This window comes from Paramisgurnus dabryanus, chromosome 11 (assembly GCF_030506205.2).
Source record: "Paramisgurnus dabryanus chromosome 11, PD_genome_1.1, whole genome shotgun sequence".
NCBI lineage: Eukaryota > Metazoa > Chordata > Actinopteri > Cypriniformes > Cobitidae > Paramisgurnus > Paramisgurnus dabryanus.
In genome coordinates, this window is record NC_133347.1 from 8,427,091 (window position 1) to 8,571,269 (window position 144,179).

At 36.0% G+C, this 144,179-nt stretch overlaps 7 protein-coding genes and 1 long non-coding RNA gene across 11 annotated transcripts in view; 5 read left to right on the forward strand and 3 right to left on the reverse strand.

Moving 5' to 3' along the window:
- Window positions 1-1,573: 1,573 nt before the first annotated feature.
- Window positions 1,574-75,752, reverse strand: bcar3 (BCAR3 adaptor protein, NSP family member). 3 transcript variants are annotated; one of them, XM_065248463.1, is made up of 12 exons: window positions 75,638-75,752; window positions 50,287-50,629; window positions 42,868-42,907; window positions 14,188-14,316; window positions 11,474-11,913; window positions 10,874-10,974; window positions 9,805-10,496; window positions 6,343-6,458; window positions 5,577-5,748; window positions 4,765-4,876; window positions 4,478-4,684; window positions 1,574-2,612 (listed from the first exon to the last, which is right to left on the reverse strand). In XM_065248463.1, exons 1-12 carry the CDS (start codon window positions 75,729-75,731, stop codon window positions 2,437-2,439), a joined length of 2,622 nt encoding a protein of 873 aa, XP_065104535.1. In that variant the 5' UTR covers window positions 75,732-75,752; the 3' UTR covers window positions 1,574-2,436. The 3 variants fall into 3 exon arrangements, with proteins under 3 accessions (XP_065104535.1, XP_065104536.1, XP_065104537.1); XM_065248464.1 differs by lacking the exon at window positions 75,638-75,752 and adding an exon at window positions 65,739-65,931; XM_065248465.1 differs by lacking the exons at window positions 42,868-42,907; window positions 50,287-50,629; window positions 75,638-75,752 and adding an exon at window positions 26,771-26,980.
- A 22,609-nt stretch (window positions 75,753-98,361) lies between these two features.
- Window positions 98,362-103,370, forward strand: paox1 (polyamine oxidase (exo-N4-amino) 1). Its single transcript, XM_065248467.1, has 8 exons — window positions 98,362-98,581; window positions 98,809-98,961; window positions 101,184-101,607; window positions 101,692-101,900; window positions 102,055-102,304; window positions 102,394-102,506; window positions 102,593-102,750; window positions 102,959-103,370. The coding sequence occupies exons 2-8, from the start codon at window positions 98,811-98,813 to the stop codon at window positions 103,115-103,117; spliced, it is 1,464 nt and encodes a 487-aa protein (XP_065104539.1). The 5' UTR covers window positions 98,362-98,581; window positions 98,809-98,810; the 3' UTR covers window positions 103,118-103,370.
- A 269-nt stretch (window positions 103,371-103,639) lies between these two features.
- On the forward strand, window positions 103,640-107,032 carry mrpl55 (mitochondrial ribosomal protein L55). The gene is made up of 3 exons (XM_065248471.2): window positions 103,640-103,824; window positions 105,063-105,261; window positions 106,765-107,032. Exons 1-3 carry the CDS (start codon window positions 103,781-103,783, stop codon window positions 106,915-106,917), a joined length of 396 nt encoding a protein of 131 aa, XP_065104543.1. The 5' UTR covers window positions 103,640-103,780; the 3' UTR covers window positions 106,918-107,032.
- A 620-nt stretch (window positions 107,033-107,652) lies between these two features.
- slc5a9 (solute carrier family 5 member 9) lies at window positions 107,653-119,934 on the forward strand. Its single transcript, XM_065248466.2, has 13 exons — window positions 107,653-109,528; window positions 109,715-109,786; window positions 110,329-110,433; window positions 110,536-110,700; window positions 112,914-113,019; window positions 113,659-113,739; window positions 113,833-114,038; window positions 114,179-114,314; window positions 116,416-116,523; window positions 116,757-116,907; window positions 117,342-117,510; window positions 118,865-119,080; window positions 119,265-119,934. Exons 1-13 carry the CDS (start codon window positions 109,400-109,402, stop codon window positions 119,589-119,591), a joined length of 1,971 nt encoding a protein of 656 aa, XP_065104538.1. The 5' UTR covers window positions 107,653-109,399; the 3' UTR covers window positions 119,592-119,934.
- LOC135730496 (uncharacterized) lies at window positions 115,879-123,786 on the reverse strand. Its single transcript, XR_010525986.2, has 3 exons — window positions 121,618-123,786; window positions 119,279-119,477; window positions 115,879-116,543 (listed from the first exon to the last, which is right to left on the reverse strand). It is a non-coding gene; the product is annotated as an uncharacterized lncRNA (long non-coding RNA).
- On the forward strand, window positions 121,205-128,197 carry gclm (glutamate-cysteine ligase, modifier subunit). Of its 2 annotated transcripts, none has more exons than XM_065248470.2 (7): window positions 121,205-121,517; window positions 123,800-123,865; window positions 124,442-124,526; window positions 124,610-124,666; window positions 126,357-126,559; window positions 126,777-126,891; window positions 127,154-128,197. In XM_065248470.2, the coding sequence occupies exons 1-7, from the start codon at window positions 121,395-121,397 to the stop codon at window positions 127,324-127,326; spliced, it is 822 nt and encodes a 273-aa protein (XP_065104542.1). In that variant the 5' UTR covers window positions 121,205-121,394; the 3' UTR covers window positions 127,327-128,197. The 2 variants fall into 2 exon arrangements, with proteins under 2 accessions (XP_065104542.1, XP_065104540.1); XM_065248468.2 differs by having other exon boundaries at window positions 121,206-121,517; window positions 124,439-124,526.
- A 316-nt stretch (window positions 128,198-128,513) lies between these two features.
- Window positions 128,514-139,055, forward strand: dnttip2 (deoxynucleotidyltransferase, terminal, interacting protein 2). The gene is made up of 7 exons (XM_065248472.1): window positions 128,514-128,603; window positions 130,003-131,897; window positions 133,135-133,270; window positions 137,833-137,928; window positions 138,170-138,334; window positions 138,543-138,652; window positions 138,750-139,055. The coding sequence occupies exons 1-7, from the start codon at window positions 128,529-128,531 to the stop codon at window positions 138,856-138,858; spliced, it is 2,586 nt and encodes an 861-aa protein (XP_065104544.1). The 5' UTR covers window positions 128,514-128,528; the 3' UTR covers window positions 138,859-139,055.
- Window positions 139,056-139,152: 97 nt separating this feature from the next.
- The window catches only part of spata6 (spermatogenesis associated 6), a 22,927-nt gene continuing 17,900 nt past the window's right edge, over window positions 139,153-144,179 (reverse strand). The window contains exons 11-13 of the mRNA XM_065248473.2: window positions 141,998-142,088; window positions 141,215-141,306; window positions 139,153-139,351 (exon numbers count right to left, since the gene is read on the reverse strand). Coding sequence (XP_065104545.1) covers window positions 139,159-139,351; window positions 141,215-141,306; window positions 141,998-142,088 — 376 coding nt within the window. The 3' untranslated portion in view covers window positions 139,153-139,158. The remainder of the gene's footprint in view (window positions 139,352-141,214; window positions 141,307-141,997; window positions 142,089-144,179) is intronic.

The following is a 144,179-nucleotide window of genomic DNA, read 5'->3' on the forward strand; positions in this document are numbered from 1 at the left end:
TAACTAACGAACCGTTTGATTGACAACAACGCTTTAAGAGGCAAAGTTTTTCGTCATGAACCGATCTATCATATGATGTCATGTTTGTGTATGTATGTCAAACGTCACGTGATACAGGCACCGACATACGGTATTACGCCCCCTAGTGGCCAAATGACACCATAATTCTTACAGACCTTCTAGAGCAGTACACGAACAAGCACAGTGAGTGTCGTTCCAATCGACCTTCGTTAACCCTGTCAAATCAGCCCTCACACTTCATTGGCCGATGACGGCCATGTTTTTGCAGATACGCCAATGTCCTTCTAGAACCTCATGGTACATTGCACAAAGACACACCATACCAAATATGAAGTGTATCGGGCTTACGGTTGTGTAGTGATAGCCATTTTCGACACTCAAGCTTATTATAGCGCCACCTAGTGGCCAAAATCCGCGTATTTTTTCCTGTGACCCCAGAGTGAGCTGATACACATGTGTACCAAACCGCGTTAAGATATCTCTAACCGTTCACGAGTTATAGCCATTTTCCTGGAGATAGTCTACTTCCGGTATTGAATTTTGGCGCCCCTTAGTGACACTGAAGCGAAATTACACATTCTGTTCGATAATTATTTACCTACTCACTCCACAGATTTCTCCTGCATTGGAACGATTCCGATCGGGCGAAAAACCTAGGACTAGTTCAGTTTGGCTTGAAATGCATATTATGCAAATTAGCGAAAAAATTTGCATACCGGAAATGAAATCGGAGATATACATTTTTTAAGTTTGGAGCCAAGGATTACAATGATACCACCCACTTGAGTGTAGGATGTCCGGTTTAGGAGTTATGAGCCCCAACGCGTCGGGCATTGCTATAGCGCCACCTATGGGCCGATTTGGCTGATTCACTGTATCTGAGTAGCCTGCTAATATACAACCAGCTGACCAAGTGGCAAGTTTCTACGACTTACGGTTTGTGCTGGGCGACGCGTTTTATGGCGGAAAAATAATAATAATAATAATAATAATAAAACAGACAAATACAATAGGTTTTCAGCACTTCGTGCTCGAAACCCTAATAATAATAATAATAATAATAATAAAACAGACAAATACAATAGGTTTTCAGCACTTCGTGCTCGAAACCCTAAATATAAAAATATTGCAACCCTAAAGTGTTTTTCCTGTAAAGGCTAGGGACAGAAAAATTGACATTTCCGTAGAATGACCCTATTATATTCATTCATTGCACACACTCACAGACTGATATATTTCAAAAGTTTATTTCTTTTAATTTTGATGATTATCCAAATCTTTTACTTTATTATTTGCATTTTCAGAGTGTTTTTTTACTCATTTCATATCTTTATTTGTTTCTTGAAAGTTTGCGCTCATTTTTATCGGCACAAAAATAATCCCATAGTTTATTTATTCAGATGTCAGATGATGATAAATTTCAATGTCAGAATATTGACCCAATACTCTAAAGTTTGTTTTGTAATCCATGGTCACATAGAAATTGCATTTCTATATTTTTTAACGAAATGGAATTGAATATGAAATTCAAGGGGGGAAAGATTTCAGTAACAGAATTTAAAACATTTTATTAGATAATTATTAATATTATTCAGAATATTACATTTAAAATTTCATGAGTGAATATTTACAGTTCAATAATACTTAATATAATATACTTAATATATTACACAAACTAGTCTTTACATGCTTATACTAATGATAACTGTACAGCATTTTCCATGTGGGACTTTAAACTGATCAAGTGTGCATTGACCAGCAGGCTTCATGATAAGAGACAAAAACCGTTCTAAGAAAGTGTATAAACTATACATTAAATGTCTTCACTTTCTTCATCTGTTACTTTACAGTTCACGTGATCGACCACATATATACATATCTGTGTAATGAAATATACACAACTTTCTTTGCACAATCTGCATTCTTTTGGCAATTGAAGGTCTATGTAGGTGAAAAAATGGCTTGTTTTAATGTAATTAAAACAATCCAGTTCATTATCTATGGTCGTTATACACCACTAATAATATAGTTATGTATAATACATCGCATTTCTGTCAAGAGATCCTTCTAAAAGTCACACAATGCACCTTTAAATTAATAAAAAGTCTTATGTGCCTTTCCTTCTTTGATGTATTTTAAACCAATTGTTACCTTCCAGTTTCAAACGTGTGAAACACAAATACAACATTTGGAAAGTCTACAAGCACGTAACCGTTCATAGAGAGGTGCCAGATGCAATGGCTTTCAAACTGGATCACATGTCGTTGAAGAACATCATCATTCGGGTGCAACCTTTCCGGTTCTTTCAAACGTTTTTTTTTTGACGTGGCTCCACATTCAGCAGATTCACAGATGGCTTTTATTTACACGTTAAGTCTCATACTGAATTGAATATATATAGAAAGTCTCTTTATTTCAGAGCTCTGTGTGTTTGACTGGAGGTTCGAGTTTTTTAGACAGGGCTGTAAGGATGAGTTTGAACTTGTCGTATCGTTCTGTCTGATTCACGGCCGCACCTCTACTACCCCACAGCAGACGCAACTGAAAATCAGTCCTCAGGATTTCCAACATGTCATCAATGGGTTGAAAATCTAGAGAGGAGAAAAACATTATTATATGATGGTTATTAATGTGTATGTGTCTTTTGAAGAACAAAAAAATACAGTCTTAAAGAGAGAGTTCACCCAAAACAGTTTCTCATCATCATGTCGTTCTAAAACTGTATTAATTTCTTTTTTCTGATGAACACAAAAGAAGATATTTTGATAAATGATTGTAAGCACACAGCTGATTGTAACTATTAACTCCCATAGTAGGTAAAACAAATATGATGGAATTCATTGGGTACTGTCAACTGTGTGCATACCATTATTTATCAAAATAACTTCATACAATACTTCCATAATATTATTCCGTAATATATCATTTTTTTCCTACTAAAGTAAATAGTTACAATCAGCTGTGTGCTTGCCATCATTTATCAAAAAATCTACTTATGTGTTCATCAGAAAAAAAGAAATCATACAGGTTTAGAACGACATGAGGATGAGAAAATGATGACAGAATTTTCATTTTTGGGTGAACTATCGCTTTAAAAAAATTGTTGCGTTATGTCATTAAAGAACCAAAATTAACCCGTTAACTGGGGCTGAGTTTACTTCAATATTTTGCATGTAAATCTATCACAACAAACTATATATTATTGGAAAGGTCTAAAAATTTAGTTTTCATACTTCAAAACCTTTTAGCAGTAATAATAATGCAGTGACTGTAATTTATTAATTTGTGGCAAGAGTATGCAGCAAACCTCTTTTTTAAAAATAATTTTATATATAAAATAATACTATATTGCATTATTTTTACAATAAATTGAAACTGCTATAACATTTTTTATTTAATATTTTCACATCCAGACGCTTCCATAAAAACTTTAAAGTGTCACCTTTAAAACAAGACCAAAATTAGGCTTCTAGACCAAAAAATGCTAGAGTTATATTCATTCCCCCCAACTCAAAAAGGGCTGCGCCAGTTAAAGGGTTAACCCATTTGATAAAATTATCAAAGTGGGACCCATGGCATAAAAATGCTAATTCTGTACTAAGCAGCTCTATGCCAAATCACAATTTAACTATTACACTGCAAAAAAAAATTTCAAGAATTTTTTTTTTTTGTATTTTTGTCTTGTTTTTTTTTTTACTTATTAAATTAAGATGCTTTTTCTTGATGAGCAAAACGACACAAGAAAAAAGTCTAGTTTTTAGATCAAAATATAAAATTTAAGTGATTTTGTGCATAAAACAAGCAAAAAATCTGCTTTTTTTCTTGAAATTTTCTTGAATTTAGTGTTTTTAAGAAACAATTTCAAGATTTTTTTCATTACCCCATTGGCAGATTTTTTTGCTTGTTTTATGCACAAAATCACTTCAATTTGAAATTTTTGGTCTAAAAACTAGACTTATTTTCTTGGGTCATTTGCTCATCAAGAAAAAGCATCTTAATTTAAGAATTTTTAGATATTTTTACTGAAAACAAGACAAAAATGCCGAGATTTTTTTCATTTTTTGCAGTGTAGGGGTGGTTTCCTGGACAGGGATTAGACTAGTCCTAGACTAAAATAAATGTCTTAAATCTTAATATGCATCAATGCCCTTAGTTTTGGCTCAAAATGCACATAAGTGATGTTTTTAGTAAAACTAGATATATTTCCTAATTAAACTAAGGCCTAGTTCTGGCTTAAAGGAGTAGTCCACTTTAAAGATGGGGCCCATTGACTTACCATGGTATTTTTTATTCCTACTATGAAAAGTCAATGAACCCCATTTTTAAAGTGGACTACTCCTTTAAGCTAATCCCTGTCTGGGAAACCATCCTTAAAAGCCTTCTGTCAAATGTATCTCTATATGGCTTCTGTTAAATGAAGGCATGCTACTCCAAAAATAATGCACTTTTGACATACCCTGCAGTACCCGCTGTGCATTACAGGTGTACGTGTCTGCATTGCGTGCAACAGCTCGAGCTGCCTCCAGGTGGCGGAACATGATTTCACAGCCTTGATCATTATTCTCCCAGATGTCCATGCTGTCAAACGTAATCGTCGATCTCTCCATCAGAGTGAGCAGGGGCATCAGCAGTGGTACGCTGGCATTGCTCAGGGGTATTTCGGCTGAAAAGACGAGAGCTATGTCTTTATCGCAAGCTACTTGTAAATGGCATTTTAGATTGGATAATTAGTTAAAAACTCACCACTTCCGTCATACAGTCCTTTGTAAAACGGCTTCAAAGATTTTTCATAAATAATTGCCGTCTGTGTGTATTTCCTCCGCAAGGTAGTCCACGTGTGATCTAGTCTGGTGATCTGTTCACACAAAAATATCAGATCGTGTTTATTTACAGCAGTCATCCACATGCATGCGAAATGTCTCAAATGAATCCGAAATTCTGTTCTTTTTGCTGGATTGTTTCGACTTTGGTCAAATATTTACATTTAATTTAAACTAATAGCTGTGTTTGTCCATATTTTACCCAACCACTTTTAAAGCGTGTGTGTATGTGTGTGTGCACTGCAAAAAATGATTTTCAAGAAAATGTTTTCTTAGTACTTTTGTCTTGTTTTCAGTAAAAATATCCAAAAATTCTTAAATTAAGATGATTTTATTGATGAGCAAAACGACCCAAGAAAATAAGTCTAGTTTTTAGACCAGAAATATCAATTTTAAGTGATTTTGTGCATAAAACAAGCAAAAAAAATCTGCCAGTGGTGTAAGCAAAAAAATCTTGAAAATTTTTCTTAAACACTAAATTCAAGGAAAATTCAAGAAAAATTTGCTTACCCCATTGGCAGCTTTTTTTGCTTGTTTTATGCACAAAATCACTTAAATTTGATATTTTTGGTCTAAAAACTAGACTTATTTTCTTGGATCGTTTTGCTCATCAAGAAAAAACATCTTAATTTAAGACTTTTTAGATATTTTGACTGAAACAAGACAAAAATATAATTTTTTTTCTTGAAAATCATTTTTTGCAGTGTGTGGTAGATAGGAGGAGTGTTTTGGTACCTGAGGCATGTCCAGTGCTTTCATAATTGAGGAAAACGCATAAAGGTCTCCCATAGAGTCTTTGAGCTCCAGAGCGACCAGAATGATCCGGTTTAGGGTGGCTGCTCTCTCCTCCAGACTTCCTGTGCACCCTAGGATATCCACAGCAACGCCAATTGCCATGGTGTTATGCCTGTTTAAAAAGGACAAGTCATGCATGTTAAATGTAAAGCCTACTTGGCGTTGGACGCAGCATTAAATCAGATTTACAGCATTGTTGGCCAAACTATTTCATTTAGTTTACTTCTCAACCAGTATATTTTTTTGTAGTGTTTAAAGAGTTAAATATAAAATTTCTTAAAATTACTCACATTTTACAACTAATCAAGAGACTGGTAAGAACCAATAAGATTTAAAGTTACGGACATGCCGCCATATTTAATTGTAGTTGTATCGATTGCGAAACATGAATTATTTTCTCTCACAAACATATCAGAAGACATTTATTATCTGACTGGATAAATGTTTTTCTGATGGATGGATGTGCTTTTGGAGTATCAAAAACTTGGGCACAATTTAATGTCATAACAAAACTCAAAAATGCATGCATATAATTTAAAATAACTCTGATTGTGTTTGACTAAATAAAAAAGTCACATACTGTATATCAAGTAGGGCATGAGAGTGAATTATGAGAATTTAAATTTTTTAGTGAACTATTCCATTAATATTTTATTGTGAAAATGAGCCTTTTGCCCTGACTGTCAGTAAAAATTCACACGTTTACCTTTCCATGAGATCCTGACGCAGCTGTCTCCCATGAGGAAGGGTCACCAATTCCAGCCCGGAGGTCACACCCATCTGACCTTTTATCTCTTCGGACACATTCAGTATCCTGGCAACCTGTGTCGTGTATGCACACACATGACACTTGCATTAAATAAACCCAAGTCAATGATCTACAAAGAAGCTAAGCTATGATATAAAAATATTTGGGCTTTACAGAAAGATTCGGGTTGGCTGAGCTTTTAATATTCTTGTACTGTGACTGATTTAAGCAACAAACTTAACATTGAATTCCCAACCACCCAGATGAAAGCCTGGTGTCGTGATGCCTCCGTTATAGGCCGAGGGAAATGTAGGAAAGGGCCGTCATGAGTCTCTTGAGTTATTTTTAATCAAATGTAAAATATGGTTCTTGCTCAATGGCACAGCTGTGGTTTGTTTTTAGGTTGGCAGGAATAACCAGTGTCCAATTTGAAGAGTAGGCTGACTCACATAATGAGATTTTAATTATAGATGTATGGTTCATGCTTGTATTGGTTGTCTGGGTGTGGATGGTTATCCCCAGTTCTCTTTTGATGATCTATTTCATCGTACGTTTCGTTTTGTGCGCTCCCGTATTTTGAAACTGAAACCTATAAAACTTAAGTCTTGTAGATTAGTCATCTATTGTGTTTAAAGTCAATGTGGGTCAGGGCCAAATGACATTGTTTACATTTTACATATTTATGCATTTGACAGATGCTTTTATTTAAAGCTACTTATAGTGCTTTCACAATTTTTCAACAGTTCATGCGTTTCCTGGGGATTGAACTCATGACCTTTACGCTGGTAATGAAGTGCTCTTCGCTACAGAAACACTCAAACATTAAAACCCATGTTGATTATAAAAACGGGCTGTAACAATCGATCGATATGGATTGATGCATCAACGTCACGTAACGTTCGTCCACACGTTTCTGGAAAAGTGCGCAATTTTTATTAACTTTATTGTCTGCCTGTGTGTCAGATTGTGATGTAATGATAAAGTGTTGGTAGCAGTGTAAAGATAGATGTAGAAAACTATAGCTGCCTTTCCATTAAATATTTGCGCAAAACTTTAGCGTTATTTTTAAACGGCAACAAAAACCTATTGTGAATATTGCATTTCAATTAACCGATGTTATCCGACTAAAACTTAATTTTGCGATAAATCATTCCAAAAACTATGGCAACGAGTGTGTTCGACTTTATACGGTACCACGACATGCAGATTACATCAAAATACAGCAAGAGCGACTCGAAGCTTACAGATCAGCCGACTCCTGAATCCCTCTCGTGTTATTTTGATGCCATGCGCTTGATGGTTCTTGAGACGCCACATGAAGTCAAACACGCCTCTTCTGTCTTATCCTCCAATCAAACATACTGCGGCATTTTAAAAGAATGATCATGTGACTTTTACGTACGTCAGGTGACCTGTAAATGGTCCATTGCAGTTTTGTGATATAACCATTTTTCGTACTGCCTGAAAAACGACCTCCGAGAGCGTAAAACTTTTTTGTGATATATGACAGTTTTTGCAGATATGCCTTGGTTTCCATTGGGCGCTTTGCGCAATTCGCTATTTCAGTTTGCGCAATTTAAAGGGTAATGGAAACACAGCTAGTGTCAGATTGTGATGTAACAATAAAGTGTTGGTAGCATTGTAAAGATAGATGTAGAAAACTATAGCTGCCTTTCCATTAAATATTTGCGCAAAACTTTAGGGTTAGTTTTTTAAAAGTCAACAAAAAACTATTGTGAATATTCCATTTCGATGTTATGCGACTTAAACTTTATTTTGCGATAAATCATTCCAAAACCGATGGCGACAGGTGTGTTCGAATTTATATAATACCACGACATGCAGATAACATCAAAATACAGCGACTCGAGCGCATACAGAGCAGTTGACTCCCGAATCCCTCTTGCGGTATTTTGATGCCATGCGCTTGATGGTTCTTGAGACGCCACATGAAGTCGAACACGCCTCTTCTGTCTTGTCCTCCAATTAAACATACTGCGGCATTTTAAAAGAATGATTATGTGACTTTTACGTACGTCAGGTGACCTGTAAATGGTCCATTGCGGTTTTGTGAGATAGCCCTTTTTCGCATTTTCTTGAAAACCACCTCCCAGAGCGTAAATTTTTTTTTCTGATATATGAGCGTTTTTGCAGATTGCCGTGTTTTCCATGTGAATGGGCACATTGCCAATTCACTATTTAAGTTTGCGCAATTTAAAGTGTAATAGAAACGCAGCTAGTGTGTGCTTGTGCATCAGATTGTGATGTAACAATAAAGTGTTGGTAGCAGTGCAAAGACAGATGTAGAAAACTATAGCTGCCTTTCCATTAAATATTTGCGCAAAACTTTAGCGTTATTTTTAAACGGCAACAAAAACCTATTGTGAATATTGCATTTCGATTAACCGATGTTATCCGACTAAAACTTAATTTTGCGATAAATCATTCCAAAAACTAAGGCGGCGGATGTGTTCGACTTTATACTGTACTACGACATGCAAATAACATCAAAATACAGCAAGAGCGACTCGAAGCTTACAGATCAGCCAACTCCTGAATCCCTCTCGTGTTATTTTGATGCCATGCGCTTCATGGTTCTTGTAACGCCACATGAAGTCGAACACGCCTCTTCTGTCTTGTCCTCCAATCAAACATACTGCGGCATTTTAAAAGAATGATCATGTGACTTTTACGTACGTCAGGTGACCTGTAAATGGTCCATTGCAGTTTTGCGATATAACTATTTTTGTACTGCCTGAAAAACTACCTCCCAGAGCGTCAAAACTTTTTTGCGATATATGACAGTTTTTGCGGATTTGCCGTGTTTTTCCATTGGGTGCTTTGCGCAATTCACTATTTCAGTTTGCGCAATTTAAAAGGTAATGGAAACACAGCTAGTGTCAGATTGTGATGTAACAATAAACTGTTGGTAGCAGTGTAAAGATGCCTTTCCATTAAACATTTGCGCAAAACTTTAGCGTTATTTTTTAAACATAAACAAAAAACTATTGCGAATATAGCATTTCGATTAACCAATGTTGACTAAATGACTAAAACTTAATTTCGCAATAAATCATTCCAAAAACTAAGGCGGCGGATGTGTTCGACTTTATACTGTACCGCGACATGCAAATAACATCAAAATACAGCAAGAGCGACTCGAAAGCATAAAGAGCAGTCGACTAGTAGTGTCTGCCTGTGCATCAGATTGCGATGCAATAATAAAGTGTTGGTAGCAACGAAAAGACAGACGTAAAAAAAAACAGCCGCAGAAAACTATGAGTCTGCTGTCAGACAGAATCTAATAATCGCTAAAATAATCTAAATACCCCTGAATTGAATAAAAATAAACGTACCACAGAATTGTACAAGAAAATCGGTATCGTATCATGATTTACAAATCACTTCACAATCTCATACCTGACAGTCTGCATGCAGGATATGTTTAGCAATCGTCTTTGGATCCTGACCGACGACGAGTTCCTTGGCTTTTTTTAACACTGTCATCTCCAGAGGCTTGTTTTCTGCCGGCAGAAGCCCAAAGTTTGTCTCTCCCGGTTGAAACGCCGATTCTGTTTCGACCACGGGTCTTCTGAAAGCTTTAGCTTTTTTGGTATCGTCTTCATCTGTGTTGTCTTCCTCGCTGTCGTGGTCCAGGGCCTGAATGGCATTATGGTAAGAACTGCGATCCAACTTATTGCTGCTATCAGTTCTCTTTAAATCCGCTTCAGTCTTTAGCCGTTCCACATAGCCGTTGGTATGTAAGCTGTTCATGTTTTCCCATTCAGCAGGGCTCAGTTCACAGTAACTAAATTCTGGACTTGATAGACTACCTGATGGTTGCTGGGATAAGGGATGCTGCTTTTGGGGCTTCATTGGAGGTACCGGTGGGGGGCCGGATGTTCTCAAAGAGGGCACCTTGCTTGGTTTAGGGGGTGGCCTGGGGCACAACTGGCTGTCGGATCCGCGGATGGCCTCGCCTGGCTGGTTGTCAAAAGTCATCCGTCGGGGTACTGTGGGGCTCAGGGCTGGCTCACTCCCGGTTCGGAAAACTGGCGATTTGGGGCACGGCTGACGCTCCATATGTGGCATCTGCGCCTGGGGTCTGCAGCCTGAAAGCAAATGAATAATTCAATGAAATAGCACTAAAGCCTCCAAAACTAAGGTTTTGCATTCTGCATTACAAAACAGAATCAGTGCTCCGGTTTTTGATGTGTTCGCATCTCGAGCCAACCGAAATTATCTCCATATTTATTCTGCTCCAAAGAGCTTTTATTTTGCATTGTAATCTAATTCGTTTCACACATTTAACATTCAAAGTATATCTCATAGACCAGAAGGACATTTTGACTTTGAGAATTACTTTCGCTCAGGCACAAAGTGCACGTAGAGAAGATGACTGGTTTTCAAAACTGTCAGACGTGTGGATCGCTAGAGGTTTGGAGGCGTGACAGGGTATCAGGAAAGATGAAAGCTGACAGACGCTCACCGATTGGGAGAAAACTCTCCGACTGATGGGTCTTCAGCGGCCGTCTCCTCTCCTGAACGTGGTTTAGACATGCTGGTTGACTTCCGCACTTATCCTTGTTACTGGAAGGAGAAAGACAGGTCACTAAGTTTCTTCTCTAAGTGTTTTCGATACACGATGACATGAATCACTCCCACGCTCACAAACACACCCTTTCAATTGCAATGAGTGCTAGATGTGGGCCGTTACACACTTATTATGAGCAATTTTAAAATAATGGCTTTTATTCTTGCGTACAAGCAGCACAGCCACATCTTAAAAATGTTTTGTTTTCCAGAAACCTGGAAAACAAAAGACTCATTACAGTCACTTATCCTAGAAGTTCAACACCTATTGTAATAAATGACAATAATTATGTAATATTAATGTTTGTTTTCATTGTAATTATCAACATTTTGAGAAGATAAATTAGCGATGAGTAAATTGTCAATCATAATTTGAGTGCAATAATCAATCTTTCTCACGTATATGACTTTGTATCAAAAACTTTCCGATGATTCCCTCTTGGCACTATTCATAATAAATGATAGGAAAACAGCCCTAGGATAGTCTTTCCCTCACCTTAGGAGATTCCCACGGCCGAGGGTGTGATCCTGGGCGTGTCCGTTCACGATATTCAGACTCAACCGTTTGGAAGTCAGATTCTTCCTATCCGAGTATCCCACCTCCGTGCGTGTACATCCGACTCTGTACTTCTCTTCCAAGTATCTGAGAGGCAGAGCTCTGTTGATTGGCTGAAATATAATGGCTCCCACAACCTCGGAAACCGGCTCGCGGTTGCCCACGTAGTATCGTACTAACGCCGGGATGCTGTCGAAGCCGTCCTTTTCAAACAAGTACTGAACCCGTGAATAGGCCTCGTTCAAGGCTACTACTTGTTTGTTGATTTTAAAGTGCTGGGCTGTGTTCTTCCATTGGCAGGTCAGGACGTAGTTTCCCGGGCTGGACAGTGAATCGCGAATCAGAAAGTCGCCGTCCCGCTGGACCAGGTTTTCTGCCACCTGAAATGAAAAAGATCATTATATGAAATGCTGTGTGATTTGTGATTGTGTATGGTTTGATTTGTATAAGATAAGTGTATCTTTGATAAAACAAAACTTACAAATACTAAAATCTTTTCTTCTCATAAATCCATGTCTGGTTTTGTACTAATGACTTGCTCTATGATCAGTGTATGGTGGCACAAAATAAAACATGGCGATTTTTTTAAGCGGATTAAAATGAGAACTATATTGTAAAGCGAAAGAGCACTTAGGTTGTAGCACTCGGGCGCAGTAATATTAACAGAAGTTTAAGCGAAAGAGGGAGTAGTCAGGAGTGATGATGTTACTGCGCGCCGTGTTTTATTTTGTGCCACCATACTTACCCGTGTAACTACTCATGTAACAGTCTTTAAATAGGGAAACCATGGAAGTGTTTGGTGGCTTCTAAATTCATCCCTGTTTGGATCCTAAGGAATGAATGGGGCTAGGCTAAATGCTAACACATTCACGGTGTGTGTACAAAGATTAAGTGCATGCATTGAATAAAGATAGGGATGTATTAATTCGTCTAAGTTGAGGTAAGGACATAGTAAAATATAAAAAAAATGGTGGCATGTTCCTTTAAATTAATTGTAAAAACGAGTTCGATTCATGATTCAGTTGTGTTTGTCAGTTATTGTGTTAGTCAGAACTGCTTAACAATATGCAGTTTTTTCTGCCTTGTGTCACAAATAATAAAATCCAGATCAGTAACACGTCTCAATCGTTCCACAGTGACAAATTCATCCATGGGTCAATTCACATAGAGTATACAGAGTTAGTACTGTAAATGACTGCCTTTCTCCTGTGTGCAGTTTGTTTGACATTAGTCAAACAGGTCAGACTCGCCCCACCGAAAGACGAAGAGTTGCGGGTAAACACAACCTGTATTGCGGCCCACGTGCTGCCAGGGGCTTTGTGAAACCCTGAATGCGTAATAACAGGGTGTGTAAGGATTTGTGCATTACACAAAGAGATAAATGAGTGCTGCTTACTTTTGTCTATCCTTCAAGGGAAAGTTTGCAGAATGATTAAAATGGCATTTAAAAAATAAACCTATTATTTAAGTAGACTTTTGATTTCTTTTAAATGCTTACTAATGTAGTTTAACAAGCAAAGCAATGTTTTGACTCTACAACACCGTTTAAAGGGTTCAAAAGTCGAACCTTGATGAATGACTTTGACCGCCAGTATGTTTATACTGTAAGCAATAATATCCGTATGCTGGTAGTTCTGTTTCCATGTTGCATAAAATAAATACATCTTGGGTCAAATAGCAGGCATGATTCATCAATGGACTAAACTTTGCTCTGACACAGATGTAGAAAGACCAGTTGTCACTTTCAGGGGCAAATTCTGCAAAGGATTGGTGATAGGTTTTCATAGGAGAGGAACTATAGCTGTCAACGCTGTGATGAGAAACTGTTGATAGATATTTCTGAATAAAGCTTACTGTTTATAAACTCTATGATATCTTAAGGCTGGGCACCAGGGTTTTGCAAGCAAAGTTGATGGCATTTTTGCATAGAAGGTATCTCTAAAGGCTTACGATTTAGATTAGATTCATTTTAATGTTTCATTTTGGTCACAGACAGGTCTGGGTGTGTATCTGGCCGTTCCAGTTTTGAGCAGGTTCAGCACCTCTCAACCAGTTTTAAACGAGTATTGATCAACAAATGACTTCATTTGGTTTCAGGATTTGAGCAAATGCATGTGTTTTAATACAATAAAAAATACATTGTTGAATTTATTACAACCATTGGGCCTTGAAAATCAAATACCAGCTTAAAACCAAATAAATTTAGCCAAACAAATAAATAAATATAAATATTGTGTTTACAGATTCATAGTTTGCAATTCATGCATAATAAGAAAGGTGAATGCCATGCTTCTCCTATGTATAAAAGAAATATAATCTTTTATGATTTTTAGGTGTTTAGCAGGTGTGGTTTTACCATGTTTTTTCTGAGCATGAATCATGGTAACACCATAGTATTCTTTTAACTAGCTGAAGTACAATACAAAACCACGATGAGGTAATCTAGTACATATCTTAATCTGTTATCATCGCTGTACCATAGTAACACTACAGTACTATTGCATAAGTTAGCAATAGCTGTGCAAGTTTTTGCAAGTATTTTCCTGTTTTAAGATGTAGCAAACATGGCCACGTCTTAATTTCATTATCTTTTTCCATAAAGAGAATAAATGTTTGTGTGTCAAAGAAATGTCTTTTAAGGAGAGCGAGGTTACCTGTCTAGGGATGGCTCCGTGATACCAGGCATGGCTTCGTGGTTCCTCACTACTTAGTTTCAGTTCTTCCTCTAGTTCTCTCCGTAGCTTCTCTGGCGGTCCATCCATGATGTACTTGTCCCTCGAAAACTGCACATATATGGGAAAAGATGAGTCAGTTAGAGCCATGATGGCCCTGTATCAGTCAGATCTTATTTCTTGTCTCTCATTGAATCTATCTTTGAATTTAACAATCTACTATATGTCTCATGGTTCATGTGCTACTCTGTTTTGTGTGACAGTCTAAGCCCCGCCCTCTTCCGGTCTATGCACGCCTCCAGAGGCCTTGAGGCATGCCGCTCACCTTCACCTGTACACACAGACACGCCCTGTTGCTAGGAATCATCGCATGCATTTACAGCTTCATTGGAAACCCCATATTATCTCAGTGTAGTGGATTTCATAATGTGGGAAGTTTAGAAATTAATTACAAATCAATAAGTTGTTTCAAAGAAATTTCTTCAGAGTTTGTGAAATACAAAATAAAGCACACTCATACTAAAATTTATTGCTTTTCCATGTTTAAGTAAATACTTTCAGTAAATCAAATCTCAGTTATGTGACCTTTAACTAGGGCCGTGCAAAAATATCGAAAAAGCATCTTAATTTAAGAATTTTTAGATATTTTTACTGAAAACAAGACAAAAATACTAAGTTTTTTTTTCTTAAAATTATTTTTTTGCAGTGTTTCGCAACATGCAACGTATTGTATTGTGTCGTTATACATTGTATCATGCTCATGTATTGTGATGTGTACACTGCAAAAAATGATTTTCAAGAAAAAAATTCTTAGTATTTTTGTCTTGTTTTCAGTAAAAATATCTAAAACTTCTTGACCCAAGAAAATAAGTCTAGTTTTTAAAGCAAAAAAATCTGCCAATGGGGTAAGCAAAAAACATTGAACATTTTTCTGACACACTAAATTTAATTTTTTTTAGCTTGTTTAATGCACAAAAACACTTACATTTGATATTTTTGGTCTAAAAACTGGATGTATTTTCCTGGGTCGTTTTGCTCATCAAGGAAAGGCATCTTAATTTAAGAATTTTTAGATATTTTTACTGAAAACAAGACAAAATTACTAAAAATGTTTTCTTGAAAATCATCAAGCCCTACCTTTAACGTCCACAGGACCTTTCAGTTGCACATACATACTATTAAAATATACACTGCAAAAAATTATTTTCAAGAAAAAAAATTCTTAGTATTTTTGTCTTGTTTTCAGTTAAAATATCTAAAAATTCTTAAATTAAGATTTATTTTCTTGACGAGCAAAACGACCCAAGAAAATAAGTCTAGTTTTTAGACCAAAAATATCAAATTTAAGTGATTTTGTGAATAAATCAAGCAAAAAAAATCTGCCAATGAAATCTTGAAAATTTTTCTTAAACCCTAAATTCAAGAAAAATTTAGATTTTTTTCTTTAAAGTTATTTTTTGCAGTGTAGATAAGAAATGGTTCTGTGGGAAACCAAAACTTTAACTTTATTTTTAAGAGTGTACTCTGTGACCCCATCCTCTGCTGCTGACTATAAAAGCTGGAAGTTTGTAACTGATGGCAGTATGTACATACAGAACAGAGATTATTTCAGTGTTTCCTTCTTTTTAAAGGCAGCAATTATCTAAAAAACTTTTTTACAAATTTGTTTAAGCTGTCTTTATATACCGATACATAATTAAAATGTAAGTACTCTGAAAAAGAGAGTATAAAACTTGAGTGTCTTTAGACCTCTCACGACTGTTTTAAACACAGCTCATTTTTCCATTCGGGACGAAACAAATGATTGGCTTGCACGACTATCACTCTCTCACGCGTCCATGGCACCACCCCTGTTGCTATGGGATCTGCCCACACATGCGCACACTCGATTGATTTGAACGTGCACGAGGCACTCTAGGAAGAGCGAAAGTACGGCAGAGAAAGTGCATTCAGAACTCACAGTACCTGCATATCCAGTCAGCGAAGGCAAACAAGGCAAACAAAGGAATAAACGAAGCAATCAAACGAGAGTAAATATCGCATGGCTTTTCCTCGAGTCGACAATGCGTTAGTGGTATTGTATCCGGAGTGTAGTCCTCATCAGAGTCAACAATGCTTTCATCATGCAAAACACTGGCTTAATAGTGAGTACTAAAAGCCATCCTATTTGTTTATATTCATACATACATAGTGATGAAGTTAGGTGTATTATTACATGTGATTGTGACATGATGTTACTACATGCACCGCGCTCCCAGCAGAGCCGGTCAGCGTTGCGCGTTCATGTGTTTTGGGGGCGTGGCTTTAGAAGAAACCCAGAAGGGAGGGGGTGGAGTGAATGGAAAAATGAGCTGTGTTTAAAACAGTGGTGAGAGGTTTAAGACACTCGATTTTTATACTCTCTTTTTCAGAGTACTTACATTTTACTTATGAATTGGTATATAAAGACAGTTTAAACAAATTTGTAAAAAAGTTTTTCTAGATAATTCCTGCCTACCCTGCCTTTAAGTGCTTGGAATGGCAGCTATGTGTGGTACCCAACCTCAGAAACCTAAAGTGATACCTTTGTACTCCAGCGGGTACTTGCTGTGGTGACACTGTTTATTCCTGAGCTAAAATCTGTACGTGAGGGAAAGATTCACTGCAGGACTCATCGTTTCAACTTTGTTGTTGTGATCTATTAAGTATGTCCAATAAAACCAACATTAGGGGAACGGAAATGGGAATCGATGAGTAACTGTTTGTGTTTGCTCAGTAGATTGATATGGCACTGTTTGTCCCTGTACAGTTTTGATTAAATACACTGCGTCTTTTAAACACACTGCTCGCACAGAGCCAGTCACTCAGCGGTATGTTTTAATAACCAGTTCCACTGTGTGTAGCTTTCCAGATTGCAATAGCTTTTATGTCCTGATGAATGATCGTTGTGGGTCGCCTTAAACCTGCCAGGACATCTGAGTATGGCAGAGAGCCCACCTCTCATAGCTGCTGGTGATGTAACTGATCCACTGACATCAATACTCATAAAAAGTGATGTCATCAAGATCAAGTGTATGATGTTTAAAGGAACCCTATGGACTACTGTGGATACTTTCATTATCTCACACAGTATTTACTGTAGAACAACGTTATACATCTTACAATGCATTAAAAGCTAAATTATTTACTCTACAGTAGCTAGTGTATGAACAGTGAGGTCTAAGAAACAAGACTCACACTGCAAAAAAATGACTTTCTTACTTAGTATTTTTGTCTTGTTTTCAGTAAAAATAGCTAAAAATTCTTAAATTAAAATGCATTTTCTTGATGAGCAAAACGACCCAAGAAAATAAGTCTCGTCTTTAGACCAAAATATAAAATGTAAGTGATTTTATGCATAAAACAAGCAAAAAAATCTGCCAATGGGGTAAGCAAATTTTTCTTGAACTTATTGTTTATGAAAAATGTTCAACATTTTTTGCTTACCCCATTTTATGCACAAAATCACTTAAATTTGATATTTTTGTCTAAAAACTAGACTTATTTTCTTGGGTTGTTTTGCTCATCAAGAAAAAGCATCTTAATTTAAAAAATTTTAGATATTTTTACTGAAAACAAGAAAATAAATACTAAGAATTTTTTTTTTTGAAAATAATTTTTTTGCAGTGTGTTCACCAAAACAACAAAATTAATACAGTTTGTGACTACTTGAGGATCAAATATACATTTTTTTTTGTAAAATCTTGAGGATCATTAAAGCAAAAATGGAGATGAGCTTAATTCTTAAACTTTTAGGAACTGATATTACTTTAAAAGCATTTGCATGCAAAAAAATGACTTTCTTACTTAGTATTTTTGTTTTGTTTTCAATAGAAATATCTAAAAAATCTTAAATCAAAATGTATTTTCTTGATGAGCAAAATGACCTTAGAAAATACATTTTGAAATTTTAGACAACAAATATACAATATAAGTGAATTTGTGCTTAAAACATGCAAAAATATCTGCCAATGGGGTAAGAAATTTTTTTTTGAATTAAAGGTGCAGTGTGTAGATTTTAGCAGCATCTAGTGGTGAGATTGCTTATTGCACCACTACCTTTCAAATAGCAAAGAGAAGCTATGGTACAAATCACAGGACAAACATGTCATCATCCGAGATGACGTTGTGACACGCGTGCTCTTTAGAGCAGTGTGTCCATTTAGGGCTACTGTAGAAACATAAAGGTGCAAAATGGCGCCTTCGTGTTAGGGGACCCGCTGTGTATGTAGATAGAAACGCCTCATTCTAAGGTAATAAAAACAATACAGTTCATTATGTAAGGTGTTTATACACCACTGATAAAATAGTTATGTATATTATATTGCATTGCTGTCCTCCTAAAATTTAAACAATGCACCTTTAAGTTTTTAAGAAAAAAGTAAACATATTTCAATATTTTTTTTCTTACCCCATTGGCACATTTATTTGCTTGTTTTAAGGACAAATGTAAGATTTTTTTTCTTAGGTCATTTTGCTCATCAAGAAAATGCATCTTAATTGAAGAATTATTTTTATATTTGTACTGAAAACCAGACAAAAATACTAAGTAAGAAAGTGTTGGGTTTTTTGCAGTGCACTAATAGACGTCTAGACTCTGTAAACTGTGTATTCATGTTTGATAGGTTGATGGATGAGCTGCATCAGTTTTATTGTTATGTTGAAAAGATATTAAGCTGTCGGTTCCTTTTTCTTTTTGTCCACAGTGACTCATAGTCTCAACAGTGGTCTGTCAATCATTTTTTAGCAGTTATTAGGCCTATATTGGCCACATCAGATACTGTGGTCTACCACAAACCACTGAGCACAAGCCTGCGGGTGCTGGACATCTTAGAGCTAACCGAGATCTTAAAAGGACACAAAACATGTTTTATATAGCCACTAAATGCTGGGAGTCTTCTTAGTTCTTAGTAAGAAAATCAAACTAAGTTTGACGTTAAAACGAACCCCACTTATTTTAAGTATCCTTCTTTAAAAAAGCATATTTTAGTAACTCTTTGAGCTTATTAAACTTAATTGAAGTCATGCCACACAATATACATGTTTATCCTTTATATGGAGACGCTTCCAAGAGTCTATGTATAGAGACTGACAAACCCAGACCACAGCGAGTACTGAAATACCCACTGATGCCACTGGTATTGTAATGAGGGACGGGCGTCACACCCGCTTCTTTTAGACAACGGCGAGCTGAGCCAACACCCCACAAGCCACAAATTACAGTGACCAGATGATACAGCACATAGTTTTACACTGGCTGGGAATCTGTGCTTGTTCTGAACAATAAAATGTCTCAACTAAAAACGTACACATCATTTGCTTTCTGATCCTGTGCTGGTTTACGACCTGCTTGCGATTGTATGCCAGCTGAGGTGATGGTTTTTCTGGCACGGCCGTCGCATTCATTCAGCACTACGACATTGCTTCATAACTCTGCTTTAAGAGAGAACACTGATCCATTTAAAGGTCCACTGCAGCCATAAATGTTTAAAAATAGCCAAAGCTCAATTGCTTGAGAGCAGTTCGGTAGTAGCAGAACGAGCGTGGATATATTTGTCCGTCGAATCGATCACTTCAGCACCTCTGCTTTTAATGTTGCAGCCATTTATAGCTATTGTAAATTTTATCCTCTCACATGATGGGGCCATCTGATGGGCTGATGCCTGCGATTCTTTTTAAATGGTCCTGTAATGTGGGGCTCTCGATGGATTGTTTGAATGTATTGAGCTGAAGTCTCATTGGGTAAGTGCTGAACGCAGGTTGGCCATCTACAAGAAGACGGGGTCATGTAATAACACGCATATACCCCAGGCACTTTGCAATATTAAAAATAGTCATTGGATTTCTATAGGAGTCTTTAAAGCAAAAGTTCACAAAAAAGGCAAATTCAGCCATTTGCTCACCATCTAAACGGCCATGTTATTTTTTCCTACGTGGTACACAAAAGATGATTTTTTTACAATGCAAAAAATGACTTTCTTAGTATTTTTGTCTTGTTTTTTAGTAAAAATATCAAAAAAATTCTTAAATTAAGATGCATTTTCTTGATCAGCAAAATAAGTCTAGTTTTAAGACAAAAAATCAAGTTAATTAAACAAGCAAAAACAAGCAAAAAATCTGCCGATGGAATAACAAAAAAATTCTTGAAATAACTTTACTTTTTTCATAAACACTTAAATCAAGAAATGTTTTGTCTTATTCCATTGGCAGATTTTTTTGCCTGTTTTAAGCACAAATTCGCTTACATTTTATATTTTTAACTTATTTTCCTAGGTCATTTTGCTCATCAAGAAAAATATCTTAATATTTTTGTCTTGTTTTCAGTAAAAATATCTAAAAATTCTTTAATTAAGATGCTTTTTTTTGATGAGCAAGAAAATAAGTCTAGTTTTTAGAGCAAAAATATCAAATTTAAGTGATTTTGTGCATAAAACAAGCAAAAAATCTGCCAATGGGGTAAGAATTTTATCTTGAATTTAGTGTTTAAGAAAAATTTTCAAGATTTTTTGCTTACCTGATTGGCAGATTTTTTGCTTGTTTTATGCACAAAATCACTTAAAATTGATAGTTTTGGTCTAAAAATTAAAACTTATTTTCTTGGGTCGTTTTACTCATTAAGAAAAAGCATCTTAATTTAAGAATTTTTAGATATTTTTACTGAAAACAAGACAAAAATACTAGGAATTTTGTCTTGATGAGCAAAATGACCTAGTAAAATAAGTAAAAAAATTTAAAATTTAAGCGAATTTGTGCTTAAAACAAGCAACAAAAATCTGCTAATGGAATAACAAAAATTTTCTTGATTTAAGTGTTTATGAAAAAGGTAAACTTATTTCAATAAAAATTTTCTTATTCCATTGGCAGACTTTTTGCATGTTTTAAGCACTAATTTACTTAAAAATTATTTTCCTAGGTCATTTTGCTTGTAAAGAAAATACATCTTAATTTAAGAATTTTTTAGATATGTTTACTAAAAAACAAGACAAAAATACTTTTGTTACTTTAGTTTAGTTTTTTAGATTTTAGTCATATTTATTTAACAATTAACTAATTTTGCAAATTTTTTCAGTTTATTATCTTAATTTTTGTTAGAGTTAATATTTTAAGTGTCTTAAACTTTTTTTCACTTTATTGCTAAAACAATATTTTATGCAATATAGCAAGTTATTTAAGTTTTTTAGTTTTTAGTCATTTTTTGAGTTTTATTTTATATTTTTATGTTAGTTTAGATATATAACCAGTGGCGGCCAGTGACTTCTCTTCCGAGGGGCGCGAAATAAAAATATGTGTTCGGAGTGTTGTGTGTTGCTCGTCATGTCAAAATATGTGTTTGTTACATCGTGTGAACCATGCTTTCAACGCTGGTCAGCATACAGTGCACGTGATGCAAATGTGATCATTAGAATAGTACACACATACTGTACGCACACCACCTGATTTTTGTAATTGTGCATACAACGAGTCAAATGAAGTATACTTTACAAGGCTGTGTATTCGACAGTATACTTGAAGTATACTTGGGCCTTAACAGTTAGATTTTCCTTGAGTAGTGAATTTGATTTTAGTATGTTACTCACACAAGGTTTTTGTATGACTTCTAAATGCTTTAAATACAGTGAAATAAAAATATAACCTCCTCCAGTGTATGAAAAAAGCAACCAGTATATTATTTAAAATTGTATCTCCTGTCATCCATGGTAGAAAGCAACTACCAAATATTTGGAAGGACATGAAGATGAGTAAATGATGACTAATTTCTTCAAGATATCACATCATCACAATGACTTCAGTAGACATCAAATCACATTAGCAGTGACTCTTATGGCCTGAATGATGCTACAAAATAGGCTAAAGGTTAAATATGATCTCCCATGATAAGTGAGATCACATGCTGTCTTTAAATAATGATTGTAGGTCAGAAATCATTATCCAATCTGATCTAATCTCAGTGCACATCCAGCACATCTAGCTTGGATTTGGAAATTGTGCAGATCATGGCAGGGTGCAGGGCTAAAGGTGGAGGTCGTGTACTTAGGGAGTGAGTTCAGATTGACTTTGCATGTCATTGTGATGGAAACCAGCAGTCAAACTAATCCCACGGCAGCTAGTTAGTGATAATAGTATAGCCAAAAATCACTATTACTATTGAGCATACTGGGGTTATAGATTTGGCAGACATATTAAGGAAATCATGTGGAACTGAACTATATGTAAAGACCAGGATAGATACTCGGGATGGGGTTATTAAATAACCAACCAATCAGAATATCCTTGCAACACCTTAGTAACTGCATAACTATGACTCTAGCAACCACCCACAAAATGTTTGCAGCAACTTTTACCCATTTTGTATTTTCTTCATCAAATGTAAATATTGACTTATTTACTGCTTCCTGTGGGGGCTTGGAGGATGAAGACCCCCCTGCAGGTTGATATTCCCACTAGATTGGGGGTTATTAGTAGCCACTCATGGGCAGGAGAATCGACCATGTCTGGGGTTTGGAGTCGGGTCACACCCTTCCTGGACAAGCGTTAACAAGAGTGCCATCAAAGTGTCCCATCAATCTCCTGGGACTTTAAACACAGGACCTCTTATCTTACCATCATCACACTGTCCATTTATTGTCCCTGGGGTGTCTGTCATGTTTACTTGTTCCTGGACAGGGCACCACAAATCTCAGATTATAATGAAGGATCTCGATAATTTTGTTTATACGTCTTTGGGACTTTAACACTGTAAATGATTCAGTACTGTTTAATGCTTTGAAACAATGCACAAAATCGGAGTATATAATGTGCATCTGGAAGGCACATAGAATAACTATTTAAATAAACAGGCCAAATATCTCTTATTTAATTACGTTTTTCTCTATCTACGGTATGATTTCCCAGCTCAACCCTGCCCAGGGTTTGTACAGAATGCCGAAGGGAAGATGATGATGGCCAGGGGCAGCTGTGCTGGATCCCTTTAAACTTGACCTTTATTTCATGTTAGAGAAAAAAGAGAAAATATGGGGGACACGATTGTCCCTTAAACTTAAGGCTTTAGGATGGCTTCAAGCCATTTTGAGCCAGGAAATGCCTTGAAGAGTCACTTGAGGCATGCAAAGGATCCAGAATAATGTCTGCAACATGCAAAGAAAATACTGTTTAAAAAATACTGCAGTATTACTATAGTAAATGAAGTAAAATACCTAGATAATATAATGTATTTGAACCTTACCATCGTAAATTTAAAAATATACAGTTTATGAACTTATGAAAATGCTTTGCTGAGTAATGTCCCCTGATCCAAAACCATATTCTTCTGTATATCACTGACGGGTAGTGAAATGAGACTCTGACAGTCTGTGTCAGCACCCCTCCTTTAACCTGTCAATCAAACAGACTTCATGCTGTCCCACTGCTCGGCTGAGTTATTATAGCTGTCACAGTCATGATACTTCACCAGTGTTGTGTTTCGAGGAAACAGAACAGAAAAGCATGAAAGTTCAATTTGTTTGATTATATGCTTTATTAATAATTTGTCAAATGCATTTATGATTAGGTTTTAAAGGGCACCTATTTCATTGCTACACTGCAAAAAATGATTTTCAAGAACAAAAATTCTTGTCTTGTTTTCAGTAAAAATATCTAAAAATTCTTAAATTAAGATGCTTTTTCTTGATGAGCAAAACGACCCAAGAAAATAAGTCTAGTTTTAGACCAAAAATATCAAATTTAAGTTATTTTGTGCATAAAACAAGCAAAAAAATCTGCCAATGGGGAAAGGAAAAAAATCTTGAAAATTTTTCTTAAACACTAAATTCAAGAAAAATTGGCTTACCCCATTGGCAGATTTTTTTTTTGCCTGTTTTATGCAGAAAATCACTCAAATTTATATTTTTTGATAACATTGTTTGCTTTGAGGTTTGTACCTTTTGCACATTGTTAACATGTACTAATACACACTTACACACCAAAGGAAATGTAAAATCGTGAATCGGACAAAAGGTGCTCTTTAAAATTCTAAAAAAATTCTGGGTTATTTTCAACCCAGCGTTGGGTCAATAAGAGACAAACCCTGCCGTTGGTTTAAATACGCTTACATTTGACCCAACAATGGGTTAAAATAACCCAGCATAGGATAAATTACAACCCAGCAGGTTGGGTTGGTCCCCTTTTGACCCAACACAGCATGGGTGAAAAAACAGCATTTTTAGTGGGCATCTGTATTATATTTATTACAGTCCAATAATTATAATAAAGCAGTTACATTTACAGTAAAGTGCTGTGAATTGTGCTACCTTTGACAGTATGCCTTGTAAATTCGTATTTCAACCTAACCGACTCAAAAGAACGATTCATTCAATTGAGTCCACATCTGTCAAGTGTTAACATACACCTCTGCTAAACAAGTGAGCATGTTTATTAATGGCACCCTGTCACGGTTTAAATTTCAGACTCTTTTAACGTCAAAGAGATTCACGCACCGTCCACACACAGAGCTGCCCATCAAAACCAAAATAAAAGTTGTTTCCGCCATAAAGAAATTTGCATAAAATTTTCCCCCCGCCAGATGGAGCTTTCCGTGACCAAAGCCTTTCCTCTGTGAGTGACTTCCTCTCAAAGTTCTCCAAAAAGAAAGAATCTATACAAGAAGCACCAACACTGCCCCTCTGTCCCTCTAACTCCCAGTGACCTCCAATACCATCTGAAAGACCGGAAGTCTCCATGGCAACCAGGCACAATTTTTTTAAAACAAGTCCAAAAATTATGGACCAGAACCGCATATTTCCAATAGGCGTGAGAGCGAGGGTCCGCTGAGTTGGCCGGCCAGACGATAGAAATAACAACCACACTGCTATTTCTGGCCAAATCACCAGAATCTTAATATAGAGACGGTGCAGATATCTGTGCCAACAATCTTTGTGCAATTAAAATTGCAGCATGACGTTCACATTCTTGCTGTTATATGAATTATTCAGTGTGTTGTGTTTAGGTTTAGATCGGAAGAATTTATTACAGCCAATTTTGTCCATTCAACAGCTGAATTGTAGAGGTTCTCAAAACGTGCACCCTTTAGTTGTGTTTCTAGGCTTTAATGGATCATAGATCAATAGTTTACGTGCCACTGGATAGCATCATGGGAGAACAAATTAGGGTAACCACACATGGCCACATCTGCAGAGAAATATTACAATCCCTTCGATAAACTTTCATGCTATTAGTCAAAAACCTCTGTGATATTAATGTAACGTTAGTGTCTAAACATAGACAAGTATTATTAAGAATTTAATTCTTAGCAATCAGGTTGTATTTGTTAACATTAGTAAATGCATTAGCCACAGTGTTGGGGGTAACACATTACAAGTAACGTGCATTACGTAAAAATATTACTTTTTTGAAGTAACAAGTAAAGTAACGCATTACTTTTTAAATGTACACATTAATATTTAAGAAGTAATGGGAGTTACTTTTCGATTTAAAAACAACACATACTGAATTAAACTGAACGTAGACACAGAATTATGCACTATGCGTGTGCCCCTGAACGGGAACAGTTTTGAGTCCGAAACGGAGATGGCAGGCCAGAGCTTGAAATTTTTGCGAAAAAAATGTGAAATTTTTGAATGCACAACTTCAAAAGGTAACTTAAAACGCACAAGTAACTTAAAAGTAACAGAAGCATTACTTTCCATGAAAAGTAACTAAGTAACACAACAAGTTACTTCTTTGAGATGTTATGCATTACTTTTATAAGTAACTTTCCCCAACACTGTTGGCTAACATGAACTAACAATGTGCAATATAGTTTGCATTTTGTTAATGTTAGTTAATTGTGCACTAACTAACTTTTGATTTAAAAAATGTATAAGTAGATGCTTAAATCAACATAAGCTAAGCTTAATAAATGCTGTTGAAATATTGTTTATGATAGTTTTTGCAAGATAATGCATTAAATAATGTTAACAAATACAACCTTATTATAAAGAATAAATATAAGAATAAATTATACATTAGGCACACATCAGTTTTGTATAAACCCATAACAGCCACCAATTTAATATCTCCCCCTTAATTCACTCAACTCAATCTGGCGCATCTCTCTTCTCTCGGACGAGCAACCGTTCACACTTACAGTAGGATGCATTTAAGAGCTACATAAAAGAATTCAATCAATACTGTTTAAATGCATTTGAAAGACAACAAGGATAGTAAACCATACAACTGAAAGGAAAAGGAAAGGAAATGAAACAGACACACTTCAGTGTATAACATGTCTGCCTGGCGCCTTCACTTACTATAATGAGTAAAGACATATATCTAAAGATCCCAGACTGCCACAATAAAACTACTCATGGACCTGCTAGCAATCCTGATCCTCTCCATCACATTTTCTATTCCCTATTTAATCTGTTTTCCTATTTACATAACAAATAATTTAAACAAGCAAGAAATACATATATTTAGAAAGAACATGGATTAGATGAGACTAAATTACTTAAGTACACTCAAAACAAAGCTGACAACCAATCACACAATTGCGTTAATAACTTTCGCTCACCTTTGCTCCAATAACGGAGCTCTTCTGATAGAAACAGCACAAAGCTGCCGTGATGCTCCTTAAAATGTTGCATCTCTCCGACATTTCATTCGTTTCTGTACAACTCATCGCTCTGAATGCTCTCAGACACTTTGATCTCCGAAACTCACTGCCATGAATGAGAGCGAGTCAGCTGCCCTGTGAGACTATCCGTGTGCGTGTGTTTGTGTGCTCAGCGCTGCATATGCTGCTCCACGCTGTTACTCTCACCCCTGGGTAGCCCATGTAAGGAGCTGTGATAAACTCCATGTGATACGACCCTCCAACCAATCAGAGCGCAGACATCTACAGGAGCACTACACAGCCTAAAACAACCCCCCTAAAAACCTTCGCAAGCCCGGCAGAAAATACTGTAGACATGGAGATGAGTAAAAAAAAAGGTCTTGTTAAAACAAAAAACAAAAATATTTTAATTCTTCAGTTCTGACACATATATTTTTGGATTTTAGTTTTATTAAAAAGCTTAATTTGTCACACCTAAAGATTGCTGTATTTTTAAACAACTGATTCTAACATACAAATTCTTATACCTTGCACTCGAAAAAATACTGGATTGTTTTAAATCATGCCCTGCAAAATAAAGTTCTTAGTATTTTTGTCTTGTTTTCAGTAAAAATATCAAAAAATTCTTAAATTAAGATGCTTTTTCTTGATGAGCAAAACGACCCAAGAAAAAAAGTCTAGTTTTTAGACCAAAAATATCAAATTAAAGTGATTTTGTGCATAAAACAAGCAAAACATTTTTCTTGAATTTTTCTTGAATTTAGTTTTTAAGAAAAATTTTCAATATTTTTGGCAGATTTTTTTTGCTTGTTTTTATGCACAAAATCTGCCAATGGTGTAATCACATTTTCTTGAAATTTTCTTGAATTTAGTGTTTAAGAAAAATGTTCAATATTTTTGGCAGAAGTTTTTTGCTTGTTTTATGCACAAAATCACTTAAATTTAATATTTTTGGTCTAAAAACTAGACTTATAAAGAAAAAGCATCTTCATTTAAGAATTTTTAGATATTTTTATTAATTTAACCTAACTCCATTTTTAAGAGTGTGTAAGGTTTCAAATAATCCTTTAAACTTTGCCTGATCATTGGGTAAAAGCGCACCCCAAATTAATTTGATGATATTGTTTAACACAGCAGTTTTGGGGTCACCCAGAAGGTTCCAAAAGGTCCCCAGAAAATGTCGAGAAAAAAGATTTTTTTTCTATCTGTAGCAAATTATTTAAATTTGTATACAATTTGCTGTCTTTATAATATCACAGTTACTATTTATCTAATAATAATATTAATAATAATAACAATATTAATTTGAATGTAATAATAACCTGTACATCTAAAAGCGCTGTACAGAAACAATTAAAACAACAATGATACAGCAAACAAGATGATTAAAATTAAAAAGACATAATGTAATGTAAAACAAACATAAAAGACAATAAATCAATTAAAAGATAACTTAAAAAAATGAGTTTTATGCTGAGATTTAAACTTGCCTAATCTCGGTAGAGAATTCCAAAAAAAGCCCTGTCAACTTTTCTCTAATCTTAAACAAATTGAGGGAACAGTTAAAAGACCAGTTTCCGAAAAATGAAGATCACGTTTTGGAGTATATGGAGTTATGACGCATAAAATGTGGCCACCCTGCTTTCTCCTTCTTTCAAAAGATTTTTGGCACTCGTGCTCCCATAGCATCTGCCTTTGCTAAGCAACCATAAGCCGACGCAGTGCAGACACAGCATTCAGAAAAGTTCAAGAATTTTCAACTCGCGGCATTGCCGACCGATGCACCTGAAAAAAACGGTGCTGTGTCCAAAATAGCTCCCTATACAGTGTACACTGAAAAAAAAATTTCATTCAGTTTTCTCATTTTTTTAAGGGAAGTGGTTGCAATCAATTTATTTAAGCTACATTTAAACAAAAAATAGAAAAAACGAAATAAAAAAAACTGTTGTTTAAATGTAGCTTATATAGCTAAAGTAAATTGAATAAATAATTTTTTCAGTGTACCCTTAATAGTGCACAGTCATTCTGTAGATTTATCTGAAATTATAATGGACATTATCGAGTGCACTTATTCTATCCCAAAATCTACAGCAATAATAAGTGTACAACCCACCTTTACTGAGGCACATGCCAAATGAACCCCTGCGTTTCAACACAAGCTGACGCCCGCACCGCTTCCGGTGCTTATTATTCGTTTTCATTCACTGATTTAAGTGGACTTTATTAGCTTACTATTAGTAAATAGTAAATGAGGGCGCTATTTCGGACACAACTGCGAGTGCATCTCTACCTATTTGAGTGCCCTTGTCGCGCGTATACATCTTAAAATTAACAAACTGGTATGCGCAAAAGATGAGAAATCTGAACGGCCCCTTATACACTTTATTTCGTTAGTCTACTTTAGACATTAAAATAACTTCTTGTCAACTACAAGTCATTAGAGTATTAGTAGACTATCTGCTTTATATCTATTAACATGTTATTGATCCACCAACAGACATTCAACAGATAATCCCTAACCTTACCCCCCAAAAGTAATATAATATAGTTAAAAAGCAAAAACCAAAGCAGCGTATAGACCAAAGCTGACACACATTGTAAGCAAAATCTCCTTCTGTGTTCATGCTGAGCAACAATCTTGTATCAAACGATTCAAAAAAGTAGTTGCTTCCCTAATGACATATGAAATTAATCTTTCCAGACAAGGGAGAGAAAGAGAGAGAGATCTCCTATGGAGGTCTTTTAGGAGCAAATGAGAGTTGAGGCTGTGTGACAGCTCTCCACCGAGGGACCAGGACTGTGTCATGTGGTACCATCTCAACATCACTCTAAACTCATGAACAACAGGGGGTTAATATAAAAGAGCATTCCCCCAGCAAGACGACTCTCTTCCCCAGCTGGGCCCATCCTGACCCCAAAAGGGCCTGAGGGCTCCCAGACGACCAAATTCACTCAATTTTCCCACTGGGGTTTGAATAACAAGACTCCTCAGTCTTTTAGTCACACGCACACGGCACTTAGTCTTATTGCAGCTAGCTGGCCAACTAGAGGGGCTTTTGTTGAGGGGCTAACAGGGGCTTTCTTTAGATTAACCTGTTCATTAACAGCATTACGATTTCTGTCATTTTTACGAATGCGAACCCCCACCCAGTAGAAAAGGCACATGGATTGAGTACAAAACACATTTGAAAACCAGTACGATTAGAAGACAGAGGAGATTTCAGGTTTCCATTTGTCCATGTCGAACAAGAGCCCATATAGTGAGTTTGACCAAACATTAAGGTGTGAATGAACACACACCTTGTTCACACATGGCATTTATGAGGTGTGTGTGTGTGTGTGTGTGTGTGTGTGTGTGTGTGTGTGTGTGTGTGTGTGTGTGTGTGTGTGTGTTTAGTTCAAGCATAAACCTTCAGCATTATATCAAATGCATAAATATGGTTACTCAATTGTACGAAGTCTGTTAACATTTAAGATAGTGTTCAAAAGATATTGGTTTATACACTTAATAACATGATTCAGGTTATCCCGGCATGATCAGTTCTTATGTTTTTTAATGAAAATAAGGAAACCTAACCTCACGTCAGGTGTTTACATGATCAAGATCACATATTTGACTGCATTTGTGACCTACAAAGAGTGAAGATTTTACCATATTTTTTGCACTATAAGTCACACTTTTTTCCTAGTTTGGCTGGTCCTGTGACTTATAGTCAGTTGCGACATATGTCAAAAATGTATTAATATGAACTAAGAGAAACCGTGAGTGTCCGCTCTATCTATTTATGTAATTTATTGGATTCAGTGATGTGAAATGACTACGGGAGCTTGGTGAACTTGATTTGGCTTGTCGTGTTAATTTAGCCTATTCAGCCTCCCAGGTATGTTCTGTATGCTATTGTGTTAGCTGAATAAATGGTAATATTACGTTAACATGTACAGACACCTATTCAGTCTGCTGTTCGGTGTTATTGTTTAGTAGGTATTGTTTAGATGAAATGTCTGTTCTTGGGCGTGGATTTTGTGAAATCACTTTCAGACATATAGTCCAGTGCGACTTATATAAGTTTTTTCTTCTACAAAATGCATTTTTGACTGATGTGACTTATACTTCAGAGCGACTTATAGTCCAGAAAATACGGTAACAAATCAATAAATTATAGTTTCTTTGTTTTAAACGTGATGCTGCCTGTTTTTTCCTACATATTGTAAAGTACATTTTGTGACAATATAACCTTGATAACATTAACTATTTCCCCACCAACGTTTAAAATAAATGTTGCTAGCCAGGGCCATTTTTGTAAAGGACTTTTATTAGAGATCAGATTCAGAACGAAGACTAAAACATGAACAGAGTTTTTTCCTGTTTTTTCCTGGATCAGTGGATGCTTCCGTGTTTTATAAGTTGTGTAAGAGCACCACCTAGTGGATAATAGCGGAAATATGGATTGCCGTAAAAACTTGTGATTGGCAGGGAAGCGTTTTCTCTTAATTGACGAGTTAATATTGAGTAAGGTCATATCAAAGATTGAAATCGATGTAAATGCTCCTAATTTCATAATTAGATTGTGAGACATCAGCCTGGATTTCACAGACAGGGTCGCTAATAATTCAAAATCGCCAAACAAAAGTTTAAATTAGATTTTGATTTCCGTATATTCAGTTCCATAAATGACAAAGTGTAATTTTTTTAAACTTGAGATTTATACATCAGCTGAATAAATACGCTTTCCATTGATGGTTTGTTAGGACAATATTTAACTGAGATACAACTATTTGAAAATGTGGAATCTGAGGGTGCAAAAAAAAAACTATTGAGAAAATAGGTGGGCCCTATGTCTGTTTTATATCAAATACTTAATCAACACTCATAACAGCACTCATGATTTTTGGCATAAAAAATTTATAATTTTGACCCATACAATATATTGTTGGCTCCTGCTACAAATATACCTGTGCGGTCCATGGTCATATATGATATGATCAACTTAGTTATCATAGACTGCATGGGAAAACCTCTCTGTCGACAACTCTGTAAGGAAAATGAATGCTATTTTTGTAGTACTCCTGCAACATTTTTAATGCAAACAGTTGGATGTCTATCGAGACGATTTGTTATGTTTCTTCCAGATTGCTTTTAAGATGTAAACAAAGAAATTGTGGTTGGCTGGCACACCCGTGGACCAACACAGGAATGTTCCCCTGAGACTGAGCTTCTAAACAACCTAATTACACACAATAAAAGCACCATGGCTCTGCGAGCAAAGCTTCTTATCCACAGTCTGCTAAAGAAACGGAGCCAGCCTGTTGTTTTAGTACATAAGAGCAAAAAGAGACCTCATAAAGTAACCTGACTTTATTTCTTCAAGAGGCTATAGACTGTTTTAGCTAAATGATGCTTCAGCTTCATGGATATCTACTGCATAATAACACCATGTTATAGTTAGATTAGCATTATAATGTTCCACACTTCCACAAAAGTTTGTTTTGCTCATTTGTGGGTCTATTTATTTACTGAAATTTTTATAATGATTATAATAGTAGTTTGAGCAAGCAAACTTAATAATCTTAGATGTAACAACCATAATGCTTCTCTTTTACAGTAAACATCATAATACATTCGAAACTATGCTTAGATCTGTTTAGCATTAACAGATAAACAGTTAATGAAAAGTTTTATAGTTGTTTTAGAGATAAAGCTCAACCTCAGAAGACATGATTTTTCTTTAATGAAGAATACAGAATACTGTTATTTGTATAAATTAACACAAGAGGGCGCTGTGTCTCTTGTACTGTAGATGCCGCAATAATCTCATCCCTTGCTTAAGTTTCTTTATATTTCCATATGAAAATTGATGCTGATGTTTAAGATCCTTACCAGATCTTCCTCTTCCTAATATATATATATATATATATATATAGATATATATATATATATATATATATATATATATATATATATATATATATATATATATATATAGATAGATAAAAAATATAGATAAAAAATTATATATATATACTTTATATTACTCACTAAAGTACAGTTTGGTCAATCAAGATTCGGGTACCATATGTTAAACGATGCCTGTGGGTGTTTCTGTGTATTTTAATGTTCATCAGAATGTAATTTATAGAGGAGTCCCTTTATATCTGATCTAAAAGCCTCTTGAGGTAAAGATCTTAAAGTACGGTCTTTGATAGCCCTACATTAAAGTCTGGAACAGCAGCCAAAACATTATTATACAATAAGTCTTAACCATAGGGGTGTGCCACATGCCTTTGCTTTAATTTTGATTTAATGAAAAACCTGAATGTATGTCAAGTTTATTAAAAACATGGTGGAATTCAGTAGGTTTGACCTGCAAGTGGTTAAGAAAAGGTCCTATAAATATACTAATTTAAACATTAATGAACATGATTACATGCAACATGTTGTCATTTATTGTTATATTTAATATAGTTAAGCATTGTTTGATTAAGGATTTTTTTGACATTTTTGTACAACAATCATATTTCAGACTTCTAACAGTGCTTTATGGGGTCTCAGAAAGTCACTCAGAAAGTTAGTTCATTAGCAACAGAGTGGTTTTGCTTTGCTTTAGATGCATTAATCTAAAAGCAATATTGCATTCGGATATCTGTTGCACTAGTCTTGCGTCTGTCATGTTAATATTTAGTATATTCTGTATGTCAGTCACTTGCATCTGATCTTCTATCTTCCCGTTTCTTACATGGTTTGAGAACCGGAAATCCTCTGAAGTGTACTTCTGTATGTCTGTTTTTTTGGGTCTGTCCGTATTAAAGGCTGGCATAGATGTTCAGAGAGGCTGAAGACGTGCCGACGAGGTCCTTTTGTGGGACTGGAGGGCAGCAGATCCCACAGGGGAACAGAGATTCATTGTTTCTGTAAAGCTCTTTCATGAGTGCTTAGCAGCTTACTGAGCAACACTGTGTGTGTGTTCATCATAAGGCCATCAGGGTACAGAACAAGTGTGTGTTATTTGTGTCTACATGTGAGAGACAGAAAAGTCCTAAGGTTTAGGTCCACTCTTATTATCACAAAACCTTTTTGCTCAATATCGCTTTTGTGATATAATGTATGGTTTCATTAAGAATATTTACTTTCTATTGTTTGTGATGGTCCAAACTGGAATTTCCATTAAACAAAAAAAGATTTTTTAAGACTCTTCTCATGCAGTATTTTATAGTGACCTTATTTGTAGTATAAAGCAGGGGTTTTCAAACTGCACCCCAAGTGGGCCTCCAGTAGGTTTATGGGTTCCCTAGAAAATTTCTGAGAAAAAAGACAAAGAAAATAATTTCTATATTTGCTTTGTATCTTTGTAGTTCCTTTCTATTTCCTTTATCTCACTTACTGGGGATTGTAAGGTAAAATACCTTGTAAAGCTATTAAGTGAGATTTATTGCAGAGATTAAGATAAGATTTATAGTTGCTAAGGTAGAAATACAATTGAATATTTCTTCAAGTTTATACATGAAGCGACTCTAAGTGTAGCCAATTATATTTGTTATACATAAAAATATATAAATGGATATATTTTAGGTAGGGGGTCCCTCACACAAGGTTCATCAAATTTGGGACTTCATGGTATCATAAAGTTTAAAAACTCCTGGTATAGAGTACTTTTATTGTGCTTGTTTGTTTGTTTCAACTTTAACTAATATGTTTATGAGCAATATAAATAATAGCTGTCATATTACATTAACTTTTCTTTTAAAGGGACACTCCACTTTTTTAAAAATATGCTAATTTTCCATCTCCCCTAGAGTTAAACGTTTGAGTTTTACCGTTTTGGAATCCATTCAGCTGATCTCCGGGTCTGGTGGTACCACTTTTAGCATAGCTTAGCATAATCCATTGAATCTGATTAGACCATTAGCATTACGCTAAAAAATAACCAAAGAGTTTTGATGTTTTTCCAATTAAAAACTTGACTCTTCTGTAGTTACATTGTGTACTTAGACCGACAGGAAATTAAAAGTTGTGATTTTCTAGGCAGATATGTCTAGGAACTACACTCTCAAACTGGCGTAATATTCAAGGACTTTTCTGCTGTAACATGGCTGCAGCAGGCGGAGTGATATTATGGACTGCCCGACTATGCCCATTTTACGGCAGCAAAGTCCTTTTAATTTTCTGTCAGTCTTTGTACACGATGTTACTACAGAAAAGTCATGTTTTAAATAGGAAAAATATTGAAACTCTTTGCTTATTTTTTAGCGCGATGCTAATGGTCTAATCAGATTCAATTAATAATGCTAAGCTATGCTAAAAGTGATACAGCCAGACCCGGAGATCGGCTAAATGGATTCCAAAACGGTCCAAATCAAATGTTTAACTCTAGGGGAGCTGGAAAATGAGCATATATATTTTTTTAAAAGTGAGTGTCCCTTTAAAACACCAACACACACATTAAAGTTCTTTGTTAAAAAACTTTGCCATTAAGCTGTAACTGTTACATTTATCATAAAGGCTATAATACAAAGCTGTTCAGTGATTTGCCAATAAGACCAAAAAGTTATTTAATACACAATTCATGACTAAACATGGTGCTGGTGTTTTAATATGACACCATCCAAATAATCCCCATTGATGAATCACAAAAACAAGTTAAGTCGTATTTCTAGTTTGTGATTCACATATTATATGTCCAGAACCCTGAGCAAAAAGATTTTTATCTCACCCTGTAAAAAAAATGATAATTTTAAACATGAAGTCATCCAAACAGTTTCCACCCTCCAGATTGTCTTTGATGATAACAGCGACAATTTTGTTCCAGAATTAACCGATCTCTGCCTTACACGCAATGGTGCCGGCTCCGGCCACATGATGACTAAAAGACAAAAAAGGTCTGATAGAAGTATATACTTCTTATATTTATTGACAAAATCAGCCTAAATAAATTGCATTTGCCCTAGCTATTACATTTACACATTTGGCAGATGCTTTTATCCAAAGTGACTTACAGTGGAAGTGTATTACAAGGTATACATTTTTTTATCAGTATGTGGGTTGCCTGTTTTGAACCCTGACCTTTTGCACTGCTAACTCAGTGCTGTACCACTGAGCTATAGGATCTTCTGTAACTAATAGTAGCCTACACTACTGGTTTACATTTAATCCGTGGTTGGGTCAAAAAGAGACAAACCAAACTGCTTGGTTAAATAAATGAATCTTAAAAATTTCCATATTTGACCTAACCATGAGCTGAAACAATCCAGTATATTTGATTAAAACAACCCAGCATTGAATAATTTGTAACCCAACGATTGAATTAAAAAAGTGTTAATGGTCTAAGCTTTAGCGTAATGTCTAAAACTAAAACTTAACCATGATGGAAATTATGATTGGTCTGATATAATCTAAAAAACAAACAGACAATGCGTACGTCATCTGACTTCAGGAAGTGACATCAGCACATGAGGTCTTTGAAGTTAATTATCCCAGATTTTAATGACCGACTTCCTGTTAACGGAAATATTCCTTAAATAACCGCCGGTCAAAATGTAGCTGAAGAAAAGCAAATAGAAGTGAAATGAAAACCCTGCGATAAAAGTGAGATGAGTAAGAAATGATTAGAGAAAAATCTCCTTATTATTGAATATTGATTTAGACTTTAGTCAAGATAGATAAACTGTATTTAAATCTTACACATCACACACAAACATGCAGTTGTGTTAAGTACAGTAGGTCAACATCTTTAAACAGTAATTCGGCTGGTTTATTAAAGCTATAAACAGAAAAATGTCTTTGTATGGCACTGAAGATTCACTACAACTACTGATTCATGATTGAAGAGTGACTGAGTCAGTTCAAAAAGCTGCTTTTATGCAGCAATATAAAGAGACAGTGTGTGAATGTCATCTAATCGAAACATTTCATGGCTATGTTATTTCCCTGAGGATATGTTGTGTCATCTCTTATCAAGTTCACTCGGACTAAAGAATGAATCTCGTGCAAACATGTCTGGATTTTTTAATAATTTTTTGTTCCTTTAAAAAATGAAATAAATTTAATTACAAACACATTATATAGTTATTTGTTTATATTTATTTATTTATTTATTTGTTTGTTTTAATAATTAAAAACAATTGCAGCGAATATTCTTAAAGGGATAGGTCGCCCAAAAATTTTAATTCTGTCATTAACTCATCCTCAAGTTTTTACAGACCTGAATACATTTCTTTGTTATGCTAAACACGTAAGGAGATATTTTAAGCAATGTTTGTAAACAAAGCGTTTCTAAGCACCATTGACTTCCATATTTGTTTCTCCTACTATGGGAGTCAATGGTGTTCCTGTTTTTTACTTCATTACAAATATCTTAAAGGGATAGTTCACCTTAAAATGAAAATTCTGTCATCATTTACTCATCCTCATGTTGTTCTTAACCTGTATGATTTTCTTTTTTTCTGAAGATATTTTAGAAATGATGGTAAACACAAAGCAGATAATGACCATTGACTTCCATAGTAAGAAAAAATTGTGTAAGTATTGTTATAAACGATGAAGAAAATAAATATTTTGATAAATGATGTTAAGCACACAGTTGATGGTACCCATTGAATTCCATCATATTTTTATTCCTACCATGGAAGTCAATGGTCACTATCTGCTGTGTATTTACCATCATTTCTTAAAATATCTTCTTTTGGGTTTCTTTAAAAAAAAAAGAGAAATTCATACAGATTTAGAACAACATGAGGATGAGAAAATTATGACAGAATTTTCATTCTAAGGTGAACTATTCCTTTCATTTGTGTTCAGCGGAGCAAATATATTTTTACAGATCTGTCACAACATGATGATGAGTAAATAATGACAGAATTTTCATTTTTGGGTAAACTATCCCTTTAATTATAGAAAAAGAGCTCTTATAGATTTTTGGTGGGTAAAATCTGACCTCATGTTTTGTGAGATTCACTCTGGAATGACTATAGTTTGACTATGTTCAAATAAAAAAAGAGTAAGTGTACAGTCACTATTTACAGTATGTGTTTGTACTGTTTGCTTTCATTTTTGTGTGTGTGAGGTCAACTTTACTGACGTTTGCACTTCACAAAGACCTGCGAGACCCCAAGATGAGCCAAACTTCTCATCAAGCGAAAGGGAGAGAGATGGTTTGACAGAGGTGTGTGTGTGTAGTAACAGTACGCTGTGATGGTTCGATCATCACTCAGGAGTTATCAAGGGGTAAGAGGTGATCACTGTGGACAATATCATTCAACCAATACAAAGTGAATAAGAATGTAAAGCCATACTGTACATTATGGCGTTTTTCCATTGCATAGTACCCCACGTTTTGGGTCGGGAGAGCTTATTTTTGAGGGCTTTTCCACTGGGTCCAGTACGTAGTACCCAATATTTTTTTTAGTACCACCTCGGTTAGGGTTACAAGCGAGCCGAGCTGATACCAAAACGTGACACGAAAACACAGTAGATCACTGATTGGAGAGAATCGTAACTACCAGTGTACTATCTGTGCTTTGCTGTAAGTTCCCAAAGTAGGGCTGGGAAAAAAATCGATTTGATTTTAAAATCGAGTTGGCAGGTCAAATCGATTCATATTTTAAAAAAATCGATTTTTTTAGATTTTTTTCTCCCCCTCTGCAGTATAGAGCAGTACATACAGTGTTTCCCAAACATAGGCTCTACTGGGCATTCCGCCCAGGTAAAATGGACCCGCCCAGGAAAAAAAAATCACTTTACGAATTTCCGTATTTTCTGAACTCGACTGGATGACCCGTGTTTTGTTGAGAGAGCCCGTGAAGATGCACGCGTCATAAACTCATTATCCAGCGCATCATAAACTCATCATCCAGCGCGGCAAACTGGATCAACTGCAGCACATACTGAGGTAACTGAGCAGCCAGGGAACTACACTGCGACCAAAATGGTCGCATATGCTTATGTGCATATGTGTTTATAGCATCCAAGTTGGCTTCATTTTGCGTGCAAGCACGTTGTGTCTCTCCCGTTGAGTGTCCGTTCACGTGCTCTTCGTTTCTCAATGAATTGGGTGCGACGCGAAGCAAGCTCAGTGTCACATTGTATCCTTTCATGTTTCTGAACTTGAGCAGAGTTTTACCATTAGAGGTCTTTCTTCCCTGAGAGGACCCGTACGGTTCCGGGTTTATATTTGAAATGGTCAGTCTAGTCCGGGTCGGTCCTAGTTTATTACTTTGAGTCCCAAGTATGATTAATATTGTGTGTAAAACCCGATTCGACCGGAGAACTGCCGTGAGCGCTACCTAAAGCTCGAGTGAAGTTTCAGCGTGCCTCCGGTTTCTATGGTGATGACAACTGGCTCTTGTTGCGCCCACGCGCTGCATTTTCTTGAATCCATTTTTTTATAATCTAATCTATACTATTAATAGACCATATCTTTTCTAAAATCTAAAAGTTTGCACAGAGATTGTAGCAAAAAGCAGTGCTAATGTCAAGCCCATTGCACTGAACGAGCAAAGCTAAAGCTGACTCAGGATATAAAAAAACGCTAAGCTGTAATGTAAAGTCTGTCATCAGGACAGCAAGTAAACTTTTAAATCTGAAATAATGAGTGGATTAAGCTTTTTTAATCGGCAAAAGAGAAATAGAAAGCAGAAGCAGTAAAAGTGCCTATCTCTAGAAATTATTACCATTATAACATCAGTCACATTTATAATCTATAGACCTGCACTGTCTTTTAATATACTGTACATAGTATTGTATATATTGAGTTTGATAAAAGGGGTCGTCAAATTGCTTCATATACCAGTGCAAAAACAGAAAGTGTTTTCGTGGTGCTTTGACAAACAGTGTCAGCTTTGTTCATGACAAAGAAAGTTTGGGGTGGTTAGATTAATGAACTATAATGTGAAATTAATATGAATGTTTTATAAATCAAAGTATTGTGTTGTGTCACACATTATTAGTTCTGTGTCACATGTATAGTAGACCATTTTTTGTCGGTGAATTATAATGATTGCCCTTTTCACCAGCTACCACCACAAGTAAATTTCAGATCTGTGGGAAACACTGACATACATTTTGCATTCGCCAATCTTCATTCCTTCCCAATTTTTTGTTGATGAATTTTAATTAAATATAATAAATATATATTTTAAAAATATATACAGTTTGCAATTATTTTGTTTTAAATGGGGTCGGGGAAAAAAAATCGATTCGAATCGTAAATCGAGTTTTTTATAAAAAAATCTCAGATTTTTTTATGGGGACGAATCGCCCAGCCCTATCCCAAAGTCCATTTTATCGATGAACACATCCACAGGTTGAGAATCAGGAACATCATAACAGTTTTTTCCAGACTTGCAAATTGTGGCGGCACATTCGGGATGCACACGTCCGCATATATGCTTAAATGCAACTTAAATGAGGCTCAGCGAAGCGCGTTGACTGATGCCACGGGTGTTTGTACAGAAACTGTCATGTGAGACAGATGTAGTAATAAACGCGATGTACAAACATTTATTGTGGTGGTCAATTTTAATTTTGTGACAGACTGAGAAATGAATGAATGTATGGGAATGTATAGACCATTTCGAAAGATGTAAACAACACTGGTCCAGAAGCACTTCCTGTTTCAGTTTTTTAACACTAACTAAAAGTTGGGATAAAATACAACCAACAGAACATATAGAACTGAGTCAAAAAGTAAAAACAAACATCTTAAAGATAATGATATATGTGTGAAATTAAAAAAACAGTCACAAACTGAAACAGGAAGTGCTTCTGGACCAGTATTGTTTACATCTTTTGAAATGGTCTATAGCATTCCAAAAACGCTCTCACTTGTATGATGTCACAGCAGTAGGCAGCGCAAATATAACGACACGCCTGTCATCCCTCCCACTCCGAAGTGTTACGTAACTCGATGGAAAAGCTAACCAAGCCACAGTGAGGTGAGCTGAACCGATCATGGGGTGCTATGCTATGGAAAAGCGCCAAAAGTCAGGCACCATTAAAGGTGCACTCTGTAGATTTTTAGCGGCATCTAGTGGGTGAGATTGTGAATTGCAACCAATAGCTCAGTCCACAGCTCACCCCTCCCTTTCTTAACGCCAAACACATCATCGTCTGAGACAACGTAGTGAAAAAACTCGCTCTATAGAACAGTTTGTCCATTTAGGGCTACTTTACAAACATGACGGCAACTTCCATGTAAGGGGACCTGCGGTATTCTATGGTAATAAACACAACACAGTTCATTATGTCTCAAGGTCTTTACACACTACTGATAATATAGTTATGTATATTATATTGCATTTCTGTCGAGAGATCCTTCTAAAAGTTACACAATGCACCTTTAACACTCACAGAACCTTAAGGGCGATTTATAGTCGTGCGTAGGTCCTACGGCGTAGCAGCGACGGCGTAGGTTCCGCGTTGGTTTTCATTTTTACTTTTGTGTCGTCGTCCGCGTCGACGTGCAAACACACGCGCGACCGCTGGTGGGCAGTATCCACGCGTGTAACCACAGAAGCAGCGCGACCGTCAGAGAAGAAGAAGCTGGGCAAGTTAACCCACAAACGAAGAAGAAACAGCAATTTGTTGTGTATAATTTGAGAAGACCAGCAATGATGGAAGTAAATAAAATGCGACTTTTGACGCAGTTTGAGTTAAATCACTCCTCAACTTGGCTCATCTTTGTTTTCACCGTCACAAACGGAAATACCTATGACGCAGTTTTTTTACCTGACGGGAGGGATTCTGGTGGACCAATCACAGCGCTTCTGGTCCGCGTAGAACTGACGCGCTGTTAAAAATTTTGCGAGGTGCGTGTCAGGCTACGCAGAGCTACGCACAGGCTACGGATAGCCTACGCCATAGCTACGGCGTAGAACCTACGCACGACTATAAATCGCCCTTTAGGGTTAGAATTGGATTTGGGTACGGATGTCATTTTATGTAAATCTAAACCGAAGTGACAATGGTAAGAAAATAGGACAAAACAGTTGAGTAACCAATACGTGACAATGACACATAAACAGAAGTTCGTGATACGATCACGGAAAAATGCGGAAATTTGTGACAGTATTACGAAAAAGAATCAAAAAATTATGTGACTACAGGTACGTAATTTCGTGAGACTGGGCTGGTTATACATACTATAAAAGGTGAAAAAGAAATAGTTCCTGATAGACTCTTTGACTAAAAGGTTCTTTGGGGAACCAAAACAAAAATGGTTCTTCTATGGCATCACTGTAAAGAGAACCCATTTAATGTGAGACTTCAGTACTCAGCTTTCATTCCTCAAGCCAGGGAACGATCCTGCCATTTGCTTTCTCCCAAAAGTTGCTCCTTAAACCACACATGTTGCTCGCGGGCTCTCAGAACACCATCAGATAGACACAACAGGACATTTCCTGTTTTTAATTGGAGCGTTTTAATTGAGGATGTGTCTGCAGGAGCCGCTCGCAAACTAGGAAGCTTGGAGATCCTCAGATCTTTATCGTGAAATTTTGGCTGTAGAATTTCCTGTGGTTTGTAACCAGCTCTGAATTGAAGTGGCACACGTTTGAGGTCGGATTTATTAAAGCATTAGTCCATCCCAGCTACCGTTCTGGCTGGCAGGGTAATGTAAACGTCATCACCTACCCAGATGGGTCAAGGAGAGCACAGTCATAAAACTGTATGCAACTCAAGCGGCACATAAGATCTCAATGCTCGTGATGCACACTTTTATCTCTCTGTAAATCTGATGCAACAAAAACAAATCCAATACGTATATTTGCTCAGCGCTCAGTCAATAAACCATATCCTTTGTATACTCAGCATACAAACAGTAGCAACGTCGACTGATGTCCCTGCAGGACCCTCTTGCCCCACTTTAAAGACTCTACACTTACGCTTAACAGTATCGGATATCTTATACGGTCACCGTGTACAGTAAGATCATCTCTGTTTTTGACAACCTTCACCTGCTGTATAAGATCATTTCTCACAGCCTCAGGTCATCACCAGCATGTTACTGTCATAAAGCTATCATTCAAAATTTAACACACAAAGACAGATAGACATGAAGCCTTACCTTGACATACTCCATGGTAGGGTCCATGCCTGCGGCGTCCCTGCGGGGAAAAGAGAAAACTCTCTTTAGCGAACACATCAAGACTTTCTTTCTCAGCTGTTTTTCTGTCTGTCTGCGTGTCAGGCTCCAGTAAAGTGGGACTGGACACTGACATGCGTCTCGCTAGCCTGAGGTCATGAGAGCACACCATAGACCACACCAGCCTCAACATATGGGTACGTACGCCCACCATCCCCCCAAACACACATCGCAATTGCTTCCACACAAACACAAATACACAGTGTGCATCAGAGATGAATGCGGACAATTTACAAAAGGAAATGCCTTGTAATGCATAAACTTGAGATTAAAATGAAAGGTTAAGAGGTTAAAGATGAGCATGACACATCTGTTGATAGAGGATTTTGTGCATCTCAGTTAAGCAAACAAGACAAACACTTGTCATTTTGTTCAGATTAATGCTTTTGAACCCAAAACGGCAGGAGGAGAAAGGAAATTAATTCTCTCAAAAGATTTCCCAAAAGGCTGAAAGAGAAACAAACAAGTTTCAAAGCAAAATAAAATGCAGAATCTACAGTATATAAATAAGAGACATTGTTTACCCTGCTTTAAAATTGCGGTTTGGATGTGACTTACCCTAACTGCAGAGATGGCCCTTGGTTAGTTTAATGCAGCATTGCATTTTTGATTGATTTAGTTTCTTTATACGCAGCGTGGAATGCAGGAAGCGCGGTGGTGAAGAGCGAGTCGCAGGAAAGAACCTACACTGCAGTTAAAACCGCTGAGGTGCACGTCTCAGCCTTTTCCCCATTTAGATCTTTTTACGCCGCCCTCGCTCCTTCTGCCCCGGAGTGCCCTTACCCAGAATTCCTTTCATCTCGGCTTACACAAAAACTTGACTTTGTTTCATTTGTTCTCCCTTTCTTTCTTCCTTTCTTACCAGCAGGGTGTGTGGTGAACTATCTCAACCCCTTAGGGGGATAAAAGTGGCTTTCACGTTCAATGTAGAGGTGGCACCTGGGATAAGAGCTCAAACACATATAACAGGAAACTGGTTAAGATGTTTTCCTATGCTTCCTTTTTTTGGTTGTTTGTTTGCTTTTGTATGATTCCCAGAACTGATTTCCTCTTTTAAATCGGGTTTCTCATTGGACACACGTTTTGCAGAAGTTATCTACTCAAGGGACGAGAGCAGGTCAGCATCAAGTTTTGTCCCATACAGTAGGTGACCCTGGAATGACTTTATAGATTAAGACCTGCCTATACACACTGTACCGTATAATGTGCAATGAGAGGCCATGCGGTAAGGGCACGGCCCCAAAAAACATCTGTGGCTTGAGGATTCATTTTGTGCCAAGCCACAGCTGTATTGTGTCTCAAAGTTGTGATCTGTACCCTGCTTCACCGCTGACCTCTTACAAAACCAGGCTGAAAGCAAAGGGAGGATAAAGATGGACAGACTATTATTGGGTTTCCAGAAAGAGATTTATAATGTTCGAGTCACTGAGGAGAAATGGGGCATTATGCATGTAATAGCCTTAAAGTTTTGCCATATGCTTGAGACAGTAGTCAAGAACTCAGATGCTGAAAATACATAAATGAAAATAGACAAAATCACAAGCAAGATGATGGGCACTGTGACTCTGTAAAATAATGTGTAGGCAAGGCAAGTTTATTTATATACTGTAGTACATTTCATAGGCAAAGGTAATTTAAAATGCGCATTGTGTAACTTTTAGAAGGATCTCTTGACAAAAAAGCAATATAATAAACATAACTATATTATTTGTGTTGTATAAAGACCATAATGAACTGTATTGTTTTTATTACCTTAGAATGAGTCGTTTTTATCTACACTGCAAAAAATTGTTTTCAAGAAAAAAAATCTTTGTATTTTTGTCTTGTTTTCAGTAAAAATATCTAAAAATTCTTAAATTAAGATGTTTTTTCTTGATGAGCAAAACGACCCAAGAAAATAAGTCTTAGTTTTTAGAACAAAATATAATTCTGCCAATGTGGTAAGCAAAAAAATCTTATAATTTTTTTTTTTAAACACTAAATTCAAGAAAATGTCAAGAAAAATGTACTTACCCCAAATCACTTAAATTTGATATTTTTGGTCTAAAAACTAGACTTATTTTCTTGGGTCATTTTGCTCATCAAAAAAAAGTATCTTAATTTCAAGAATTTTTTGATATTTTACTGAGAACAAGACAAAGATATTGAGAAAATGTTTTCTTGAAAATAATTTTTTATACACATTGCAAAAATGACTTTCTTACATTGCAAAAAATTATTTTCAAGAAAACATTTTCTTAATATCTTTGTCTTGTTCTCAGTAAAATATCTTAAAAAATCTGCCAATGGGGTAAGCAAAAAAATCTTGAACATTTTTCTTAAACATTAAATTAAAGAAAAATTAAAGAAAAATTAGCTTACCCCATTATCAGATTTTTTTGCTTGTTTTATGCACAAAATCACTTAAATTTGATATTTTTGGTTTAAAAATTAGACTTATTTTCTTGGGTTGTTTACTCATCAAGAAAAAGCATCTTAAATAAAAAATTGTAGATATTTTTACTGAAAAGAAGACAAAAATACTAAGAAAATATTTTCTTGAAAATAATTTTTTGCAATGTACTTAGTATTTTTGTCTTGTTTTTTTATGAGTAAAAATATCTAAAGATTCTTAAATTAAGTGAATGACCTAGGAAATTTAGTCTAGTTTTTAGACAAAAAATATAAACTTTAAGTAAATTAGTGCTCAAAACAAGCAAAAAAATCTGCTAATGGAATAAGAAAAAAAAGTATTGAAATAAGTTTTAACTTTTTTCATAAACACTTAAGAAAATTGTTCTTATTATAAGAAGTGATGATTGTCTCACGGTGATGACATCATAACACCAGACATCACTGAGATGTCATAGATTTTAAAGCATGTACTTATTTTGATTGTTATTTTGTTTGGTTATTATGTACGGTGCGTCACCTCTGTCACAGATTAAATAAAAACTGAGAGAAAGATAACTGATGTACGGCACTAAGATACGTAAGGGTGCTAGGCGTGTTCCACTTTAATCAGCTTTAACAATGAAAACAAATTACATCCATCATCTCTTTAATCTGCCTTATTCTTTAGCTATCTATCTCTCCATGTTCTTTTTCAATCTCTCTAAAAATTCTTTCATCTCTCTGTCAAGCTATAAATCTACAGTCCTCTCTTTAACCTGCAGACCCTTCATGTGTTTGTGTTAGAACAGCTGCCTTACACATGCAGGTAGAAATATTGAAAGTTTTTAAAGGAATAGTCCACCCAAACTTTTTGTCATCATTTGTGATAAAAATTTTGCAATCGTACATTTAAATATCATTCAAATCTTGCACAAATGTTTATATACACTTATAGAACAGCTGTGGTCACCATTCTTATATGCTACCATTTATGTTTTTGAAGCTTGACAGCCCCTAGTCACTATACTGCATGCTTCTGATTAGTAGATAAGGTTAAACATTCTGGAATATCTTGCCTTCTGAGAACAAAGTAAGTTATACAGCAGTGGTTGGCAACAGGTCCTAAACAATAGTCCATGCAATTAGCTGCAAACCAAACAATAACGCCACATATGAATGTATTAATTTTGATAGATTATCCTTTGACCATATTCTTGCCTGCCATCTAGTGGCAAACTTTTTTGGGCCGATGCCAAACTTACTTACCGACCCCTGTAATACAGGTTCAAACTATATGAGAGTAAAGAAATGGTGCCCAAAAAAACTTTTTAATTATTTACTCCCTCTCATGTCGTTTGAGCCCCAATGTCTTTCCGAATCTTCTTCAGAACCCAACTGCAGAGTTTTTACAAAATGTTGCCTCTCTTCGGTGCACATTTTCTGTGGTGGTCACCATCCACTCCCAGAAAACCCAAAATAACACTTTTTTTTGAAAAACATTTTGGTTTGGGTTCTGAAGAACAAAGAAAGACATTGGGGGTGAACTTTCCCAGTGCAACAATATACACAACTAAAGTATTGCCAAGCAGATCTTTTTTTAAGGGGCAAATAAAGGCCCCAGGCATTTCATCTTGTCTTCTGTACACAGCCTGCTCACCTGCAGACAGACACAAAACCAGTGCAGTCGAATGTTCGGGGAGGCTGACATTTAATCACAATGCCATCCTGCCGTCTGACCCTGATAAATGTAATAACTGAAAAAGGCGTCCAGGAGCGAAGGCCTACTGGTTTTATTGCTTCCGAGTTGATTTAATGTAGATATCACGACTGAGAATTACTTTGAAGATAATGAGAATCGTCAATCCAGTTGTTTCTCTCTCTCTCTGTCTCTCTCACACACACACTGATATACAGCCGTATCATGCAGATTCACAATAAGGTGTTGTTATGGTGACTGAGGCACTACTACAGGTCGTTGCTAAGCTCGCAGAGAGGAGCGTCTTCTATGCACCGTGGTCATTTTTCTCTATAGTAGTCCAATATTAGGTAACCTTCAAATGTCAAGGGGAACATGTGGCTCCTTTTTCCCAAAAACCCAAACAGACACCTACGCACACACACAGACACGCACACACACATACACACACACACACTTAGTTTTGTTTGGCTAAATGGACTCTGTAGTCTATACGATTTGTGGTAAACATACCTAATGATGAAGTTAGCATAACCCTGAGTTATCAGTGTTTTGTCTTATAGTGTGTGTGTGCTGTCTCTGCAATGCTGGGAAAGTTTTTGTGGTAGTTACTGGAAGTTACTACAGTATTTTTCTTCAATGATGAGCACCTCGAGGTCTACTTTTATTGAAAGTAAATACTGTAAATTAATAAAAAAATAATATGAATGCCACATTTAAATTTTGGGAAACTTTGTTTAAAATGACATGATTTAAAATGTATGTAAATATCAGTTTGAGTTTTTTTGTAGTGCTGAAGACGCATTTGAGGCGAACGCTCTGCCCATATCGCGTCATTCGCATCGCCCCACGCGAGGACCCGTCTGATCGCGTCTTTGCATTGACTTTGTATGTCATCTACTCGCGCAAATCGTTGAACTCGCGTCTGGTGTGAACCCACAGTTATCAATTCTTTGCAAAAATTTATCGGAAGTTATGTTTGTTTCACAAAAGCCATTTGTTTATGTTGTTACTGCTGAAACTGTCAATACCGTAATTGCCTTTTTTCTAATATTATATTAAATATGTATTATATTAATTTTTTATAGTAAAAAAAGCTGTACAACAATTATAGTACAATACAGAATATTTTAGTGATGCACCGATGTATCGGCCACCGATATTAATCGGCCGATTTTTGATGAATTTGAAACCATCGGCATATCGGCAATAGCACGAGAAAGGCCGATACCGATTGTTTATTTATTAACCGCATAAAGAAATCCATTATATGTAAAAAATGAGTTAATGTTGTTAATAAAATAAATGCTGCATATCAAAAACCACCTTTAAAGGTTGTCATGCTGTCTTATTATATTTGTTTTAGCTTAATTTGTGCCTCTCTTATTATGTTGGTCAGTTGAATGTTAATCAGATCCAATCCATGTTCAGTAAAAATAATTTGATGCAAAAATAAACTAGCTAATAGACCAACTGTATAGTATTGTATACAAGTGTTTAATATCGGTATCGCCCAGAGGTTGTCTGTTTAAATCGGTATCGTCCCAAAAAATCCTATCGGTGCATCCCTAGAATATTTGTTGCACATTGTTGGCTACTAAATAAAATACATTTTGGTAACACTTGTTGATGTATTAACTAACATGAACAAACCATGAGCAATACATTTTTGTTAATGTTAGTTAATAAAAATAAAGTTTTTAATTGTTTGTTCATGTTAGTTCACAGTGCATTAACTAACGTTAACAATATTTTAATAAAGTATTACTAATTGTTGAAATTGAAACTATCAACATAGTTTTTCAACCTTCATAATATATTTTCAAGACCCTTGTGACGGTACATCAACTTAAAATAGGTTGAATGACATGTCTACCATAGCCTAAGAGGGTCTGTATTGCTTTTACTCGTACTTTTAAACTTGGTGTTTCGGAAAGTAACCCAAACACAAAACAAAAAACGACAAAAATCTGCTTTACGGCATGCTTCACTTCCTACGCTTCCTTAAATTCGGACGTGAGAGCACAACTTTTTATTTTCCTGATGTTTTTGTCATGGCAAAAGCAGTAACTAAGAAAAATAAACCCAAGGTTTTGTCGGAGAAGACCGGAAAGAGAAAACGTGACACCGTGGCGCCATGGTAACCTAGTGAACCTACGACACGGGTGATTCGGGTTCGATTCCCCTTTAAGGCAAATTTTTATATAAACTTTAACCAAGCGACCACCGTTACACTGGCTTGTATTGTAAAATTTATATGAGATGCCGGAAGGCACACTTTGTGACCTGAAGAGTTGTCTTCTTTTCCTTTGCGACAGTGCTGCGGCGCTTGTGACCTCTAGAGGCGCTAGACGTGAAAAATACATGTCTAGCACCCCCTAGTGGCCAAAAAGTGCCACGGTGTGCCTTTAACAAAGATTAATAAATGCTGTATAAGTGTAGTTCATTGTTAGTTCATGTTAACTAATGTAGTTAATGGGCTTGCTGGTGTGAAAAGTTGGTGTGTGCATTGTTGGCGCGGCGCATTGCTATTTCGAGGCACCTAAAATAGACTACGCCATTGACTATTGACCAACTAAAACCTGGTTTAAAGTTTTTTTTTTTTTTAAAGAGCAAATTATTAATATGCACCTATAAACGGGACAAAAACGTGTAAATAATGAACCTTATTGTAAAGTGTTACCTACATTTTTGAGTTTAGTATACATCAAAGTAAAAACCACGGGGTTAAAAGTGTCCGTATTTAAAGGAGCAGTCCACTGTGACATACATCTGTAAAGATTTTCCTCTTATATTGTATCTGTAATCTGTTACCCTGATGTCTTCACTGCATATTACTTTACTATATCTACCAGGTCTTTTCATTGAGGATGAGATATTGTACCTGATAAGTCAAAGACAAACACAAACTGCTTTGTTGCTGACTGTGATAAGATCAAACAGCAAATAAGGCTGATACAGTGAAACAGGCCTTGAGCTAAGATGAAGAGACGCAGGTAGACAGAGACAGAAGAGACGAGACTTGGGCGAGAGCCAGTAGCAGCTTGTATTTAGTGATTTTTATCTTTGAATTCAGACTATAAGGTTAACAGGATACTCAAAAAAACAGATGTTCCACAAAAAGGTATTGTGTTGGAATAGTAAAAACTTGTATAAGCACCTTTTGTACTATTGCCTCCCTATGACATATTGCTTTATTGTTTCCTAATCTTTTGATTTCCTAATCTTTGGATAAAAGCGTCTGCTATATGCCTAAATGTAAATGTGTTTACCTTAATGCCACGCTTCCAGTTCTGTCCGAGTGGAAGTTCTGATGTTCTTCAATGATGTTGTGTATTAGTGGTGATGGTGGCAGGCGATACCGGCCGGAGTGGCCTGCTGCTGTTCCCACATTTCCATTCATCTCCCACTTCTTCATAGAGGCCTCCGGGCTGATTTTCTTCTTGCGAGGCAGAGTACCGTGGATAGAGACGTCCTGGTAACTGCCGGGCAACATCTCGGGCATGGCAGGCCGTGAGCTTAGCAGGTCCATAGAAGAGGTGAGAGTGCACTGTCGCCCAACGTGCATGTTCCTGGGCAGACTGGAAAACCTCCCTTCTGCCATCATCCTTAGCTCTAAAATATAATAATAGACAAGTGGTAAACAATTGGCTCACATTATACATGATTAATACAATATATATATATATATAAAAAATTTTATTCTTTAGTTTAAGCAGATACTCTGTCTCATTTAAGCATTAAACATTTCCTACTGGAGGATTGTGTAGCCAATCAAAATGCTTATTTTTGCATCATTTGCGTACAGATCTATACAATGATAAAACATATAAAGTGACATTTTATGGTGGGTGGAGTTCATCAGGAGGTATGAGTATTATTTAAATCTTTGACATGGCCTTAACCAGTACTAAAGATATGAAGGTTATATTTCACAGTCTGTACTTTACATCATGTAGGATGATATGTAGAAAACAGTAATCGCAAAAAATGACTTTAGCTTGGTTTTCACAGACTGGGTCTCCATGTGTCCCCTGTGGCACATCAGATAAAGATCTTCTCTTGTTATTTCCAAAACCATGTTTACCTCAGCATTCCACAGCGCACCACTAATTGGTGATGTGAAAGTAGAGACAGATTTTATAGATGAGTCCCATTGGATTGAAAGCATCACTTTTCTGTTGTGTTAGGGACATTAAAGGGATAATTTACCCAAGAATACCAAATTATATTATTATGAACATACTGTCCCTCAAATCTGTTTTTTTTTTACATTAATAACATGACTTATTAGCAGACTACTCAGGCTTATATTTTCATTCAACAACTGTATGCGCGTATGTTGCTTTTTAATAGCTCAAGAGATTTGATGGGGACATATCATGAAAATCAGACTTTTTTCCTTTTACCCCAGTGCTTCTATCAACCAAGACAATGTGAAAAAAGTTAGTTCCATTCTTGAAGCATGTGAAAAAAAGGTAATTGAAATTTGGCTCCCCCTGTGATGTCAGAAGGGGATAATACCGCCCCCTAATCCAACCACGACATTGCCATTTAGTGCAAAGATCAACTTGTTTGCATTTTAAAGGACACACCTGAAACGGCACATTTTTGCTCACACCTAAAAAAATGTCAATTTTAGCATACAATAAAAAATGATCTATGTAATATATTAATTAGAACTTAACTTATGTACTGAAATGGGAACACCATTTATTTGACATTTTAAAAAAGTTTTGTGAAATGTCCCCTTTAAGATGTTTCTCCTAAAATTGCTTAGGGGAAATTAAAAAGAAACAAATTAGACAATTGTTTGATTACGTTAATGGTATCCAGCTGAGTTGGCGCCGATAGCCCTGTGGTTAGTGTGCCAACCAATAGCGCCAGTGCGCTCACGGTGACCCGAGTTCAATTCCAGTCTCTGTGGTCTTTTGCCGATCCTCCTCCCCGATCTTCACCCAACACTTTCCTGTCAACTCTTTACTACAACCTGGCAAATCTGAGCTCAGTTTGTGACATTGTTGAGATTTCTAGGCTTTAAAAAAAATGCAAAATTCAAGCTCTACTCTTTCATACATGTATCTCCAAAAAGAAGAATAATGTATATAAAATCTAATCTTTTATGTAAGAACCAGAGAGAAAATATAGCCTGTCCTTGTAAAAGTGTGTAATACATTCTATTCATTCATCTTTTCAATTTTTCTCTGTCTCTGTCTCTCTCTCTCTCTCTTCCCATATGTGACCCAGTCAGTGAAAACCCAGCTATGTAAAAAAGATTTGTTTGTTCAACTTAATAAGAGTAAGTTACCTGGTTTCCTTAAAATGTTAAGTTAATTGAACTTAAAAATATTTGTTGACTTAAAAATATTTGTTGATACAACAATTATTCTTTTAAAGTTGAATTAACAAAAATGTTTAAGTCAATAATGTAACTTACTTTTTGAAGTTTAACCAATTTTTAAAGTGTACATAATGTAAGAAATAACCTTGATATCTTTTATATATATATATAACGCATTAACGCAAATTCATTTTAACACCACTAATTTTATTAACGGTGAATAACGCAACACCCTTGGTCCAGCCTATAGACTATGGATATATTAGGATGCAGCCTTACTTTGACCCGTGCTGCCTAAAAAAGTCACAGGTTTTCAAAAAAAAGAACATTAAGCACTCGTCTAGCAAATCCAATGCTCTAAATAGTCATTAAACATCTAAAATGATTTATTTGTACGTTTTCTGAGAGGTGAACCGTAAAATGATCTAATACAAAGATGGGTCTCCATCCACTGAACATGCTTTAAAAAAACTAAAAATTGTTACATTTAGATAAATTTAGAACGGATACAAATGTAAGATTAATTTGCGATTAATCTAGATTAAATATTTTAATCTATTGACAGCCCTAATAAATATATATATATATATATATATATATATATATATATATATATATATATATATATATATATATATATATATATATATATATATATATATATATATGATAGAGAGAGAGAGATTGATGGATAGACATACGAACAGAGAGATTGTATGTGTGTGCGGGCGTGGGTGTGGGTGTGGGTGTGTGTGTGTGTGTGTTAACCCCATTAAAGAGTGCTGTTAGGGTTTTTCTGGACACACACACACACACACACACACACACACACATATACACAGCGGTGCTGGTGTTGCTTTTGTTCCTTTTGTGATGAGTGAAACTCAATCTTGAACTCTGGCAGCTTCTCTGTTTAAGTTCTGGCATTGAACCATGATCTCATCCTCTTTTGGCAGGGGGTCATACTCACAGACTGACTAAAACTCTTCTACAAAACTATTCTACTACACATTCACCAACATTTACCTCAAATGTTATTGTTAAAACATATATACCACAAGCATAGACAGACTTTCATCATATACAGTAAGGGTGACGTTTAACCTGTACAGTATGTGATGATGTGAATGAAACAATTACCTGCACGGATGACCACCAATACAACAGCAAAAGGAATGTTTTGTCATCAAGTTGGAAAACAATAGGAACATAATGCAAAACATGCTAAAAATCATAAGTACTAAAATTATTTATGGTAATATGTCTGAACTGCAACCCACTTTTGGAAAGATGCTGCAAAATATTTATTTTGGCCCCTGAGTCTTACTTGCACAAGCGTCTGTGGAGAATGGAATAAGATGGAAATTCCCTGTTAAAGCCTTGCTGGGGTGTATAAATGTGTAAACTAACCACCACTCATGACAACCAGTTCCTCAAAAGCTTAAATCAGCTCATCATGTGGTTGTGCTATTTTATGCACGTCAAACTTTAAGACAGAGGTTATAATCGTGTTAAAATGAATAAAGGAAAATATATACCTATAATCAGACTGTGACACCACAAACAAGCAAATCCTGGAGTCACACACCTGTGAATCTTTTTCTTTATTTGTGTTTATATAACTCTTTACACGCTCTGGGTGTTCTGCTGTATAATGACAAGATCAACATGGTGGGAATTAATGGTTTTGATCGGGGTGTTATGTGAATTCTGCAGCTGTATATTTTTGCACCTGCAGCACCTGTGCGATATCCCGGGGGCATGAAACATGAGACACCATTCACTGTTGGTCGCTGTTTTCATGTGGTGTGCGTTGGCTAGAAGACATTAAGTTCACAGATTTGTGTTACTAAATGATCATCAGGGTTAGTCAGGAATCCCCTTCGTGTCTGAGATTTATTTGTCTGGTATGTCTCAGAGGGTGTGAGGTAATCATGCGTCTCTGAGTAGGTAGATCTGGACTTCTGTGTAAACAAAACTGATGGCCCTGAATCATAATATTCATATGCACGAGTGATTTTAGAAGTGTGACCATTCCGAATATAAAAACAGGAACATTAAGTGGACATGAAACTGTTGTAGTTTTAACAGATTTAAAGCAGTTTTATTAAGGTGGCAGACCTTCTGGGACCACCAAAGGCCATTTAACTATTTCCCCGCCTTTGACGAGTAATCTTGTCAATTAAGATAAAATATTTACCTGCCAATGACGCTTTTCTTACAAGTTTTATGGTAATCTGTAATTCCGCTATTATCCACTAGATGGCGGATCCACAATTTTACCCATTTTATAAAAACTGGTGCAAAAAACAAATTTAATCCATTTTTAACTCTGTGTATGTTTTGATCTTTATTCTGAATCTGATCTCTAACATAATTCCTTTACAAAAATGCAATTATTTCAGCTTTTTGCTCAAAATTTGGTATTTTTGAAGAAACCTATACATATTTAAGAGGTCATACAAACAGAACAAATAAAGATGGGATGAAACTGTTTTCCCTTTGACACTTTTTTGGATGCATATATATTTATAGAAGAACATTTTCCTGGAAGGCATTTTGTGAAACTTTTGTTAGAACATCAGAAGAACATATTGATATTATAAAGAGTGTATAAGTACCTCAACGGTATATATTGTATACGAATTTATACCTAAATGGTATAAACTGTACAGTACAATGTTATGTTATTTTGTAACTCGTACAAGCTACTTAACTCTTTCACCGCCTTTGACGAGATATCTCGTCAATTAAGAAAAAAAGCTTTCCCGCCAATGACGAGATTTTCTGTCTTTCCGCAATACCGCTATTATCCACCAGGTGGCGCCCTTCCTCAACTTTTTAAACCCGGAAGCATTGCCCTATGGCAAGTGGCTGCATGTCCGTGTCTGTTTTAAATATCGCTCTGAATGGGATCTCTATGAAAAGTCCGTCACAAAAATGGAATTATCTCTGCTTTTTGCTCAAAATGTGGTGTTTTTGCAGAAACCTACCCATATTCAAAAGCTGATTACAAAAGAAACACTGAAGGTAGGATGAAACGTTTTTTTTTTTTTTTGTTTGTTTGAAAGCAGAGGGTCTGTTCTTTCATTTGGTATGTTGTATGTTTATATATTTAAAGAAGAACATTTTCTGGAAGGCATTAAACTTTAGTGAAAATCATGAAAAACGCTGGCGCTGGCTGGCAACCTTTTTTAAAAACGCTGGCGGTGAAAGAGTTAATATAATAGGGGTCTTTAATGCAGTGGTCTCCAACATGGTGCTTGCAGGCAGGTTGCACACACGAAGTCTGTGAGTTGTCCGCCAAAGCACGTTCTATAATTAGCCTCAGTTTTAATATTTATTTATTACATATTTTTAATATGAGCTTAGCTTCTTTTATGTATTTTAACATTTTAAACAATGATAAAACATTACAACAAGTAAAGTAAAATAAAATCAAAGTAAAAACAAAAAGTTTTAAGTACACTATGTCAAAAAAGTAGCCCTCCATGTTTTGTTTCATTGTAGTAGCCCTTGCCCACAAAAAGGTTGGAGACCCCTGCTTTAAGGGATAGTTCACCCATAAATGAAAAATCTGTCATCATTTTCTCACCCTCATGTTGTTCCAAACTTTTAGAAATTTCTTTTTTTTCTTTATTTTTAACAATGTTTGTAACGAAGCTGTTCTGGGGCACCATCGACTTCCATAGTAGGAAAAAATTATACCATGGAAGTGAATGGTGCCCCTTATCATTCTTCAAAATATCTAAACTTGTGTTTGGCAGAACAAAGTAATTTATAGAGGTTTGAACTTTCATTTTTTTGATGAACTATCCCTTTAAAATGTCCTGCTCCTGCTAGCAGCCTATGTCAAAAAGACACTGTAGATGAAGAAGACCCATAAAAGCCCTGCGGGGTGTAGTTTTCAACATTTCAGCACCCAGTGATGTAGAGAGGCAGCTGTCAGCACTGCAGAAAGTAAAACAGTTCCCCTGTGGCCCTGGATTACATTTGCTAAACAATTACACGGCTAAACTTTCTCTTCCTCCCCAGAGGTCATGAATATGCGAAACGTGTATTAAACTGTTTATAATTGATGCATTACTCTTCTGTTTTCTCTTTAGACTCTGCATTGATTTTCCACTTCTCTCTCAAGTACTCGCTCCATTCTGGACTGACATGCATTCATAAGACCTCACTCCAATATGTCAATCATAAAGTCTCTCTTTCTCTCCCTAAAAGAGTCCTGAAACACAGGTGGTTGTCGCTGACACACACTTGTGCCTTTGGCCGATATTGTCTTTTTAGGGAAAGTTAACAAGGTTTTGTTCTACAGGAAAACCATTATGTTTTTCTTTGTTAAAGGGACACTCTACGCTCATTTTCCAGCTCCCCTAGATTTAAAAATGGGATTTTTACAATTTTGGAATATTAAGCCGATCTCTGGGTCTGGCGGTACCACTTTTAGCATAGCTTAGCATAATCTATTGAATCGGATTAGACCATTAGCATCTCGCTAAAAAATAACCAAAGAGTTTTTATATTTTTTATATTTAAAACTTGACTCTTCTGTAGTTACATCGTGTACTAAAACTGATTGAAAATAAAAAGTTGCAATTTTCTAGGCAGATATGGCTAGGACCTATACTCTCATTCTGGTGTAATAATCAAGGACTTTGCTGCTGTAACATGGCTGCAGGAGGCGCAATGATATTACGCAGTGCCTGAAAAAATCCCCTGCTAAAGTAACCAAGGGGACTTTCTTCAGGTAGTGCGTAATATCATTGCGCCTCCTGAAGCCAATAGTTTCTAGCCATATCGGCCTAGAAAATCGCAACTTTTAATTTTCCGTCGGTCATAGTACACAATGTAACTACAGAAAAGTAAAAATAGTGAAACTCTTTGGTTATTTTTTTGCGCAATGCTAATGGTCTAATCAGATTCAATGTATTGTGCTAACCTATGGTAAAAGTGGTACAGCCAGACCTGGAGATCAACTGAATGAATTCCAAAATGGTAAAAATCAAATGTTTGATAAAAATATGTGTGCAGGTTATTTCAACTTAACTTTTTGACTAGTGATGAGTTGCTATAACTATAATAATTACATCATTCTAATAATAAATAGCTTTATTTCAAAAGTTAAAGGGGACATCTCTAAAATAAATCTTTGGTGTCCCCAGAGTGAGTATGTGAAGTTTTAGCTCAAAATACCCCATAAATAATTTATTATAACATGTTAAAATTGCCACTTTATAGGTGTGAGCAACAATGTGCCATTTTTGGGTGTGCCCCTTTAAATGCAAATGAGCTGATGAAACGCAAAAATACTGATCGTCAAAATGGTGGTTTGTTTATATTGAAAATCAATTGTGCTGTCAATAATTTTTATATAATACTTTCTTTCTCTCTCTCTATGCACTAAATGGTGGTGCCGTGGTTGGGTAGTGCAGATTAAGGGGTGGTATTATTATAACACAGTAAGTTCCCCTTTTGACATCACAAGGGGAGCAAAATTAAGCAAAAACAATTTCTCATGGGTTTTGTTAATAGGCTATATTTTGCCCATTTTAAGTTGATATAACAGAATTAGTTAGAGGCAATTATGCAACACAGTATAAACCGAGCAGATGTAAGAGTTGTAATGAGAACAAAACCAAAGACAAGGTCACACTGTGTACCTTTCATGACACTTAAAATATGCATGTAATACAAACAGTTTTCGAAAAGCACTGACTCTCGCAGCAAAAGGTTAAACACATGAAGGAGGAGAATTCACTGCGCATTTCAAAACAACAAGTCGACTATTCTCATCCCGTCCAGCCATCCCCCACAGGAGTTGGTGGGAATCTCGTGAATAATGCAGTTCTCGTTTAATGAATTCAAACCTGCTAACAGCACACAATAGCCTGAGTGAGAGCAGAGCAATTGTAGGGTTTAAAGAGCTCTTAACACACAGCCATGCATCAACCATAGTGGTGAACAGATTTTTTTAATGGTACTTAATACTAAATTGTGCAAAGCCATTTAATTTGTCCATTTTGTTTGGCTTACAAATGGAGAAATCAGAGTAAGATATCAACAGCATGCCACATATGCTTCTATTGTAATATGGATTGAACCTGCAACATTCCTTAACACAAATAATTGTCCAGATTGTGCCGTACTTCCTCTATGACATCACAGCGTTTGTCTCTTTGATTGAGCGTCCCATTGTCTCTGACAAAAGCAGTAAACCGACAGGAGACAAAACAACCACAGTTCTCCCAATACGCACAGAGAGTAGAACATATGGGTGACAATAAAAACTCTCCTCCATGACAGATGCAACACTTTCTGCTTCAACTTTGACTCCTGTAGCATTAGTCAAAAGCCACAATTCAGTCCTGAGCGCTTCTTTCCTCAGAATTCCAGAAAAGGAAAGGAAGTGTGGAAATACACGCAAACTTGTGAACACACCACACACCCATTCACTAAAGGCGTGGAGCCAGCAGTCGCATCCGTTTCTTCACTGGCTCCATGTGCTAAAAGTAGATCCTTAAAGATCTTCCAGTCCAGTCACATGCTACACAACAGCTCCCTAGTTACTCTAATGAGTATGTTGAGAGGAAAACAACACACAAAACAAACACTGACCGGGAGGACGGATTTAGAGGCTTTTGTTTCCTCTGCTAGATATTTTACTTTCAAGATGCCTACTTTCAAGTGTGTGCGTGTGTGAGTGTGGGTGGGCGAGATAAACTGTTTACATGTGTTTACAGTTTATTTTACTTGTTGATATGTTTTAGTATTGTTTACATATGTAAACCAAGCCAAGTTGATATAAAAAAAGTAATAAAAAATATTTTAATTGGGACTATTAATAGTTTGTGCTTTGGCGGGCACCTCACAGACTCTGTGCAGGCTATCTGGTGCCCGCGGGCACTACGTGTTGGAAACCCCTGATCTAAAACATTTGTTTTAATTTCTGAAATTATATCAGTTACACTTTACAACAAATTATTTGTCTGTTTATTAGCTAACATAACCTATTAATGAACAATACTTCAGCATTTATTAATCTTAAAGGTGCCAAAGAATGCATTAAAATAATATGTTAAATTGTTCTTTGATATTTACATCAAAAGTATGTGACTATTAAGTTAAAAAATTATCCAGAAATGTTTTTACATGTCCATTTACAACCCAAGGATTTGCGCTTAGAATGAAATGGTCTATTATTGCGCTCTTTGGAAGGGTCATGAATAATAATGTTAAGCTCTGCTCTGAGTGGCTGTTTTAAAGGGACACTTCACCCATTTGCATAAAGCTTTGTATGGTTAGAACCCCAGTCATGTTTTTAAATGGTCATGCATCATTTTCTCAGTTGCCGCAGAGACAGGAGAAATACAGATTTCAGTGTTGCACTTCCTTCTTTCAATGATGTAAAAATCATCATTTTGCATCATTGAAAGAAGGAAGTCCAATATCTTTGTTGAGGGGGTGCAAATATGTTTCCTATAGATATTGTTTTTGACTTTGTGTTTGCTGAATCTATTAGTTTTACCAGTGATTTAAAGGTTTGGATGCAGCGATTTTGCTTTTGAACCCTCAAAAATCTTTTTGTTTGCTGACTCTTTCAACTTTAAGCACGTGTGGCTTTGAAGGTTTTTTAATAGAGAATGTCAATATAAATAACTCATTTTTGAAAAAACACTCATTCAGACTCATTTTGCCAGCATGGGTCACATATATTTGAGCCTGTATCAGACGAAGCTTCAGATTTTGAGGAAAAACAATTGTTTAAAGTTTGGAAATGGACATTTCTGAGTAGTAAGTTTGTTTATGTTTTTTTCATTATGGACCTACAAAACGTAACTGTAACTTCAATAGTACGACTTCAGTCTAAACGTTAGCATATCTAGCATGTAGCGCCAGGGCTTGAACCAGAATTTTTTTCCCAATTGGTTTGTTCCGAACAAAAACAGTATTTTAACGTTTCCGGTTTTCGATTCAACCCTAAAGTTGACGTTCCTGAACCGGTTAGAACAAAAAAATAAAGTACCCGAACCGGTTAATAAGGTCAGCTGTGGGACATATAAATAAGTAGGCTGATCATTAGCACATTTAACTTATATTATTAGTCTACATAATTTTCCTTAAGTCTCTATCTTGTCATCAAACATTAAAAAGGCTACAATATGTAAGCGGCATAACTGTAATTCTGACATCCCTACATTTGTTAATTGCACTTAAATACGCGCACACACACAGACGGAGGACGAATTCCAAACGGCGCTTTGGGAAGAAGATGCAGCATTAACAGTCGCTTTATTCACCAAATGCATTTTATACATCAAGAGTTCTGATCTTTGAAGGGCATAGGGATAATCACGTTTGATTTTAACCGGACACATTCAACCGCATGTGCGTCTGTGCGTACAGAAAATTGCTCACTTTAGCGCCTTTTTGTGGTTAAATTGTTTAAAATCACTTAAAGGGCGTTTTGCAGGTAAAATTTTTCAACGAATTTGTGCAATTTGCTTGTTAATAATAAACATTTAAACTGTTATCCATTGTATTTTATGTTGTTGAGTATCACAAAACCCGAAAAAGTATGAAAAAGTACAGCGGTTTGCAATGATTCTCCTTTCCCCCACAACGCACTGTATGACGTCACGCTGGGGAGAGAATTTACCAAAGCAGCCTTGAGAGCATTGAGAATGACTATAGAAAGACGAGTAAAGTACAGTTCTGATAGCGCAGATTATTTACATAGATAGATAGATAGATAGATAGATAGATAGATAGATAGATAGATAGATAGATAGATAGATAGATAGATAGATAGATAGATAGATAGATAGATAGATAGATAGATAGACAGACAGACAGATAGATAGACAGATAGATAGACAGACAGATGGATAGGCTAGTATAGAGAGATAGGCAGACAGCCAGATAGCATAACGTTAGCATTTCTTCGTGTAGAAAGTAAACAAACAATTAACATACTCATGCATGCTGGCTTGAGGGGGTCCATGATCCTGCCTGAAGTGGGTGTAACTTTTATGCGATCTTCAGCACAAACGGTTTTGGCAGCATGTCTCTAATCCTGGAAGGTGAGTGAAGCACGTCACATCTGTTCGCGGGGACCAGCGACCCAAACGCACTCACTTACTTACAGCCAGTAGCGAAATGGCAATCGAGAGAGTCGGGACTTTCCCGGTGGGTCGATCTGATAATAGTTATACGTTTCGAGTTAACAACACCGTCTGGCGGCGTGATGTGCGCCGGTTCCCGCAGCCCGCTGGTCAAAGTGCAGCCTCTCTGCTCAACAAAGTATATGAAAGTGCTCAACCTGTTCGGCAGGTCCAAACATGTACAGGATTTATAAAAATACGGTGATCAATGAGCGGTTCCTCCTCAAATGGCATAGTCTGTCGTGATGTAAAAAGCCGCCGAACGCCTGTTTATTACAGTATGTATGCGGTCGGATCCGAGTGTGCTGCAGCTGCTGACTGCTGCGTATAAAATGATCGTGTGATTCGTTATAATCGCATAAACAATATAACAAAGCATCCTTTTATTTCACAAAACAATATATTTGAGATATTATTTGATAGACTAGTAAGTGTGGATTAAGGATGTTTAAAAATCTCTAGCCTGGTGGTCAGGACATGAATGGATCAAATCAGCAGATTTGCGAAGTTTTATTTATCTCCACATATATCATAAATAATAATTAGCATGGTAACTTTGCAGTATAACACATTATATATTTCCTACGATGTATATATGATTTCCAAATTATATACGTAAGTATTAAACAGCAATAAATGTCTCATCTATCTCTATGGCTCTGGCTGAGTCTTTCTCCACTTCTCCCCAACGTGACGTCATCGCAGAATTGTGTTAAAATAACCGTTAATACCAAAAACGTAAAAAATAGGGATGTCCCGATCCGATCACGTGATCGGAAATCGGCCCCGATCACGTGGTTTCAGACTCGATCGGAATCGGACGTTACCTCCCGATCAGGACTCGGATACATATGCAGGGTTTAAAATCCATTAAAGTCGCAATGAAATTGAAATGAAAAACTATATATGTATTTTTAATAGTGTGGTATTATTAACAAATGACTTATCTGTGAGCTTCATTATTTTTTAAAAATTCGTGTGTGCTCATAATCTTTAATCAAAAATGCAAATCTCCTCCCCTCCTCAAAACGATCTCTCTTCACTTCCGGTCAAAAGTATGGCAGGTGGGCGGGGTCCGGGAGAAGATCGCAGTGATTAGCAATTAGCAACACGACCCAACTTCAAACGATCCAATCAGATCTCGATGGACAAATTCAAATCCAGCCCTGCCTTATTTCATCTCAAAAGCCGTTTCATTCGGATATACGTCACCACGGGGAAAATAAGGCAATCGCTACTTCCGTTTCATGGCGACTTTAAGTTCTCGCGCTGCTCCGCGCCAGTGTACGCGCTGCGCTGGTGCGTGTGAACTGAAGAGAATAGGCTTGTTCGACTTCATCCGGCTGCCGGTTCTTGTGGTGCTGCATGACGTCAAAGTTCCGCGAGAACGATTTAAAAGCAAACTCCTCCGTATGATTTCGCGGATCACTCTCGCGGTAGTTTGACGTCACCCGGCTGTCGATTGTTGCGGCGCCGCATGAAGTCGAACAAGCCTATTGATGTGCTTTCATTCATAGGCTTCACACTCGTGCGTGCAAGGAACCCACGACAAAACCGCGTTTTTACCGCTCATTTAAACGACGCGTTGATCGTTATTGTCAACATGTGCTCAGACGCAGTTCCGCGTCTCACTCAGAACCTCAAGAACGCGGATTCGCGCAGGATCATTTGACATTACTGTAGAGATGAGAGAGAGAGAGAGAGAGAGAGAGAGAGAGAAAGAGAGGTAAGAATGGTGCCCATGTCGAAAAAACTTAATAGAAGTCTAGAAACAAAGTATTAAAGTATGTATAGCCATGTCACTCATCTCATTACAAAATGTTAACTAGATAACTGGATACAACTGATTGTATAGTTTAATAAAATAATGTATTTTGATTATACAAATGAATCACGACCTAACTATAGGTATTTTATAACTAACTGCTGACCAGCTTAGGGAATCTATGGCTAATTTATAAGACATATTGCTGAATCAGTATGTTGTTTTTCTTGTTAATTGAGTCTTTTTGGGTAGTCTATCTTATGCCTAGAATGAGTCAAGGAGGTTAAGTCTTATAACTTCATTCAAAGTTTGATCAATTGTGCATAATGACATGTGCACCAAATGCATATAGGGTGTCAGACTCATAGATTTGCATTATTTAAAGTTCAGGTTTTAAAGTTTGGGTCAACATGTGGCACAGCTTTAAAACTGAAACTTATAAAATCCTATCAGAGATACAAAATGTCATTGAAACACACCCAGTGGCTTTGCTGTCATCAGGATTAAACATGTTACCCCTCGAACCCTCCCTCCAAACAGAGCCTCCCCACAAAACAAACCCCAATTTAACCCCTGAACATATATAGTATATATTCATTATTTTTTAACACATCTGTAGTTATGCGCTGGCACAGAGTTAGACTCTTTTGACTCTACACAGAAACAGCAATGTGTGCGGCATGACATAAGGAACATCCTGGACTGGTTCTGTTTTTTCGCTCTTCTTTATTCTTTTTTTTTATGTATTATAGAAGTATCGGATCGGGACTCGGTATCAGCAGATACTCAAAATCAAATGACTTGGACTCGGACTCGAGGGCAAAAAACCTGATCGGGACATCCCTAGTAAAAAAAGTGGTCTTTAAGACCATTTTTGAGACATTTTAAAAATTATACACATATCTTGAGTGATTTATGTACCCATTAATCGACAGTGGTGGTTAACCTGCAACACGCACTTTAAGTGTTAACATTTGCAAGCCTTTGAAACACATGCAAATTATCAACTTTCACCCTATTTAAATGTACGTATTAATCCGCGAATCACATGCGAGCCGAACCGTGGGTCGTGATCTGTACGCATTACGGATCAACTGTGATCAGTTACATCACTAATTAGTAAAAAACAAACATCTTGAGATACTTGGTAGCCTACAATATATACCTCTTATGATTGAGCATTAGAGACTTGGGCTTGAGTAGGCTACTTGCTGGTGGCAAGCTTCTCATTTCTCAGATGAGTCAACGACGACCGGGTCATATTGCTCAGAAATCTTCTCAAAGAACGGAAAAAATAACGGTATTAACCGGTTACCATTATTTTCAAAAAAACGGTTCTGTTTCGGAACATATATTTTTGGAAAGTTTCTGGTTTCGTTTCTGTTCTTTGCAAAACATCAAAAGTTTCTGGTTTTCGTTCCGTGAACCGGTTCAAAAGCCTTGTGTAGCGCTAACTCGGCAGTCAAAACTTAGTTTAAAGCATTTTAACAACTTTGTTATTAATTTAATGTGTAATTTAATGTTGGGTTGTACATCATGTAGCGACACAGTCAGTGTTGTGTTGGTCTGAAATTGGCCTGTTGTCCTAGGTAAATACAGTTTTACATTCTATGTCGCTTAATTCATATTAATTGTTAATTATTTTTAAAAGCAAAAGTTGTAACATTAGTTAAAGTACAATGAACAAAAAAGAGAATTGTATTGGTGTTGACCAGCATTAACAAAGATTAATTAATGATCAAAAACGATATTGCTCATTGCTAGTTCATGTTAGCTAATGCATTTACAAATACAACCGTATTGTAAAGTGTTAACATCAAAAACTTAATTAACTTCTGTAGCCTGGTTTTAATATGAGCTTAATTTTTATATGGTGTGTTTATGTAAATTGCTAGCTTGCAGTTGCTATACAAGTTATAAAAGTTGTTTAGAAATGCAATACACACCGACAAATAGATTTACAGATTTTTGTAAAGTCGTTTGCCCATTATTGGACACTTCTTTTGTTGTGAAAGAAGGGGTGTAGAGATGTCAAGTACCACCCCCCTCCCACCCATGGTTACTCGACTGTGGTGCGACCCGCAGTGCTGTATTCAGCCTTTCAGTCAGGCTGAGAGATGTGTGACATATTAATCACAAAATTATTAAAGTCCTCAGCAGTAGCTGCCACATTTTTCTCACATGAGCAACTCATGAGACAACACACACACCTCCTCAAATAGCTACTGTCAAACACACCTAGTATCACAGACAGTGCACAAGAAAACCCCATCCACCTTTTACATTATTTGCCAATCGTGCCAAAATGATACTTATAAGAAAACAACTGATACAAGTGTGAGATCATCATTTGAACATCTTACATCTTAGCATGACGTCCACTACAGTGCTCAAAGTAAAATAAACACTCTTAAAAAGTTATCCATATTAGATGTTTTGTATTGGTATTCTTACCTGGCTAAAGAGTCTGTGGCTTCTCCAAGTAGGCAAAAACCCCTAAAAGTTTTCCTTCTGCAGTCTGTAACTAAGAGTTTCACAGTTTCTCAGTAGGCATTGCGGTCTAGTGCAGATTTACAGTGACAGACAACAAGAGGACGAGTGTGAACGAAAATCCTGTTATGCTGCCTGTGACCTCCCACTATGAACTGTGTCGGTGTTTCCAAAGTAATCTTACAATCCTCTACAAGTCTTTCTCTCTCTCTCTCCTTCAGTTCAGCCCCCAAGGGAGTGATTTAGGGTTTCCCAGACACACCCTCTCCAATGGGCGGAACTTGAGGAGTCTTACTCTGGCTAGCCCCGCCCCCTGCCCCCCAGCAGCTCTCTATGGTCGTAGGTCTTCACATTACTGGCCACTCTTTGTTCAAGTTGATTTGTGGCCAAAGTTTCACGGTTTCTGTCATTTGTCAAAATGATTACTGAAAACACAAAGCTGTCAGCTATGATCAGTGCGCGTAAAACCTCGAAAAAGTCTAAAATATTCTCATCCACAACTAGTCTGTACAGAGAATAAAATGTTTTTTTAGAGGGAAAAGACATTACTATTGTCCTTGTGCTAATCAGGATGGCTAGATGTCTGTGAGGAACAGAATTTCCCGTTTCTTTGTTTTCGCAATGCTCGTCATTGTCAGTGAGACGATAACAAACAGCAACAATCCGGGTTCCTTCCCGAATCATTCAAGCAGTGAGATGGGTGCGGTGCGGTTAAAAGCTGAGCAGTCACACAGGTGATTTAAGATTTGTTTTGGCACTGTTAACCTCCATACGTTGAACTTGAAAGCTAAACATAAAATATTAAAATAAAAGAAGTTACATTTCTAATGACTCCTCTTTAGTCAACCTACTAAAATTGTAAAACTGTGTCTTACTTCTGAACGGTTCAGTATTATGAATCACACAACAAAATGCTATAAATAAAATGCTATAAAATTAAATAAAATGCTATAAAATAAAAGAAAATACCAAAATAAAAGAAAATACCAAAATAAAATAAAACACAAAAATACAATAAAACACAAAAATACAATAAAATAAAACACAAAAATACAATAAAATAAAACACAAAAACTCAATAAAATAAAACACAAAAATAAAATACAATACAATAAAATAAAATAAAACACAAAAAAAATCAAAAAAATTAAACACAAAAATACAATTAAAAAAAATACAAAAATAAAACAAAATACAATAAAATTAAACACAAAAATATAATAAAATACCAACAAAAACCAAAAAAAACACACAAAAATAAATTAAAACACAAAAATAAAATATAATAAAAAAAATAAAAAAAATAAAAAACACACACAAAAATAAAACACAAAAATAAAATACAAAAATAAAATAAAATACAACACAAAAATAAAATAAAATACAACACAAAAATAAAATATATAATAAAAAAATAAAACAAAAATATAAAAAAACACAAAAATAAAATAAAACACACAAAAAATAAAATAAAATACAAAAATAAAATAAAACACAAAAATACAATAAAATAAAATACAAAAATTTAACAAAATAAAACACAAAAATTTAATAAAATAAAACACAAAAATGTAATAAAATAAAACAAAAAATAAAAATAAAATACAAAAATAAAACACAAATAAAAACACACAATAAAATGTTATACAATACAAAAATAAATTAAATAACACAAACATTTTTTTAAAAACACACAAAAAATTTAATAAAACACAAAAATAAAATTAAATAAAACAAAAAAATAAAACTACAATAAAATATAATACAAAAATAAAACACAAACATAAAATACAAAAATAAAATAAAATACACAAAAATAAAACAAAATAAAATAAAAAAATTAATAAAATAAAACACAAAAATAAAATAAAATACAAAAATAAAATGAAATGATTGCACCATTTTATTTGATGACGATTTTGTATGAATTTGTAAGATGTGAATCATATAAAACTGTATGATTGTCCTAAAAGCAAGACTGAAACTCCACCCCTAACCACAAGCTTACATGTTCAAAAGCAGATCATACTAAACCTACAAATGCCATTGTACAAATTCATACGATTTGGCCACCTTGTAAAATAGTTACGTATTGCCATTAGATAGTGTTGGTTATTGTGTTATCTTTGACAGCCCTAACCAAAACACAGTGACTCAATGTGGTGTACAAACATAAAAGGCACGCTGGACTGAAATAAGTCTCCTTAAGTTACAGCACACCTGCTGGGAATCACATTTATCAACGTCCAAAACCAGACATTGAAATGAGACGAATGTCCTCACATTATGTTATTAATCTTTGGCTCTGCACAATTAAACTTACACACCTTGAACCTGAATGCTTATTCTCCTAAACAGAAAAGTTATTGTGAATCTTTCACCACGTCTGGCTTGTTCAGCCCTAATGTCCTCAGAGATAGACAGACACAAGCTTGGTGGTTCCTGGTAAAGTTTAGTAAATTTGTAAAACTGGGACTAATTGTCTGTTGTAGATGCCAGTGAGTGAGACATTCTCAGACATTCTTGGCTTTAATCTGATGATCTCATCTCTTTAGGCACCTTAGTGTGGAGTCAGGACGCCTGACCGGTCCACCTAAAACCCTCCAGCGGGGCAACTTAGACTGGTAAGAGAACAATATTCAGCAGCTGTGATTCGACTAGTGGTTTATAAATGAAAATAGTTATAGCTGATAAAGTGCAGAACAAGTACAGCTTGTACCGATAACAACCATTCGCTTTATAACATTGTGATAGATTCTGACCTCACTGATAACAGTATTACCTACATTAAAACAATGATACATTTAAACGTCAGCGCAAACGTTACACTACATTTTGAAATCAAGAAATATTAACTTTGTTAATGTGCATATGAGTACTGAAGATCATTTTCTTTTGATCTATAAAGTCCTGCCCTATATTTTCTCTCATGGATTCAGTGTTTGGCCTTCTAGCTTTTATATTCTTCTTTATATTGTGAGAAAATGATCATTAGGAAAGTAACCTTCTCACTACCTTTACTCCTTTTGTCTGTTTAGTTTTAGGCCATGCATCTTCGCTCTCTGTTTTTGTAAAAGGTAAAGTGGAATGTATCGCATCTTTTCCTTTCTGTGTTCCTCCCAAGGCTAAGGGAAAGAACAGTTTATCAAAATATTTCATGTAAACTGTTTCACCCCATTCCAAATGTTCAATTCATCGGGGCAATGTTTTCAACAGGAAAATCTTCATTTCCTTTCCTTAAGGGATTTTATGAATCATAAGGCAGTAATGTGGTAATCACAATTTACACACTGACTTTTACTTCCTACTTCTTTTCACTTCCAATGAGATTTTAAGTCAAACCCATTTAGGGAGGTAATGGTGCATGCGTAATTATTCTGATTGCCAGTGGATGGGTTAAAAGGCCTTATTAAACTGAGTAACTGGACAATGTACATATGAAAAAATGTAAGAAATAACTTTGTCAGGTTTATGCTGCATTTACACCAACCGCGGTAGAGGCGTGAAGCGCGAGTGATTTCAATGTTAAGTCAATGTGAAGATGCGTTGATGCGCGTCAGGAGGTCCCGCTGCGCGGAAGAGGCGTTCGGCGCGGAATACACGTTTCCGCCTCTTTCGCGCGTATTGAGCGTTGTGCGCGGTACGTGCGAATGGTGCTTTTTGTGCATTTTGCGGTTCACGCAAATTTGCGGCTGATGCCCGAGTTGAAAAATTTGAACTTTTCACACCGCGTTAACCAATCAGGAGCCTGCTTGTTGCTGTGGTGGCAGCCCCGCCCGGAGTCACTCATTCAACCAACGCTTGATATTGTCCATAAGCAGTCACCCTGAGCTATACGACACAACTTCTTATTTCTATAGAGGTAAGAGGAATTAAAAGGACCTCGCTTGGAAGAGTGTCAGTGAGGACATTGGGCAACCTGGTAATTGTAATACACACTTCACTTTTGAGTCACGTGACGTTTATCGACCCACGTCGTTTATTTTCCCCCTATAGTAAGGTTACTAAATACCAACTGGTAACTCTCTCGATAAATGCACAATCAACATCAGTCATTTTGCAAACAGACAACAGCATAGCACTTGCCCCTCCCACAAGAAGCGGAGTTTGCCTCTGACGCATGTCAAATGCTTGCTTTTTCCGGGCGTCTCCTCCACTCTACACGCGCAAATGCTTCCAAATTGTTCAAGCGAGAAAACCATTTTTTGACGCCTGAAACGCGGTTGGTGTAAACTCAGCATTAGTCTAGGGCAGTGGTTCTCAAACTTTTTCACCGTGCGGCCCCCCTTGTGTACGGTGTATTCCTTCACGACCCCCCCAAAGAAAATTTATGACAAAAAACTCAACTTTTAAACCTTTCACCGCCATTGACGAGATATCTCGTCAATTAAGAGAAAACGCTACCCTGCCAATGACGAGATTTTCCTTCATTCCTCAATACCGCTGTAATCCTCCAGGTGGCGCCCTTCCGCAGCTTTTTAAACCCGGAAGTATTGCCCTATGGCAAGCGGCTGCATGTCCGTGTCTGTTTTAAAGATCGCTCTGAATGGGATCTCTATGAAAAGTCCGTCACAAAAATGGAATTATCTCTGCTTTTTGCTCAAAATGTGGTGTTTTTGCAGAAACCTACCCATATTCAAAAGCTGATTACAAAAGAACCACTGAAGGTAGGAAGAAACGTTTTTTTTGTTTGAAAGCAGAGGGTCTGTTCTTTCATTTGGTATATTGTATGTTTATATATTTAGTGCTTTATATATCGAGGGCGAGGCACTGTGTTAAAAAAAATACTTCTATACATATTATATAAATTTATATATGCATATGTACTTATATTAATAAAAATATGATTGGTTCAGTAACTTCAGTTTGAAATTCATTATCTTTTATTAATAAATAAAATAAAGAAAACTATTATTGGATGATCTAACTATTATTGTATGAAGTATAAAATACTTTTATACGTATTATATCAATTTATTTATATGCATATATACTTATATTAATATGATTGGTTCAGTTTGAAATTCATAATCTTTTATTATTAAATAAAATAAATACATTCAACTATTATGGGATGATCCCCCCCCCGTAACGTCTGCCCCCGTCCCGAATTTCAGCCAATCTCATCTGGTCCCCCTACGCACACCGGTGATACTGCATCTTACCTATCAGTTTACAACCTTGCTGTCATCAGGGTTAGTTTGGCTGGCGCTTAAACATGAACCAGAGCTATCTAATGATGGACTGAGTGGTCACTTGTGGATGAATCTCTGGTGTGCTGATGTAAGCACACCAGATGTAATAAGTACGAAAATATGCACATTTTGATTTTAAAGTAACTATCCTTTGACCCATCATAGCCTCATTTAGTTTAGTGTCAGAATAAATATGGCGTCTACTAATACCATGTCTATGTCCCTGCTTTCTACAGGCGACATTTGTCTAGAAGATAAGCAATCATCATAAACATTTATCATAGGGGGAGCCCCTACTTCATTCCCAAGAATCATCAGTCATAATGGAGATATTTTGGACTAAGTATTATATTTCAAAACAGAGTTTATTTTTAAGAAAAGGCCCAGCTGTTCATTCTGGCTGGGAAATGTGTTTACATTCATTTAACTTTGGCAGTGAGACGGACTTTACAGAGGGATGAGCTGATACCACTTTTGGATGCGAGAGTAACGACAGGGAAAAGTGTTCCCGCAAAACACCCAAGAAACGCCCAGAATACTGTACATCCAAGAGAAGCCCTGGGTTTTCTCACAGACTCAACCCGGATAGTTCAAATGCAAGATTAGGGCTTTACAAAGCAAAGAGCTTAATGAAAGAATTGCACAATTCAGATTTCATTTTAATTTCATCCTCTATGTAATTAGAGGCTTTGGGGGGCTTTGCCTTCTTCAGAGAGTTGTGATGTTACAGAAATAAGTCTGCATACAATGCTTAAACCTTTCCTCCCAACTGCATTGTCTGTAAAGCTGGACAACCATAGGAATAAATGTACTGTATATATGCAAGTTAAAAATGGTGACCTTGGAATGCATTTAAGTCAGAACTGCTTATGTAGGGAATTGTGTGTCATACATCTGAACAAATCTGCAATCTGCACTGATAGCAGGGAAGGCATCGAGCCAAACACCCATTTAATAGTATACCTCAGCCCTTATGCACAAGAGCAGCCTGTCATCTTTGAACATCACTGCAGTGTGCTGCAAAGACATCTGGCTACAGTATGTAGGATTGACACACACATCCAACACACACATGCAGTAGTTTCAACTACACCATATAAAATAAATGCAACATTTGTATTGCAATAGTAATCAGCAGAAATCACTTGAATAAGTAAAGTTGGGTATGCAAAGAAGACAAGTACCATAATATTGCCAACTGACAAACTAACATGAAGGTTTCAAAGGGTCCCAGAAAAGCAAAGGATGTGAGGACTACTGGTGTTAAATGGAGACGCTACTAGAGTGGGCTGTTAAAGGTGTCAAGTCTGGTTTATTCAGACCACCTATTGACTCCTCAGACAACCGACATATTTCTGGAAAACAATAGTTATTATCCTCAAAGAAAATAAATTCCTTCACCGTGTATACTGACTGCTCTTTTCAGCAAGTTTTCAGGCTATTCTTTTGCTATAACGTTTTGTAAATTTGTGTTTGCAATTTTTACAAATATAAATAATCCATCCATTTGTTTAAAGCTTCACAATGCCATAGAATAACCTTTTATTTGCTGAAACATACTGTAAGTCACTATAAAGAAGTGTTCACCAAATGCATTAAGGGACATTCCACTTTTTTGAAAATATGCTCATTTTCCAGCTCCCCTAGAGTTAAACATTTGATTCTTACCATTTTGAAATCCATTCAGCTGATCTCCAGGTGTGGCGCTACCACTTTTAGCACAGTTTAGCATAATCCATTGAATCTGATTAGTCCATTAGCATTTTGCTGAAAAATAACCAATATAACCGATATTTTTCCTATATAAAACTTGACTCTTCTGTATTTACATCGTGTACTAAGACTTTAAAGTTTAAAATTTAAAGTTGCAATGTTCTAGGCAGATTTGGCTAGGACTATACTCTCAAACTGGAGTAATAATCAGGGACTTTGTAAAAGTAACCATGGGGACTAGTTTCGGGCAGTGCATAATATCACTACGCCTGCTGCAGCCATGTTACATCAGCAAAGTCCTTGATTACTACGCTAGAACGAGAGTATAGTTCCTAGCCATATCTGCCTAAAAAATCGCATCTTTTAATTTCCTTCGATCTTAGTAAATTATGTAAATACAGAAGAGTAAAGTTTTAAATAGAAAAAATATGGAAACTCTTTGGTTATTTTTAGCGCGATGCTAATGGTCTAATCAGATTGAATGGATTATGCTAAGCTATGCTAAATGCTAGCGGCAGACCCGGAGATCAGCTGAATGGATTCCAAAATTGTAAAAATCTAATGTTTAAACCTAGGGGAGCTGGAAAATGAGCATATTTTCAAAAAAAGTGGAATGTCCCTTAAATATTAGGGATGGGAAGATTTCCAGATTTGCTCGGTGCATCAGCATAAAAAGTTAACGATGCAATGCTTTGGCTCAAAAACTGCGACTTGGCATTTGCATTGCGATGCATCGTTTCTAATATATTGCATTGGTAAAAAACACATTAATGTATGTATAATTATCAGTGGGGGCCAGTGACTTCTTTTTTCAATGGCGCACGATGCAAAGTTTGTCACAACATGTATGTAGCCCGTCTTGTGTGTGGTTCGTAATTTCAAAATATGTGTTCGGCGCGTCGAGTGCGCCACGTGTTTTGTCAAAATAAGTCCTTTCTGCAAACACGTCTAAAGGGTTTATGATAAAAGAGAAGCTCGCGTTTGCCAGATACTCGCATAATCTCATACGTAATCAGAGTTTACTGTTAAGGGAGTGTCTTGCATGTATTTTATGAACGTGAGCGTCTCTTTAATCATAACCGGTTTTGACGCGTGTGCAGCAAGCACTTATTTTGACAAATCCATGATACACATGGTTAACCTGACACAACAAACACATATTTTGAAAACACTAGCAGCAAAACACATGACACTCCGAACAAATATTTTGAGTTTGCGCCCCTCAGATGAGCAGTTACAAGCCGCCACTGATAATTATTACTAGAAGCGCTATACTTTTATTATTTAGAAAGTGACCAATATTTTAAGATTACTTTCTCCCCTCGAAACTGCTGCTAGGTCCTGCAACACTGGTGTGCTTAACTAGACACAAAATGTGTTGTTTTAACAAAACCGTTTTAGGAGTGTACCATATTAAATTGCATAGCATCATATTTTTTCAATGTATCTGACCGCACTGCATCGTAAAGGGGTGAATCGCATCGTGTCCCATCAGCAGCTATGCATCGAGATGCGTATCACATCAAACTAAGTTATGGAGATGCACATCCCTAATTCAAATAAATTTAAATTTTGACTTAATAAATTCACTTATCCAAATGCAACAGCCAATTTTTGGAGCCTAGAAGTCTATAAAGACAACAAATTTACGTGTTCACCATCTAATGCACAATGTTCAGTGTAAACTAATTTGCGTCAAGCGTGAGTGTACATCATAAGTTTGTTATTTACAAATAACTTAATTATTATACATTCTCTGCCACACCTGCACCGCACTCACAATTGTTTAAAAGGATTTGTCATTGTAAAAGGTTTGCAAAACACTGCTCTATAGCACTTGGTTGGCGGCTGTGTGTTTTAGATGGGAAACGAGCCTCAGCCTGTCCGCTCACTGTTTGTGTGTGTGTGTGTCTTGACATGCACTTTAAGACTTAATTACACACAATGAATGGCTGCCGCCACACCAATACTGTCAGGATTGAAGGATGAGCAAAAGAGTTAATAATCACCTGGCTGCTCCTGCATACAGTAGCGTGTGTCTGCTCCTCCTCTATGTTGTCTAACGAATGTATCTGTATATTATGTGCATTTATTTGTGTGTGTATATATTTAGCTATAGATTGGGGACATTTGAGGATGTCCTCAAGTGGAAAAATATATTAATAGTTAGAGCAAAACTGTATAGCTGCAAAAAGCTTTGTGAAATCTAGATTTTGTTCTGTATAAAATTATTTAGTTAACATTACATTCCTTTTAAGCAACTGAAAGCAAAATAAAGTGTATGTGGGCACGTTTAATTAATTTAAATGGTTACTAGACATGTTTTGAATGTATGTATCTCAGTGTTTGACTTAAGTATAGGAGTGGATAGCTTAAACAACGGAAGGATGTCTGTGTATGACAAAGTGTGTGTATGCGGAAGCAAGCTCATTCACGACTCACTATCTGTGTTGACAGTAAATGTGTCTGTGTTTTTTTCTAAAGAGCCGTTATTGCTGTAATTCCAGCATACTGGCAAGATGTGATCACTTTCACGCCTTACCGATGATGATGTTTGTCTCATTCATAGGACCCCCACACACAATACAGATAACCCCCCCTGCACACACACACATGAACTCCAGTGATTTGTTTTGTGATCTAATCCCTGTTGATTTGACCTAACAGGCATGTGCCCCTAAGCAAAGCCTTACAGGTCCTGAACTGCTTTCCCACCGCACAACGACTCTATAACCTGATCTATGCATGGACAGACACAGTCACAGGCTTCACATTACAACCCACAAGAAACAACAGACTCAACCTAGAAAAACATTTAGGATTTGCTGCATCTGATGCTACACTACTGTTGTTTATGGTATAGTATAGATACTTGTAAAATGTAATATATTACAATGCATGTGAAGCACAAAGAAGTAAAAGAGAAAGTATGATGGAAGCATCCGTACGACCAACCTCTCTTTGTTTCACGTTCTCGCAGCAGTTGAATGCTGGAGAGGATATGGATGCGATGGAGACGACTTTGAACCCCGAGATCCAACAGATCCATCTCTGTAAGGTGCAACAAGTCCTACAAACACACAAACACAGTGGTTAGAAAGACAAGTGCTTGAATCAATCATAAGCATCAGTATAGAGTTAAAGCAAGCAGTGTGTCATTATTGCTCGTGTCGCACTGCTCCTATGTGTTCGGCCTTCACAACAGAACATTCTTTTTTGCTACCGACAGCCGAAAAAACATGCGGCTGTGTTTTACAAAGTGTATTTGCTTTCATTGTTCCCGGCAAGACAAAACAAGAGGCGTTTAATTGAAGGTTGTGTGCTATTTTCTGCTGTTTAGCATTTACTGTCTGCATGCCGAAGCATTCTCGTTTAAACAAATAGCAACAAACAAGCAGTGCTTCAGCATTTGGAATATCCAAAATTATAATTTGTAAAAATGAACCACAAAACCAGTCATAAGGGTTTTGATGATATATAAATCATTTTAATATTTTTTTAATGAAAAGCTTTCCACTGATGTATGGTTTGTTAGGATAGGACAATATTTGGCCGAGATACAACTATTTGAACATCTGGAATCCGAGGGTGCAAAAAATCTAAATAATGAGAAAATCGCCTTTAACATTTTTCCCGCATAACTCGTCAATCCGCAATACCGCTATCATCCACCAGGTGGCAACTTATAAAACCTGGAAGTATCGCCCTAGGGCAAACAACTGTAAGTCTAAGTTTTGAGGATCGCTCTGCATCTTATCTCTATCAAAGCTTCTTGCTCAAAATTTGGTGTTTTTGAAGAACCATATTTGAGAGGTGGTAAAAAGAGAACTAATGAAGGTAGAACAAAACAGTTTTTTTTTTGTTTATAAGCAGAGGGTCTGTTCTTTCATTTAATATATTAAATGTTTATATATTTAAAGCAACACTAAAGACTTATTGCTCTTTGCTCCCCCTACAGGTTAGAAGCGTAAAGCCGAAAGTATACTAGGGACGTCCGCGTATGCGCGCCGTACGCATGACGTCATTTTCGTCATCAGGAGGGTCCGCGGCCGGCCGCGCGGACCGTCCGGGTGCAGCCAAAGATTTGAGACCGCGCGGACAGTGCGCGTACAGTCCACGTACGACAGCGCATGCACGTGAAAATATTTAGACAGGACACTCCACTATAAACAATTATACAAAGGAAATAGACAGCATTTGCACACACACTATCGTTTTTCTTCTTTAACTTTTACTTCTTCCAAGAACAGAAAGCTCTGGAGCATGTTTGTTTGATTCCTGTTCTTTGTTGTCTTGTTGTTTGTTCTAAACTGTGTTTGCAATGGTGGATGAGTTACTTTTCTTCACCTATCCTAATGTTTTAATGTAAATGTCGCCAAATCAGTGCTGCCCTGACAGCCTGTTAGACTAATAATTTGAATAAGAAATCATTTGTATTGCGTATAGTGTCGAACGCGGCCATCCGCGTGTAGCCACGGGGACTTTACTCGGAAAGCTGCGCGGACGCGTGCGAGCCGGACGCGGAACAAAAGTATACCCGGGCCTTAATTGTTCATTACCACTGTCGTAAATACTGCAGCATAGCTGGCTCTGATTGGATTGTAGGTCTGCCGTAAAGCAAGTTTTTGTAGTTTTCACTCGAGCTACAGGACCACTACCCGACGGTTGGAAACTTCTTTAGTGCGGTTTTGGCCGATAGAGGGCTGCAAAGCGAATGTGAAAGTGCCATTCACCCTGTTTTGAGTGGATGAACCACTGAAACTTTTTTGGAAACGTTATTTTAAGGTAAAAAAACTCCTTGGTGTTGCTTTAAAGAAGAACATTTTCGGCATGGACTGCATTACTTTTGTGAAAATCATGAAAAATGCTGGTGGAGAAAGAGTTAAAGTTGACCAAATTAAGTCCTTAGCAACCAAGGGGCAATCTTCCGAACTCTCTGATGAAGCCGATACGGAAATGACTTCAACTGTAAAACATTGGCTGGCCGCAAGAGGCTGGCTCCAAAAGGGAAAAAGCATCAAGCAGAAAATAATATGTTTAGAGCCTGGTACAAAAAGTAATTTTGGTCTATATAGTTAATTTTGCCCTTTATGACAACTGTGAGGGGGGTAAATTTTTTTGTAACTCATCCGTTTAAATAGCCTTAAAGTTCTGCATAATAATGGGCGTGGTCACTTGAGTGACGGGTTTATTGCCACTGCTGTCACTACCATCGAGCTAGGCGGGCATGGTTTCAGCAACCAGCCACCTAAGCGTCACCCACATCCCACCTCTTTACCCATTTTCGGTTATCTGTGATGCTCGGTGACACACTGTCAAGATGGCTCTACCAATTAGCCTTCAAACCTATGGGCGACGTCATGGACACTTTGTCCATATGTTTTACAGTCTAATTTAGCAACACATATTACTTATGATAAATACATTTTTTTATATATTTATGGGAGGAAATGTATAAAATATATTCATGGATTATAATTTAATATCTTGAAATTTTTTGGCATAAAAAATCTATAATTTTGTCCCACACCATGTATTTTTGGCTTTTGCTACATATATACCCATGCTACTTATGACTGGTTTTGTGATCCAGGGTCACGTTTATCAGTGAAACTAAAACTCTCAACAAGCAATAGCCATCATTTTACCGTCTACGTTATATAGACCATATATATTCCGGCTATGAGTAACCCACTTCTAGCCCAAATAACCTTGAATGAGTCATTTTTGCCACAGTAACTTGCGAGATGTGTGCTATTCCATCATGTAAGCAAAGTCAGCAGTGATTTCAGGGTGTTTGGTGTCATTTTTTATGTCATTTATTTTAGGAATATCTGTTTGACATCTGTAAAATTTTCACTGATAGCCCAGATTTGGCCTTGTTCCTGGGATGTTATTAGACATAATCGTTGAAAGAAAAATTGCTTGCTGAGCTGAGTCCACTCATTTCTTTGCATCTACATCTTAGGTTGCATATTACCCATCTATGATATATGATTAGTGAGAGATTAGGATTACCCAATCAAATCTCTGATATATTGTGATCTTTCACTCACTTGTTTCTCTTTCACCTATTGGTGCTCCACAAAGTTACATGCATAGCTCGTAGTTTGGATTTTGGTCTACACATTTTTGAAAATATGCTCATTTTCCAGCTCCCCTAGAGTAAAACATTTGATTTTTACTGTTTTGGAATTCATTCAGCTGATTTCCAGGTCTGGCGCTACCACTTTTAGCATAGCTTAGCACAATCCATTGAATCTTATTAGACCATTAGCATCGCGCTAAAAAATAACCAGAGTTTTGATATTTTTCCTATTTAAAACTTGACTCTCATTCTGGCATAATAATCAAGGACTTTGCTGCTGTAACATGGCTGCAGGAGGCGCAATGATATTACGCAGTGCCCGAAAATAGTCCCCAGCTATTGAAAGTAACAAAGGGGACTATTTTCTGGCAGTGCATAATATCACTACGCCTGCTGCAGCCATGTTACAGCAGCAAAGTCCTTGATTATTACGCAAGAATGACAGTATAGTTCCTAGCCATATGTGCCAAGAAAATTGCAACTTTTAATTTTCCGTCGGTCTGAGTAAACGATATAACTAAAGAAGAGTCAAGTTTTAAATAGGAAAAATAACTCTTTGCTTATTTTTTAGCGCGATGCTAATGGTCTAATCAGATTCAATGGATTATGCTAAGCTATGCTAGAAGTGGAAGTGCCAGACCCGAATATCAGCTGAATGGATTCCAAAACGGTAAAAATCAAATGCTTAACTCATATTTTCAAAAAAAAGTGGAGTGTCCCTTTAAAAATTAAGGTGCTTCAAGATGCCATTAAAGAGCATTTTCTGTCTAAATGATGCACCTTTAACATCTGAAGAATCTTTCTGCTTCACAAAAGGTTCTTCAGATTATAAAAATGTATTAAATAAAAGTTTCTTTAAAGAACCTTTGACTGAATGGTTCTTTGTGGAACCAAAAAAACTTTTAAGCACCTTTATTTTTTAGAAATAATTAAGCTGTTTTTATGCTTAATGCAGTTTTATGCATATAGTTTTACCCTTTAACTCATTGTTTCATGTCAAATCCGATACTGTTGTACTGAATCGGTGCAGAAACGTGAAGCAGTGTTGATCTAACACTGAAGAAACAGATGCATGCTGCATTGCTCTCTTTGTATCTTATCTCATCTGCTCCAATGGTTTCATGCAATGGCCCCTACCCAGAATCCCCTACATAAGCAGGCCCTTTCCCCCCATCCTGTGCCTGTTATTCCTCTAACTAGCCTGTATCAACAGAGATGATGCTAGACAGAAAGACAGACAGGTTGACACAAAGACAGCCAGTGAAAGACAGAGGGTCAGAATTCAAGTGTGGGAGAGAGACACGGCTAGAAAAAGAAGGGACAAAATATGCTGGTATGGGCCCATTGTTCATCTGCCTTTACAATTTTGAATCCAACAAGCCATGACAAATACCAGCCTCAGTCTTTGTACCATCAGTCTTTTTATTTATCATGTGTGGTGTCATATCAATCTCTAAGGTGGGCTTCAAAAACATAATTCTGGCACCTCGTTTAAAGTGCACTGATAGATTTAAGAGATGTGCCACTTGGCTTTCCTGGCAGTAGATCTCTTGTTGATTTTATGCCAATGTCATATGAGGTTGGTGCTTTGTGTGTGTTTGCCCACAGATATATATATGATCTAAGCATCTTCTCATTGCCCTTATAAAAATACTATGCTGCTTTGATGTTATCAGATGGTAACACATCTTAAGCTTATTCACTGTATTCCCCAGAGTTAGATAAGTCCATATATACCTGTTCCATCTCTATGCGTACCGTAACTCTCTCTGACGCACCCACCGCTAGCCTAGCTAAGCATAAAGACTGAAGGTAAATGGCTCCAGCTAGCAAACTGCTCCCAATAAGTGACAAAATAACATCAACATTTTCCTATTTATATGTTGTAATTGGTACAGTCACAGCCTGTACAAATAACAAGGTCATATGAGACACTGCCATCTTTAAACTGTATACTTACTGGGAACTATATTCTCAGAAGGCGAAGCACTGCTACTCGGGCCTGAGAAGCCCTGTGTTGAGGAGCAGAGAGTTTGCACAAGTGTTGGCATTATGGTGTCAATTATTGGGAGCAGTATGCTAGCTGGAGCCATTTACTTCCAGTCATTGTGCTAAGCTAGGCTAGCGGTGGGTGCATCAGACAGTGTTACGGCACACACGGAGATGAAAAGGGTATGTATGAACTTATCTAACTCTGGGGGATACGGTGAATAAACTTAAGTCCCAAAAAGACTGTGTGTTCCTGTGAATAATATGATAAATGGTATTCAATACGATAACATTTTAAGTTTGTAAAATCTATTTAAGTTATAAAAGATATGTTTAAAAAGTAACATCTCACATTTTTTCTAGGAAAAGAAAGCATCAGCTTCCTGTCTTGCCATCCTCTCTCCTATCAAGCTAAAATGTTGACTATACACACATTTTTGAAGCATTAAAATAGTTCAGTTATTGCAAACTATTGCAATATGCATGTTCTGTTATGCTCATTTGCAATATTTCGCAAAATCTGATATATCTTGCAGCACTGATAGCTTTGGTCTGTGGTTGACCTGCAATCTTGTGGTTGACCAACATTTCTAAATTCATCATCATCAGGTTTGGATTAGCTCTCTTTGGCAAGTCTTATGTTGATCTAAAGATGTATGAGTTTCTTTATTCTGTTAAATACAGAAAACATTTTGATAAATAAAGGTAAGCACACAGATTTCAATTTGTTTTTCCTACTATGGAAGTCAATGGGTACCATCAATGGTACTGTCAACTGTGTTCAACAGAATAAAAAAACTGATACAGGTTTAGATCATCATGGGGGTGAGTAAATTATGACAACATTTTAATTTCATTTTTGAGTGAACTATCCCTTTAATGTCTTTTATTGGCAGTAGTTTTATGGCTTTAACTATCTGTCAAGCGTGCATACTGGCATCTGTAGGCCAGAAGAAACATTCAGAATCTACTTTTTACTGCTTTACTACTTGGAAATACTTGCATTCCAGATTGAAGCACCAAGAGAACCTGTGTCTGAAACCATACAGGGAAAATACCGGCGTGAGATTGAAATTCGTTTTACAGCAGAGATTGTAACTACAAGCGAAATCTCAACGTGCTTTCCCGAGTCCGACCACAGGGTTTAAATAAAAAAATTCTCTATAAACAATTTGCACTTCTTAAAACCCACTATGACTGACAGCTCCATCAGTTGTTTATAATTATAATAAAGACAAGATCACAGCCGAGTGTGCATTTTAAAATGACTGCTTTGAATAATTGCATGGTGCAGTTTAGTGTGATATGTAGTGATGCGTGCATGTGTGTCTAAACTCACAGTAGTTTCTGACTTTACCTCTACTCCATCATATTCCTCATCGAATAAGATGCAGTACTGAGGGAGTCCCAGATGACTTAACCATTTCGAGATGGACATGTGTTTCATAGTGTAAGTTCGTCCAGATGTTGCCTGTTCAAAAGGGATGGAAAAAAGTAAAGTAATGTACAATAACTGTTTTAAAAAGGCAAAAAACTTTCCTGTAGCTCAGCTGGTAGAGCATTGTATAGCAAACTAAGGATCCTCAGAGAAACAAACATATTGGTTCATTTTAAAGGACACCTATATGCCCATTTTTACAAAATCTAGTATAAGTCACAGGTCTGCCCAGAATGTGTCCGTGACATTTCAGCTCAAAATACACCACAGATAATTTATTATAAAATGTCCACAATGACCTGGTTTTCATGTCTGACCTTTAAATGCAAATGAGTTACTTCCCTAAATCCTTTACCAAAAGAGACAGTGAGTGCTTTCAGTTAAAATAGATCTGAATCCTGTCAATAAAGTCTGATACAATATTATCTCACTATTGAGATATGGTAGACAGCTGAGGGTAATGCAGGACTGTCAGTCAGTGGCCCTGGGCGGGGCTTTATCAGTGTGACGTCACATTAACAAGAGAATCATAACAGCATGTCTAATGGAACTGCTTTGATTTAATTGGAATTACAAAAGGATTGAGTGGATTTTTTTACTGTAGGGTGGTTGTGTTCACACACTACCAACATGTTTTTATGTCTAAATTGGATAAGTGCCACTGCATATGGGTTTTGAATAATCTAAGATAAATCAATCACATTTTCATAATTTCTTATAGATGTATAGCTAGTAATATGAAAAAAAGATTCACAATGTATTTCACACTTCCAGTCATAGAGTGCCGCATGGATGGAGTATTTATGTAGGTCAACACGGAAGTTAGCGGGACACTGGTTCCCTCACAAAAAAGGCCATTTATTTTTCCCATAGACTTTTGAATTATTGCAAAAAAAATAAGTTTAAGACTTAAAGTCTAACAAGTTAATCTTCACAGATGAATACAAATTTCCTAAATTTTGAAGTGTAGGCTAAATGCGTTTACTAAAATATAAAAAGCCAAAATTGGACTTTAAAATTCATAAAAATTGTTCATCTATAAAGACAAACTTGTTGGACAAAACGTGTAAATGTCATAAACATTTATGGTTAAAAAAACACATTATTTTCCACATACTGTACATTTTTGTAGCTCCAATCAGGGAAACAGCGCTTTTTCAAATTTTGAGTTTTTTTACATGAATCAGTGCGTTCCCTTTCTTTCTGAAACGCATTGATTCATGTAAAAAACTTAAAGTTTGAAAAAGCGCCGTGTCCATGATTGGCCAGCTAATCTGAACGGTACGCTGTGATTGGTCTGAATACCTCTGACATCAGCCGGAAATGTGACGCTCCTTACCATGTTTAAAAGATTCGCTCACAATGCAATGCTGACAGGAGTAAACTTACAGGCTGAGTTGAAGCGGGAGGAATTATGATACGTTGGAGATGATAACTCGCTTTATCATTTACTTTGGGATTTATACCTTTGGCATTTCGTTAACATGTACTAATACACACTTACACACCAAATGAAATGTAAAATCGTGAATCGGATAATTGGTGCTCTTTAAACACTATCTCTTATTTTATGTGATAATCCAATAATATGGGAAAAAATAAGGCTTTTTGCAAGGCAACTAGTTTCCCGCTAATCCATGCAGTCATCCCTGCAGCACCCTATTCACTGGAAGTTTTCAAATTATAGGATTTCTTGTATATGACACATCACATGACATTTTAGTCATGAAAAATTGCCTTCAGACTCAAGTACAGGAAATAATCATCAGCCCTCACATTTGACAGCTCACACTGAAGACCAAAAAACCATTAGGTGCAATGCCGGGATTGCAACATGCTGTCTACAGATGGTTCTTTCTCTGAGCCCTCAGGGTCTAAAAACAAGAAGGCACATGGCACTTGAGGTGAACGAAGCCCTCATAAGAAATCTAAAAAGCAGTTTGAACAGGATATAGTGAGATGTATGGAAGTTCCTTAATGATTAAGACAATGAGTCACGATGACCGTCGTGCATGAGTGTGTAAATACATGTACAGGCTCTAGTGCTGTATGTGCTTTTGTGTGAATAAAACCTGCATGTCCTCCTTCCTTACTACTTGTAAAAGCACACTATGGGTTTATGGTGTTGGCATACGCTGTAATTACAGTATGAGCCAGCTCCCCTGTGTTTATTAGATCATTTATGACAGGTCAGCATGACTCCTACAGAAATTAAAAGAATTGTCTTTGCCACTTTTGCATAGAAGTGATGCCCATAGTTAGTATAGTTAGTATACACATGTCAAAAACATGCATATCTTAATTTTAAATGTGGGAAATGCAGCAAAGGGAAATTTGAAAGAGTAACTTGGACTTTTTTGGCAAGATATGTCCAGTCATTTGAAGGAAGACCCATTACAGTTATAAGTGTGTGTGTCTTTGTGTGTTTGAAGGAGAGATAAATAGAGTGTGTATTTATAGACTATTTTGGCTCCAGATTAAAAGTACAGTAGCAGATTTTGTCACCTTTCTCGAGAGAAGTGCTTTGTCATGGGCAGTTTGTGCCAACCACAAAACCCCCTTCACAAATCATATTGACCACTCATACCATTAGCATCATCTCATGATCTGTCTACTATCTCATGACAGCGACAGATCCCTATTAGGGAAAACAGCTGTGTTTTTTTCCATATATTTCTGAAGAAAATGCAGTGGTTGTCCAAAAGTCCTCACTACAATGCCATGGGGTCGTGGGTGGTTGCCAAGATGCGCTAAGTGATTTCTAGCATGTTGCTCTATGATTGTTATGGTGTTATAGATGGTGTACGTTGTGTTAAATGTTAAAATTGACTTGAGTTAAAAATGTTTTTGACTTATGTATGTCAGCATATCAATTCAAGGTCAAAGTGTACTTTATACCATACAACAAATAGTGTACAGCAGAACAAAATTCAGTTTCTCTGAACCCAATACTCAATGGGAAGGCAACAACATAAAGCTAGTACAAGCAGCACAACAACAGATAAACGTAATAGCAGGCATGTGCAAAGGGGAGATGGAGGTTGCCCTGGCACCTGCCCCTTTACCCCTTGATGGGGTGAGAAAATTTTTCTTGAATTTTTCTTGACTTTAGTGTTTAAGAAAAAATTGTAAATTTTTTTTTTTTGCTTACCCCATTGGCACATTTTTTTGCTTGTTTTATGCACAAAATCACTTAAATTTGATCTTTGTGGTCTAAAAACTAGACTTATTTTCTTGGGTCGTTTTGCTCATCAAGACAAAGCATCTTAATTTAAGAATTTTTAGATATTTTTACTGACAACAAGACAAAAATACTAAGAAAATGTTTTCTTGAAATCATTTTTTGCAGTGTGGGCTCTGACAATTTTACATTTTTTTTTCTTGAATTAAGTGAAAAAAGTAAACTTATTTCAAGATTTTTTTTCTTACCCCATTGGCACACTGCAAAAAATTATTTTCAAGAAAAAAACTTCTTAGTATTTTTTTCTTGTTTTCAGTAAAAATATCGCTTGATAAGCGAACCAAGAAAATAAGTCTAGTTTTTAGTTTTTAGACCAATATATATATAAAAAAATCTTCCAATGTGGTATGCAAAAGAATCTTGAACATTTTTCTTAAACACTAAATTCAATAAAAATTCAAGAAATTTTTGCTTACCCCATTGGCAGATTTTTCTGCTTGTTTTATGCACACAATCACTTAAATTTGACATTTATTTTCTTAGGTTATTTTGCTCATCAAGAAAATATATCTTGATTAATAATTGTTAGATATTTGTACTGAAAACAAGACAACAAAACTAAGTAAGAAAGTATTTTTGCAGTGTACCCATCCATTCCCTTAGTAATGAAGGGGGGGGGGGTGTTAGGGTTTGGGAAATTTCCCTTATTTTCAAATCCCAATGTTGACAGGTATGACTAGTAGACAGACAAGATAACTATCTAAGCTAAATTTAAGCTAGATATCTAAGTTAAACTATCTAAGCTAACTACCTAAGGTAAATAAATACAAAATAAAAATTTTGGATGTGGTCCACTAGACTGTATTTTACAGTGCGTATCACAACCGGTCTGAAGTTTATGGGCTGCGTAACATCTTTGAATCGACTGCGGCTGTCTGCATTTGGCAGAACTTCAAAGGTTCACAATTGCAAAAGTTTCCACAATAATTGTATTGCACATAGTTTACACTGTGAGTGTATTGCTTAATGTAACACTGATGTAAACAGGCACCAATGGATGGTGAAAAGGTGCTCATTGGTGAAGGCACTGAATTGCTTTTATCCAAATTGCCTTAAAGTGCATTATAGGGTATACATTTCTTTTTTTTATAAGCATGTGTGTTCCTTGAATTTGTGAGTAGGGGGCCTTTAAATATTATTGGCGCCTTGAAGCCAAAAAGGTTCAGATTTGGGTAATTGCTTACAGTCAAGTTTTTCTTAATAAAGACACATAATTTGAGCTATCATTCACATTGGTAGCACAAGCTTTTTCAAATCCCTAAATTTAAGTTAAAGCAATCATACAAGTAATGTTTTCCTCAGCAAGCATTACTGTAAAGAATAATATTAAAGGATCTTTACCCTTGTTCCTACAATATGAGTTTCAAAGTATAGGCTTCTTTATTATATACATTGCCCGTCCCCTTGAACTTTTTCCCCTTTGTGAACTCTGCAATGCTTCATCTTGCAAATGTGCGTGTGCAATAAGCGGGATTTAGACGCCATCTTTCCACAGCAATCAACCTTGATCGGTCCACAAACAATGGCCAGTAAAAGCAGCCGTGGAAGTCATAAAACATCGCTCGGGCAATATAACAAAAAGTTTCAGTTAATCCAATAAGCCGCAGACCCAGCTGTGCTCACGGACGGTGTAAAGCACGTCCCTGGGGGAAAGCAATCAGAGGAGTAGCTTGTACAATTGCAGGGCGCTTTATTCCTGTCGTGAATGTCAATGCCCCCGTGGCCACATGGAGAGATGTATGGTGGGACCTGCACCTCGAGACAGGCTATTTGCCTGACAAGAGAAGGCTGACTGTCCTCGTAGCACTTAAAGCAAATAAATGCTTTTCTCTGTAATAGGCAGGAGTTGATTCCACTTTAATGATATTCGAGTCATTGGGTCCAATACACAACTCGCTGTTTATTTTATAGGCCATTAGATCCACTGTGCTTGGTTGTGTACAACTAATAAATCTAGAGAACACAATAAAAGCTACTTAATGTAAACTTGTTAAACAAAAAATGTAAATTCATTTGAAGAAACCAAACAAAAACCAGTAGCAAGAGATGACAAGCAAAGGTAATTTCAATCACATTATTTGGGATGCTTGCAAATGTGACCATTACTGTTGTTTATATTCAATGCATTCACATTTTATTGACGCTTCTAAAGCAACTTAAAGTGCATAATTTAGAAGATACATTTTTATATCAGTATGTGTTTCCTGAGATCAAACCCATGACCGTTTGTGCTGCTAATGCAATGCTTTACCAACTAAGCTACAACCTGTTTTGTTTGAACATTAAATCACTGCAGAAATATTACACTGTTACCAATATTAATATTACTATTACTAATAAAGGCCAATTGCAATTTTTTACTGTGCATTTGAAATGATGATGATAATGATGATAAAGTAGACTGACCCTCAACCAGTGGGCTCATGCATCTGCAAGATTCAATCTCTTTAAAAGCCATACGCATCGTAGATACATCTCGACATAGCTTAATCACATTTAGGTTAGTATGCACAACATGCACATATCAATGTTATACAGTATATGCCTGTGTATCTTTACCATCAGTAAATACCGAATGATACCAGACTGAAATATTCAATATACTAAGCTTGGTTTATTGGAAGTCAGGGTTGAGATACATATTCACACTCTAGATCATTTTAATTTATTGTGTCCTGTATAGATGCTGACTTGAAAAGCAAACAGTGTTCTCTAAAGGCCACTTTTTAGGGGGAAAAACACAACAGGAACTAATTACAGCACTCTGTGGGCTGGAGACACGTGATGTCACACACTGTGTTGCTTTGAACATCCTGTTTGGGATACCGAGGCCCACTTCCCGTTTCCTCTGTTGTGGGTACAGATTCATGATTGTGGAGGGAAAGTGCTACTCAAATTGAAAGAAGCCTGGCTCCTTGGCACTGCAGTGAAGTTCAGTGATGATGATCTTTTTTTGATCTTTTTTTTACATTTTCTAGGTTGGCACTGGGGACCCAATTATAGCACTTAAAGATGAAAAAAGTTAGATTTTCAGGATATGTCCACTTTAATGTAGATAAAATTATGTCAAACTTAAAGGTATCTGCAAACAAATCATGCTGGACCTTTTTTTTCTGGCCTTTTGTGGAATTAGACTGCTGTACTTACATGTCATGTTAGGTTTGACCATTGGGTGCCCACATTGCTTCATTGGTATCAACTCAACATCTTTGTGTTCAATTTTTTATTTGAAAACTATTTTTTTCTTTGAAAATGAATTTTTAAAATTTTGCCATTTGGTTAGATATTTTGTTTCATATTGCAAACTGCATTAACACATTAGGGTCCCTATCTTGCACCCAGCGCAATTGACTTTGTCAGTGACGCATGTATTATTCGTATTTTGCACCGGCGCACAGTGGGTTTTGCCCTCCACAGACGCACGTCGGCAAACTAGGGAATGAACTTGCGCTCCAAGGGTGGTTCAGCGCAAAAAAGGAGGCGTGTTCCGGCGCAAACCATCCCTGATGCTATTTTGCAGTTTCAAAAAACAATTGCGCCACTGACCAGAAAAAACTAGTCTAAAGTCAGTGGCGCGTTGTTCATTATGCTATTTTAAGGGCGCATGCTTGACTATAATGTATAGCGTGCACAATGCGCACACACTTTGCTTATCTAATCTACACAGATGCAACAGTTATTTTTGCAAATCATAAATTGTTACAATAAAAAATATTAACACATGAGATAAGGGGAATCATAGTGGTGAGCATTGTGGTGATAGTTTTTATTTATTTTATGTGGCTGCATTAAAAAAATATCACGCAAATAAGTTTGTTGTGTGGCTGTATTACGTTTATTTTATGTAAATAATAATTAAAATTAAAATGTTTTCATAAGAAACCTTAATGTATGTGAACTTGATTTGTAAGTGTACTTTGGGGTTGGACTGCTTGCGTTTCTTGGCTTTCAGTGGTGAGGGTGGACGCAGCGATGTCCTCTGCTGGCGTCAGCAGATCCACCTCCCGTTACACGGCGTGCCTGATTTATGCTGGCAAGCTTGGGATTCCCCCATCTCCTGACATTATTGTGGCACTTGCGGCACAACGTCCTGGGGATGCCAGCTGATGAGACAATTGTGGCTATTTCCTCCCACGCCTGTTTAACCGACACTGATTTGGGCGCCATACAAAACAACTTCTCTGTCTTTGACTGCTCTTACAAGAACGTCGGTCTCCTCGGCTGTGAACCGCTACTGGCGTGCGCCTGGTAAATCCGTCATAATAATAGCAACCCGCCATGGAACTTGCGCACTTGCGTTTAAAGGGAATGTTGGATGACCTTCTGATTGGTTTATTTGACGTTACGCCCAAACCACACCTATGAATAATGAACCTACTTCAGACCAAACCCTTATTGATTTGCGCCTGGCGCAAGAGTTATTTCTTCCGCCAGGAAAATAGCAACAGCGCACAAGATCCGCCCACAAAGTCACTTGCGCTTTGTGCTTCGCACTTGCGTTTCAGATCGTTAAAATAGGGCCCTATATGTTAAACCGTGTAAACAGATAAAAAGTGATTGATTAAGAATCTCAGTCCATTATGAGGTGACGAGATGTAATTGGCTGCCATCAGTAAACTGTCAGATTTCAAGATAAGAAAGAACAGTGAAGTCAGATTCGGTGACATCGTTGTTCTGGGTTCTAGCATGCAGAGCAACACATATGGGAGATACTGCAAGTCAAAAGCTTTCAGGCTGCACTTATAAACAAGCATAGTGTGTTTTAATTTATGATCACGTTGTCACAATGTGCACGTGATCAGCAGTGTTGAGATGTGTGTAGTGCAAGTAATGTTACATGCGTGACCTTCATGATTTGGATATCAGGGTGTGTGTATAAGACGATAACTAGTATGTCATGTCATATCAAGTTGTTGAACAGCCTTTGAGTTTAAAATACAGATTCAAAGATGGGAAACTGACATTTTGTGTGTTGCCAAATGTTGACCTATTAAATTAATAGTTCACCTTACCTTATCACTTTTTTTAAGTTGAACTACCTTTAATTCAACTAAGCTTTGTTACAGAATTGTGTGTGTGTGTATGTGTGTGCACCTTTATTTTAACACTACATTTTGCAACTTTTTAGCAGTCATGAATGTGATTATTTTCTCATTTGGGGCTCATTTTAAGTGTGCGAGCAGATGTTTTCTACAAAATCATTCTGTCCTGTTGGTTCTCTCTATCTCATGTTAACGTCACTAATAGTGGGGAGTCATACAGCAGACAGGCACCACTAGCTCCCATCCACCCGTTCTAATCGCTGCTTTCACCATGAGGTGAACAACTCACCTAGTATATATCTGAAGAATTCTCACGCAACAAAAACACATTTGGAATAAATACTGAGAATTATACTTTTATCCAAAGTGACTTACAATGCATTACAAGTTATATATTTTTATCAGTTTAACAGTATGTGTGTTCCCTGGGTCGGATCCCATGTATATGTGCGGTACTAATGCAATGCTCTACTACTGAGCTATTCAGGAACACTTCAAGATTTAAAGGCACTGTTTCAAACCCAATCTCTGAGAAATGCGTACCTATTTTATGGACTGGCTAATTCATATGAATGTATACAATCTTATACTTTTTAGTATGATCTGCATTCGCTCCAGTGATGTTGGGGTTAGGGGTGGAGTTTCAATCTTGTTTTTCTCAAGTTATTGTACGTTTCAGATTGTATGAATGCATACAAACCGCCGCCATTGAAAATTAAGTAGGTTATGTTTTCTGTAGGATCATATTGCAGTTCCTCATTTCAGTTTTTGAGGGAGCTGAATCATTGTAAAATACAACCTGCTCATGAAGTCATTTGCATCCAGACAGGACAACGCAATAATTCCAGTTTTTTAGAACTGAATCCAAATAAGATCAGATTCTTAAACCTAATCCTGCACTTGAATATACAAGCATTGGTATGTTTGCTATGGCCACTGCCATGCTTGGGTTTTAAACTAACCAGGAAACACTAACAGACAAATTTGCAACACTATTTACTCAATATTTACAGTGTGCCCATGGTAAGTCTCATCAGTATGATGAGTCTGTTTTCATGATCTAATGTTTTGTGTTTAGCACTGCCTTCGGCATGCTTCATTTCACAGCTCTGCCCTGGGGAGGAGGATGGTCTTCCCAGTGCCGCTCTGATTCACAACATACCAACCATGCCTGAAGTCCTGAGCTCATGCCACATTTGGGATAACAGCATTCTCTGGCAAGGGTTGACTCATCCTTAAAGACAGCTCGCCAGATATTTTTACAGTTACAGCTGTTCAGGATACAGTAAACAGTGGCTAAAAGATTCTGGTCCACAGTTTGTGTGTGAAGTTCTACAAGGTGTTGAGAGAAATCTTATTCATAGCGGTCTGTGAGGATCCCATACTGTAAGATTGCTTTTTGTAATGCTTTAGGATCGGATCATTAAAAACAGCAGTTATATAAAAGTTATACAGTTAAACCTAATCCTAACATATTTAATATAGTATGTGCATCACTTTTCTGTTGGATACGTTTAAGATACGTGTATCTTAGATATTTTGCCTTAAAGGGATAGTTCACCCAAAAATGAAAATTCTGTCATCATTTGCTAAACCTGTATACTGTATTTTCCGATCGATCCGAGTATAAGTTGCATCAGTCAAAAATGTGTTTTGAAAAGGGTAAAACATATATCATTCGCAGTGGACTATACATCGCATTTATTTAGAAAATTAGTTAAAAAAATCCAAGCCGAAGAACAGACATTTAATCTGGAAAGGCAAGTTATTCAACTATACAATAGCACAAAACAGCAGGCTGAATAGGTGACCATACATGTTAACGTAACATAAACAGTTATTTACATGGTACAAAATAGCATACAGGACATGAATAGGCTAAATTAACACAATAAGCCAAATCAAGTTAAATCATTCCACATCACTGAATCCATTGAATTACATAAATACAGGAGCAGCATAGAGCGGACTCATGCGGTTGTAGACGGTAATGCTTCTCTTGGTTAATGTGAAATAATTTTGAGATATAAGTCGCACCTGACTATAAGTTCCCGAACCCGCCAAACCAAGAAAAAAGTGTAGCTTAAAGTCCAGAAAATACAGTAAATGTCTTTGTTCTGATGAACACAAAGGAAGATATTTTAAGAAAAGTTTGTAACCAAACCGTTCGTGGACACACGTATACTTCCATAGTATTCTTTTTCCTAGTATGTAAGTGAATGGGGTCCATGAACGGTATGGTTTCTCAAAATCCTCTGTGTTTATCAGAACAAAAAAATGTATGTGAGTTTGTAACAACAGAGTGAGTAAATGAGGACAGAATTTTCATTGTGTAGTTTTCAGAAAGATCTCTTGACAGAAATGCAATATAATATACATAACTATATTATCAGTGGTGTATAAAGACCTTACATAATGAACTTTATTGTTTTCATTACCTTAGAATGAATTAAATCTACAAAAATACCACGGGTCCCCTTACATGGAAGGCGCTATTTTGCGCCACCAAGTTTCTAAAGTAGCCCTAAACGGACAAACAGTTGTATAGAGCACATTTTGTCACTACGTTGTGTCAAACTATGACATGTTTGTTCTTTGGTAGCTACCATAGCTTCTCTATGCGTTTCAAAAGGGAGGGGTGAGCTGTGGACTGAGTCGTTGGTTGCAATTCACAATTTCACAGCTAGATGCCGCTAAAAATCTACACAGTGGACTAAAAAGTTAGTTATGCAATCAACTTACATTTCACAACTAATTCAAAATGTTTGCTCATTTCAATGTCTTTGGTGGACCAAAACAATCCTGAAACTTAATGTCAAAACTTGTGATGTCCTGTAAATAAATGTATGTTATATTTATGTATTCTATTTATGTAGCTACATTTTGATAACTAGTTTTAGTGGAGATAGAGCTACTTATTAGCAAAAATGCAGATGAACTGTACTTTAACCACTTAGTTTCCAAATAGCTTTGTCAAAACTGCTGGGGTCTATGTTCATGTATTATACAGGGAGATAGAAAATAGACAGTGTAACCTGAGATATCCACACTAGAAGTGAAAAACTAACTAAAAGGTGATGAACTAAAAGTTCACTTACAGTTCTTTCTCTTCAAACAGTTTTTTATGAGGACACAGTTATGGGAAAAGTCATAGGGAGTGCACATATCCTCAATGACACTACTTGGTATTGATTTATTTCCTCAAAGACAATGCACAACCAAATTGAATTCAGAGTAAGAAAGACGAATAAGCTTTACAGTCCAAAGCATCAATGTACGCATAAGTGGTGTCACATAAAAAAATGCTCTACGGTTAGCACACAAAAATTACTATGACCTCTTTAAGTTCTACACACCTGGCTGCCCTTTGGTCAATAGTTCAACATCCTACAAGCCACTGCACGTTCAGAGCACACTGCCATCTGAAGCCACTTAAAGGGGACATTTCACAAGAATTTTTATTAATTCTCCCCAGAGTAGTTTTAGCTCAAAATACCATATAGATAATTTATTATAGCATGTTAAAATTGTCACTTTGTAGGTGTGAGCAAAAATTTGCCGTTTTTCGGTGTGTCCTTTTAAATGCAAATTATCTGATCTCTGCACTAAATGGCAGTGCCATAGATGGATAGTTCAGATTAAGGGGCGATGTTATCCCCTTCTGACATCACAAGGGGAGCCAAATTTCAATTATCTATTTTTTCACATGCTTGCAGAGAACGGTTTACCAAAACCAATTCACTGGCTTGTTCTTTCTCATATTTTCTAGTTTGATAGAAGCACTGGGGACCCAATGATAGCGCTTCAACATAAAAAATCAGATTTTCACTATATGTCATCTTTAAAGTGGATGAAAAACATGGTTGCTAGACTGGCTGCAAAAAGCAATTACCCAGATGGTAGCACATGCCTTCATTGGCATTTATAAAGATGTGAGACCACATGAGAAAGCTCCCAGCATGACACAGTAGGGTCTGTGGTTGGATTGGGAGCTCAACACTATACATTAGAGTCTTCTCAACTTTTAGTTTTCACCTCTCTGGCTCACTTTCACTTACTTTCTTTGTTTCTGCCATCCACTTACAGGTCCAGAACCTTTTCTGAAGCCAAATAATTGGGCTCTGGTTTCCGATACACAAATATTTTAATTTCTTTAATGGACTTTCTTGAAGCACTGTGCCATAAAATGCAATTTGGATGCAAAGGCTATATTTTGACAGTTTGAAGGGCAAAAACTGATCCAAGAAAGTTTAAAAGCATTCACTGCAGTGCATTTAGTTTCACAGCACTTTCTGATCGAACTTGTAAGGCATCTAGTAAATGTCAGACTAAGGTGAGGAGTGATTTTTCCTAACTGAAGAAACTAACTTTTAATGCTGCATCAATAGGCTATATTACAGATATTTGGAAATGTTTCAAGTCAACACAAAACTAACTTTAAGTCAGTTAAGTCATATATTTTTAATAAGATGCAAAAACGACGAACCTCCTTTTATCTTAGTCAATTACTGAAGGTGGAATAAATGCAGCGCGCGATGTCCATCCACGTGTTCTTTAACAACAAATAGTACACGAGACGTTTTGCATTTCAAAATAGTTAGGCTACTACATATTCTACATTGCTACTAATGTAATACAACATTTATGTGACATTTGTTGTATGAGTAGAAAAACACAGCAAAACAAATTGGAAATACTAAACTTACCTCAGTGTCTCGCGCAAGCGTTGTACTGATATATCCGATGATCTTTAAAGTTAAACAGCTCGTGCTTGAAGTAGATGGTCGACACACAATTTTGCATAAGTTATCCCTGGAGTAACTGACTCAACTTGTGAAGAAAGCGAAGTGATGCTTGCGTACAGGCGACAGATCCAGCAGGGATGCGATTAGTGCACGCAAGAACGCGCTTTGAGTGGCGCGCGCAGAGATGCTGCCTCGACAGATCTTCCCTGCACGCGCCCGTCAGAGTTTGAACTTGAATGTTTGGTTTATTTATAAATATCTGAATTGTTTACCGTCATAATAAGGGGAGCAGAGTAATTGTCCCATAAAGAAATAATAGAAATGGTTACTTTTTAATTTGTCGTTTTATAGACTCTTTTATCTAATTATAAGTAATTTACAGTATTTCCCCAGGGGACTATCCAATAATGTCTTGTTCAAAGGCACAGTGATGATAGCTCATGAATCACACTTTTAGTAAAATATGGATTTAATTTGGCTGTTTGTTTTGAAAAGTTAAAGATTAAACAGTAGTGACAAAGCAAAGAAAAATAACTTTCTATTTAAATACCATTAACAAATTTATGAACAACCAATAAATATGTAAGTAACCAGTTTCATCACGTTCACAACAAAACTTTTGGTTTAACTTTTTAAAGTTTTGTTTGCTATAATGAGACAAAAAATAAAAGGTTCAATAAAGTTTCAAGGTTTCTTAATGCAACCAGCCCTAAGAATGTACCTAAACAGATTTAACCACCTGGCTATATTACACCATAGTTTATTAAAGTGTCTCATCATATCTTAATCTACTGTAACAAGTAGTTTATTTTCATGAACCAAAACACAATGTCATCAGACTGACCCCTTTTTTTTAAATAATGTGTATAGGACAAACAGCACTTAGAATATTAGGCTACTATCGGGCGGTCAGCCAAAACCAGCTGAGCTGTGTTTTTGAATACTGCTGTACAGAAGATTTGACCTCAGGCTGTCCTTTCACCCTCCAGCCTGATGAAGCACTTTACTGGTGCAAATGAAATATCTAATACACATAAAAACATTAATATTTTTAATCTGGAGAGATGACAGATCCAATTTACATTTAGAAGATAAATGGTTGTTATAGAATAACATTTTCAATATCATTTACATTACTTTTGGCAGACACTTTTATCCAAAGCAGCTTACAGTGTATTTAAAGTAAGTTCCTCGGGATGTGGTATAATAAAACCTTTTAATCATTTTATTCAGTCAGAGGTAAATTTACTCGATTCTGAAATGTGAATTTTAATAAGATCCTTTGAGACTGAGATGAGTTGCCCTGTTATCACCATCTCTCTGTGAGAAGATGAGAGCTTCTGGCATCTCAGATTTCCTTTTGATTCTCCCGCCCTGCTAGACAGAAGCACTGAGGCATAATAACTACATGAGTGAACACATAATCATGGCTTTTCTCTGTGCCGTGCAACCATTAGCTTTACAAATGCATCTCTGGGGATTCTGGGACAAGCAGATGACACGACTGGCATTCCCATCTTGTGTACTGAAGAGAGGAGGGTTTTTCTCTTGTCCCATCGTGCCAAACCCATTGGAGAGCTCACCAGCAACCACACAAAAGCTATGTGAGGCAAAAAAACAAATGTGGCATTGTTTGGGCTACTTTTTTCTGCTCGCTGCTTTGGAGAAAGATGCACCCACACATAACTTCACAGCTTAAGTAGTTTTTGCTCTGCACCTCTGAGAATCTGAATAACTTTGAACTGCAGGAGGACCAGCAAGATTATGATTCAAATGCAAGAATAAAATAGTAGAAAAACAAAAAGTCAGAGAATAATAGTATACATTGTTCGTTTTTTCTAATTGAATGCAAATTCAATACAAATATGTGCATAATATGAGCGAAAATGCATGGGTTTGGGCTGAATTGTTTATTGAAGAGTCAGTGAACTATTGCCTGTGGACACTCCTGCCCTGACAAGCTACTTTATTACAAAGTGAAAAATGGCACCATGGGAAAAAGTAGCAGTACCTTCTCAAATCCAGCGTTCCTCTAATCCCATGATATCCTCTCATGCCTTTAGTCATCATCTCATAATCTAGAGATATATGATCACGTTGATGTTTTCAAAACACTGACATAGCCAGCGAGCAATTCTTTATTACAAACTTTTGTAGTTTACTAGTTTAACAGCATGTGTGTGTAACTTTTCAAGGACATATTTTAGACACATCTATCTCAATGTACATGCAGTGACAGTCAATGGCTGTCTAAACAAAGATGTACAATGACAGTAGTGAATGGTGCTACTTTCTTTGAATGCATTTTTTCTTGTAAAGACCATAGGCTTTTCCTTTCACCTGCTTTTTGTTCAATCAGATCTGTTCGACCCTGCTTGAGACAAAACATAGATTACTGAACAATAAGCCTGGGTACAATAATGCAAAGAGTTGATAAATTACGCCCATGATGAATTAATGTCACAATAAGGTCATTGATTCATCCGAGCCAGGCTGAACAAAAGGTTCGCCTCAGATTGTGACAAGTGAATGGGTTGGCCAGATTTGGGGTGTTATAAAGCCTCAGCTTTGCGGTCAAGCCGAAAGGGCTGATGAACATAGAAGACACTGCTTAAAACTGAGTGTTTTACTTTGCTTCCCTGATAGCACATATACATCTTGAAGACATCTATTTGATGTCTGCGTTTACATCTGCAAGACGTATTATTTAGATTGTTTGCTCATCTGCAATAGCCTACGTCTCTGAGACGTTTCCTAAAAGATGTCATATAGACATATTGAAGACGTCTGCAAAACGTTTTTGATTTAGAATGTATGTAAATGAGCTCTTTCTAAGACCTTTATAATATGTTTTTACACACCAGATGTATTCCAGATCTTTGCCAGACATCTTACAGACGTACCTGTGCTATCTGGGTTGTTATTATTTTACATGGGGTGTTTTCTATTTTAAAACCTAAGTTTTAGGAAATTACATTTATCATTAAGAACATTTAGATCTTTAAGTTTAAGCAGTTTATTTCACTCGTAGGTAACCCTAAATCTAATTAAGACCTAAGACATGAATGTCCTGGGATTTTCTGCCCCCATGTGGACATCAGCAATATAAGCACAATGACAACGCACCTAGTTTCGTTTTGTGACAGAAATGTTTGCACTTTTAAATACTTAATTTGGCTTTTCAGACGTTCATCGCTCAAAACAAATAATCGCTTCTTACTGGACACGAATAGCTGAAAACTTAATTGCGCAATCCTAAATGTATAACAGGAAGTGGATTAAAAAAAACCGCAAGCGTTGCGTTTTTTTACAGTCTGGTTGAGCTGCGTGATCATCTAGCTCTGTTACTGTACAAAGTAAGTACATACTTCATTCTCTAGCTAAACTGTTTAAAACTCTAATTTTGACTAAAACATTACATTATTTCGCCCAGAATTATAACAGGTAAAGACAGAATTTATTGTATGGGTGGGATTGTATTTGCCCTAATATTTTGGATGATGGAATGCCGGAAATTGTTCTGTCTGGAAAATGTTGTATTTTTCGTGAGGTTGCTATCAATGTGATCACTTTATCTTCACAGTCATGACACAGAGAAGTCCATCTATTGTTGTTGTTGGTGCTGGTGTTGCTGGACTCGCCGCAGCCAAGAAGCTGAGAGAGAACGGGTTCGATGACGTCACTGTGCTGGAAGCCTCCGAGAAGGTCGGAGGAAGAGTAGCTACTGCAACCATAGGTATAAATTATAATATATCCATTATCCAATAATATTACTTCATAATAGACCACTTGAATAAAAACGCGATTAAAACACGTGCAAATGAAAAAAATTTTTTTTATAATAATTGATGTTGACTAATTGAAAGTTACAATAATACTTGTTATTGTGCTATATGCTTGTTATATAAGCATAGTTGGCCTATTGTATGTATAATTATAAATTAGACTTATTGAAAATGATAAAAGTGAATAAATCTACTTTAGTTTTTACTATAATAAACTCTACTAAATTGTTGTATACTGTAATAGTAATTACAGTTTATTAATGTATACAACAATATTCTGTAGTATTAACTATAGTGAATTGATAAGCTATAGTAAATAATGTAATATACTGTAATATTTATATGGAATGGTTAAAAAACACTATAGTACCCTATTTATGAATTTCTCTACATTTTACTATAGTAAATACTATATTATACTACAGTATTTTTCCATGTGGAAAACTAAATAAATATAAAATCTTTAAAGGTTAAGGATAAAAATAAGGTAACACTTTACTTGGAGGTGTTTTCAAAAAACTGACATGACACCTTCATAACCATGACATGACACATGTCATGAATATAAAGGAGATTTAATGTACATTTATGACAACTGTCATTAAGTGTCATTTGTTCAATTATGTCATTTTTAATGCAAAGATTACATTGTTTGAGATGTCTTTGTTATGACAACTTGACATTAACCAATACATTATAACTTGTCATGACAACTTGACATTATCAAGAGAACATAACTGACCACTTTTTACCAGTGATACAAATTGAATTTGCTATTAAAATGTCATTAAGTGTTAAAACTCTGTCACATAGTTTTATAACAGCGTCATGAATATTTTTTTTACCTCATCTACAGTGGTTCAAATATAATTTGTCATTATAATGTCATTAAGTGTTAATATTCTGTCAAATAGTTTTAAACCAGGGTCGTGAATATTTTTCTTGACCTCAACTACAGTGGTACAATCTCTTGACGTGTCTGTTGCATTTTGTTAAGGTGTTTAAAATTATTTGACATAGTATTAACACTTATTGACATTTTAATGACAATTTGTACCACTGTAGTTGAGGTCAAGAAAAATATTCATGATACTGTTATAAAACTATTTGACAGAGTATTAACACTTAATGACATTACAATGACAAATTATGTTTGTTCCATTGTAGATGAGGTCAAGAAAAATATTCACGATGCTGTTATAACACTATTTGACAGATTATTAACACATTAATGACAGTTTCAAGTAATGTTAACCCATAAAGCTAGGTAGTTTCTTAAGTTTGATAATAATTCTGCTATATCATGTTTATGACAGATTTATGACAAGTTATGTTGTTTTGGTTTATGTCAAGTTGTCATAACAAAGACATCTCAAACAATGTCATCTTTGCATTAAAAATGACATAATTGAACAAATGACACTTAATCTCCTTCATGTTCATGACAAATGTCATGTCATGATTATGAAGGTGTCATGTCAGTCTTATGAACACCCCTTCTAGTGTTACCAAAAAGGATAATATTTAGTAATATTTTAAAACTAATATTAAGTATAGTTTTTATATTGATGATAAAAAAGGACGCTACACTGAAAAAAATTATTCATTCAATTTACTACATTTTTTTAAGGTAAGTGGTTGCAATCATTTATTTAAGCTACATTTAAACAATAAGATAAGTAAAGTAAAATAAAATAAAAAACGTTTGTTTAAATGTAGCTTAAAAAAATTTAATTGCAACCAAAAAAATTGAGAAAATTGAATGAATCATTTTTTTTCAGTGTAATTGTACCTGCTGTGTTGGTTGATATCTTAAAAGGGTTTACATCATTCGAATCACAAGAATCTCAGCTTTTCATAGATATGAGTTGTTGTTTTTTTAATAATTTTTTTGTTAAATAATGCAGTGTTCCTGCCACGGTACATTGGAACTTTAAGGGCTATATGTATTTGCAACAGTAGTATTAGTGATTTGCGGAAACAGTGTTTGAGCTACAAACACATGACTTGAGTTTCATTGGTTTCACTTCTATTAAATAGCTCAAAATACTTTTCACCCTATCAGCAACTTGTATCACATGATTTAAGTGTGTTTTCCATGCCTTGCAAAAACATTTAGATGCTATGTTGTATTTGTCTAATACCTATGCCACTTTCTCTTTTTATATCAAAGGTAATGTATGTGTTGATACTGGTGCGCAATACATCCATGGGGCATCAGAAAAAAATCCCATATACAATCTATTTAAAAAGTCCGACCTCCTAACCCAGGTCCCTGAGGATGGGTCAGAAGTATTTTACAATAACAAGGGACACAAAGTGGATGCAGAGGGGGCCTCACGTGTGTATGAAGCAGGGGAGGGCATACTCCGACACCAGGGCTCCAGCACTGGGAAGAGTTTGGGTGAGCACTTTGCCGAAAGAATCAAGGGTGTGATTGACAGCGTGCAAGACATTGACGCGAAGATAAGAAAGAGTGTTCTTGCATTGGCTGGGAAGGACATGTTGATTGACATTGGTGCTTCAAACCTTCATAGCGTATCCCTTGACTCCTGGAAGTACTATATCAATATGGGCGAGAGTATCAATGTTCCGGGGTATGAAAAATATTTTGGAAACCTAATTTAAAATAATGTATCATTAATTGATATTGAGTATTAATTGATGTTTGTATATCTTAGGTTAATGTTTCGACTGGTCGACATGCTGTCGGAGGACTTTCCTAAGGACCGTCTGCTGTTAAAAAAGGAAGTGTGTAAGATCAAATGGGACGGATCCTTTTCTGCTAACACTGAGGCTGGAGAAAATGTCCGCCGCTATCCCATTAGTGTTGTCTGCGCAAATGGAGAAGAGTTTCTGGCTGATCATGTCATAGTCACCGTTTCACTTGGTATGTGTTTTCATTAGAAATAAGTATTGTACGGACATTGTGGTACAAGTCTACTTCTTGATCCTAATGAATTAGAAATCCTCAATCTGTAGCAGAAAGAGCAACATATGACTGCAGAAAAATTATACATTTCTCTTTTTTATTATTTGTGCAGGGTTTCTAAAGGCACAAGCACCATGCCTATTCTGCCCCTGTCTCCCGGCTGAGAAAATGGAGGTCATCGACAAGCTGTGTTTTGGCAATATTGCCAAGATCTTCCTGGAGTACGAGCAGGCCTTTTGGGACAGTGATGTTGGTAGTATTGGGCTCATTTATGAAGACGCCATCCCCGCCTCAATCTCCATCAATAAAACTCAGTGGCTCAATAACGTGCAGAGCTTTTCTGTCATGAGGCCTAAAGAAAAGTAAATATTGCATTTGTTTCTTTACATTCATATTTGAAGTTTCCTCACAACAACTAATTTAAACTTTTTCATTCTCAATCTTTTTTTAGGTTTGGCAATATCTTGATCGGTTGGTGTCCAGGAGAAGTTGCTGACCTGGTTGAAACCATGTCAGAAGAGGAACTCTCATCTGCTATCACAGCACATCTCAGAATGTTCTTAGGTAGTTCATCAGAAAATACCCATATGAGTTAAGCTTAAACAAAGAAAGTGCATCATGTAAATTTTAACTTTCTGTGAACTTCGAAGGAAGACCAGATATTCCTCTGCCAAAGTCTGTACTTTGCACGAAGTGGCGCAGCAACAAATTCGTAAAGGGTACCTACAGTTACATCCCTGTTGGTGTTGACGCACAAGTTATGGACACGTTGGCACAACCGCTGATGGGCTGCCAGCATCCTGATAAAGTAAGTGGTCTTACATTTTGGATTAATTAAATTGGGTGTAACTGAATAATTTTTTAAACTAAATAGATAAAAATGGATCAAATATGCTGTATTCCTTATTTGTATGTAGCTTTAAACGGATTAAATCACTCTTGTGTGATTTTCTTATTTATTTTTATAAAAGAAGACTTGGAAAATTTGAAAATTTACAGCATACTGTCTATTTTAGGGTTTTCAGGTCATGTTTGCAGGGGAGGCGACAATGAAGTCTTTATATGGCACTGTGCATGGAGCTGTGCTTTCTGGAGAAAGAGAAGCAGATAGATTGGTGGCACATTATAAAAAGTCTCCACCGGCATCCACTGCTTCATCGGACAAACAAGTTTAGTCAATTAATAGCTCATTACAACAATATATATAAATCTTTATACAGTGTTATGCAAAGTATAAAGTGTTCTTAGAGGTGTTTTACACCTTTAATGTATTTTTTTTTTTTTTTTGGTGTTGTACGTCTTGTGTTTTTATAAGTTTGCAAGATTTGTACTTAGTTAATGTGTGCCCCCTTGTGGCAACATATGAAATTGTATTTGAAAGTGGTTTGAGACGAGTGCAGAAAAATAATAAAAATACATTTAAATTGATTTCTTTTGGTTTGTTTTTTGTTAATGTAGAGTTGTTTCTTTGATCTCATTTTTAAACATGTTCGGAATATGGCTCTGGATTTTAAATAAAAAACATTGCACGCATGCATGTGGTTTCAACATTACTGTAAACATTATAATCAGTATTAAGAAAATGTAATGATAAACATCTGATATTTGCATATTAATGAAATAACAATCTTTAAATCTGAATCTTTGTGATTAACAATTTTTGTTGAAATACTTCGGAACTAATAGAACTACAGCATACGTTTCCAGGCGGAACCATTTTATGTAGGGACACCGTCATGTGGTTTGTTGATGGTGACCTTCTGCATTCACAACGTTATGCTGTTCTTTTAACACATTTATGAAAACTATTTTTGTTAGTTGTCTTTATCGTTGCAATTATGGCATTTAATACAATTGGCCAGCCTTGCATAAGCCTATTTAGGTAAGTAGCGAACAGCGATAGCAGCATGCTAACGTAAATGACTTGAATGAGTTTAAGATGATCATGATCATTCAGTTGTTTTAAAAAGATATTAAATTGTGAATTGTATACTATAATGTTTACATTTAACACATATAAAGAAATAAAAACATTTTCAAGTATACTGTTTTATACGTTAGTATTTACTCCAGTCTAATTCACTGATCTATATAAATGACTGGATTGCGCATGACGTCACACCTGTGAAGCCACCGCGCCGCCATGTTGGTATACCCAAACGTTCTATTAAATCAATGGACGTTATCAGATTTTAATGATAAAACATCACTCTACTCGTCTTCGTTTTTATATGTGAAGTTACCCTGTACATTATTACAACACAAACGTCCAAAGCATGTAAATAGTTATTTACTGAAAGCTGTACATTTTGCGTTTTAAACAGTTATTATACATTCATCTTTATTACAGTATCAGATCAGCAGACAGACCGCAGCATATTTAGTATTAATGACAATAAACGTGCTCATTCTGAAATCTAAATAAATAATCATACTTTGAACCGTATGTGCATGCAATAATTTGCTAGTTTTGTAATGTTATCTAAACTTACAAGTTCCCCAAACTTATTTAGAGAAATAACGCCGTCACAGTGTAGCTGAATGTCAAACAAAACTTTATTTATACCCGTGTCATTAACAAATGCAACAGACACACTCACATTAACGGTTTTTTATAAATCCATTATCCTGCCCGATTAAAACATAAACATTGCAAATAACAACAGAATTAACAAATAATTACGGTACACATATCCTAAAAATTAACCTTGTGTAACTGATACGCTGTAAAGGGGGTAAATTTTGATCATGATTTTGAATGGAAGTCAATGACGCTCTCTGCCGGTTGGGTATACCAAGATGGCGGCTCGAACTCTGCGCTGGCTTCACCTCACGCAGTTACGTCAAGCGTTCTATGCGCAATCCAGTCATTTATATAGATCAGTGGTCTAATTCCTTGATACTATAGTGTTTTGAACCTTACTATAGAGTCAATTTTACAGTATTTTCTACAGTTGATCAGTTCACTCCAGAATTTTACATTAACAAAATGTATTCATATACTACAATTAACTTTTCATATGGGAAGACTAAAAACATAAAAAACTGCAGTCCGTTTACTATTGTTGTTTTTATCTTATCGATGTCTATGTCAAATCGTACTGTTTATTGTTTTCACAGATGTCTTCAGACAGTCACGTACAGATGCTCACAAGCAACATCCACTTTTCACAGCACAGCAGGTCAGTTAAACTCTAACAGAACATGCGTGGTCCGGTTCGGCAGGCAGAAGTATGAGAGGCTTTATCCAGTCCTGCTGGTGAGACCTGACGGATCCACCATCAACATCAGATACAAAGAGCCCAGAAGAGTAATGATGGTTAGTAGATTAAACACTGGAACTGTTGGTTTAATGAGTAGCACACACTGTAAAAAAATCAGCATTTTTTTGTCAAATCAACAGTGTTGGGGCTAGTTACTCAAAAAAGTAATATATTACGTATTACATATTACTCTCAAAAATAGTAATGCCTTACTTTACTTTATTACTCCCTGGAGAAAGTAACTAGTTATATTACTAGTTATATTACTAGTTACATTTTTTTTCTGGACAAGAATGTTTATTTGGGCAAGCCACAGCATAGAAAATGCTGGCTTCCTTACCCGCTACTGGACGTGGGGCACAGCGTTTGGAGAAACATTAAAGAGTGTGCACTTCACCGTCAAGTTATTTTCCTTCCGTTGAACATAATAAAATATGACTGAATCTCCACCCGTCGAAACTAGCTTTCTGTTGCTGGGAACCTTACTCTGAAAAAGAGCTTGCCGTTGTTGACGCTTCCATTTACCCGATCTGTCTTTGAGTGTGCCGCTGCCGCTCTGTGCTGCTGGCTGCCGGGTGTCGACCAATCGGTGATGGTAAATGATACCTCGTGCCAAACTTAGACCAATCACTGTTCCATTCACGCCCTCCTCCCCTTCCCTTTTGTTCTCTGTGTTTTGTGCCTTGTGTGATGAAGGTGCTACTGGCGAATGTAACTTAAGTAACTAGCTCGGGAAAACTGTAATAATATTACCATTTTCAGACGGGTAATGCCTTACACTACTAGTTACTGAAAAAAGTAATATTATTACAGTAACTAGTTACTTTGTAACTAGTTACACCCAACACTGCAAATCAACATAATTATGTTTGACTTGCAAAACAAGTTGTTTTAACTTAATTTACAGTGCAGTGAGTGCGCATAAAAAAATCAAATGGCACTATTTCTTCACTATCAAATTGTTCACATGTTTGCTGAAATGGTGACTAATTTTTTTCTCCTTTTCTTAAGAGATATTGACATTTATATTCTGTTATAAGCTTATCAGTTTTGTGTCTAGCACACAGAAATGCCACCATTTTAAGTTTTATATGTGACCCTGTCTGTGAAATCCAGGCCAAAGTCTCATCATCTTTATGAAATTAGGAGCATCGAAGTTTGATTTCACTCATTAATTTAAATCTTTGACATGATCTTACTCAGGCAGTATTAAAGGAACACACCGACTTTTTGGGACTTTAGCTTATTCAGCATATCCCCCAGAGTTAGATAATAGTAATAGTAATAGATGATGGTTAGCGGTGTGTGTGTCAGACAGTAACGGCACGCACGGGTATGGAAAAGGTATGTATGGACTTATCTAACTCTGGGGGATACGGTGAATAAGTTAAAGTCCCAAAACGTCGGCTTGTTCCTTAAAAGATATCAAGGTTATATTTTCACAAAATGTCTAAAAATAACATCGCCTGGGTTTCAAGGGTCACAATCTGATTTTATTTTTTTCTATTTAAATGTTTGTGACACAGTGAGTTGTTTGTAACATTTGTTTCTTTTGTTAGATGCCAGTGGATATCACCAGCCTCTCTGAAGAGGAGAGGAAAATCAGGATGCGGAAAAGAGAGCCGAAGAGGGGTGGAGTCAAGCAGAAACTTGAAGAGTTTGATGATGATTTTAAAGTGGATGATTATAGCAAATTCTGGAAGACGAAATGAACAGTTTGAGCTCATGCTGTCGATTGCCTCATTCACAGTATTTATATCGTATCATGTACACAATTACAAATTTGTTTTATATGTCACCTTACCATTAAAAAATTCTTGAAATGTTCATAGTTTTCCTACTTTAAATTTTTAGCTAATTTCTAATTAAATAAGAATTAGTTTCTATATACAGTGGAGGGCCAAAATTATTAGAACACATCCTAAAATTATGACCTTTTTGCCACCTAAACATGATGTCAAGTGAGTCGTATGGTTTTATCTAATTTTAACTTTCATATTTGCTATGTCCACATTTTGTAGCAATTACAGCATCACATCTCTCTGGCATAGTGTCAAGATACTTTATCAGTAATGTTATCCCATGCATTCTGCAACTCAAGCCAAAGGCTTTCCTTTGAATGTACAAGTGCCGTTTATTTTCCAACTCGCCCCAAATTAGCTGGATGGGGTTGCGGTTTGGACTTTGATGGGGCTAGTAAGGAAAATGACCTTAATCTTCTTATGATGGCTATATTCTATGGTTTATAGAGCATAATGATGACTGTGGAGATACAGTGGGGGCCATTATTGTTAGTTTTAAGTATTTTTCTTACTGGACCCCTCAAAGAACAATCCTCAACCCCATTGTGCAAATATCCATAAATATTACATGTATATATATATATATATATATATATATATATATAATTACATTTTTTTTCACATAAATCTGTTAATCAACCTCAATCCTGATGAAAACTACTAAATGTTTACAAAAATTCCAGGATTTAAACTTTTTAAAAGCCAAGTTCATAAATTATGTCACTGATTTGAGAAAAAATACACACAAAATGGCTTCTTTTTAATATAAATATTTTTGTTTACCTTTTATCATAGTCTTGGGTTTGTCAAAAATGAGTAAAAACATTGGCTTTGATGCATTATTAGTTTTTGTGCAGCATCAGATTTTTTTCTCACTCATTTACTGTTCGTGGCTGCTTTTGCCCCATTGACTTCCATTATAACAAAATTTTTTGATCGCAAAGCAATGACATCATATATTCATGCTTTATTGATTTTTAGTGTTTTTTCCTGTTGCAAAGAGGTAAAATTTGTCATTTTTCCTGTTGATCACCATGTGGTCATTAAAATTTTTTTTGGCCATGTGAGAAACAAGGTGATTTTTTTACAGCAGTTTAATTTAGTGGATTTTCATCCCGAATAACACGAAAGGGTAGTGAATTTTCCCACATGTATAGTTGAGTTTTTGAAAAATGTCAAGTAATTTCCATTTGGAACCATACAGCCAAAAAAATTTCATTTAATAGTGGAAACATGTAAGTGCCATGAAAAAGACTGAAAGCTCTAGTATATTTCGTTTGATGTCTGTGTATGCACAAATTTCTGTGAGCTGTGCACACTGTGCCCCCATAAAAAAATTGGCATGACGCCCCTGCATTTATTACATTGTGTAACACTTTTATTTTTTAAGATTGTATAAGCAGACATTTAATAAACAGACTAGAATAATCATTGACATTGCAAGACATGCAAATGTAAAAGAAAAACCAAACTGCAGATACTTCCTGCCCAACTTGTACATGAAAAAAAGGCAACAGCCAGTTTGGGATTTGGTCACTTTGGAATTTCTTGACTATCCCTAGCTTTTTACAGATTTAGGATATTTTAGCACTAAAACCGTTTGGGAAATACTATTAGAGCAATTTAAAGGTGACATAGAATGATTGAACAGAGTATTTATCCTTGTTCTGTGATGTGACATGTAGCCAAAAATGTTTTTGTTTGGGTCTTTAATGCCTTAGAAGCTTCCTAAAAACCTCTCTCAGATAGCTCATAGGGATTTTAAACAAGTGGTTTTGCACCTATTTGGCTCCCCCTACTGGCTTAACTTGCAATCTCATTACTGATTGGCTGACTTTGCTGCCACTCAAAAAATGTAGCCAATTATTTTAAAGTGGAGGGACAGTGAGATGCCTGTGATGTCGTAAGCATCAGTTTTTCAGATTGGGCCGTTTTCTGGCTGACATTTCTAAAAGAGGAATTTTTATGAGACTTTTTGTATGTTTGTGAATGTGGGTAGACTACCATTATTCAACAAAGACAAGGTAAAAATGGTTTTTCATTCTCTGTCCCCTTTAATAAGAATCCTTAGGACTGAAACGCCCATTCTTTTAAGAGTTTCTCCAGAATCAGCAGGTTAAAAGTTACTTAAGCCTTAAGATGTTTTGGAAATACGGCCATTGGTGTTTTAATCACCTATGCATCTTCAATTGCATCACTTTCATTTTCATTTACAGGTCATCCTTTATCATAAATAGTTATTTTTATAAATATTTTACAGCTCACACAATCTGGCAATGCTTGTGTTGTGTACATATAATGCATTCTCAGCATTCCTTAACAGACTGATTAATCATTGATAAAGTCAACACCTGCTTCAAAGTTCACACGTTATCCTAAGGCACTGTTGAAAATGACAGCTACACCTGAGCGTGCAACGGCCACCCCCGGGCCTGAGGTGCCCAACAAATTTGCTTTACAGGCTGCTGATATTGCTGTGATTGTGGTCTACTTCGTGTTTGTGTTGGCAGTTGGAATATGGGTAAGTGAAAATCTGCAGCCACTCTCGAAATGTTACGTTGATGCTGAACAAACTGCGATATGTGCATGTTTAGTTTTAGTTATGCATTGGGATTTCGGTGTATAAAAGTTTTATTGCCAGTCTCTTAATGGTTTCTGTGTTTTCATGTCTAAATGATTGATGCTGAGATAGAGCTTGTGTGTTTAGTCCTCAGTCAGAGCCAACCGTGGGACGGTGGGTGGATATTTCTTGGCTGGACGATCCATGACATGGTGGCCAGTAAGTTTTGTCTCATTACAGTTTATGGGAACAGGCAGTAATTTGCAGGAATAATTTGATCACAGACAAGGAAACTTATTCAGTTTTCTTCCCTGAATCACTTTAACCAGGAAATGGGAAATATTTAAATCCCTCCAGACTCCTATATTGATTTCTTTCTTTTGCAAACATTATAGCCTTTTTTCATGTTTCCAAGCATAAACACACAACTGAAATAACTACTCTCATTTTCGTGGTCTTTAAGATTTCCTTTTATTGTGCAGTGTCTAAATGAGACATAAAATTGTGTTATGAGAATGGACACCTTTTTTTCATAATGTTGCAGTTGTAAAGGCAGTAATATTGTTGTAGAGCTGCAATAAAAATACTCATGGGAAAATCAATTGCACATTAATTTCTACTTTCCAGTTGTCAGGTTATAGCGAGCCCCTCGATTGAGGCCACTGGCAGTCAGAGATGCCGAAACGCCAACTGACCCCTAGATTTGTCTACCTTATTTTGAAAACTTTTTCCCAGTATTTTGTTTTTGTTTTACTCATAAGATTGGTGCTTCTTTGATGTCCAGTAACGTGGGCAGCGGCCTGTTCATTGGATTAGCAGGGACTGGAGCTGCAGGAGGAATCGCGGTTGGGGGATTCGAGTGGAACGTATGTCACTTCCATTGGTTTCTGTCTTAAATGTTGTTTTAGTAATTACTCATTTCCATATGCAATTTTTAGAAGTCTGTTAAGTACTATGATACTCTATAGGCAACGTGGCTCCTCATTGCCTTAGGCTGGATCTTTGTACCCGTGTATATTTCATCTGGAGTGGTCACTATGCCGGAGTATTTAAGGAAGAGGTTCGGGGGTCAACGCATCAGAATCTACATGAGTGTGCTGTCTCTCATACTCTATATTTTCACCAAGATATCAGTAAGATTTCTTATTAAATACCCAATGTATGAGTAAATAAATATATGCAAATTTTGGAAAATAAGTCACGTTTGTTACAACATCTTATAGGCGTGAGTGTTTTTACAATACAACACGTCCCTCGAGTCCCTTACTGCTTTATAAAACGGTTACAATACAAATATTAAAGCAAAATAGTTGTATCACGCATGAAGTAAAATCACTAAAGTCTTTCTTTTGACCAATCAGAATCAAGAACTGGAACTAATCGTATTTCAATAGGGTCTCATGACCTAACAAAGAACAATATATTTTACAGCATATAGTATATAGTAAATCATCTTTATTAATAATTATACAAATTCAGTTGCTCCTTAATGTTAGTCTATTGTGCATTAATGTTAACAAATAGATTAAATATTAGTAAATTTTGAAATTATCCATTATTGTAGAAGTATTGTTGTTTGGTATTTGGTAACTAATGTTAACAAATAAAATCTTATTGTATAAGTTATATAATAATAACAATAATAAATAATACATTGATTATAATTAACAATAATTTGGGTTAGGGTTTTAAATTTTTTTGTTAAAAAGGCTTAAATAAAAACAAACCAACTGCAGTTTGATTGACATTAATTGGAATGCAAAATCAAAAAAACAAGATTTTTAAGTTATCTTGTTTTGGAACCAAACTCTTCATATACAATGTAAAAAGTAAAAGTTGGATCAACTTAAAAAAATACTTTAATTTGTGACAATAAAATCTGAAGTTTAAGTTTAAATTTTGTATGCTTATAGTACACTGCAAAAAAACTACTTTCTTAGTATTTTTGTCTTGTTTTCAGTAAAATATAAAAAAATTCTTAAATTAAGATGTATTTTCTTTATGACCAAAATGACCTAGGAAAATAACTCTAGTTTTTAGATAACAAATATAAACTTCAAGTAAATTAGTGTTTGTAACAAGCAAAAAAACTATCTGCCAATTGAATAAGAAAATTTTTTCTTGAAATAAGTTAACTTTTTTCATAAACACTTAATTCAAGAAAAAATTTCTTCTTATGCTATTAGCATATTTTTTGCTTGTTTTAAGCACAAATTAGTTTAAATTGTATATTTTTTTATCTAAAAATGTATTTTCCTAGGTCATTTTGCCCATCAAGAAAATACATCTTAATTTAAGAATTTTTAGATAACATTTTTAGAAAACAAGACAAAAATACTAAGAAAGTAATTTTTTGCAGTGTAACATTTTAAATACACAGCAAAAAATGATTTTCAAGAAAAACATTTCTTAGTATTTTTGTCTTGTTTTCAGTAAAAATATCTAAAAATTCTTAAATTAAGATGCTTTTTCTTGATGAGCAAAACGACCCAAGAAAAAAGTCTAGTTTTTAGACCAAAAATATCAAATTTAAGTGATTTTGTGCATAAAACAAGCAAAAACATCTGCCAATGGGCAAGCAATTTTTTATTGATTATTTCTTGAATTTAGTTTTTAAGAAACATTTTCAAGATTTTTCTGCTTACCCCATTGGCAGATGTTTTTGCTTGTTTTATGCACAAAATCACTTAAATTTGATATTTTTGGTCTAAAAACTAGACACTAGACTTATTTTCTTGGGCCGTTTTGATTATCAAGAAAAAGCATCTTAATTTAAGAATTTTTAGATATTTATACTGAAAACAAGACAAAAATACTAAGAAATGTTTTTCTTGAAAATCATTTTTTGCCGTGTGAAAATCATTTTTTGCTATGTAGCTGCTTCAGGTATGTTTGATTAGGGTTGAAGCTAAACTCAGCAGGACACTAGCCCTCCCTCCATTACAGAGTTTTGGTACTCCTGACTTATACTATTAGGTTACTGAGTATACTATTACAATAGCATTACACCCCCGGCTAGGTCAGGTGGCCTTTCAGTGTGTGCATGGTGTCCCTTTTTCAGTATGAGTTTACTCTGGGTGCTCCGGTTTCCTGCCACAGCCCAAAAACATGCACGTTAGGTGAATTGGAGATGCCAAATTGCCCCTTGCCCAACGTTTGTATGGGTTAACTTGTGAATGGATTAACCAGTACTCACCATGAATATAGCCATAGATGCTGTAATGGCGTTAAGAATAAATAAACACACAAAAGCATAAAACAATTTAGTGAGCAACAATACAATACACTAATATACAGCAAAATATATTATAAAAGTTATGATAACTATTTTTTGTTTTTTTTCTAGACAGACATTTTTTCAGGGGCTCTGTTCATCCAAGTGTCTCTGGGATGGGATCTGTACCTCTCTACTGTTCTGCTGTTGGCTGTCACTGCACTTTATACTATAGCTGGTAATTAAATGACAGGCACGTCTCATGAACATGTTACACATTGCCATCAGTTTAAAAAAAAATCGTTGCAGAAAGTACCCTATTCTTGAAAAGTGCTGATATTTTATGTTACTTATTACACTCTACAACAAAAGTTGTACCTTTTTGTCACTTGGACGGTACCTTTTAAAATGGCACTAATACAGTATGTACCATTATGTACCTTTGCGGTACCAGTATGTACTTCTAAGGTACCAACATGTAACTTGTAGCTACAAAGTGTACTTTTTGCCCCAGTGACAACTTTTGTAGCTTAGTGTATGCCTTTTTTTAAGAGTGCAAAACCATTGATTCTCAAACTGGGGGCTGGGAGATGGTGCCAGGGGGCCCCTGTTGTATGACATTTTACAAAATATATTAATTTATCATACATTTTGTGTAAATAAACCTCAGCAAAATAAGGCTATACTAAATGGTATTACTTAATATGTTTAATTCTAATTTTAAGTTTTGGAATGTTTTATGTCATAAATTTTCTTTAAGGGGTCCGTGAATGATGCATCGCACACAAGCCAAAAAAGTTTGAAAACCATTGTACTAAATTATTTTTTTGTGTTAAATTCTGTTGAATGTTTTGATTTCTGGCTTGTTTTAATTCAGGCGGTCTTACGGCTGTAATCTACACTGATGCCTTACAGACTGTAATCATGGTAGTCGGAGCTTTTGTCCTCATGTTCATAGGTATAGATCTCATGTTTCTCTTATTTATCTAATGGTTATGTTAAACTTGAATTATTCCTGGCCGATTGCATTTAAAGGTTTTTCCTTTGGCAGCGTTCGATAAAGTGGGGTGGTATGAGGGTTTGCTGGATAAGTATGAGAAAGCTATACCTGCCATCACAGTTCCTAACACCACATGTCATCTTCCTCGGGCCGACGCCTTTCATATCTTTAGAGATCCGTTAACGGGAGACCTTCCCTGGCCAGGCCTGATTTTCGGGCTAACGGTTTTGGCCGCATGGGTGTGGTGCACAGACCAGGTGATACACAAGAGCTCTAATGCTTTGTCATTTTACATTTGAATATGTGAGCATTGCCTAAAGCAAAGCTTTTAGGCTATTAAAACTATTTGAATAGGCACTTTTTCAAAGTTTTCAAAGTATTTCTCTGCTATTCAAAGGTGATAGTACAAAGGTCCCTATCTGCCAAAAACTTGTCCCACGCGAAGGGTGGTTCAGTACTGGGTGGATACCTCAAGCTACTCCCCATGTTCTTCATAGTTATGCCAGGCATGATCAGCCGAGCACTTTATCCAGGTACACCTTGTATACCCTACATTGTTCTTATCAATCTATTATAACTCTCTACTTTAAGGAAAAGGTCATGTAAGGGATTTATTTTACAACTTATTTAAAAGTGAGAGCATTTAGATAGTATTCAGACCCCCTTCACTTTTTTAATTTTATTCTGTTGCCGCCTGATACTACACTTCATTTATTTTCTCATTAATCTAAGTACACTCAGAACCGCATAATGACATAATGAACATAATGTTAGAAATGTCTACAAACTATATATCGTTGGAAAGGTCTAAGCCTCTAGAATAAACATTTCAACAGTTTTTTATAAAATAAATGATGTAGGGAGACTAATTGATCCGGTAACACTTTACAATAAGGTTCATTAGTTAACATTAGTTAACTACATTAGTTAACATGAACTAATAGTGAACTGCACTTATAAAGCATTTATTAATCTTTGTTAATGTTAATTTCAACAATTACTAATACTTTATTAAAAATCTTGTTAACATTAGTTAATGCACTGTGAACTAACATGAACAAACAATTAAAGCTTTATTTCTATTAACTAACATTAACAAAGATGAATAAATAATGTAACAAATGTATTGCTCATGGTTTGTTCATGTTAGTTAATACATTAACTAATGTTAACTAATGAACCTTATTGTAAAGTGTTACCATTGATCCCTTATGAAGAGAGTGTTCCTCAAAGAAATTATATCCTGCTAAATGTCACTGTCCCGCCAGCGGGACTCCGTGTTCACTTCAGTGTTTGCATGTGAATTCTTATTTAATCATGACAAACTGTATATCGTTTAAAATCTCTAAGAGTATAGATGTCACTCAATAGGGTGAGGTGACGCCTAAGGGGTTAAAAACAATGTAGAAGTGTTGTTTGTTAGTTCATGTGAACTAATGTTAACTAATAAAATCTTATTGGATAAGTTATATAATAATAATAATAACAATAAATACATTGATTATAATTTACAATAATTTGGGTTAGTAAATTTTAGTAATAAAGGCTTAAATCAAAACAAACCAACTGCAGTTTGATTGATATGAATTGGAATGCAATAAAAAATAAAAAGAGAGAAAAATAAAACAAATCTTGTTTTGGAACCAAACTCTTCATATACAATGTTAAAAGTCGGATTAACTTAATGTTAGAAATGTCTGTAAATTTATTATAAAGAAAGAGAAAATTAAGTGAAAAGTCAAGAGAAAGTTAATACATAACTACACTCTTAGAAAAAAGGGTACATGAAGGTACAAAAGTTGTCACTGGGGTGGTACCTTTTCAAAAAAAGTACACTTTTGTACCTAAAAGGTACATATTGGCACCTATAAGGTACACACTGGTACCTAAAAGGTACATATCTGTACCTAAATGGTACATACTGTATTAGGATCCTTTTTAAAGGTACCGTCCCAGTGACAAAACTTTTGTACTTTATTTTCTGAGAGTGCATATTAGTTGTATAAATTTACATACAGTAGGCTATTGTGCAAAAGTCTTAGGCCTCATGCCAGAATTAGATTTGTTGGTTTTGTATATATGATGTTATAGTGATCATATATAATTGTTTCTCAGTCTCTATAATAGAATACATCCAGAAAATTCAGAAAATGTGTATAAAGTATTAAAAACTGTATAAAAATGTAAACTGATGTGTCAAGTTTTTAGTGTAAACTCATCCTTCCACTTGAGCAATAGCAGGAAATCCAGGATCTCTTAAACGTAAATAAAATTAAATCCTAATTTGTAATTTTAAAGAAATTAGTCTTTTAATTTAATTCTGCTTTAAAATGCTTAGGATGTGTTTAGTGCCAAGAGAGGTCACAATAAACACAGACGATGCCTAAAGAAGACATTTAGTTGTACACATTTCCTGTATTTTCTGTATCTTAATAAAATAGATTGAAAAATAAATATGGATGGACATTAAAACTTCAAAAGCAAGAAGTCTGGTGGTGGTGGCCTAAGACTTTTGCACCGTAATATATACTTTACATTAAAATTACATAAAATAATTTCATTTGATCGGGTCCTGCAATAAATGCAATGTTTGCGAAATCTCTGTGATAAATGATTCGATTGTGTTTTTTGTAGATGAGATAGGATGTGTGGATCCTGATGAATGCCTGAAGGTCTGTGGGGTCAGTGTGGGCTGTTCCAACATTGCATACCCAAAGTTAGTCGTGGAGCTCATGCCAGTAGGTACGTCAACCTTGTGTGTCCTTATCAGAAAAATAATTGACATTATATATTAATGATTACATTCATTATATATTCAATGTCTCCAGGATTAATAATGTATGGGTAAATATTAAAGTAGGCCTATAATGCAGCAGCAATAAATGTATTCATAGGTTAGCAAATATACTAACAACATCTTTTATTGGTTTCCTACTTGTTGACTCATGCTGTCCTTCACTGTAACTTGGTTCTAGGTTTGAGAGGTATGATGATCGCTGTAATAATGGCAGCACTCATGTCCTCTCTCACCTCTATATTCAACAGTAGCAGCACACTATTTACTATGGACATATGGCAGCGAATCCGACCCCGGGCCTCGGAGACAGAGCTCATGGTGGTGGGCAGGTGGGGAAAAAATAATTTCTTTGAAAGAAAATGATCTACTTAAGAGAAATTGTATCTAAATTTGGATATGCGTGCTACAGACTAGTTTAATAAAAGAACTAGTTCACCAATCCCTCAAACCACATTATGTGGTCGCTTTGAATAAAAGTGTCTGCTAGATGAATAAATGTAAATGTAAACCTGTGATCTACTTAGAGGAATAGTGTCTTAATTTTTATATGCACGCTACAAACTAGTTAAATGAAAGTAGAACTAGTTCACCAATCCCTCAAACCAAATTATGTGGTCACTTTGAATAAAAGTACCTGCTAAATGAATAAATGTAAATGTAAACCTGTAAAGTTTTGATAAAGTAGCTATGCTTAGTATACAAACTGTACAGTCAAGATCATAGATTTGCTGTCTTATTTACTGACATTTCTTTGCAACTACAGGGTGTTTATTTTATTGCTAGTGGGTCTGAGCATTGTGTGGATTCCAGTCATTCAATCAGCCAATAGTGGACAGCTTTTCGACTACATACAGGCCATCACGAGTTACCTGTCACCTCCCATTACCACAGTGTTCCTTATGGCAATCTTCTGGGAACGGGTAAATGAACAGGTGTGTCTTTATTTACCACTGATTTAAAGTGATAGTTCACCCAGGGATGGGCTACTTCGGTCCTGGAGGGCCGGTGTCCTGCAGAGTTTAGCTCCAACAGCCAATTAAGGTCTTACTAGGCATGTGTGCTGAGGCAAGTTGGAGCTAAACTCTGCAAGACACCGGCCCTCCAGGACCGAAGTTGCCCATACCTGACTTACATAGTAGGAAAAACAAGTACGATGGACCATCATTTATCAAAATATCTTCTTCATCATTTATCACAATACTTCCATAATATTTGTTTTCCTACTGTCTGTGCATCATTTATCAACATAATAATATCATTTATCAAAATATCTCCTTTTGTGTTCATCAGAAAAAAGAAATTCATACAGGTCTAGAGCAACATGAGGATGAGAAAATTATGACTTTTTTTCTTTTTGGCAGGGCTTTGAACCAGATTTTTTCCAATTGGTTCGTTCCGAACTGAAACAGTATTTTAATGTTTCTGGTTTTCGGTTCAACCCTAAAATTGACTTTCCTGAACCGGTTAAAACAAAAAAATAAATTTCCCAAGTTTACACATCAAGATTTCTGATTTTAGGCATAGAGATAATCACGTTTGATTGGAGTTGGACCGGACACATTCAACCGCATGTGCCTCTGTGCCTACAGAAAATTGCATACTTTAGTGCCTTTTTGTGGTTAAATTGTTTAAAATCACTTAAGTGTTAACATTTGCAAGCATTTGAAACACTTGCAAATTATTCACTTTCACCCTATTTAAATTTGCGTATTAATCCGCGAATCGCATGCAAGCCGAATCGTGGGTCCTATTCTGTACGGATCACGGATCAACTGCAATCCGTTCCACCATTAATTAGTATTAAAAAAAAACATCTTGAAATACTTGATAGCCTACAATATTTACCTCTTATGACTGAGCATTAGAGACTTGGGCTCGAGTAGGCTACTTGCTGGTGGCAAGCTTCTCATTTCTGCGATGAATCAATAACGACCGGAAGTGAACTTCACAGAGTCATATTGCACAGAAATCGTGTCAAAGAATGAAAAAAAAATAATAATAACGGTATTAACCGGTTACCATTATTTTAAATAAATGATTCTGTTCCGGAACATATATATATTTTTTTTTAAAGTTTATGGTTTCGTTTCTATTCCTTGCAAAACATCAAAAGTTTCTGGTGTTCTGTTTCATGAACCGATTCAAAGCCTTGCTTTTTGGGTGAACTATTCCTTTTATAAGCCCTGACTTAGAACTGTGACTGATGTTCATGCGATGACTAATATGACTTCTGAGATAAACGGTCAAGTCAACTTTGTTAATGGCCTGGTTTGGTAAAACACACAGGGTGCTTTTTGGGGTCTGATGGTCGGACTTGTGATTGGGACAGTGAGAATGGTGATGGAATTTGTGTACGGGACCCCATCATGTGGAGAAAAAGACTTGCGTCCTGCTATACTAAAAGATGTGCACTACCTATATTTTGCCCTCATCCTACTCGCACTAACAGCTCTGGTCATCACGGTTGTCAGTCTCTGCACTGCTCCTATTCCCAAACAACATGTAACTATCAACTATTATGTGAATTCACAGACATGATTACTTAATTATTTTAATTAGAAAATATCATAATTGTATTATAAAATATAATATAATTAGAAAATAAACATTCCAATAAAAGCTTTTGCACTTTTTTCTGAGAGTATATAATAACCATGGTATATAACTACAGTATATCTCACTACAGCTTGTTCGTCTGACCTGGTGGACAAGGCACAGCAAGGAGGAACGTGTAGAGCTGGAAGACCCCTGGGCCAGAGGGTCCAGCCCAGCAAGCTCTGAGCCCAGCAATGCAGAGTCAGGTGAAGACACACCTGCATGGTGGAGACGTGCTGGGATGTGGTTGTGTGGTTTCTCTAATGCAGCACAACCAAACTTGAGTGAGGAGGAAAAGAAGGCTCTGGAAAAGAAACTCACTAATATTGAAGAACACCACACATGGAAGACTGTCTGCAATATTAATGCCCTGATTTTACTCACTGTCAGTGTCTTTTTTTGGGGATATTTCGCTTAAATATATTTGCATTTATGCAATGGGTGAATGATTTCATAAAACAACGTACAGTGCATTCAAGGTATACATTTTTATCAGTATGTGTGCTCCCGAATGGGAATCTACCCCATGTTAACTTAGCAAAGTGTTAACTGAGCTACAGGAACACTATGAAATATATTGATATGAATATTCATGAAGACTGAATGTAATGTTATTTGAACATTTTCGAAAGCAATATTAAAAATATTATTTATTAATCATCTAATATTTTCGAATTTAAGATGTCTTACCTTCTTAGAATTACATACTTTTTGCTAACACACATTGAACCTTATATAACTTATCTTTTGGGAGAAATTTCTTAAACAATAAAATTTTCAATGCTACAGTTTTTTAACATCTTGGTGAGTTAGCTTGGTATTTCAAAATGATTTTAAGTTAAATATAAAAAAAATTGTTTTATTTTAAAAAGATTTGTTGAAGTTAGACACACCGCATCAACCCATATGGCAAAAAAGAAATATATTTTAAATATATGCAAAATATATTTTGTTGAAAGTAATGCTCAATTAAATAGGTTTTTTAATTTTGAAATATATTTAGTTTTAACCTTTTATATATTAACATATATTTAAAAATTAATTTCAAGGGCAAGCACATACATTTTTAATTTTACATCCCATATGGCAAAAAAAGTATTTTTTGCCAAAATATATTTTAAATATATGCTAAATACAAGTTATTTTATAAAGTATATTTTTGAAGTTGAAAATATATTTAATTTGAATCTTTTTAAAACGGTTATGTTTACAGGTTCGTAACATAAACAAAGTAGATATTTATATTTTTAAAAATATACAAAAAATGTCCAAAAAAAGTATTGGGGAAAACATATTTTTGTAAACATATTCCAAAATATATTTAAGCAAATTATGTCAATTTTTGTATATTTTGAAATATATTTTGTAAAAAGTTCAGCAAATATATATTTTGAAATATATTTTGTAAAAAGTTCAGCAAAGTTCATTTTTGTATATTTTGAAATATATAAAAAATATATTTCAGCAAATATATATTTTGGCCATTTTTGTATATTTTGAAATATTTAAAAATATATTTCAGCAAATATATATACATTTTTGGCCATTTTAGTATATTTTGAAATAGCTATATTTATTTTGCCGTATGGAAATATGCTTTTGAATTATTTTGTGTCGTATTTGGTGTATTTTCTTTAATCATTGTGGTGGTCACTAATAAACAAGATAATAGGGGGGGAAATGTATATACTTGTCATTTTTAAAGGTAGCAGGTTAATATCACAATGCTCATAATATACAGTAATGCATTTTGTTGTGTAATGATGACAACGCACAACAGTAGGGAAACCAGGTGTGGTGCCGGATTTTGACTCCCACCTATGACTCCATCGACAAAAGACTAGTATCTGTCAGATTAGACTCCTCCCAGTATGGTTAGGTTTAGGTCTGGGGGTTAGAATTAGGTTATCAATGAGCATCCTCAAAAAAATGGAGTCGTAATCTACCAGGAAGTTAAAATTCAGACCAACAAGCGGGTCCCAGATCCACCGCGGACTGATCCGTACCAGGTTTTCCAGCAAACTATTCCATAATCTCTAGTGGGCGTGCGTCATTTTGCTCTCGCCTCCTCTATCCTCTGTACTTGAATGAACTACAAGTGCAAAGTCATACTACACTATATAGTATATAGAGGGAGAGGAAGAGAAGTATTGTGCCGGAGATCATTTTATGATTGATAGTTAAGTACAGGCATCGCTTCAGTTACGATATTTCCAGAGCGATGGAGCCTCACGTCAACGCGAATCGGCTTTTTAATCACGCGACAACCATGAAGCTTCACACGGGAAATTTAGTGAACCGCAGTCGACTTAAGAAGAAATGTCCATCTTCGCCTAGTGAGGAGGTAAACGACACGACATGTGTTCATAGTTCATCTTGGCTAACCATGCCTGATACGTTTTATAGTGTAAAATTGATCGGTTACTGTGTGTAACCACACTCACCCTCGTTGTTTATATTTGTAAGGTCGTCGTTGTTAGCGTTGGTAAGTCCGAATCACTTTGGGGGTTCACTAGCGGTTCCTTTGGACGGTTCACGTCACGGAGCAGATCAAAGAAATGATTCACCTATAGACATATGCAAATATTTAATGAAATATTGCAGCTATCACTAAATGTGGATGTTCTAATTTGTATTCAGGTAAATTTAAACAAATTTTAGACAACGTTCATGAGTTTGATACTCAGGGAACACACATAATGGTAAAATGTATAGCCCGAATGCACTCTAACTTACAGTAAAAGCGTCTAAAAGCGTATTTTTTTGTACGGAATGGATGCCATAGTTAACCAATTGTTATTATTGTAGTAAAACCATCGTTACGTTTCGTAAGGGTTTGGTGATGGCTGATAAATTGGGAATGAATCGGATCGAATCGGACTGACCGAACCGTTCAAAGGAACGAATGGCGAATGGACACAGCTAGAAGTGAACCGTCTGGCCCCTTGATGACGTCACTGCCTGGTTCGTCGTGTGCTGTTCATGGTTTGCCGGTGTATGTAAAATATGGCTTGACCGTAAATCATGTGATCATTTAATGCAACAACGTGATCCACATCTTACACTGTTGTTGCACAAACATTCAAACGGTCTAGTATTGTTTAGGAACATTTAGTTGGGTAGCTAAGGTACAAATTTGGCCTTTTGGGAGTACAAACAGTTCTTTTACAGGAACATGTTGATCAGATACACTGATGTATTATGGTTAGGGAAGGCATAAACATTAGTTTTTCATATTGTTACTTGTATGTACTGTATGTTCTGCTCTTTTTTTTTCTACCAATGCAATGTGCATTACCAACTTTATTTAAATATTACTCATTTAATATGTTTGTATTTGATGTCGCAGCAGTGTTTACCATGCACATTGCTTAGTGCCTGTCTGTTATGCATTTTGCAGGAGTCGCTGTATTTTTTTTCTATTACAGCATGAAAAAGAATTGACAGGAAATGTTTACTTTGACATGTAGAAATGTCTGATATGTAGGATAGAGGTTAAGCAATGTCATGCTAACATAGATATTATGCACAATAGGATGGGGGTGCATGTCACAGATGCTATCCCAGGTTATAAAAAACTACACTTTCATAATGCACTTAGTGCTCTATTTTCACATGCTACTAATTTTGTCCTTAATATACTTAAAATTCGTCTTTAGTACTTCTTATGATATTCTTAAGAAAATCTACGTGTACTTATCTGTGCTATTTTGAGACACCATTAATATGAACTAAAATGTATTTAAAAATGTATTTAGCTACCACTTGTAGTAAATTTTAACCTAAAAGATGTGTGGTTATTAAAACAACTTAGTTTTGCAAGTCAATTCAATCTATTTTAAGTTTTTACCTGCAATACTGTGACATAACTTATAAAAGTAAGTTGAAATGGTTAATTTTTAACTTAGTTTTTTAACTGCATTTTTTACAGTTTATAATTAAAAAGACTGACTTAGAATGACATGAGTAAAAGATGTTTAGGTGAAAAATTGCTTGAAAAATATGACTTGCTTCTTATATCTTATGGTGGCTTAAAGGGGACATATCATGAAAATCTGACTTTTTCCATGTGTTAAGTGCAATAATTGGGTCCCCAGTGCTTCTTTCAACCTAGAAAATGTGAACAAGAACAACCCACTAACTTAGTTTTGCATAAACCATTCTCTGTAAGCATGTGAAAAATAAGTAATTAAAATTTGGCTCCCCTTGTGATGTCAGAAGGGGATAATACCGCCCCTTAATCTGCTCTTACCAACCACAGCACTGCAGAGATCAACTCATTTGCATTTAAAAGGACACACCAAAAAACTGCAAATTTTTGCTTACGCCTACACAGTGGTAATTTTAACATGCTAAAATAAATTATCTATATGATATTTTGAGATAAAGCTTCACATGCATACTCTGGGGACACCAAATATTTATTTTACATCTTTAAAAAAGTCTTGTGAAATGTCCCCATTAAATCTCAACAGTCAGTCTGTAATATGTAAATGCCTTTTCTTGAATATTGTGAAATGATTTGAGAGAGGTAGTTGATGCGAGTTTTTATATTTCATCTTGTTTGGGCTATAGTCTGTCTGTTTATTAATGTGTTTTTTTTCATGTTTTCCACCTAATTCTTAGCTTCAAGACTGCATCCAAGGCACACTGAGCGAGTGGTTTGCCTCAATGCCATCAACACTTGATTCGGTAAGGCATTTTTGAACATAATATTTACCAAACTGAAGGAAAAGCGTTACGCAACTTATAATCAAGACCTTTCATACTATATTGTACTACAAAAGATATTATTTCAATATACTTGACTGAGCAAAGAACCTTTCCTGTAAGAGTGTAAACAGTCGACCACTTTGTGGATTGTGGGAAAGCATTAACACTAATAGACAATTGGATGAAAAGGCAGTTGTTATGGTAATCGTTCTTGGCATATTAGAGTCCCGTTGGGTCTGGTGTGCGGTCTGCTCCGGCTTATTCTGCCATTGTCAGCGAATCTGCCTCACTCAGTTCAGTGAGAAGAAAGCAAAGGTCTTAAAGTACAAAAGCTGGGGCTTACCGATGCATTCCTTTCCTGCAGTCTTTTTACAATGTGTCTAATGTTGTCACATGCAAAAGGACTTTCATAGAGCACAGTCAGTTTTAACCGAATAAATATATAACTTAAATGTATAATCTAGATGGTTACTTAATTACAGGATGCTTTACATGATTGCATGATTGTGTGATTTGATAACAGTTGTTATAATAACCTTTGGGTTTCTTCAGCAGGAGCTTCCCAGTGTTCTGGACTGCACCAATCCAGATCAGACAGAGATCATTAAACCAGAGGAGAGAGAGGAACTGAAGGTGTCTGGTAAGATTTACTGCTAATGCTGGGTTAACATGGTCGAAGCGTGTAGCACATTGTGTAATATAAATGTTTGTTTGTCCACACAGTTAAACTTTTCCTCAGTGAGGCGGACTGCTTGTCTATCAGAAATGCAGTTGACATGGGTAAGTGCTGCTTAATGTGATGCAGAATACAGCAACATTATTGAGTAAAGTTTGTCAGCCATACCTATTATTGTTAGCATTTTTTGAGGAAGAAAATCTTGTAGAAAATTGTTTTTAGGTAGAAAACACTATAGAAATTTTTATGTGCACCAAATAACATATGAGGAGTTCAAATGCAAAACTTTCTAAGTAAGTGTGTCTGACATGTTTTTTTTTTTTGTAAATTAGCATTTTTTATCAGGCTCTTACATTGAGGTTCAGTAACTTTACTTTAATTGGTCTGAAAATGTTATTAGTCAGTAATTAACTCATTCCCTGCCAATCTTCTTTTGAAAAGTTGCCCGTAAGCATTTTTTGTGAGTTTCAAAAAATGCCTTCCAGAAAAATAATTTCAAAATATATATAAACATACAAATATATCAAATGAAAGAACAGACCCTCTGCTTGCAAACAAATATGAAAAAAGGAAAAAAATATTTTTACCCATCTATATATTTTTCCTCTGCTTATAAACTTAAATTTTAAAAATATTTTTTTAGCAAAAAGCTGAAATAATTGCATTTTTGTGAAGGAATTTTGTTAGAGATCCGATTCAGAACGATTATCGAAACATACACAGAGTTTAAAATGAGTAAATAACTTTTTTGCTTCAGTTTTTATAGACTGGGTAATTGTGCCATCTAGTGGATAATCGCGGTATTACAGATTAACTTTAAAATTCATTATGAATACTTTTTTATGCAAATGTTTTGAGAATTCGGGGAAAGAGTTAAAATGCCTTACTTTCAAAAATGTCAATTTAGTCATTTAATTGCTTTTTAACAAATTTGACTCTCATTTGCGGCAAAACCCTCTTAACTTTTTTCCTGCCAGCGTTTAAAAAAAAGTTCCCAGCCAGTGCCAGCATTTTTTATGATTTTCACAAAAGTTTAATGCCTTCCAGAAATGTATCTTCTTTTAATGTACAAACATACAATACATCAAATGAAACAACAGACCCCCGGCTTTAAAAAAAAAAAAGTTTTGATCTTCCTTCATTTGTTTTTTTTTTTATCAACTCTCGAATAGTGGTAGGTTTCTTCAAAAATAAAAAATTGAGCAAAAAGCTGAGATAATTAATTGCATTTTTGTGAAGGACTTTTAAATGAGATCAGATTCAGAGCAATCCTTAAAACATACACGCAGTTTAAACTGTTTGCCCTAAGGGAATACTTCTGGGTTTTATAAGTTGGGTAAGAGTTTTCTCTTAGTTGACTAGTTAAATCGCAATGGCGGGGAAAGGGTTATGTGCATGCAAGCTTTTTTGGGAAGAAACCTCCACTTTAATTATTTTTTACTTCTTTCGACATGACCGTAAACAGTTGCAAAATCACTAAACATGCAACTAAAAACATTGCAAAAGATGAAAGTCAGAATGTAAAAATTAAGAAACTGAACCACACATTAGGGGGCGCTGTGATTCATGTGACTGACACATTCTGGTTGTATCCAGGTCCAAAAGATCCATTTCATCTTGCGTGCACATATAATATGTGCCGAGAACATCCGGTCAATATCAATATCAAATTTTTGACAGAAGTGGCGTTTAGCGGCTTTTGCATCTGAGCTCCTCATATTTCATAACCATGTATACATATTATACATATCTTTACATAAGTGCTAATAATGTCTCTTATATATATTTGTGTAGCTTGTTCATTGTTAGGTGTGTCTCAGTTGGATTCTGTGATCATTGCTCCACCTCCGCTCCTGGATGGCGAGGTTCAGACCCTGACCCACCTGCAGCCACTGTGGGAGGAGCTAGAGAGTCTTGTACATAGCCAGAAAATCGCTGCTATTGGGACGTCAGACTTAGACAAATGCCTCCTGGAGCAACTTTATAACTGGGCTCAGGTCTGTTGTGAGAAGAGTCACACTACTCATATTTATGTATCCATTGTGTATGTATGGATCGCATTTTAGACTAAGTTATAAGAGTTTATCAGATGTAAAAATGTAGAAGCTAAATATAACATTGAAATCAAATCGCGTTTATAATAATGCATTATTACATCAAACCTGAAAAAATAACTTTGTTAATGCATCTTTTTTTCTCTTTCTCAATATTCAGGTAAAACCAAGCAGCAATCAGGTGAATCTGGCCTCATGTTGTGTAATGCCTCCAGACCTCACTGCGTTTGCTAAAGAGTTTGACATACAGTTGCTAACTCACAACGACTCCAAAGGTGTGTATATTATGCTGATTCACCGCTCAAAGTCAATGTTGTGATGACCATAAATGCTCTGTAAGACACTTTAAGAATGCAAATGCCTAATTACATCTATTGATTTAGCAGACACTTTTATAGACACTTTTATTTTTTTAAGTGACTTACAAATGAGGGAGAATTTAACACTCTCCCTCGGATGCAGTGATTTTGTGCCATGAACATGCTGATGAAATGGTACAGGATATGTAATGATGCCAGTTGTGCTTGTTGTTTTTAGATTTAATCAGCGCAGTAGGATTTCAGGAAGCAGTACAGGAGAGCAGTAAGGACCTGCAGGTTGCAGATTGGAGCCTGGATTGGGTCTTGCGGTACTCCATCATTGTCAAGAGCAGGGGCATCATTAAATCAAAGGGCTACATCGTTCATGCTAAAAAGAGCAACGGCCAGTAACGTCCTGTTTGAGCAGGTTGCTTAGGTTTTGTGAATTTAATTCCAGGTGAACTGTCATCCATGATGCATCTTTTATTTTAAGTCTTTTGATCCGAAGGAACTAAATTTTTAATTGACTTTGGCACATAATTTTACAAACAGAATGTTGAATACTACTTAAAACTCCATTGCTGCCTAATTTGTCTTTATGAAAAGTGCCTATTTTAATGTTTCTGTGTCTGCTTAAGATGATTTACTTTGCTAAAAATTTGGTGATGTGGTGTCAGATTAGAAAGTGTCGTCCTTTTCAAGCAGTTTCTTGAAGACATATCGCCCTTATGATTTTGGTGCATCTGATACATTTTCAAATGTTTACTATGAATGGGTTTTTACAAACAGTGGGCTACGTAGCCTAGTTGTAGATTTTTTACTTTGAAATTTTAATGTTCATTTATAAGTTATGTTGGCTTTTAAAGTCTGTATAGTTTACTTTCACTGCAGCTTGGACTAAAATTTTCAATATATGTTTTGCTACTTGTTGTTAATAGATCATCTTATTTGCATCCCTGTGTAACCTAAATTATTTGCTTATCTGAGATGTATTCAAATTGAGTAACTGAGGAATGCATGGCATGAAAAGCATTATTTTAACATAGAAGCACTGGAAAATTCCACACTTGAAGAAGAAGAATGTTTATAGTTCCAGCTTCAAGGAGATTGTCAGAATATATATTTGTACCTGTTATTTATTCATGGTAACAATAATTCCTCTTTGGTCCAAATTGTAAAAGAGAAAATAATTGATGTACTGTACATGTTATACTATTTTCATATCCCATATTGTGTTAAACATGTTTCTCATTTGATTTATAAAGTTAAAAATTTTATTCAACCATAAACTGACATTTGGTTTTCATTCACTTTAACATTTTTGTTACATGTATGCAACGCCATTTATTTTGTTTTAGATTTATGAAAATCTAAGACTAGCCATATCTCTGAGATTTAGATTTTTTTTACATTAATTTATATTAAATGATATAGCTTTGACGTTTATATAGATAGTAATGAAATAATGCCCATAAATCTTTAGATTATGGCAAAAACAGTTATAAAAATCCATAATTTTAATCGATTTGCGATGTGCTGCTGATGCATCGATTAGTCGCGCCTTGATGACGTCACCAGGAGGAACTACGTTCAACGTCATTATCAGTGGCAAGATGGTGGCCACCAGAAGAGGAACACGCGTTGGCTCCCCTGTGAAAAATAAAAGCGATGAAAGCTCAGGAGCAACGGTATGGCGTATACATTTACTTCAGTTTTTATGTTTACTTTCTATATTTTCAGCGAACTTAAGTGTCTTGGTTTAAAAAAGTCGTTTTTATCTACTTAGCTGTAAAAATGAATCGGCGCGTGTGTCCACATGTCCGGAAAACTAGATGTTTATAAACGTTGCCGATTCCTAGGTAATCTAATTTGAAAACATTGATAAAACGATATTTATTTATTATTAATACTTTGCTTTTCCTTGACTAGATGTTTTCAAAACAAATGTAAACTTAAAAACGTTGGACTTATGGGACATTAACTATAATTATTATATTTGTTTGCAATATGGGTAGCTGAATAGGTCTGGTTTCGTTTTCACACTAAAATCAAAAGAAAATAAAACTTTAAGATATAATAGAAGTAGAGCAAATTGACTTTCTGTTTAAATGTACCTACATTTTGCACTTCATATAAGTTGTGCCAAAAACGTCGTCTGCTTTCTGTAGTGTACTGTCTGTCTTTTTCATGCTGTTTTTATTCAAATAACAAATCGGAGGTTTTTAAGAAAATTTTCTTAAAGGGATACTTCACCCCAAAATAAAAATTCTGTCATTTATTTTCTCTCACGTTGTTACAAACCCTACTATTTTTTTTTTGTTCTGATTAACAACAAGGAAGATATTTTGAGGAATGTTTTTAAACAAACTGGTCATAAGCCCCATTAACTTCCATAGTAGGAAAAAAGAATACTTTGAAAGTGTATAGGCCACAGGGCTCATGAACGGTTCGGTTACAAAAATTTATTAAAATATCTTCTTTCGTCTATATCGGAACAAGGAATTTATACAGGTTTGTAACAACCTGAGAGTAAATTAATGACAGAATTTGCATTTTTTTGGTGAACTATCCCTTTAAATGACATGACATCAAGATCAGAATATGAAATCATATTTGCACATACATATAAATGTTGCATACACAAAAAATTATTTTCAAGAAAAAAAATTCTTAGTATTTTTGTCTTGTTTTCAGTAAAAAAATCTAAAAATTCTCAAATTAAGATGCTTTTTCTTGATGAGCAAAACGACCCAAGACAATAAGTCTAGTTTTTAGACCCAAAATATCAAATTTAAATGATTTTTTGCATAAAACAAGCAAAAAAAATCTGCCAATGGGGTAAGCAAAAAATCTTGAAAATTTTTCTTAAACACTAAATTCAAGAAAAATGTGCTTACCCCATTGGCAGATTTTTTTTGCTTGTTATGCACAAAATCACTTAAATTAGAAATTTGATGAAAACAAGACAAAAATACTAATACATTTTATTCTTGAAAATAATTTTTGCAGTGTAAGCACAACAGACTTAACAATTTATTTGTGTATGCATGCATATGTACCCTGATGCAAATCATTTTGTTCTCATAGGTTCCCATTTCTTCTTCAAGACCAACACGTCGCAAAATTGCAATGGAGGAGAACCAGACTCAATCCGAGCTCACTGGTGATTCCCAGCCGGGTGAACCAAAGGACGACAGTGCTGCCCCTACTATACCAGCCACTCCCCCTAAGCGAGAGACCAGAAGATCCACTCGTCGCCCTGTTGACAAAAAACAACCAGACTCTACCCATGAAGCCGATGTTTCAGATTCAGAGTCCTGCTGCTCTGTAGCCTCGAATGTGCAGGCGACACCTAGAACTCGATTGAGGACTGTGGCTCGAAATAAACCTGAAGTTCCTTCAAAAGATGACGAATCAGAAGTGGAATCCTGCTCATCTGCGGTTTCTGCGACCCGAACGCGAAGATCCCTGAGGAAACGTGTGCAGACTCCAGCAGCATCCAAAGCCCCTAAGACTGAGGACGGTGATCTGTCCGAAGCAGAGTCTTGGAGCTCTGCGATCTCTCTCACCAAGGTTATAGACACTCGCAGGATAACTAGGAGTCGCAGGAAAACTGCCGTCGTGGCCAAAGAAGCAGATCCATCTGAACCCGAGTCATGTTCTTCCAATGTTTCTTGCTCAGTGGTTCGCAGGTCCACACGAATTCGGAGCGGGAAACCAACCGAGCCGATCCCTTTGAGCTTAGAGGACTCCACGGATGTCCCATCCTCTCCAGTGTCAAAGAGGCTAATAGACCGGATACGCAAGACAGAGTCGGGACCCGCGGAAGAGGTTTGCGACTCTGACGAATACAAGTCTGGTCCTAGCACGAGTCCCTGGAGATCAGGTAGGCGTCAGGCGAGACGGGGCGCTGTGGTTGGCGATTCAGATTCTGAATCGGCAGCTACCGATGTTTCTTTGAGAGGAAGGGGGACTCCTTGCAGTAGCCGAACTGGCTCTGCCAGTAGTAGCCGTGCCGTTCCTGTAACCAGGACAAGAAGTAAAGCAAGCGTTACGTCTGATTTGGTTGAGGAAGAGGAAAAGGGTGAGGAGCATGGACCACTACCTTCTCAGTCAGAAAGTGTTGTGGCACCAAATGCAGATGACACGGAGGAACTAATGGACAGTACCATGACTGAGGAAACAGCTACAGATATTACTTTAGTTCTTGATCCGGATGAGCCTGTTCAGGGAAGTTCGGATGCACAAGTTGACACACTAGAACCTCAGCACATGCCAGAAACCGATGCTCCGCTTGGTGCTGTTTCTGTACCTGATAGCGCAAAGCTAGAGGAACGCTGTGCGACTGAAAAACAGACGCATGGGGAAAAAGCGATGGATGAATTGGCAGTCACTGAGGACAAAGAAGAGGCCGCAGATGTTGCCATGGAGAATAATGAGCCAGAGTTTGTGAAAGCGAAGGATGATGCTGTGCAATGTCTGGTTGAGAAAGATGCTGAGGAGATTGTATGTGAAGATGAAGATGTAGCAAATAAAATCGTTACGGCAAGCGTGCACGAAACATCCATATTGGTAAATGATGCAGAACACCCATGCTCAAGCTCACAAGTCAATTTAACTGCGACAGAGCAACTACATAAAATATCTCATACGGGTAAAGAAAGGATCAGTTTACTAGACAGCAGTGAGGATGAGGAGGGTTCTGATGAAGGTCTGTCTGCAGATGAAGAGGAGGGTTTTTCACAGGAAGCTGTGGATGGGATCTGCGAAGAAGAAATGATGAGCCCTGATGAAGGTCAGTCGTCGGTGAATCACAGTAATGGACTGTTTGTCATAGACACAAGGCCCGGACTTCAGCCTGATGAAAAGTACTACGTTGATGCAAAGCAAATCGAGGATGTGGATGAAGAGGAATTTGTTGATGAGGAGGAGGATGACGAGGATGAAGATTCTGAAGTGCTCTTTACACCAAGAAGATCTTTGTAAGTTATTTATATTTTCCCAGTTATATCAATGCTATATTTAATATGGTTTCACAAATATTATTTATGATTTTTAACCCTTTGTTTAGGGATGCTTGAAAATGTGGTTTACTCAGTTTAGTTGAGGAAATGTAATTATTAAAGGATTTGTCCATTTTTCTAAAAAAAATCCAGATAATTTACTCACCACCATGTCATCCAAAATGTTGTCTTTCTTTGTTCAGTCGAGAAGAAATTACGTTTTTTGAGGAAAACATTCCAGGATTTCTCTCATTTTAATGGACTTTAATGGAGACCAACACGTAACAGTTTTAATGCAGTTTAAAATTGCAGTTTCAAAGGACTTTAAACAATCCCAATTGAGGCATAAGGGTCTTATCTAGTGAAACGATTGTCATTTTTGGAAATAAAAATATGCACTTTTAAACCACAAATTCTCGTCTATCTCCGGTCCTGTGACGTGCCAGTGCGACCTCATGTAATTGCGTAATGATGTCGAAAGGTCACAAATATGAAACCCACCTTTGCGGACCATTTTAAACAAAAAACTGACACAAGACATTGGTCTCATTCGACATAAAACAATGTCGGAGCGATCCCCCTTGTAAACACTGGGGCGTAGTTTCGATACATCATCCCTGACCGCTTTGCCGTGATGACGTATTTTGTGAGGTCGCTCTGGCGCGTCACACGACCAGAGGAAGATGACAAGTTGTGGTTTAAAAGTGCATATTTTTTATTTTTCTTGTCAAAAATGACAATCATTTTGCTAGATAAGACCCTTGTGCCTCGTTTGAGATCATTTACAGTCCTGTGAAACTGCAATTTTAAACTGCATTAAAACTGTTAAGTGTTGGGGTCCATTCAAGTCCATTAAAATGAGAAAAATTATATATATATATATAAAATTAAAATTAAAAAATAAAATTCTGTCATTTAGTAACAAAATATTGTAACAAACCTGTATAAATCTTTTATTTTAATTTTAAAGGTATGTTTGTAACCAAACTGTTTATGAGCCCCATTTACTTTTCCTACTATGAAAGTGAATGGGGCCCCTGATTTGGTTTGGTTACAAACATTCGTTAAATTATCTTCCGTCATGTTTATCAGAACAAAGAAATGTATACAGGTTTGTAACAACATGAGTCAGAAAATGATGACTGAATTTTCATTTTTTGGTATATTATCCCTTTGAATAATTCTAATTCTGGCTTTTCTGCTTTCTTTTCCTCAGGACGCAGTTTTCAAGTACTATTGACCCAGGTCTGAAAATAAAGGAACTTGGTGGTTTGTACATCACTTTTGATGGAAGCAAGTCAAAACATCTTTCCAGTGGTTTGAAAACTCAGGACAAAAATAAAGTAGATGAGGTAAATTTATCTCAATTAGTTTATAATTGCTAATGTAGGGCTACATGATATTGAAGACACATGCGCTGTGGGATAACTTGCTAAAATGTGATGTCTGATATGTGATATGATAATACTTTAGGTTTATAAAATAAAATAAAAGGTCCACCGTGTAGATTTTTAGGGGCAACTAGTGGTGAGATTAGGGGTGTAACGGTACGCAAAAATCACGGTTCGGTGCGAACCCCGGTTTTGAAGCCACGGTTCGGTTCATTTTCGGTACAGTAAGGGAAAAATGCAAACATTAAACTGCAGGTTGTTTATTACTATAAACTTTTTTTTACAATTTGTTTACACTTTTTTTAAACAGTTTTTATTAAAATATAACATATAAAATATATATAAAATGAAAAAATAATAAATAAAATACTACTGCAAAGTTCTTTTTTACATTATTTTATAACAGAAGGTAACTCTTTTCTTAACCTTCTCTTAAACTTTTTCTACTAAAACCTTGAACTAACAAATTCAATTCCTGAATACATTAATGAACTATTAGCCTACATTTTTGCCACCAAAAATTTTCTGTTTTGATTTATTTTGGATTGTTTAACTCACAGTATTGATTTGGCTATGTACCATCTCTGTATAAAAAATAATATTACTGCTCTATGTGTAACTGCATAGCAAGCAACATGATGATATACTTATTATACACTCATTTTGAGATTAGTGAGCTGCATACATAGCCATCTTTGATCTTTTGCACGTTTATCCTAATCTTTGCTTGTGTCGTCAATGTAAGCTGCCTGTGACTTTACTAATGAAGCCCTCCGTAGCTGAGTAAGCCCGGGTTACAGCTCTTCTCTGTCCCGACCAGCTGATCGCATTGTGACAATGATATGATTGACGTGATGTGCAGATGAAAAATCTGATCACGCATTCCTTATTCTCGCTGTCACAGAAAGCGCGTCTCATGAATGCGTAGCAACGAAAGACGTGCATCCTCTCATGCACTTTTGAAAGAACAAAGCAGCGCGTTGACACGCGTTTAACATGCGCTTTTAGATATGACACGTAAACGTTTACACCAATAATCAAACGGATATACAACTAAGTAAATAAAAATCTTTCTGCGGGCCGAATTATGTTATATGTTTGACAGAAGACTTGCGCTGAACGCGGAGACTTCCGCCACTTAATATGTTCGTGCGGAAACGCACGTATTATGTTCCGCACAGGCGCACACAAAATGCATTCGGCCTTTCGGTGCACGTGTGCACCGTGCCGAAAGCCCTGAACCGAAACGGTCCGGTTCGAATACACGTACCGTTACACCCCTAGGTGAGATTGTGAATTGCAACCAATGACTCACTCCACAGCTTACTCCTCCCTTTCGAAGGGCATAGAGAAGCTACGGTAGCCACCACAGAACAAACACGTCAGGTGAAAAAGTAGTACACTTTCATAAAGTACTTATTGTGCTCTATTTTTGCACACTAATTTTGTACTTGATGTACTAAAAATGAAGATAATCTAAGTGTACTTATCTGTGCTATTTTGAGACACCACGAATTTGAGCTAAAATGGGCTTTTAACATACTATCCCTGTATAAATTTTAGTTACCACCTGTAGTAAACTTAAACACATCTTTCATACAAAGATGGGTTCAAATTTACTACAGGTGGTACCCAAATAAATTTTTAGCACATTTAAGTTTATATTCATGGCATCTTAAAATAGTACAGATTATCTAAGACACTTGGGATGTTCTTAAAATGATTTTTTAGTACTTCTTAATATAATCCTAAATTTATTAAGTTCAAAATTAGTATGTGAAAATAGAGCACTTTAACTCTTTCTCCGCCATTGACAAGTTAACTCGTCAATTAAGAGAAAACGCTTCCCTGCAAATAACAAGTTTTTCTGGCAATCTGTATTTCCGCTATTATCCACCAGGTGGCACTCTTACCCAACATATAAAACCCTGAAGTATTCCCTTAGGGCAGGGGTGTCAAACTCAATTTCATCCCGGGCCACATCAGCATTACGGTTAATCTCAAAGGGCCGGTTGTATTTGAACGACTGTATGAATGTATCAACTCTTTTATTACTGTACATTGCATAATTTCTCTGCATTTGCTTACTATTGGTTTTGTTAATAACTCAATTGATACCTAGCTTTGAAAGTAGAAGTCCAGGCAAATAATGAAAAAGTGTATAGAGTACAACTATTCTACAGATTATTTTTAGAATAATTGTGGTGACAAAAACACATGTTGTATGTGAGTACAGTACACTCAAAATGTTCTGTTATCCTGCATTTTGCAGGTCAGAAAATGAGAGGCATTATAAGATACTAATAAAGAGTTTTACAAACTCCACCACAATATGAATTTTTTAGACACACATACTCTCACTTGTCATTTCTTGCCCTCTTTACAAAAAAGCTGTGATTTTTTTTTTTACCTGGCTTTGAGTGTCTGATTGACTGACGTGTCATGAGTTCAGTGTTGTAGGCTACAGATCAATAGTTTCAATTGTTTATTAAAAGTAATCAGTTCAGATGAGTCATTAGTTCGCGTATTTAGCGGGAATAGACGCGTAATAAACTAATCTCAGCTGGACATCGCGAAACATTTCTGTACACGAGACGGAAAACATTTTCTCGCTGGATCCGCGTGAGCGGGCGCGAGAGAGGGAGAGAAAGAACGAGCAGATACTGTCCGTTTCCATATGCGGAGGTCGCATAGGCAGCGTCATCAAGCCTGGTTTATTTAAGTTAACTGACCATTACATTCGCAAGTCATACGCATATTACAACTATTTACTATAAACAAAGAATAATATTTAACTTTATAATTCTTAATATTCTGAAACAAGACAGTCTTGATGACGTATGCAGCCTGGAAATGCGACCTCCGGAGGCTGCAGCGTTCGCATTCAGACACGCCCACTCTAGTAGTGCGCGCGTGCGGGGCACTTGTTCTTTCTCATGCAATCATCAACATTATCACTATAATTACATTACAAAAAGACTTTGACGGGACAAAAATTAGTTTTGATGGCTGCTAAAAAAATAAATGTAGGAAATAACCTGCAAAAAAAATTATAATAACAATAAAAGAATCTTTAAACTCTTGCGGGCCAAATAATTAACATAATTTGTAAACTCTCGCGGGCCAGATGAAATGAGGGGGCGGGCCGGATTTGGCCCGCGGGCCTTGAGTTTGACACCCCTGCCTTAGGGCAAACAGTTCAAACTCTGTGTATGTTTTGAGGATCATTCTCAATCTGATCTCTACAAAAAGTCCTTCACAAAAATAGAATATCTCAGCTTTTTGCTCAAAATTTTTTTTTTTTTTTTGAAGAATCCTACCCATATTTGAGAGGTGATAAAAAGAGAACAAATGCAGGTAGGATGAAAAAACAGAGGGTCTGTTCTTTCATTTGATATATTATGTTTATATTTTTTAAAAGAAAAACATTTTCTGAAAGGCATTAAACTTTTGTGAAAATCATAAAAAAGGCTGGCGCTGGTTGGTAACTTTTTTTTTTTAACGCTGGCGGGGAAAGAGTTAAGTACATTATGGAAGTCTTTCTTTTTTCATCTGGGTGTCTGAGACAACGTTGTGACAAAATGCACTCCGTAGTTTGTTTGTTTAGGGCTACTATAGAAACATGGCAGTGTGAAATGGCAACATCCATGTAATTTAGGTTTATGTGGATAAAAACGGCTAAGGTAATTTTTAAGGCAATAAAATAAAAAGTTTATTTTGTAAGGTCTTTATACACCATTGATAATATAGTTTTGTATATTATATTGTGTTTGTATCAGTATACCCTTCTGAAAGTTACACAGTGCACCTTTAATTTATTATTTAATAATTATAATTAATTTAGGAATGATTAAATTATAACCTATACATGTTTGACATTCTTTCTTCATTTTTTTGCCATCTTTTTTAAGTATTAAAGTCCTTTAGTTATTGCAAACAATTGTGATGTGCATGCTGCCATATGCACATTTGCAATATTTTGATCATTTATTTATTTATATAAATATATAAATATATATAGCATGCAAAATAAATCAAAACTCTGTTATATTTTATTATATGAAGTGCAGTCACCATTTGACTAGAAATTGCACAACTGTATGCATGTCATTTTTTCAAGAAGCTTCTCAAATTTTCAATTTAGGATGATTTTTAAAGAATATAGAAGTTCATATTTAATCTGGGTTCTTATTGGCTGCTTTTTCTTTAATATTCCGTTTAAGTCATCTATTTCAAAAATAATATTTTAAACTAAAATTTTAGTTTTCTAATAACAGAAATTAATCAGTTTGGCACAGGTATATTTTTGTCTACAAAAGTAATTTCAAGCATTTAATCATACACATTCAGATTAAATTATTTTTAAGATCACAGTTATCATTTTAGTCAAGTGTCCCAAAACTTTTGGCTGCTATTTTATACTAAGTTTGACTGCATTTTAAATCTCTCCAAACAGCTATTAATGGTCCGTTAGGCTGAATTTTATGTTGTTTGTGTTAAGTTTTTTTTCTCTCTTTTGTTAGTTGCTGAAGAAAAGTGTAATTGATGCTGATTTTGAGAAGAAAGATGCTGCGCCTCCATACAAAGAATCAAAGAATGCTGCTAAACTTAAGCGAAAGGTGGGCATTTCTTTGGCCAATGGTCTCAAGATGATTTTACATGCATTCTTTGATTTGTCTTTTCTGCTAATGGGTGCTTGTTTGTACTGTTAGCGTCTAAGGATTTAATAGGATTGATATTCAGAAAAACTTCTAGTTTTTTTTTACTGTGACTCTTTTTTAATGTAAGATTCAGTTTTCTGTAAAATGTGAATGAATAATAATATTTTTTGTGCAATATTCGATATAAATATACATATAGATGGAACGAGAGAAGACCACTGGTGATGGCTGGTTTAACATGAAGGCCCCTGAATTAACAGAAGAGCTCAAAAATGATCTGAAGGTCCTGAAGATGCGCTCAGCTTTGGACCCAAAGCGCTTCTACAAGAAGAATGACAGAGAGGGATTTCCCAAATACTTTCAGGTGGGTGGGAAGGAAGTCTTTTTTAGCACCCATTGCTAGACTTTTGTCCTAGCAATTTAAACAAAAAAAATTGTTTCTAATAAATGAAACTAGTCATGAAATCAGTTGAGAATGATAGCATTGTCAATCAGTTACCCACAGTCATTCTTAAAACACACACAATGGCTTATTATTCAAGTTTTTCTAATGAAGGATCTGTTTGTTTCAGGTGGGTACAGTGGTTGACAGCCCTGTAGACTTCTATAGTTCCCGAATCCCTAAGACTCAGAGAAAGAGGACAGTCGTGGAGGAGCTGCTCGCTGATGCAGAGTTTAGAAGGTAAGTTAATATGAACCATTGCGTTCTGTTGAATTGTTCATAATATTTTTTATGTTATTGTTAAATACTCAAATGTCTCTTTTTCTGTTCTTTTCAGCAATAACAAAAAGAAATACCAGGAGATCATGACAGAAAAGGCAGCACAGGCGGCTGGCAAGATGAACAAAAAGAAGCATAAATTCCATAAAAAGAAAATAAATAAATAATTCCTTTAGACACATCCAACATTTCTTTAAGTCTTTTTAGTCATTGAACAATAATTGTACAAATACATTTTGACATTCATACCATATAAAATGCTTATCTGTACAGCAGAACACCAGTGCATATAAAAAGATTTGTTAGGGCAGATGATGTACATCTCGCTGACTTTGTATTCACAATAAATCAAGTCATGAAACTATGTTTGTTTTTTATGCTTTGCTTGAAAGTTCAAGTGTCACACACATAATTCAAGGCAAACGGTACAGATTTTTAGATATGCAAATGTTTATCAGTGTTTATCCTCAGCAATCATGGTTGTTGTATTCAGATTTGTCCATTGTCTTGGATTGTGAAGCATTTTTGTAGAGGTTCTTGTAGATCCTGCTTAAACTTTCTTCAAACACGGCTCTGTGTGGTTTTCCTGTATATGCAGCTGCCCTGTTAGTCCAAAATGTTCTGTCGTCTAAATGAACCGATGGCACTCCAGGAGTTATCCTGCAGCAAGGAATGTGTTACATAATGTTTACTGAATGACAAACTGAATGCATGAATTATTGCGTATATCGAAGTGCAGTGGTGTCTAGAGCAAATTGACATTATTTTGTGACTTCATACGTGTCATGGTTCACACCTGGTAATTTTCATACTTGAAACAAACATGCCTGTAACTTGCTCAATATGTCTAGTTATTTTGTGATTACTTGTAACTGATTACATCAAAAATTGTCTAGTTACTTTAGTCACAATTGCTGATGATTTAAAATTAAAAAATCCACTTGTAACTGGGAACTTGTAACTTCAAAAATGGTCAGTTACTCATTACTGTTGTCACAATTGCTGATGATTTAAAAATCAACTTGTAACTGGGAACTCGTAACTTGGAACTCGTAACTTCAAAAATGGTCAGTTACTCATTACTGTTGTCACAATTGCTGATGATTTAAAAATCAACTTGTAACTGGGAACTTGTAAGTGGGAACTTGTAACTGGGAGTAACTGACCATTTTTAAAGTTACGAGTTCCCAGTTACAAGTTCCCAGTTACAAGTTGATTTTTAAATCATCAGCAATTGTGACAACAGTAATGAGTAACTGACCATTTTTGAAGTTACAAGTTCCCAGTTACAAGTGGATTTTTTAATTTTAAATCATCAGCAATTGTGACAAAAGTAATGAGTAACTGACCATTTTTGAAGTTACGAGTTCCCAGTTATGAGTTCCCAGTTACGATTTCCCAGTTACAAGTTCCCAGTTACAAGTTCCCAGTTACAAGTGGATTTTTTTAATTTTAAATCATCAGCAATTGTGACAAAAGTAATGAGTAACTGACCATTTTTGAAGTTACGAGTTCCCAGTTACAATTTCCCAGTTACAAGTTCCCAGTTACAAGTGGATTTTTGAATTTTAAATCATCAGCAATTGTGACAAAAGTAATGAGTAACTGACCATTTTTGAGTTTCCAGTTACAAGTGGATTTTTGAATTTTAAATCATCAGCAATTGTGACAACAGTAATGAGTAACTGACCATTTTTGAAGTTACAAGTTCCCAGTTACAAGTGGATTTTTTAATTTTAAATCATCAGCAATTGTGACAACAGAAATGAGTAACTGACCATTTTTGAAGTTACGAGTTCCCAGTTACGAGTTCCCAGTTACGAGTGGATTTTTTAATTTTAAATCATCAGCAGTTGTGACAAAAGTAATGAGTAACTGACCATTTTTGAACTTGTAACTAGGAACTCGTAACTGGGAACTCGTAACTGGGAACTCGTAACTGGGAACTCGTAACTGGGATCTCGTAACTGGGATCTCGTAACTGGGAACTCGGAACTCGTAACTTCAAAAATGGTCAGTTACTCATTACTTTTGTCACAACTGCTGATGATTTAAAATTAAAAAATCCACTTGTAACTGGGAACTTGTAACTTCAAAAATGGTCAGTTACTAATTACTTTTGTCACAATTGCTGATGATTTAAAATTCAACAATCCACTTGTAACTGGGAACTTCAAAAATGGTCAGTTACTCATTACTTTTGTAACAACTTCTGATGATTCAAAATTCAAAAATCCACTTGTAACTGGGAACTTGTAACTGGAAACTTGAGATGGAAGACCCGAGGAACATCATCACAGGATATTGAATGCCAATCTTAGTTAAAAAATTTACAAGGTTTGGAGCAGATCTGATGTGGGCTAATAAATATAAATAATAATGGCCAAATAAACATTATTAATTTTATCTGAATCTTATACCACACATAATAATAATAATAATACCACCACACATATAGTGTATATTTAACCTGAAGGAAAGTTGATTAAATTAAAATTCCAAAAGAGTCTATGGGGTTTTTACCTGTCCTGTGGTGGCTGTATGTCAAATACTAAGTCACCATGGATGGGCTCATGTATGCTCTGCCCGAGCTCTTCCTTTGCATTTGCTTCATCCTGACAAACACACAGTGTACACTTTAGTTTAAATGCACCCAACCTATTACTATTAACACCTGTGTTCAAAAACACAGAAACTTGTGTTGCTGATGAATATCTCAAACTCTGTCTTACACATTCCCTTACTTGAGTTGGGCTTTAGCCACACAGCGGTGTCACAGTGTCATCTTTCCTCCCTCACTCAACCATCTGAAAAGATATGAGCCTGTACCGACAGCCGTCATACCTCCCACGAAAAACCTTTTGCTTTTTTTCTCTAAGGGGGGATTTGGGGAAGCTTTAGAGTAATTAGACTTCTTTGCTTTCACATCAGGCTGTTGCGGTGAAATGCAACGTGGGTGATGATGCTTTTGAACTGCTCACGATTCAAGTACACAAGCGATTCATGACAAAGAATAGGCACGTAAGGCGATTACCTCGTTCACTTCCTAGAAATAGTGGTGGCACATCCTGACACAATGGATGTGAATAGAGACCATCTGACAGAATCAATGGATAAGGTTTCAAGTACACTTAAGTGTCATTTACATTAACGCATTTGGCAGACACTTTCATCCATTACAGTGCATTATGTATACATTAAGGTATACATTATTTATCAGTATGTGTGCTCCCTGTGTTCGTTTTCATGCGCTGCTTACACTATACAAAAGCTCATTTTGACTTTGCATGGGGGAACGTTACGTACAAAAGTAAGCTTGCGGTGCGGCCCGTGGATGTTTAAGATTCTCTGCACCCGCTTGTGGATCTCCTGTGAAGGACTTGTAGGACTTTGAAACCTAAAAGAAACAGAAAATAAGCCTGCTTAAAATCATGTTAATATACAGAAAAATAAAACAAATAAAAGTTATTAAATAATCTCCTGAAAAAACCCATAAAAGTCTGATTTTAAAGTAAATACCACAGAGGTGTAATACCAATTCTGACCACTAGTCTGTGCTGTTGCCCTTAGAGTGGACCGCTATCATCTGGGGACCTACAGATGATTTGTTGTAAATTTCAAACCAGTTAAATCATGAAGTTAAATCACAAACACACACAGACAAAGACATTTATCTCCAGCCCTATAGCAAATGCTGATATTTTCATTTTACGCATTTAAATATGCCACAAGAGACCAAAAGAAAGCCAGCCGGGATGAGGAATTTATGCGTACGTTGTAGATATGTCCTGGTGATCAGAATATTAAACCGGCACGTGAACAAACTAGCAATATAATATTACTTTAAGTTGTCTGTAAAGAGAAAAAGGAAAGATTTTTACAAAAGGCATCTTTAGTAACAAAGGTAATGCTTTAAATGGTTTTGCACAGACGAGCAGACGGAAGTTCAAAAGCCGTCGTTTCCTTCACGCCCTCAAAAAGACGTGCCCGCTTTCCCATTGTGGGAATCTGCGGAGCGCGCCTTAATCTCCAGGCCTCTGACTCCAGTCATGCTTTCAATTGACAGAATAGTATCACACATTTCCCACTATTTACTCTCAAGTCTTAGATTGTCTATTGATTTTAAATGTTTGCTCTTGCTCCTGAGGAAAAGAGGCAGCGGTGGAAAAACTGGCAAACAAACAAACATTTGCTGGTTTTTGCAGCCGGCGTTTAGATCAATGACAAGGCTCTCTCTGAATTTATTAAACTGTGCATCGGGTCAAACGCATTAGATCTCGCTGAAACCCAATCAATACCATTTTCCCTTGTTTTCACAGCAGCTTTTTTTCTCTCTCATAAGTAATGAACAAACATGACCAAACATCAGATTCTGTCATTTGAAGGTGAGGCAGTAAATTCATCTTGTCTGTTGCGTGTGATCGCAATATAGATTTGTGAAATGGACGCTTTGTTTACCAAGCTCTGTTTTTGTGAGCCACACATTTAGTCAATATTATGAAATTGGAAATTCATAGGAAACAGGCCGTGGTGTTGCACCTTCATTTTTTTGCTTGCTGCAATTTTGTAAGTTCAATACAAATGCATGTAATAAAGTAAAGATTTATGGTAAAGCTTTTACACTATGGGCATGACATACGACAAATAAAACAAATATTATCCCTAAAGGAAATAAATCAGCATTCCTAATGACAAAAATAAATAGAACTTAAAGTACAAATGAGGAGCTCAGACGCAAAAGTTGCCAAACGCAATTTACATCAAAATTGAAACTGAATGCTCTCGGTACATGAGTGATTCTCACGAAATCCAGATTTGGAAGGTGTCCAGCATCAGTTTTTTTAAAAAAGCCCTTGAAGCCTTTTTTGCACATAAAAGATTAAGGTCTGAATTTACTATAACCATTAATTTTAGAGGATTTACATTTTTTCCTATAGAATTATTTGCATTTTTCAGATTATCATTATCAAAAATTATCATTACCGCAACATGATATTACATTACTCATGTTTCGGTAATGAGAACTTAAAAAGTTGTCTAGGTATGACAAACAAAATGTATTTTCTTTATCTGGAGAGAAAAAAAATAACTACTTACCTGGTAGCCATCTTGTGTGTCACAGTCAATTATGTCCCTTCCAACTATTTTTATTTTTTGAAAATGTTAGTTCCTTGAGGGCTTAAACAATGATTGAAAATTGTTGCGGAGGATGAGAAAATTGGTCTTGGACACATTTATATTTCTTATTATTGTCTCTACATTTACCAATGATCACCAAATACCACATGTTTCTTTACTGTAAATGTTTATAGGATAACATACACTGAAGCTTTTTATTTTTTAGATTTTTTAAATTATAAATATTTCCATGTCAAAGAACCCAAATCCAGTCATTGACATGTTTCGGTAATGAAAATTTTCCCCTTAAATGTGGAAAAAACAAAAAAATTGGTTTGTATGATGTTATTTAGTACAAAATAGTACATGA

Excerpts from the sequence above, each read along its gene's own strand:
- paox1 (XM_065248467.1), top strand. The coding sequence starts at position 98,811 with ATGACACAGAGAAGTCCATCTATTGTTGTTGTTGGTGCTGGTGTTGCT. Across the intron at positions 102,305-102,393 it reads GTCATGAGGCCTAAAGAAAA|GTTTGGCAATATCTTGATCG; the intron begins GTAAATATTGCA and ends ATCTTTTTTTAG. Across the intron at positions 102,751-102,958 it reads GCTGCCAGCATCCTGATAAA|GGTTTTCAGGTCATGTTTGC; the intron begins GTAAGTGGTCTT and ends TGTCTATTTTAG.
- bcar3 (XM_065248463.1), bottom strand. The coding sequence starts at position 75,731 with ATGGATCTGTTGGATCTCGGGGTTCAAAGTCGTCTCCATCGCATCCAT. Across the intron at positions 5,749-6,342 it reads CGTCAGGATCTCATGGAAAG|GCATAACACCATGGCAATTG; the intron begins GTAAACGTGTGA and ends CTTTTTAAACAG. Across the intron at positions 4,877-5,576 it reads AAGCACTGGACATGCCTCAG|ATCACCAGACTAGATCACAC; the intron begins GTACCAAAACAC and ends TTGTGTGAACAG.
- slc5a9 (XM_065248466.2), top strand. The coding sequence starts at position 109,400 with ATGACAGCTACACCTGAGCGTGCAACGGCCACCCCCGGGCCTGAGGTG. Across the intron at positions 109,529-109,714 it reads TGTTGGCAGTTGGAATATGG|TCCTCAGTCAGAGCCAACCG; the intron begins GTAAGTGAAAAT and ends TTGTGTGTTTAG. Across the intron at positions 119,081-119,264 it reads CTCCTATTCCCAAACAACAT|CTTGTTCGTCTGACCTGGTG; the intron begins GTAACTATCAAC and ends ATCTCACTACAG.
- mrpl55 (XM_065248471.2), top strand. The coding sequence starts at position 103,781 with ATGGCATTTAATACAATTGGCCAGCCTTGCATAAGCCTATTTAG. Across the intron at positions 103,825-105,062 it reads CCTTGCATAAGCCTATTTAG|ATGTCTTCAGACAGTCACGT; the intron begins GTAAGTAGCGAA and ends TTGTTTTCACAG. Across the intron at positions 105,262-106,764 it reads AGCCCAGAAGAGTAATGATG|ATGCCAGTGGATATCACCAG; the intron begins GTTAGTAGATTA and ends TTCTTTTGTTAG.
- dnttip2 (XM_065248472.1), top strand. The coding sequence starts at position 128,529 with ATGGTGGCCACCAGAAGAGGAACACGCGTTGGCTCCCCTGTGAAAAAT. Across the intron at positions 131,898-133,134 it reads TTTACACCAAGAAGATCTTT|GACGCAGTTTTCAAGTACTA; the intron begins GTAAGTTATTTA and ends TCTTTTCCTCAG. Across the intron at positions 137,929-138,169 it reads CTGCTAAACTTAAGCGAAAG|ATGGAACGAGAGAAGACCAC; the intron begins GTGGGCATTTCT and ends ATATACATATAG.
- gclm (XM_065248468.2), top strand. The coding sequence starts at position 121,395 with ATGGAGCCTCACGTCAACGCGAATCGGCTTTTTAATCACGCGACAACC. Across the intron at positions 121,518-123,799 it reads CATCTTCGCCTAGTGAGGAG|CTTCAAGACTGCATCCAAGG; the intron begins GTAAACGACACG and ends CCTAATTCTTAG. Across the intron at positions 123,866-124,438 it reads TGCCATCAACACTTGATTCG|CAGGAGCTTCCCAGTGTTCT; the intron begins GTAAGGCATTTT and ends GGGTTTCTTCAG.